Source organism: Tachypleus tridentatus, chromosome 10, assembly GCF_004210375.1.
Source record: "Tachypleus tridentatus isolate NWPU-2018 chromosome 10, ASM421037v1, whole genome shotgun sequence".
Taxonomy (NCBI): Eukaryota; Metazoa; Arthropoda; class Merostomata; order Xiphosura; family Limulidae; genus Tachypleus; species Tachypleus tridentatus.
In genome coordinates, this window is record NC_134834.1 from 101,887,384 (window position 1) to 102,031,562 (window position 144,179).

General features: G+C 33.9%; 4 protein-coding genes and 1 long non-coding RNA gene across 25 annotated transcripts; 2 read left to right on the forward strand and 3 right to left on the reverse strand.

The window, feature by feature from the left end:
* The first annotated feature begins 5,869 nt into the window (after positions 1 to 5,869).
* Positions 5,870 to 59,533, forward strand: LOC143229978 (DNA repair protein REV1-like). 7 transcript variants are annotated; one of them, XR_013016145.1, is made up of 17 exons: positions 5,870 to 6,013; positions 7,286 to 7,377; positions 8,217 to 8,361; positions 12,475 to 12,643; positions 19,513 to 20,285; positions 21,846 to 22,215; positions 25,882 to 26,036; positions 29,075 to 29,194; positions 33,234 to 33,454; positions 43,459 to 43,560; positions 47,550 to 47,723; positions 48,346 to 48,552; positions 50,541 to 51,092; positions 53,194 to 53,472; positions 55,343 to 55,497; positions 58,693 to 58,795; positions 59,330 to 59,353. XR_013016145.1 is itself a non-coding variant. In XM_076462891.1 (17 exons), exons 2-17 carry the CDS (start codon positions 7,330 to 7,332, stop codon positions 59,445 to 59,447), a joined length of 3,678 nt encoding a protein of 1,225 aa, XP_076319006.1. In that variant the 5' UTR covers positions 5,870 to 6,013; positions 7,286 to 7,329; the 3' UTR covers positions 59,448 to 59,533. The 7 variants fall into 7 exon arrangements, 6 of the variants coding, with proteins under 6 accessions (XP_076319006.1, XP_076319011.1, XP_076319010.1 ...); XM_076462891.1 differs by having other exon boundaries at positions 55,343 to 55,484; positions 59,330 to 59,533; XM_076462895.1 differs by lacking the exon at positions 5,870 to 6,013 and adding an exon at positions 6,025 to 6,293 and having other exon boundaries at positions 12,465 to 12,643; positions 55,343 to 55,484; positions 59,330 to 59,533.
* Positions 59,534 to 63,388: 3,855 nt separating this feature from the next.
* Positions 63,389 to 72,099, reverse strand: LOC143229980 (uncharacterized). The gene is made up of 2 exons (XR_013016146.1): positions 69,508 to 72,099; positions 63,389 to 63,896 (listed from the first exon to the last, which is right to left on the reverse strand). It is a non-coding gene; the product is annotated as an uncharacterized LOC143229980 (long non-coding RNA).
* A 113-nt stretch (positions 72,100 to 72,212) lies between these two features.
* Positions 72,213 to 73,819, reverse strand: LOC143229979 (ATP synthase mitochondrial F1 complex assembly factor 1). The gene has a single exon (XM_076462897.1). It carries the CDS (start codon positions 73,437 to 73,439, stop codon positions 72,552 to 72,554), a length of 888 nt encoding a protein of 295 aa, XP_076319012.1. The 5' UTR covers positions 73,440 to 73,819; the 3' UTR covers positions 72,213 to 72,551.
* Positions 73,820 to 86,811: 12,992 nt separating this feature from the next.
* On the reverse strand, positions 86,812 to 93,650 carry LOC143229982 (uncharacterized). The gene is made up of 2 exons (XM_076462899.1): positions 91,979 to 93,650; positions 86,812 to 89,424 (listed from the first exon to the last, which is right to left on the reverse strand). The coding sequence occupies exons 1-2, from the start codon at positions 93,506 to 93,508 to the stop codon at positions 88,228 to 88,230; spliced, it is 2,727 nt and encodes a 908-aa protein (XP_076319014.1). The 5' UTR covers positions 93,509 to 93,650; the 3' UTR covers positions 86,812 to 88,227.
* Positions 93,620 to 132,006, forward strand: LOC143229983 (uncharacterized). Of its 15 annotated transcripts, none has more exons than XM_076462908.1 (6): positions 93,620 to 93,748; positions 110,229 to 110,341; positions 118,264 to 118,380; positions 120,530 to 121,110; positions 123,807 to 124,016; positions 130,619 to 132,006. In XM_076462908.1, exons 1-6 carry the CDS (start codon positions 93,680 to 93,682, stop codon positions 131,704 to 131,706), a joined length of 2,178 nt encoding a protein of 725 aa, XP_076319023.1. In that variant the 5' UTR covers positions 93,620 to 93,679; the 3' UTR covers positions 131,707 to 132,006. The 15 variants fall into 15 exon arrangements, with proteins under 15 accessions (XP_076319023.1, XP_076319025.1, XP_076319029.1 ...); XM_076462910.1 differs by having other exon boundaries at positions 118,282 to 118,380; XM_076462914.1 differs by having other exon boundaries at positions 118,282 to 118,339; positions 120,540 to 121,110.
* The last annotated feature ends 12,173 nt before the right edge of the window (positions 132,007 to 144,179 follow it).

Sequence of the window (144,179 nt, forward strand, 5' to 3'; positions counted from 1 at the left end):
AATCATGTTGATTCTTACAATTCCACAATAGTCTCTTATTTTCCATCAAGGGAACACACGTTCTCCTCACCTTTGTTTTAGAAGATTGGATATTCTTTACCAGGCTCACACCTATCATATCATCTCTTAGCTTGCAATATTTTAGGTGTGAGATTTTCCAATGGATTTGCTCCTAGTTCAGGACTTTGATGATTGATGCATTTGCCACTTATTGGAACATTCAGCTACAGCTGTTTGGTCCCCAGAACCTCATTCTCGAGTTTTGGTGATGGATGCATTTAGTCGAAATTGGATGGGATTGCACTTAATGCCTTTTTTCAATTCATCTGTTACCCAGAATTCTGGCTATTTTTTGATCCACTGCTTGTTGAGAATTGTTGGTGATCTCAGATTGGTTAGTCCAATCATGGTTTACTCTTCTATAGTATCTTCAAGAGTGTCCACCTCTCCCACTTCCTCTCTGGCCATCTCTGTTGAAGCAATTGGGATCTGACATTCTTCACTCAGACATTCCCAAGCTGTAACCTCATGGATGGAAGTTATGGCATAGGGGTTTAACTTCTAAAATTGCGTGGCATTTGTCTCAATATATTCACATTTATCAATGTAAATGGCATACTTATCACCAATGGTGCCTCAGGAAGACATTGAACCTACTTTACCTAAATATGCCCACCATTATATTGCTTTTGAGAAATGTCAAGCTTTGTCTACTGTCATTTTATATAAAGCAGCTTTATCAACTGCTTTTCAATATTCTCAACTTTGGAAATTTTTCGATTTTTCAATGTTATTCTGATGTTAAGGTGGTATTACATGCCTTGTCTTAACATCATTCGAGTCTTTAGCTGCATGTATCATGTATTACTCTTACCTTAAAGTGTAGTTTTTGTTTCTGCTGGTATGTGCATGTTGTAGGTTTTGGTTGTTTGCACTGCATGTGTACAGAATTTTATCACTCTACTTATGTCTTACTATACCCTAATAAATCGTGTTTTGTAAGGTTCTTACAGCCAGATGAAGGGATAAATCCTCCTAATAAATTAATTTCCCAGTTATTTGTACACTCTACAAGTGATTTGACCCAGGTTTCTTACATCATATCAGAGCCCTAATGTGTTGTGTCTCATGCTACATTCGAGGTGCTAGAAATTTATTCATTGCAGTATTTTAATTCCCAGAGATATATCCTAAATTACTTTGACGAGGTGTATTCGCAAATTGATCCATACTGCTTATCCTGAACTTACTTTACAGGGAAAGAAACTTCTGTAAGTCACATTTCTACGTCTTTAGCTGCCTAGCTGAATTTCCCACTGGAGGACATCATGCAGGTTAGTATGTGGTCTTCTTCCAGTACTTTTCTCTTACATTACTTAAATTATTTGGAAGTTTTTGTGTACCCATCTGGACGTTTTGACCACATCTGCTAGATTATAATGAGGAGTAACTATTGTTTTTACTTTCCATGGTCTTTTACCTCTTTTTCATTTGATCCAACTGTGTTGCCCATCATGTGTGTTTTATCCATCCATTTGATCCAACTGTGTTGCCCAGACAGGTGTGTTTTATTCATCCATTTGATCCAACTGTGTTGCCCAGACAGGTGTGTTTTATCCATCCATTTGATCCAACTGTGTTGCCCAGACAGGTGTGTTTTATCCATCCATTTGATCCAACCGTGTTGCTCAGACAGGTGTGTTTTATCCATCCATTTGATCCAACTGTGTTGCCCAGACAGGTGTGTTTTATCCATCCATTTCTGTACTAGCAGTAAATTCAATACAGTGTTGTGTTTACAGATGACATTGATTTCTTGGAAGGTGTGAAATTATTTTGCCGTGGAATTCACTCATGAAGTGATTTTGTAAGATAGACAATCAGAGTGCTTGTTTGTTTTTTGAATTTCGTGCAAAGCTACAAGAGGGCTATCTGCACTAGCTATCCCTAATTTAGCAGAGTAAGACTAGAGGGAAGGCAGCTAGTCATCACCACCCACTGCCAACTCTTGGGCTACTCTTTTATCAACGAATAGTGGGATTGACCATCACATTATCACGCCCCCACGGCTGAAAGGGTGATCATGTTTGGTGCGACGGGAATTCGATCCCGCTACTCAGATTACAAGTCGAACGCCTTAACCCACCTTAGAGTGATATATCTGTTTAATATGAAAATAATGAAGCTGTACATTGTGAACAAAAATAAACAGAATATTTAGTGTATATACTTAGTGTGAACAAGGAAACAGCCCTTTCTACTTTAGTTGGTGTTCAGTCTTTAATCTAGAATGTTAACTCTCTTTCTCATGTTGGTGGACTTACCTCATGACCTCCATTCCTATACAGAATTAGTTAGTTGTCACTTTCAGTTTGGCCCAGCATCTAGGTAGTTATGGTCTTTGACTCGCAATCTTAGGGTTGCGGGTTCGTAATTCCTTCCCACCAAACATTCTTCCCTTTCGGCTGCGGGAGCATCATAATATTACAATCAATTCCGCTATTCATTGGTAAAAGAGTAGCTCAAGAGTTGGTGTTGGATGGTGAAGAATGTCTGCCTTCTCTCTAGTATTTCATTGCTAAATTCGGGATGGCTATCGCAAGTCACCCTCGTATAATTTTGCGAGAAATTAAAAGTAAACTGCTTTCAGTCAATGCAATACTCGGCCAGCCAAGAATATTTCAGATGCAACCTACTTAACCAGGATACTTTATTTAATCCTCAAACAACATCTAAATGAATTTCATAAAAAAGCAAAGTGAAAAAGAAAGGTCCATTTTCGAAGGTCCTCTGTTTATGGGATATCGAATCTTTTTGTTAAAGTCATTCATTGAACCTTCATGCTTTTCTCCTAACATCATTATGTCTGGTTATAAAATGAACATACCTAACACTCTTTGCAGAAATCAGTTTATTCTTAGAATACTGCATCACACACCTTATTAGAAATATTTATTTAATGTATATATTAGTGTATTTTAAAACCTGCAATACATTTTAAAAGAAACATTCTTATTTTGTGGCTTTATCCATAATGTACAGGTTATTTGCGTTAACATTTTACTCTAACTGCAAAAACAAAAAGTAACGAAGCCGTTGTAGCTTCGACTACTACCTGTTGCATTGTTATTTATTTTAAATGAGGATGCAATGGGCGAATGGAGCACACAAGCACTAACTTGAGGGTTACAGTTAAAAAAGTCTGAGACCAAGATTTCAAGAATACTTCTTTTATTAAGCTTTTTTATATACTTAAAGTTTGCATTCAACACACATTTTCACAAATAGGTTAAACTACTTTAGTTCAATTAACACTTTTTAACTAAACAGTTACTTAACTAAATAATAATTTAAGATGATAATCAATATTTAGGAACAATGGCATTAAAATACTTACAAAAAGTTCAGGCGAGAAACCGTTAGTTGTCTCGGGATTTCAGTAGTCATGTTGAAGTAGCGGAATTGATACAGAGTCTAAAAGAAACATCTTTTCTGTAGGAGAGAGCTGATCTTTCGGCTGTTACATGAGGTTTTATTCGATTTTTCCTTAGTATCTGGCTAGGTAGTCAAGGCACTCGACTCGTACTCCAAGGGTCGGGGGTTCGAATACCCGTCACACCAAATATGTTCGCCCTTTCCTATGTGGGGGCGTTATAATGTTATGGTCAATCCCACTATTCATTGGTAAAAGAGTAGCCCAAGAGTTGGTGATGGGTGGCGATGAGTAGCTGCCTTCCCTCCAGTCTTACACTGCAAAATTAGGGACAGCTAGCGCAGATAGCTCTTGTGTAGCTTTGCGCAAAATTCAGACCAATCCTTAGTATCCTCACGATCTGCCGAATAGCGTGTACAACTATTCGCAAGTATCTCGGATACTTAATTGATCAACATATGATTGTGTGCATCATCTAACAATAAAAACAAATCTGCTCATCCATTGGTCACAAATAGAGACGGTGAATCGTCAGCTTCTCTTGTATCTATACTCGCATACTTATTACCAATACTTTATCAAAGTGCCGGCTGTCCTTCTTTTTAGGGAGTTTTGAACTCGATAATTATCAATCGTCTTCAGCTTTAACCCGTACTGTGGTGTATTCAAGCTGTTTGAGATTCTTCCTGGCTTTGCTTCATTTATACAGCGTCCATAATTTGCATAACCCTTTTACTGATCTTGATAGTGTTAGCTCTTTACAGCATAAACAAACAGCAGAAAGTTCTCAATGTATTACCCCACTTGAGTCCTCGTAATCTGAGGGTCTCAAGTTCGAATCCCCGTCACACCAAACATGCTCGGCCTTTCAGCCGTGGGGACGTTATAATGTTGTGGTCAATCCCACTATTCGTTGGTAAAAGAGTAGCCCAAGAGTTGACGGTCGGTGATAATCGCTAAATGCCTTCCTTCTAGTCTTACACTGCTAAATTAGGGACGGCTAGCGCAGATAGCTCTCGTGTATCTTTGCGCGATATTAAAAGCAAACCTCTTTGTTATGTAATCATCATTTTTTTCTTGTACTTTTGTGCATATATTTCACTGCATCACACTTCTTATTACACACAATTGTCTGAGACATTTAAAATATTCAGCAATGCCTCAATATATTATTAAAAATCATTTTACACCTTCAACTAGTTAGAAGTTTTTATTTATAAAATAAACGAATTATAAAAATATTTGGATGTTAACAAGATGTAGAATGATTTGACTATCCTTTTTCTAATACTGTTTTTTCCTAATGCACCGTGGTCAGGTAGTTAGGGCAATCGACTCGTAATCTGAGGATTGTAGGTTCGAATCCCTGTCACACCAAACATGATTGCCCTTTTCAGCTGTAGGGATGTTGTAATGTTACGGTTAACCCGACAATTTCGGTTAATAAAAGGGTAGCCCAAGAGTTGATGGTGGGTGGCAATGGCTACCTGCCTTTTCGCCAGCCATATGCTGCTGAATTTGTGACGGGTAGCACAGATAAGCCTCGTATAGCTTCACACGAAATTCAAAAACAAACAAACGATCTTAATGTATTGTTCTCCGGTGGGACAGTGTTACGTTCATTGATTTACAGCGCTAAAAATCTTCTGTTCAATTCTCCGCGATGGACACAGTAGGAAGGCCAGTATAGCTTTGCTTTAAAAACTAACTGAATGAATGCGTTCTAAGTTTTTTCAAACTATTTTAAATACAGGTGTTTAATGGTGCAAGTGTGACTTTGAGACAAACAGTACTAAGTTAAAATAATAGTTGATTTGACATAATAATATATATATATATATTAGATTGTTTTAAAATGTAGAAAGTAATTCTTATATCTAAAAATTTATTCTAATTTTTAAATTCCGTCTTGTCAAAGTATCGATCACGGACTGCTACTTGGCGCCAATAGTGTGCAGAACTGTGAATCCAAGGGTCATTTGTTCTTCAGCTACTAAAAAATTACATTCAGTATTTGGGTCGTGGATGTGATATAAGAGCAAAAAAAACCCAACAAAAACTGTTATTCGGCCTGACAGGAATTGATAAAGGACTTGTTGACTAGAAATCTTCCTTTTAACCTGGTTGCCTCCTAGTGGCACAGTGGTATGTCTGTGGATTTATAAAACTAGAAAACGGGTTTCGATACCATACTGGGCAGGGAACACAGCCCATTGCGTAGCTTTGGGCTTAATTAATAATCAACAAAAATAACAACAACCTTTTAGCCTGGTCTGTCGTTTCAAATTTAGAGACAGCCTGCGTGAATAGCTTTTAGGATATTAATTACGTGGATATTCGAAACAACTAAATATTCAACCACCTTTTAGTGTAATAAAAAGAAAATTATTCTCTGATTCATTCCAGGTTTTATTTTAGCAGCTGAAATTAATTTTTTGTGTTTCTACATGTTTTCGTTAAACATAAGCGTAAGCGCGTTGCTTAAAAGTAAAATCTAAGGGATGGTATACTAGAACTTGTAAACGCGCTCCTATGTCGGATACGAAAAGAGAATTGTGTAACAGTTTTATTTTCCTTGAGGTAGTACGAAGTTTTAAGCAGTGCTACACTTTATGTTTATCTTATATTTGCAATCCCTTTTTTACGTATAAGTTCAGAAAGTCCCATCTTTGTTTTAATACAACAACCTGTGTTATTACTCAGTGTTACTTATTAGGCCACTAATCTTTAAGGGCATTGCTTTTTCAACCAACCTACTATTTTAACCGACCGAAGGCAGTCACTACTACAAAAAAATTATCTGCATTGACATCATATTATCTCGCGAGACTAACACCAATATTTTCCAACCTTTTTATCGGTGTAAACAGCCATTTTTTTACTATTACTACTAATATTGTTTTTAACACTTGTGTGAACGAATTGTTTGAGATAAGAAAAATTGTGTTATTAATATTAGCAGTACATAAAGATAATTATAACGCAGTTATAATTGCTGTTCACAATACTAATATTCAGTCTTGCGTACTGGGAGATGTTGGAACTTGGCAGATAAAGTTTTGCTTTATTTTTTTGGTTTGCACAAATTAGGAATAATTTTGTGTAAAACATTTTTAAAGTTTAAAATCTTAAAGTTAAAATAGCAACTTTTTATTATTAAAACGGATCTTGACTAGCAAAATTACAAATTAAGTACATAGTTTTATGACTAATAAATTATTATTTTTTACATATTAAGATGCTAATTATCACAAAGTCAGTCAGATTTACTTATAAGTTACGAGTTAGTGTTGAACATAGAATTTTAAACAGCTTGCATAGGAACTTGTTATTTTATAAAGTTAGTGGACATTTGCTCTCTTGATGCTTTATTGTGCCTATTAACTAAACCTTACAGAACTTAGAAAATTACAGGAATATGAAAAAGTGCTGTTTAAAGAAATAAAATGAAAATTATATCATTTAAGAAGTTAATATTTTAAAGGTTAACTTGTTTGTTTATGGTTTCTAAATTGTTTTTAATGTAAAGTTAGAAATAATAAATTTTATATTAGGTGAATACTATGTTACTTGCATATGATTTCTTACATCTACATGTATAATATGGATATAAGAGCGTCTTTAATTACAGTTTTGATAATGTAATAAATTTTGGGTAAGTATGATTTTGTTTGCATATATCTTCAGGTCATTACAGCTTGTATACACATAGAAATTCTTGTTAATTGGTGAATTGAAAATAGTATAATCTAAGCAAGAAGGAAGACTTTCATTTTATGTATGATGTACAAATTTTCTCATTGGTTAATATTATCCTACAGGTAATGTCATGTTCTCTGATTCTGTTCACAGTTTGGTAAGCCAACTTCTCACACATTATTTTACTGAAGAAAAGTATGCAAAGAAGAAATAGACAACATGGAGTGACAGGTTTTGAAAAATGGGTAAGTTTATATGAAATAATGTTTAAAAACAACAAGGGACCTGTTGGTCCATCTCTAATGTTCCATCCTCTAAGAGAAACTAAAACTATTAAACAAATAAGTTTAAAATAAAATAACATTTTAAAGCCAGCTCTTATCATTGATATAATTGACAAATTTTCTGTTCAACTCACTCAAATTTACTGCCTTCACAGCATCTGATGGCAACCCATTCCATAGGTCAACTACCTAATATGAAAAATAAAATTATATTAGCTGAAGACCTCTTCTACCTTGCTTAAATCTATATTTGTGTCCTTTAGTTCTATAATTCTTGCTGTTAAGTATGTAAACAAGGTGATTCACCAACATATATCTTTCCTTTAAAATCTTAAACATCTCAATAAGATTGCTTTTAACTCTTCCTTTTTTAAAGAGAAAACAATTTTAAGGACCTCAAACCCTCCTGATATGACAATCCTTTAATTCCAGGTACATATTTAGTAACCCTCCTCTGATTTTTTCCAACAATTTAATGACATTCCTAAGATAAGGAACCCAAGATTAGTGCTTCAAATGTGACCTAACCAGTAACCTATAGATTGAAATTATAACCTTTTCATACTTGTATTCAATATTTCTGAAGATACAACCTAAAATCCTATTTGCCTTCCCACTAGCAACAGCCCACTGCTTGGATGACTTATCAGCCATACACCAAGAACCTTGATGTTTGGAAGACCTGAATTTTGTTACAATTTCACTGCAGATGTACTCACTAAATTATTATATAAACATTTTTTATTTAGATTTTAATATTTCTTGTTCACAGGTTGTGCTGTTTAATTTTCTTACTGTAGGGTGGATATATGGCTGCTAAGAAACAGAAACTGGCTGACCAGTTCACTGCCAGGGCTCATCATGAACTTGAAAATTTGGACACTTGTGAAGATGAAACATCAAACATATTTGAGGGGGTTGCAATATTTGTGAATGGATACACAAGTAAGTTTTTGTCTGCCTGTTTTATATGATTACTGATCTTTGTAAGTTTCGTGTAAAAAAATACCATTGGTAACCTAATCTTACATTATTGATAACACAGCTTTTTAATATCAAGAATATCATTGGTGACCTAGTTTTACATTAAAGGGATATTGCTAACCTGGCTGTTTGCTATTAAAAGGATGTTATTGGTGATGTAGTTTTACATTAGAATTCAAACTTGCTGAATGAAACTATATGAAAATTGTACTTAACATCAAGTGTGTGTGTGCATATAAAACATGTACATTTTAATTTAAAATATAAAATTATGGTTAAGTCTGTTCTGAACCTTCTACTACTTACTCTCATATGGATTTGTGTTTTGTCTGAAACATCCTTCTTTAAGATCTTAATTTTTCTAAAAGGTGTGCTCAAAAATGTTGTCCCTATTTTAAGAACCCAGTGGAATTTACTGTGTATGAAATTCAGTTAAAACAAAGAAAGTACCACAAATGTAATATTTGAAGCTGTTGATGAGAGCATATATCATACTGAAAGTGATAATTCTACAGCATAAATACACACTTTACTTATTTATACCTACATGTAACTAAGGTAAACATGATAACATCAGTTATTTTTATTTTACAGGACATTACTTTGATTAAAATGCAATTATAATACTGTACTTCCTTCCACTTGGCAAGATTAGCTTTTACCATTTTGTGCTGCCCTCTATAAACAAACTTCTTTTATAACACATGCCAATAAACCTTCTATGTTTTCCTGTTGGTATCAAAGATTCCATCATGTTTTCATGCAAATCATCATGTGTCATCTCTCCAAAAATAGGAGAACACTGCTGTCATATGATGCATGTGACTCCTTTTATGTGCTGCTACTGAACAACCATTTCTCCTTTGGCAGTGCTGGAGTTCAGATATTTTTTGTGGATTACCTTTAGCCTCAGTATAAAAGTGGTTATTTCAATTGTCATCTCTTTTTATTGTGTTGTTGACTCTTTTTCTTGAACTTCAGCATCAGATAGTAATCACACAGAATAAACAGTTTGGTAACATTACAGTTATTTTTGTGAATGAAGATTTTTCTGTGTTTGTTCACTTGTCTTTCTTTACTGCTCAAAATAAGTTTGTTCATCACTTCCTGATCCTGAACTTGCATTTTTGTGGGAACGTTTGGATTTCCTATATCACTGAAAATGATATAACCTTTTGAAAGGTTTTATAGCCTTTTTCCTGTGTAGTCAAGTACTGTCATTAAGTTTTAATTGTTGTTGCATATGTAACTGATTACAATTAAGTTTTTATTGTTGTTTGATATGTAACTGATTACAATTAAGTTTTTATTGTTGTTTGATATGTAACTGAGTACAATTATTAATTTTTATTGTTCTTTTGTGTGTAGATGGATACTATCAAGAAGTTTTTATTGTTGTTTTGTGTGTAGATGGATACTATCATCAAGTTTTTATTGTTGTTTTGTGTGTAGATGGATACTATCAAGAAGTTTTCATTGTTGGTTTGTGTGTAGATGGATACTATCAAGAATTGTTTATTGTTATGTTGTGTGTAGATGGATACTATCACGAAGTTTTTATTGTTGTTTTGTGTGTAGATGGATACTATCACGAAGTTTTTATTGTTGTTTTGTGTGTAGATGGATACTATCATGAAGTTTTATTGTTGTTTTGTGTGTAGATGGATACTATCATGAAGTTTTTATTGTTGTTTTGTGTGTAGATGGATACTATCAAGAAGTTTTTATTGTTGTTTTGTGTGTAGATGGATGCTATCAAGAAGTTTTTATTGTTGTTTTGTGTGTAGATGGATGCTATCAAGAAGTTTTATTGTTGTTTTGTGTGTAGATGGATGCTATCAAGAAGTTTTATTGTTGTTTTGTGTGTAGATGGATGCTATCAAGAAGTTTTTATTGTTTTGTGTGTAGATGGATGCTATCAAGAAGTTTTTATTGTTTTGTGTGTAGATGGATGCTATCAAGAAGTTTTTATTGTTTTGTGTGTAGATGGATACTATCAAGAAGTGTTTATTGTTTTGTGTGTAGATGGATGCTATCAAGAAGTGTTTATTGTTTTGTGTGTAGATGGATGCTATCAAGAAGTGTTTATTGTTTTGTGTGTAGATGGATGCTATCAAGAAGTTTTATTGTTTTTGTGTGTAGATGGATGCTATCAAGAAGTTTTGTTTTATTGTTGTTTTGTGTGTAGATGGATGTTATCAAGAAGTTTTTATTGTTTTGTGTGTAGATGGATACTATCACGAAGTTTTTATTGTTGTTTTGTGTGTAGATGGATACTATCACGAAGTTTTTATTGTTGTTTTGTGTGTAGATGGATACTATCAAGAAGTTTTTATTGTTGTTTTGTGTGTAGATGGATACTATCACGAAGTTTTTATTGTTGTTTTGTGTGTAGATGGATGCTATCAAGAAGTTTTTATTGTTGTTTTGTGTGTAGATGGATGCTATCAAGAAGTTTTTATTGTTGTTTTGTGTGTAGATGGATGCTATCAAGAAGTTTTTATTGTTGTTTTGTGTGTAGATGGATGCTATCAAGAAGTGTTTATTGTTGTTTTGTGTGTAGATGGATACTATCAAGAAGTTTTTATTGTTTTGTGTGTAGATGGATACTATCACGAAGTTTTTATTGTTGTTTTGTGTATAGGTGTATGCTATCGTGAATTTTTATTGTTTTGTGTGTAGATGGATGTTATCAAGAAGTTTTATTGCTGTTTTGTGTGTAGATGGATGCTATCAAGAAGTTTTATTGTTGTTTTGTGTGTAGATGGATACTATCAAGAAGTTTTATTGTTGTTTTGTGTGTAGATGGATACTATCACGAAGTTTTATTGTTGTTTTGTGTGTAGATGGATACTATCATGAAGTTTTTATTGTTGTTTTGTGTGTAGATGGATGCTATCAAGAAGTTTTTATTGTTGTTTTGTGTGTAGATGGATGCTATCAAGAAGTTTTTATTGTTGTTTTGTGTGTAGATGGATGCTATCAAGAAGTTTTTATTGTTGTTTTGTGTGTAGATGGATACTATCACGAAGTTTTTATTGTTTTGTGTGTAGATGGATACTATCAAGAAGTGTTTATTGTTATGTTGTGTGTAGATGGATACTATCAAGAAGTTTTTATTGTTTTGTGTGTAGATGGATACTATCACGAAGTTTTTATTGTTGTTTTGTGTATAGGTGGATGCTATCACGAAGTTTTTTTTGTTGTTTTGTGTGTAGATGGATGCTATCACGAAGTTTTTATTGTTTTGTGTGTAGATGGATGCTATCAAGAAGTTTTTATTGTTTTGTGTGTAGATGGATACTATCACGAAGTTTTTATTGTTGTTTTGTGTATAGGTGGATGCTATCACGAAGTTTTTATTGTTGTTTTGTGTGTAGGTGGATGCTATCACGAAGTTTTTATTGTTGTTTTGTGTATAGGTGGATGCTATCATGAAGTTTTTATTGTTGTTTTGTGTATAGGTGGATGCTATCATGAAGTTTTTATTGCTGTCTCATGTGTGACTGAATACTGTCGACTTTGGGGCCATCAACATTTTTATTTGTCCATTCTATGTCACTTAAGAGGAGTCCATATGCTTTCCTATGTGTTAAATGGCAATGTCAGATAGTCACCAGTGAGATGTTATTCAATAGCTCAAGTATAGACTGCACCTTTTCTGTTCCTTATATGTGAAAATCCATATGGTAACTTAAGTATGGATCTCACACTTTCTACTTCTGAGTTATAAATATCTTTAAAGGTACTTGTTCTTCTGGAGTAGTTTCAGTATCTTCAGAAAAATGCTCATGATTTGTAGTTTCAATGATATTATTTTTCATTATGGTAGGTATGGCAGAAGGTGGTTAAATATGCTTATTTTGTGAATTTTTATTGTTGAATAACTTGTTTATTTCTTCATTTTGATTTGGAAATATTTCTGAAATTTTACGTAATTATGAGCACGTAGAAGATTGTAAGTTTTGTTCCCAAAACATTTTTTGAAGGTTCTAGATATTACATAACGGTTCTTTTATCATTTCTAAGATTTGAATATGGATCATTTTGTACATTTGAGTTAGTTTAATCTAGATCCCACTGCTGACGAACTGAAGAGGCTGATGATAATGCATGGAGGTACCTTTCATCACTATTATAAGCGTCACCAAACAACCCATATTATAGCTACAAATTTACCTGATAGTAAAATTAGGGAGTTGAAGCAGGAGAAGGTAGTGAAGCCTGAATGGATTACTGAAAGGTATGTGTGTAAAGTAACCTCAGTAAACTCAGTTACTATTGTTTATGTAAAATGTGAAAAGATGAATATTTTGCAGCAAAACAAAGCATTAAATTGAAGAATACTGTGTAAAACTTTCATCTGAAATCTCTTCTTCTTGATGTTGATTCCTCTACCTGGTGAGATTATCTTCAAGAAAAGTTCAAATTGTACATTGTACCTTATCTCAGTTCCAAACATCTGTCCACATGTATTTCTCTTACATAGTGACCTGGAATAAAAGAGTAGGAGAGGAACTTGCTGGCTGAGTAGTGTCTTAGCCATTACAGTAGACCACTTTCACCTTGTATTCCTGTAGGGAGGAGGCTTCCAATATGGTACATTCCTCCTATCACATGATTAGCTATTGTTCCTTTCTGCTCTCTATATGTGAACATTTTCTTTATGCATGCTACAAGCCTTCTGCTCTCCCCTGTTGGAAACAAGTGATTTCAATGTGTCTGTCATGTAAATCAACATGCATCACCTCTCCACCAATAGGATCATAATATACTTATGTGACTCCCTTTCTGCACCTCTACCAGATACAACTTTTTTGTTCATCAGTGCTTGTGCTTGGATGTGTTCATTTTTTGATCTCATTTCAAATTGAAATACAGTTTCTTCATGAAGTGCTTATATCTTATAAACTATGCAGTTTTCTGTAAAAGTATATCATTACAGTTGCCTTTTTTGTTTACTTGAATAATAAATTCTAAAGCTAATGTCACCACTTTGAGTGTCTGAACTTTGACAGGTACTTTATCTCAAGCTTCAGGTATGGGCAACCTGACTGGAAATTTATCAGCATTTATTCACTGGGAAATTGAAAGATTGTATGACTCATCTTCTGTCTCCAGACACTTTCCTACTTCCTTTTGAACCTGTGCATGCTAATGAAGACTTTGATTGCTTGTTTCTGCTCCTGATTTTGTCATACTTTTCCTGAGGATTTAGTTTGGTCTTCCACTTTTTGTTTTTTTACTTTGTTTTTCACTTTTATGATTTTTTATCCTTCACCTCTATTTCTTATGACCCATGTCCTTCCTTACTATGTGAACATTCTTTCCAACCTTATTGTTTTTTTCCTCTGCTGTACAAGGGGCCCATGCTGTACAAGCCACTTCCCAGTTAAATGACGATGTTAGCACGTTTCTTCCCCATGGGCTTTGGAGTAGTCTTCTCTCACTTACTATCATGCAAACTGTATGCCCTCATCTTGACCAACAACTGTTGGTTTCTCATCTATATGTTTGGGGGGGTAGGCCCCAAATGTCCTATGCCTAATTTTTCTGCATGTGTCTTATCTTCACAGATCTTTTGCAGCACCTTTCCACTGTTCATCTGCAGTATGAGGTTCTTCAGAAATTCTGAGGGATTTTCTGAGAATATCCTCTCTATCCTTATCTCCACATTGACTTGTTTGTCATATTCAGCTTTGTTATTACGTATGTGGTTTCTCTGTCGTTGGGACCTCTGCTATTCAATGGTCTATTGAACCTGTTCCACATTAGTCACTGGGTTTGTACATTCAACTATTTGTTGTTTCAAAGGTAACTGCATACTTTAGGTTTGTCATTGATTTTTTTCCCGACTCAGTCACTACATTAACATTTCTTGTTTCACCGTGGAGTCCTATCTCACCCTCTCCGTGGGCTTTTTTTCTGCTAGTTTATGGATGACCTAGAAGGATGTTGCCAGTGCTTACTTGCATATTCTTGCTTCAGCAGGGTCTCATTTATATTTTCGGTTCATCTATTATGAGGTTGTGTACCATTTGTGATCCTTACTTTTTGAGCTTGCTTCCATACTTTATATTTTCTACTGGGTGTTCAGAGCTTTTGCTCATCATGTTCATGCCCTAGGACTGTGTTACTATTATATTATGGGCAGTTGGCTTCTTTTGATCTGCTCTGAAATGGAGTTGGTCAGTCATAATCATCAACTCCTTAAAGTGGCTGCTTGAGTGGGGTGGTTAATCAAATTAAAGAAGTCCCACCTCCATTGGGTATGTCTTACCCCCATACCTTACCCATTTTGGTGTGTTTTTCAACAGTCACCTCAGTTAGGCCCAACCTTCTCCTTTCTGACTTTGTTCCATGTAACTGTTAGTTTGGCATGCACTATCTGCTCCCTCACTTTATGCATGTAAGGTTTTATTTCTTTTGGGGATGTGGTCTTCCATAACACCACTGATTTCCCTAGGTTGTGCACATATGTGTTCCATACAGTGAATCCTTCACGATCAATGGAACCTTGGTTCTTCTTATTACACTTCCTTTTTTCACTGGTGCACCATCTGTTTTGGTGGTTGGGCAAGGCTCATTCATTGATGTTCATCCAGTTTCCTACTCCTCATTCAGACTTGCATCTATTTACAGATGTATCACTTTAAGACTGGGGTACATGTATTGATCATCAAGAAGCTTCAGGTCATTGGTGTGTCTATGACCAGTTCTTATGTATCAATGCCCTCAAGCTCCAAGCTTTATATTGCTTCCTATCTGTAATTATACATTGTCTGGGGATGGAGCATCCCAACAGTTTGATGATGGTGGGATATATCAATCAGTAAGACAGCATCCTGTTGAGATGCCTCTTCTTCTGTATGTTGGATCTCTTACATTGAACCCACATGCACCACATTTGTTTGATCACTTGTTCTGTTCTGGGTGCTTTCAGTCTCATAGTGGATAGTCTTTGCTATCCTGAGAAGATCTATCCAATGAGATGGTCCCTTGTTTTTTCTTGTTTTCCAATGGCTTTGCAGATGATTTGGTTTTTGTCTGGGCCTTGATGAGAAGATAGGTTTCTCCTGTCACAAAGCTTAACATTTGGCTCAATCAATATGTTGTTCTTCCATGGATGTATCTCGACAGAAGTGGAAAATCTTTCACACATGGTCCCATTCTTAGAGATTTTTAGCTACTCAACCTACCATGGCTGATGTGTCAACTTTTCAAGTTTGGGGTCTTTGGTCTCCTTGATTTTGGGTTATCATTCAGTCTTGTCCCCTAAATTTCATCTTTTCCATCACCCTAAATTCTTTGATTCACATGTACTTATCATGTTAATCCATTCTTTCCAGATTTGCCTTCCTTCCTGAAGATCTACTGTTCCAGACTTGAATGTTAATGTGGGTCTCCATTCCCTTATTCTATCTCCATTTGAACCTCTCTCTTTTTCTTTTTTTCCTTGTTTTCCTTAAAGCATATTTTCTTCTCTTGGCATGTGGTCATTGCCAATCTTACTTGTTCACTGTCAATGTTACAGCCACACTTTATCCCTGTACTTATCTCTTTAAAGTCTGTAGAATTGTTGACTGTCATTTCACATCTAGTTCTATTAGTTATTGATTTTTTAATACTATCATCTATCTCTGTTTTGGATTCCTGGCTGGTTTGAAATTTGAGTAAATGAACTGTCTGACACTGGTCAAAATAACTCGCTGGTAATGCCAGTGCTTTGTGTATTTCTTACATGGATTTTAGATATGTCATCAAAGGAAAGCTTCATGTCAGTCGGCAAGAAGTTCAAAGTGAGGAATAAAACCAACAGTTTTTCCATACTAAATCTACAATCCCTGATTGTGTATCATGTTTGTATATCAGAGGAAGTTTTCCTCACAAGGCTATGCATTTTTTGCTTTTTATTACTATCATTTTCTTTTTTAAGGAGATGATCCATAAATATGTGGCCAATGTGTCACTAGTTACAATTACCCATATAATATTTAATGAAGTTGCTATGAAAACAAGCATCAGTATCATTTTTAGTTGTAGCAGTCTCCATTTTCATTGGTAGTGATTATGCTGTCCAGGTTGATGGTGTTTTTACTTTTTTACAGGCCATAGGTTTTCTTAAGAGTATTATTAAGTTGTTGTTAACCTTTTCCATACAAAGAAAATTATTATATTTTTCTTTAAGTATTGTAATCATTTATGTCTTTTTCATTTCCAGTTGTTAAATGCCCCTGAGATGGCATACACCAGTTTTCTTGATGTTAGGTGTCCTTCAGTCACATAATGTAGCCTATGTAGTTGGGTTACACCAGTAATCTTCTTGTTAGGGTTAGACATCCTTCAGTCACATAATGTAACCTGTGTAGTTGGGTTACACCAGTAATCTTCTTGTTAGGGTTAGACATCCTTCAGTCACATAATGTAGCCTGTGTAGTTGGGTTACACCAGTAATCTTCTTGTTAGGGTTAGACATCCTTCAGTCACATAATGTAGCCTGTGTAGTTGGGTTACACCAGTAATCTTCTTGTTAGGGTTAGACATCCTTCAGTCACATAATGTAGCCTATGTAGTTGGGTTACACCAATAATCTTCTTGTTAGGGTTAGACATCCTTCAGTCACATAATGTAGCCTGTGTAGTTGGGTTACACCAGTAATCTTCTTGTTAGGGTTAGACATCCTTCAGTCACATAATATGGTCTGTGTAGTTGGGTTACACCAGTAATCTTCTTGTTAGGGTTAGACATTCTTCAGTCACATAATGTAGCCTGTGTAGTTGGGTTACACCAGTAATCTTCTTGTTAGGGTTAGACATCCTTCAGTCACATAATGTAGCCTGTGTAGTTGGGTTACACCAGTAATCTTCTTGTTAGGGTTAGACATCCTTCAGTCACATAATGTAGCCTGTGTAGTTGGGTTACACCAGTAATCTTCTTGTTAGGGTTAGACATCCTTCAGTCACATAATGTAGCCTGTGTAGTTGGGTTACACCAGTAATCTTCTTGTTAGGGTTAGACATCCTTCAGTCACATAATGTAGCCTGTGTTGTTGGGTTACACCAGTAATCTTCTTGTTAGGTTAGACATCCTTCAGTCACATAATGTAGCCTATGTAGTTGGGTTACACCAATAATCTTCTTGTTAGGGTTAGACATCCTTCAGTCACATAATGTAGCCTGTGTAGTTGGGTTACACCAGTAATCTTCTTGTTAGGGTTAGACATCCTTCAGTCACATAATATGGTCTGTGTAGTTGGGTTACACCAGTAATCTTCTTGTTAGGGTTAGACATCCTTCAGTCACATAATATGGTCTGTGTAGTTGGATTACACCAGTAATCTTCTTGTTAGGGTTAGACATCCTTCAGTCACATAATATGGTCTGTGTAGTTGGATTACACCAGTAATCTTCTTGTTAGGGTTAGACATCCTTTAGTCACATAATGTAGCCTGTGTAGTTGGGTTACACCAGTAATCTTCTTGTTAGGGTTAGACATCCTTCAGTCACATAATGTAGCCTGTGTAGTTGGGTTACACCAGTAATCTTCTTGTTAGGGTTAGACATCCTTCAGTCACATAATGTAGCCTGTGTAGTTGGGTTACACCAGTAATCTTCTTGTTAGGGTTAGACATCCTTCAGTCACATAATGTAGCCTATGTAGTTGGGTTACACCAATAATCTTCTTGTTAGGGTTAGACATCCTTCAGTCACATAATGTAGCCTGTGTAGTTGGGTTACACCAGTAATCTTCTTGTTAGGGTTAGACATCCTTCAGTCACATAATGTAGCCTGTGTAGTTGGGTTACACCAGTAATCTTGTTAGGGTTAGACATCCTTCAGTCACATAATGTAGCCTGTGTAGTTGGATTACACCAGTAATCTTCTTGTTAGGGTTAGACATCCTTCAGTCACATAATGTAGCCTGTGTAGTTGGATTACACCAGTAATCTTCTTGTTAGGGTTAGACATCCTTCAGTCACATAATGTAGCCTGTGTAGTTGGATTACACCAGTAATCTTCTTGTTAGGGTTAGACATCCTTCAGTCACATAATGTAGCCTATGTAGTTGGATTACATCAGTCTTCTTGAAGACATAGTTAGACATCCTTAAGTTACATAAATGTAATATAGTCTGTGTGGTTGGGTTGCACTTACATTTTTCATTACATTTTTAAAGAAAACTGTAAATTATGTTGGTGATTATCTGTATGTATGTTTTGTGCTTAATATACTGTGTTAATGTTTTTTATTGTTTGTCTTTTAACCATTGAGATATCACTTATGAATATTACAGTAAATTAAGATTTGATAAAAAATATATACTTTATTATTTTAGATATTCAGTTTTTTATGTTAAGTTTTAATAACAAAATTGTAAGTTTTGTTGACTTTGTTATGTTATTTGTTAAATATTTTCTGGTGTAATTTTTATATCATGAAATAATGTAACAGATATATCTTTTAATATAGTATCTGTATATACTGGGTTAGTGACATGTACCTGAATTATGTACAGTAAGCATCTATCCTGAGGTTAAGTGGGGTCTGTATATAAAATAACCTCTTACAAAGATAGTAATTGTAAATCATATGTTAATGTATCTTTTGATTAACTGATTATGTTACTATTAATTATAGAGACACTTAAACATGCTATTTGTGAGGAAGTAGTGACTTGTTACTGATCTTAACTATAACACAAAAACATTTGTAAATGTCTTGCTTCAACATACTAAGCTATGGAGTAACCGACATAAATTCATCAACGTTTTAAAAGTCAACATATTGTGTTATGTTAGTGATTACACTACAGTAAACATTCACTTAACTTTTGTTATACATATATGGACTTTGACTAATTCTCTCTTTAAAATAGGATTGTGTTTAGAAGTAATTGATCTAAAACAAAAAACTGACAAGGTTACCTAATACTTCACAATGCCACAAATTTGGTCTTAATGTGATTGTGGAAAGAACACTCAATATGTGATTGTACATGTTAATTTATGTATGTTATGAGAACTTTGAAGATGTTACTATTTGAACAAGCACAAGTGTATTGCTTCTAACACTGATGGTCATAATACATGATATTGTACCTATTCTGTTTCAGTATTAAAGCAGGATTGCTGCTTCCAGACACACTATTTCTTCTCTATTCTTGCCTTTCTAAGGGCCAGAAAAAGTTGAATTCTTTTGTTGGACCAAACAAAACCATTAGAGCTCAAGAGAACATAGCCAATCCTTGGACAGAAGGTCAGATAAGGGACAAAACCATCACTATGAATAATGACAATAAGGACCAAGAAATAAGAAATAGTGATGCAACTGGTGACCATGATAAGGTTTTGAATGGTGTTAATAAACATGAAATTCAAAAGAAAAACAATGATAATTTTAAATCAAAAGACAAGTTTGTGAAATCTACAGGTGAGGCTAGAAAAAGCAATATGAATTCATCCTTGCAATCAAGAACAGCATTCAAGGACTCTGTTAGTGATTGTTTCTCTCTGTTAAATGATTCTACTGGTCCTTATAAAACAACAGTGAATTCATCTCTCCGAGCTGGGGAACCCAACTTTCTCTCTGAGTTTTACAGCCATTCTCGTCTACATCACATATCTACTGCTGGTGCAGAATTTAAACAGTATGTAGCTGATCTTCGTCGGAAAAACAGTGATAACTTTCCAGGAAGAATGAAACTTGTAGAGTGGAAGGAATCTCAGCAAGGAGGATGTCCTACTCTCAACCCTGAAATAACAGGATTGGAGAACATAAAAAGTACACAAAACATAAGTGGTGAAAAAAGAGAGAGAACTATAATGCATATTGACATGGACTGTTTCTTTGTTTCTGTTGGGCTTTGCAGTAGGCCAGACCTTGTTGGTAAGGTTGTGCATGTCTTAGCGAGATAATTGCTGGCTTATTTAAAGTTTCCTAAAGTAATGAGGTTGCTATACTTTTTATGTTGTTGTTTAAACCTGAAAACTGAAACAATTCATTTTCTTTAAGAAGTTATTGCTTTTCTAATCCTATAACTATCACGTACTGTAATATGTTTGTGGACAAAGGAAAGGTATCTTCAACTGAAACAGAACTTTGAGTTAGCATAAATTATAACAGAGAGTTTATAGTATCAGAATAATAATTGAAATTACATTTCAGTGCAAGGTATTTTTCATTACATTTATAAACTTTTGGTTGTAACACTGTAGTGAAATTCAGTTGTGAATATTTTGTCTGATGTTTTAACTTTCTACAGATGGACCTGCAATTGCAACATACAGTAGTGGATATAAATATATAGTATAGACAACTGATATGAGCATAGAAAACGTTTATTTAAAAAGTAACAAATAACAATGTTTGAACCTCCTTAAGTCATCATGTTGAGAATAAGATTGTTGTTGATCACATATCATGAAGATGACAGTAATGATAGCTGTGGAGTTACAAAGGTGTAAATATTTAACCTGTCATATGGTAATTTAAAGAATAATTAGTATCTATTGTTACTCGTAACTAGTACAATGTGGGTTTAAATTCTTGTATAATAAGAGCTTCTATAATTATTTGTTCGTTGACTTTGGTATCATTACTTAATATGTTAATTTGTTATGGTTATACAGTGGTCATTTGAAACACAATGTTCAAAAATATGGGAAGCTAATTTTTTTTAATCTGGTTTCCATTTTTTTGGCTTGTATCTCATATAGAAATCATGTTAGTTATTACATTGTATTTGATATATAACTTTGGTATTATGATTGTCAGAGTAGTTTTTACATAGTATAGGTCGTAATTTTGTACCTTGTTTTTGAATGAATTTAGTATTTACTTGAATGTTATTTTTGGTTATGTGTTTTTTCCAACTGTTTGTTATTTTGTCACTGATTACTGGAATGTACAGTATGCAGCACATGTAGTGTTTTGTTCATAATTGTTTCACTGTCTTTTGGGTTTGTTGTTGGATGTGGTTTTTGTGAATAATTCAACAGTTTTTGTAGGACATTTGTTTATGTTGATAAAATCCTGTTTTAACTGTTCAACTTCTTTGTTAAGGTTGTCTGGTGATCAAAATCTTGTGGCTATTTTCATTAGATTTTCTGGAATGTTGAGTTTTGTTTTTGTTTTGTGTGCCAAGTTCTGGGGAATGTACAGTGAGTGATTTTTCAGTGGATTTTTGTTTTGTGCCTTTTAAATAAACGTTTTCCATAGCTATATTGATTATCTATACTACACACACACACTTCAAGTGGGTTCCATGTCATCATGGAAACCATAGTAGAGTTCAGCTGTAAACATTTTGTCTTATATTTTAACTTTCTACAGACAGACCTGAAGTTTTAACGTACTGTAATATAACTCAACTGTGAACATTTTGTGTCATGTTTCAACTTTTTTCAGACAAACCTGTGAAATTTTTTATGTTTTAATTTTCTTTAGGGAAACCTGTAGCTGTCACACACTGTAGCAGAGGTCAGCCAAAGCCTAGAATTGGAGTAAATGTAGAATATGAAAGAAGTTACTACAGAAATAAGTTATTTCAGGGCAGGAGACAGAAAAGTAAAGCTTCAGTCCAGAACACTAACAGAGTAACAGAAACCTTGAATTTTGATGAAGAGAGCATGTCTGCTGAAGAATGTGGATCAATGTCAGAAGTGGCCAGCTGTAGTTATGAGGCAAGAAAGGCTGGAATTAAAAATGGAATGTTCCTTGGGGAAGCCTTAAAGCTGTGTCCATCACTACAAACGATTCCTTACGATTTTGAAGGTTACACTTCTGTATCATGTACTTTATATGACATGGTTGCAAGGTAAAATTAATTTACTCTTCAAATTATAAGCTAAGACAATTTTCTGTAATTTTGTCTATAAATACAATTGTAACAAAATTAAAGATCCTTTTTTAAAACAGGCAGACTTAACCCTGAAACACACTCTTCTCGATCAGAAGAACTCACTCTGTGCCCTAAAGCTCTGAATGTTCTGATACAATGCAATACTTAGACAAGGCTTAGTTGTGCAATTGTCAATGAACTACTTAAATTTTACCTTCACTTTCTCATTCAGAGCCAAATATTTTGGGTGACAGTTATCCTGTTTACATAATTTACTGTGTTTGTAATGGATTTTGATTTTAGTGTTAGCCACTTCTGCTAATTTTGAAGTTTTTTGCCTATTCTTTTGAGGCTTTGTTTTTGTGTTTTGTTACAAGTATACAAGGGAATCTTGTAGCTGTTTTTTTCTACCTTGAATATTGCCTTTATTATCTTGGTAGCAAACAAGCTCACCCTTTTAACCAGGCCTCTTTATCTTCTATTTCTACCTGCTAACTTATTAACTAACCCTATTCTTGATGACTCCTCTACTCAATTGTTTCAACTCGTAACCCAGATACCTGAAATATTGAGCCTGTTTCTGTTATACTAGAGGTAGCTAGTCCTATGTTAGATAATTCTCTATTAGAATCATTACTTTCTTGCTTTTCCCTCATATTAGAATTATTACTGACTCTTCTAAGTTGACCTAACATTCATTTACTTTCAGTCTGTTCATGACATTACAACTATTTTAGTGAGGTCTCTACATTTAATTCATTTGACTTTACAGTAATTTGTTCCTAAATTTTTTATGTGGGTGAATCTTCCATTTCGACTTCATTCCCTCAATAGGTTTCTGCTTCTAGATAGATAACCAGTCTTGTTTTGAGAGAGTTTCTTCAGTCCAGCTTTTAAATGTAGGCTTTTCTTCACTTCCCAGCTTTTTTCTTCCAGAACTTCATTTCGTTGTTTCTCTGTCACCTGCACTTAATAACTTGGCTTCTTTGTTGGTATGATTTCTGCTTTTGATACGATTGCTACTTTTGTATTTACAAGGTATTACACTATCTTCTGATACCACAGATAAATTTGTATGTTCTCCCTTTTTGTCATAGTATTTGTTTGTGATATTCTTATGTCAGTAATTTCATGTACAGGGGAAGATATATCAGAAGGATTTGAATTGGAGATTTAAACATTATCTTTAAACCTTTTCTTTTGTGGGTGAAATTAGCAAAAATTTGTGTACACCTTATGTGCTTGCCAGTGAAATTATATTGGTGATAAATCTATCATATTTAAAATATAGTTACAAAATATGTAACACACACAATTAATTAAAAGTCCATTTATTAAGCCTTAACATTACTTTGTTCCCAGTTGAACAATTCCTGATCACTTCTTAACTTAAGGGAATCTCTTAAGCAACTTTAGTAATTTTATTTACATTTTCTATATAAATCTAAAAGTTTCATTTTTTAAACAAATGTGTGGTTAAATATGGTCATATATTTATTATTCACTTTCAGTTTCATACAGTTCCATCATCTGTGATTGTGTTTCATGTCTGTCTTTTATGCACCTCCTGACACTTTTATAAGATTACTGGTTAAGATGTGGGTCTTGTGGAGCTATACAAATTTATATTCTAGATGGGCAGTGTACAAAAATGTGCTGTAATGTTACAAAGATAGTGTAAAAATTCACATCTCTGGAAGATAGAACAGCTTCTCTCTTATTCCAATAATTATTCAGTTTAGAATATTTGTGTTCAGCTTGTATCTGGAAGATAGATTGGTAATGTTAAAAGTCCAGTGTGTTTGAGGGTAGACTGGTAATGTTAAAACTCTATTGACTGGAGGATATAGGTTGATGTTATTAACCCTTAAACAGTGGGAATGTTGTAGATAGCAGCATCAGTTGATGATTGCTGCCACTGAAAGGTTAAAACTCCAGTGTGTTGAGGATAGATTATGAATATTAAAACACCATTGTCAGGACAATAGTTTGGTAATGTAATACTCCAGTGACTGTTGGATATATGTAGGATATGGCACTAATTGTCAGATCTCAGAGGGGTGTAAGATAGCTAAGAAATCAAACAGTACCAGGTTTTATTAGGTGCTTAGATTATCTTGCAGTACTCTCAAACTTGTGCTTGAAGAATCTTGAAGCATTAGGAAGCTCAGTCATTGTGATTTCAGTGAACTCTGAGATGTTCATCTCGAGAATTTTAACTATTTGCCATTTCTTGAAAAATTAACAGATTTTCTAATGGTTGGGTTTAGTGAATAGAAAAGTTTCAATCAATCACTAGTCTTGAAAAGTTTCCACTACATGTAAATATTCAGGAAAGTGGAAAAATACTAGTAAGATCAGGAACATAGAGAGTAGAACAGTTCTGGTAAAGTTTAGAAATTGAAGAGTGAAAAACTTCTAGTCAAGCATATATATCTGGAGAGTAGAAAGGTTCTGGTGAAACTTGGGAATCAGAAGAACTACTGGTCAGTATCAGATGTCTTTTGAAAGTCAGGAATCTAAAGAAGAAAAGCTACTGGTCAGTATCAGGTGTCTTGTGAAAGTCAGGAACCTTAAGAAGAAAAGCTATTGGTCAGTATGAGGTGTCTTGTGAAAGTCAGGAATCTCAAGAAGAAAAGCTACTGGTCAGTATCGGGTGTCTTGTGAAAGTCAGGAATCTAAAGAAGAAAAGGTACTGGTCAGTATCGGGTGTCTTGTGAAAGTCAGGAATCTAAAGAAGAAAAGCTACTGGTCAGTATCGGGTGTCTTGTGAAAGTCAGGAATCTAAAGAAGAAAAGCTACTGGTCAGTATCGGGTGTCTTGTGAAAGTCAGGAATCTCAAGAAGAAAAGCTACTGGTCAGTATCGGGTGTCTTGTGAAAGTCAGGAATCTCAAGAAGAAAAGCTACTGGTCAGTATCGGGTGTCTTGTGAAAGTCAGGAATCTCAAGAAGAAAAGCTACTGGTCAGTATCGGGTGTCTTGTGAAAGTCAGGAATCTAAAGAAGAAAAGCTACTGGTCAGTATCGGGTGTCTTGTGAAAGTCAGGAATTTAAAGAAAAACTACTGGCCAGTATCAGGTGTCTTGTGAAAGTCAGGAATCTAAAGAAGAAAAATTATTGGTGATAGTGGATGTTTGAAGGATAAAACACAGATCTGAGGATTAGAAAAACATTGGTAAGCTCTAGTATGTCATTGATCAAGTAATATTCTTGGACATGTGGTGTTAAAAAGTAACCAGGTCACAAATAATCAGAGAGAGTGGTCTTCAAATCAGCAACTTGTGGCTACCATTGGTTGAATAAACACTCGGTTGCTTCTTCAGGAACAAACAGCCAATCAGAGTATGCACATTTCAATCCATCTGGATATTATGTAAGACTTGCAGTATTTTTCCCAAACTAACCTGAATATGAAAAATGTAAGACTTTCAGAATGTTGTCTTCTACACTTGAGCTACATAAGTAGATTGCATAGTAACCAGTTGCCACTAATTTTACAATGAACTAAAATTAATAATTGTTAAGTATTTCCCTGTTTCTGTAACAAGCTTCTCAGTAGTGATTACTAATGCTATAAAATAATTGTCACAATTAAGTACTTTCATCTCTAGTACACTGATAAAGTTTATGACTTATTTTACAGCTACACACTTGACATTGAAGCTGTGAGTTGTGATGAACTGTTTGCTGATTGTACAGATGTTCTGCAAGAAACTGGAGTCAGCCCTGTGGAATTTGCTACATTTTTGAGGAGAGAAATTAAGGAAAAGACTGGGTGTATAGCATCTGCTGGATTTGGTAAGTATCTGGAAGACTTATGACATAAACTAAAACAAAAAATATGGTAATCTTGTATATATTTTGAATAGTGTCTGTCCAAGTGTTTGCCTCCTATTTCAAAACCTGTACGTGCAGATAAAGTTCAAGGTTTACTTTTGGTTGGATAACAAGCAGGAATAATGTTGATGCTAAATTTTATTTTATAAGAAGGATATTCTACAGTGAACAGCTAGGAATTAATAATGTTATGATTCACATATAAAATGTGATGTTACTGTTGAGTGGCTGTTTGCATGACTGAAATGCTCAACAATTACTTTTTATGATGAGTGATAAATGTGGCTCAGATGTTTGGAAACAAAATTACCATTTTTAAAGTGCATGAAATAATTTAAATCGATAGATTAACTTAAACTTTTTCTGTCACTGGTGATGGGTTCTTTTGCTTGTTACTGCATAATTTGGAAAACAGCACAAAAATTGCACATTAATGCAGTATGTGAGAGATACTGTCAAATTTGTTCACTACCATATGATATCTGACCAGTGCTAAATATTTTCTTTACCACATTATGCAAAAGTCAATACTAATTACATTTTCTGCTATGATTTAAAAAAATTATGTATGTTGAATATTAATGTTGACTTGTGGTGTCAATAAAAATAGAAACATTTGCAATTGTGATTTAATAAAATAGCTGACACTGAAAGGACAGTATTACTATAAAATATTTAGTGAGTGAGTTTGTTAATATTTAAGTACAACACTCTACAATGGGCCATCTGTACTGTGCCCAACACAGGTAAAGAAGACATGTTCGTAGCATTATAGCTGCTGTTACACTAGAAAGTATTCCTTTAGTTCTTACTGGTTGTAAGCCATCAGTGCAACATCTACACACACACACACAATGATAACATTTAGACTAGTTTTTGTTAGTTTATTTATTACTGTTACTGTTAAAATGTACCATCCTAACTGGTGTCATTTTAAGGAACACCAACTAGTCAAGGTATAAAATTCATAAAATGGTACACTTGCTTTTGAAATAATACGTGTATAATGGTACACTGATATTTAAAATAAAATGTGTATAATGGTACAAGGGTATTTGAATAATACAATAATCCAATTATAACCAAAGCTTCATAACCATTCTGCATTGCACCACAAACTCAAAGTATAGTGTAGGGTGTTATTCCATCTTGCTGTTAACAATATGTGTCAGTAACACTACCAGCAGGCCAGTGACTCGGTTACAATGACTTGACCTATACTGGGTCACTAAAACCAGAAACAAAATGTAAACACAATTTTTCAAACAGTATAAAAAGTATATCATAATACTTGATATAATGTGTGGGAAGAGGAAAAGTAATATTATTTTCTTACAAATATAATTCTTATTATAAATTGTTTACAATGATGTTTAGACTGATTTGTTTGCATTAAGATGTTGAAGATTCTATGTTGTTTAAGTCCTTGTTTTCTGGGATCTTGATCAGGGTAAGGGCTTTCTTTTGAATGATATCAAAAGATTGTCCAGTGTATTGATACACTGCTTCATTAGCTTGCTGTGTTTCAGTTTTCCTTTGTGAGTTTGTCTTTAGTTTTGCTCATTTTTCTGAAAAGCTCTTTTGATTATGGCATTATGTTCTGGAATTTTAGTTTTGTTTCTAGAAGCTGTATCCTTCTTTATCATTTATTCTCCTGTATACTCTTCTTTTTGCTTCTGTGTAATTACAATCTTTATGGATACATGTACAAGACCAATCTTAATAAAACTGATGTATTTAATGGGAAACACTCATTCTTTATGAAACATTATTTAATTTTCTTTTTTTTTAAACTCTAATAATAATTGAACTTTTGGGAACTGTTTCCCCCATGTTTTGTTATGTTACAAACACACACACACACACACAGCTCTTGTCCATTTGAAGAGAATTTGCTTTCTATTGGTTCAATATCTTCAGAACCAAGCAGCCAGAGTGTAGTGTTACTTCTTGTTGCAGAGGGATACTGTGTTAATCAACAAAACATCTACTTATGTACATATACAGGGTGTTTGGTGCACTGTGCAGTTTTGTCTGTTAGTAAATATACAAGTGCACAGTGACTTTCCGAACACCCTGTATAATCTCACAGAAATTCTTGAAACTACTGCCAGATCATACAGAATATTCTAGAAGTAAAACATGACAGCATGCATTTTATATATATGGAATCTTCTCGAATATTCTAAGTAATGTTGAATTCTCTGACCTATTTCAGAATATGATACCATGTTCCAGAATGTTCTGACATATTCCACAATAATATGCTAGAACTTAGCAGAATTATTTAAAATGTTCAGATTATATAGATATAATGTGAGCTATAAGGTAAAATCACAGCTGCCTTTACAAACACCAAACTGTCATACAATATAGACATAATTTGGTGTGAATTACTTGCTTATATATTGAAACGAGAATATTTTAATCAAAACTTCCGAAATGAGGACCACTGTGTACATCATGTTTCTCATAGTGACATTGCTCCTCATTAGTTATAAACCTATTAATACAGCTGTAAGTTAACTAGTTAAATAGTTGGTTTCCCTGGTTATGTTAAATTTATACATTATACCTTTTTTGTTAAAAGTGTACTTTACCATTTAGTAAGGTATAAATATTCCACCTTTTTATTATCTGTAAAAATGTCATTGTAGAACTTAATCAGTACTTTATTAAAATAATAACTATGTAGTGTAAAATATAGTTAGAAATTACAATTAAAATAATCACTGCATGTTAATGTACTCTTAGCATCACTCGTGTTTTAGAAGAAATTTTCTAAAGCATTTTAATTTTTGTCAAGTATATTCATTATCTACTTTTTGGGAGAAGTCAGTATAAACTTACTCATTATTTCCTTAAAATGAATATAAGCAATAACACTTTCAAGCTTAAGAATTTCATTAACTGAGAAATGGCATAAGAGAAACTTGAACACTGATTATATGTTGTATTAACATTTACATGTTTTCATATCAAATTTTATTTTATTTCAGCATCAAATATTCTCTTAGCTCGTCTAGCCACCAAACAAGCCAAACCAAATGGACAGTTCCATCTGGAACCTGACAAAGTAAACACCTTCATGAAAAATCAAATGGTAAAAGATCTCCCAGGTGAGTCATTTATGAAAAAACAACATTCAAAAACATATTCATAATAAATGGTGTAGTGAAAGGTGTCCTCAATAAATCATATATTGCAACCTATCAAGAAATGATGTAGTAAAGGATGTTTCAGTTAGGTTCATTTATATTTATATATAAAACTTAAAAAAACATGTGGTAAAGGATGTCCCAGAAAGTAATTTGAAGAAACCCATTGAAAAATGATGTGGTAAAGGATGTCCCAGTAAGTCATTTGTAGAGACCCATTGAAAAATGATGTGGTAAAGGATGTCCCCAGTAAGTAATTTGTAGCAACCTGCTAAAACATGATGTAGTAAAGAATGTTGTCCCCAGTAAGTAATTTATAGCAACCCATTGAAAAATGATGTAGTAAAGAATGTTGTCCCCAGTAAGTAATTTATAGCAACCCATTGAAAAATGATGTGGTAAAGAAGGTCCCAGTAAGTAATTTATAGCAACCCATTGAAAAATGATGTGGTAAAGAAGGTCCCAGTAAGTAATTTATAGCAACCCATTGAAAAATGATGTTGTAAAGAATGTCCCAGTAAGTAATTCAGAGCAACCCATTGAAAAATGATGTGGTAAAGAATGTCCCAGTAAGTAATTTATAGCAACCCATTGAAAAATGATGTGGTAAAGAATGTCCCAGTAAGTAATTTATAGCAACCCATTGAAAAATGATGTGGTAAAGAATGTCCCAGTAAGTAATTTATAGCAAACCATTGATAAATGATGTTGTAAAGAATGTCCCCAGTAAGTAATTCAGAGCAACCCATTGATAAATGATGTTGTAAAGAATGTCCCCAGTAAGTAATTCAGAGCAACCCATTGATAAATGATGTGGTAAAGAATGTCCCCAGTAAGTAATTTATAGCAACCCATTGAAAAATGATGTAGTAAAGAATGTCCCCAGTAAGTAATTTATAGCAACCCATTGAAAAATGATGTTGTAAAGAATGTCCCAGTAAGTAATTTATAGCAACCCATTGAAAAATGATGTAGTAAAGAATGTCCCCAGTAAGTAATTTATAGCAACCCATTGAAAAATGATGTTGTAAAGAATGTCTTCAGTAAGTAATTCATAGCAACCCATTGAAAAATGATGTGGTAAAGAATGTCCCCAGTAAGTAATTTATAGCAACCCATTGAAAAATGATGTGGTAAAGAAGGTCCCAGTAAGTAATTTATAGCAACCCATTGAAAAATGATGTGGTAAAGAAGGTCCCAGTAAGTAATTTATAGCAACCCATTGAAAAATGATGTGGTAAAGAAGGTCCCAGTAAGTAATTTATAGCAACCCATTGAAAAATGATGTGGTAAAGAAGGTCCCAGTAAGTAATTTATAGCAACCCATTGAAAAATGATGTTGTAAAGAATGTCCCAGTAAGTAATTCAGAGCAACCCATTGAAAAATGATGTGGTAAAGAATGTCCCAGTAAGTAATTTATAGCAACCCATTGAAAAATGATGTGGTAAAGAATGTCCCAGTAAGTAATTTATAGCAACCCATTGAAAAATGATGTGGTAAAGAATGTCCCAGTAAGTAATTTATAGCAAACCATTGATAAATGATGTTGTAAAGAATGTCCCCAGTAAGTAATTCAGAGCAACCCATTGATAAATGATGTTGTAAAGAATGTCCCCAGTAAGTAATTCAGAGCAACCCATTGATAAATGATGTGGTAAAGAATGTCCCCAGTAAGTAATTTATAGCAACCCATTGAAAAATGATGTAGTAAAGAATGTCCCCAGTAAGTAATTTATAGCAACCCATTGAAAAATGATGTTGTAAAGAATGTCCCCAGTAAGTAATTTATAGCAACCCATTGAAAAATGATGTAGTAAAGAATGTCCCCAGTAAGTAATTTATAGCAACCCATTGAAAAATGATGTTGTAAAGAATGTCTTCAGTAAGTAATTCATAGCAACCCATTGAAAAATGATGTGGTAAAGAATGTCCCAGTAAGTAATTTATAGCAACCCATTGAAAAATGATGTGGTAAAGAAGGTCCCAGTAAGTAATTTATAGCAACCCATTGAAAAATGATGTGGTAAAGAAGGTCCCAGTAAGTAATTTATAGCAACCCATTGAAAAATGATGTGGTAAAGAAGGTCCCAGTAAGTAATTTATAGCAACCCATTGAAAAATGATGTTGTAAAGAATGTCCCCAGTAAGTAATTCATAGCAACCCATTGAAAAATTATGTGGTAAAGAATGTCCCCAGTAAGTAATTTATAGCAACCCATTGAAAAATGATGTGGTAAAGAATGACCCAATAAGTAATTTATAGCAACCCATTGAAAAATGATGTGGTAAAGAATGTCCCAGTAAGTAATTTATAGCAACCCATTGAAAAATGATGTGGTAAAGAATGTCCCCAGTAAGTAATTTATAGCAACCCATTGAAAAATGATGTGGTAAAGGATGACAAAGTAAGGTTTAGTTATGTAAATTAATTGAAAAATAATATTGCAAAGGATGACTCACTTGGGTAATTCATAGAAATTCATTGAAAATGATGTGGTAAAAGTGTCTCATTTAGGTCTTTTATTTCAACCAATTGAAGGAGGATGTCCCAGTTAGGTAATTTATAGAAACCATTGAAAAACGATTTGGAAAAGTGTGTCCCTTATTAGTTATTCATAGAAATTTCTTGAAAAATATTTTTTAAAATGTGGTAAATGGTTTCCAGGTAAGTCATTCATAGAAATTCCTCCTATTCAGATAATAAAAAAAACAACAACACATCAGTGCTTATTTAATGTGCATATTGTTTCCTGAAATAAAAGTGAAGTGGAATTTTCAAGCTCCCCACCTCCCTGTTGCATTCTAAAGGATGTTCCTTCATACATCAGTAAATCAATTTGTGGATTTGTTTTCCATAAAATTTGCAGTTTAACTGGTAATCAGTATTACTTAACATGATGCAATGTTAAGCTTGCAGTTATAACTAGGGCAAGTAATTGAATTAAACTACAAACCTCGATAAAACATTTTTAAATATGAAATAAGTTGTCTCAAAAATACCAATGTTTAGATTACTTTTTAAGAAAATTAAACTACAATGAATTGAGTGGGAAAATTGAACTATATTGTTTATAGAGATAGGAATACAGAGAATAACTGATGTTAAAAGATTTACATTATTTTGTTTAATATTTTATCTAGTGTATTAGTTATGGTTAGAAGTCAGTAAGTCTAATATTTGTCATAAAGAAACTACATCTATTATTCAAGCCTTTTCTTCTCAATTCTTTTAATTTGTTGAAATGTGGAGAAATTAAGAACCTAAGAAACAAAACTGCAGCCTAATGTTATTTTTACCATAAATATTAGCAGATTAGTGCAGTAATAGTTTAACCATTTTTATTATCATTTTTAACAGTTGAAGATATCATTTCATTGACTGTATTCATTTTCATGAAAGATTTTAAGGATGTGTAAGTCTGATTTTGTAAAAGCAGAATTATAGTGTTTGACCCCCAAGTAAGTAAATCACCCTGTGTTAAAGCCATAAATAAAGTTCTTGAAAACTACATGCTCAGAAGGTGAAAAATGAAAGTTTATTTGGTGCATTTAAGAATGGTTTTCTAACAAATGGATATGTTTATAAACACCCTCTAAAGAAGATTATTTTCAACACACAGTTTGTTTATGGAGAACCTTTGGGTTGTGAAAGATCTAGAGGGTATCTTTTGATTTCAACTGTATTACTTGTGAATTTGAATTGTTTAGTGCTGACTTGAAATAGAAAATATTAATTGGTACTAACCAGAATGGAGGTCGTTGACTTCTGTAGATCAGATGATATATGTGCTGTTGGAAGATGAAACCAATTTTATAGCTTTATACAACTATTAAGCCCATAGTTTTTCTTATTGTTTTTTTAAATTCTCATAAATTTTCATGTGGCTTAAGTGTGGGGTAATTGAATTTTGCATTAATGTTTTAATGAAATAAATATTACTGTTTTTTTCTTTTATTGCAAATTATAAGTTAGTGTGTGAAATGAAATATTTGATGTAGGTGTTGGCCCTGCCACGGAAACCAGGTTAGAAACACTTGGCATAACCTTATGTGGTCAACTTCAAACTCTGTCTCTTCAATTATTACAAAAAGAATTTGGTCAAAAAACTGGTCAGTCTCTGTTTGATCACTGTAGGGGCTTGGATCACCGTGTCATAAAGAGCAAAAAAGAACGTAAATCAGTCTCAGCAGAAGTAAACTATGGTATTCGCTTTGAAAAAGTGAGTAACATTTACTTTTTAATGTTCTTTATTACTTATGATATCAAATCAACTATATATAAACTATAGTTTACTGATTGTTAATTATTAGTGCTGTGTAAAATAGCAGGTGGGCAGCATGATTTAATTACTAAAAATTTAGAAATTGACTAACAAACCATGAATTTAATTGATACTTTTAAAATAAAACAATTATATACATTTTTTGTAATACATAAAAGTATGTTTTGATCTACATTAACCATATGAATATTGCAGGATCAAAGTGTGCAATAATAAATTGCTTCTTATCTAAAGTTTCCACTCTCCTCTCTTACTTTGAACTAACTAATTTGCTCAGCACCAATCAGATTTTCAGCCTTATGTTATCTTAGCTGGTTTCAGCTTGACAGTTTGCAACCATTGCCTCTGTAATTGATTACAGTTCTTTATAAGTAGTTTGTTTTCATCACAAGTTAATATTAATATGAGATCCCTGAAAACATGGGGCTGGTAAGTTTAATTAACTCTCTTAAGACACTTAGATAAAGGAACACACATACAGCTATTTCCAAAGCATACTACTGCTGATAGTATAACTATTCCTCAACATTGGTTTTACTTATCTAAGCACTGATCTCACGTGCTCCAGTCTTTTATGCCCCATTTAAATGCCCAAAACAATATCTAATTTGCAAACATCTCTGTTCATATAAATGTGCTTTCTATCCTGGTACTTTATATAAGCACCTCACTAAGAAAATGTAATCACTTTTACTTGGCGAAGTGTTTTTCACACTTTAATCTGACGAAGTTATGGATTGTGATTTTTGCATTACGTTGTGAATTTCCTTATAATTATGATTTTCTTTGGAAAAAAAAATGACTTGATATTTGCAGATGTGAATTCCTGTACTACCATTATCAGCACACTGGGTAATCCAACCTTCCCTATTCCTCCTTTGCTATCTAGTTTCTCTCTGTTTCTCTTTCAGTTGAGGCTGTACATATTTTGATCCATTGGGAGATGAAAACATGCATTTGGCCCAGGGGTATTTTGTCCTGGGACTTTTGAAGTTGCTTTCTTCGGTTGATCTTAGTTATTGTGAAGAGAATTTGGACTCTACTTTACTGATGGTTTTCTTTACTATGTCAACTTCTTGTGAGTCCAATTTGGATCAGATACCTCCTACTCCGTTTCTTCAATTAGTCACTTGGGATTATGATATTTTGGGGCTGTCCTTTGTGCAATTTGAGTCTACTCCTCTTTTGTTGGTGGAAAGGTTGATCAGGGAACTATTTAGTTTTTCCTCCTTCACCTTATATTCCTGGTTTTTGCTGGGAGATTTACTGCTTTATTGCATGATGGGATAGATTGATCTTGTGCTCTTGTTTTTCTGTTTGCATGCTCTGGCTTTTTACTTTCTGATGGATATATGTTTTGATTCCACAGACTAAAGATTCCCTTTTGTTTTGATATGTGGAGCTCCAAGATGATTCATGTGATCACTTTGAACTAACCACATTTTCATGATTCATGTCATCACTTTGAACTAACCACATTTTCTTATGTTTGCTTAATCCTCACTCTTGCTTCACAAAGTTGCAGATGAATGAGGTCTTTTACTGTTTTCTGTCTTGGTCAGATTGACAGCTTCTGTTTCTTTTCTAGAGATATCTTGGTAAAGAAAGTGTTTCTACCTGCTTTAATCTCTATGTGTTACCTGTGGCTTCTTTTAATCATCATTTTGTTTCAAGGTGTCCCAGAAGTATTTGTATCATGAATTGACATCACCTGTTTCCTTTCTTCTTCTTGTTGATCTACAGACCTTCTCTGGCTCTAGCAGCTGAATAGATTCATTCACTGTTTTCAGGACTCCTCTGTTTGAGCTGACTGATGCTAATGGCATCTGTATCTGCATCTGCCTAGGTGTGTGTGTGTGGGGGAATGGTCAGTTAGAGTGAGGTTACAACTCTTGATGGATGTCTGGTATTCCCTCAACTACAGATCCATGGGTATTTAAGGTTCTGGTATTGAAGATGACCTTTTCATTCAATTCTCCAACTCCATTATCTTTCCAACTTGTCATATTTCCACCCCTACCTGAACACTGGGTTGTAGATCTTTGTTTCATGGACATCAGAATTACTGGTCAAGGGGGGATGGTAGTGACATTTTATCCAGTTATCCTGGGATGTTATTCCTGTTTATATATTGTACCTGGGACATGGGGAGACTGACTGACAATTGTTGTTCTTTCTTATCTTAACCCATTCTTTGATCTTCCCAGGTCAACAATGGTGTCCTTTCTCATCCTTTGTTTCCATTTTCACCAGGTTTGTAGATGGCCGAGTTTGAGGTTGCTGAGGCATTTCTCCACATACCTATAGTGAAAACTTTTTACCTTTGCTTTATTTTATGTACAGGGATCATATTTTACAGTTGAAGTATCTAGTCATTTGCTGGGTTGGATAAGTTCTTCACCATGTTTTAAGCCTAGTTCATCCACCTCTTGTCCACCTCCAGGCTATGGAATGGGAGGCACTCTTACTTATAGGGATATGTGGGCTTACCTCAAATATATGATTTTTTATGATGACACATGCCATCTGTTCAGTATTCCCAGTGTGACTAATGGATATGGGAACTTTAATCCACTGGATCTTTCATCGGGAAAAAAACCTTAGTTTTTGAGTGGTGGTTGGTTTGGATCAAACCTGCTATTATAATGTGTGTTTAAATGTCTTCTAACTCTCTGTCACTTCACAGATACTTCCCTTTAGGGATGAGATGTGTATATTAAAGGTAAGGTAGTCTAGGGTATATGAATGGAGGATGAATCTTCATTTTGCTTCAGTAATTTAGATCCAACGGACAATAGTGCAAGGTGTAGGAGGATACTGTCATGAAACATTTCATCAATTCTATAGCAGAATTTTAATTTTACTGTCATGGTGATAGTTGTTCTTGGGACTGTTTTCAGAGTTTGGTTCTTTCTCTACAAGGCTTATTCCAATGATATCAGTCTCCTGGCTTGCCAATTTCCTGGAATGATGAACTTGTTAGCAGATTGTCATTCTCAGCCCTCACCTTCTGACCAAACAGATTCTCTGTTGTAAGGTTTTCCTATAGATTTGCTCTCAGTTCGGGCCTCCAGTTATCACTTTTGCCTCTCACTTATTCTCTCAACTACAAGTTTTGGAGTATGCAATACCTCAGACTTGGGTGGTAGATGCATTCAATCCTGATTGAACGGAATTGCAAATCTATGTCTTTCTCCCAGTTTAACTGTTACACACAGTTCTGGCTATGTATTCCACTTGTGAGCTGTTGCTAGCCCTAGTTTAGCTGACCTGATCATGATTTCCTTTTCTACAGTATCTTTTAGAGAGTCTATCTCATCATATTCCTCTTTGGTTGTCTATCCTGAGGCCTCCTCAGTTCCATATTCTACCCAAAGACTTTCTCATGCTTATTGGGGTTTACTGTGTAAATTAACCTGGGATGTGTTTTATAAGGAGTTTCTACCTACTTTACTAAATGTGTTTACTACATCTTGTTTTAACTTGGTTTTGGTTTTTGTTTAGCTATTCTACATATCTGAAGTCTCAGCAACCATTCAGGCCTTTAGCCTTATGTACCACCTTTCCATTAATGGGTATTTTTGTTGCTGATGTCATAAGATGGAGTTGTTGGCATGTTTGTAGGACTCTTTATCTCTCCTTGTAGATTTTGCTATACCCTGATAGGTCCTTTCTTTTTTAAGTCTGACAACCAGGGATGGGGATACATCTTTCTTCACAATTCGTTTGCCATCTATTTCTTATCTATGTAATCAAATGTACTTTGATTGTTTGTTTTGTTCTGTCAGGCTTGGAGGTGTTCTGTGGCTAACTCTACCTTCTTTTGTTATAGTATTGACTGTATTCGTAAGGATCCTTCATTTTTCTGAGATTCTCTCCAATTCCTTAGAGATGTATTTGGAAATATCCATATTACATGTTCAACTCTTCACAGGGAGGAATCTTCTGAATTACATCTCATTCAAGTTGTACATTTATATTTTTTGCTGCTTATTTCATATATCCACCAAGGGAAATTTTACAAGCCAATATTTGGATGTTTACCAATGCTTTTCTATCATATTCTTTACATGATCTGGCAGCTTTCTTCTGATGTTTTCCACTACTCCCTATGACTGTTTTAACATCTGCTAGATTAAGGAGTAAGGTATACTTTGTCATCTTGTCCTTATTTGGTTTCACTCTGTGGTGAGATTTAACTAGACAGATGAGTTTTTATCAATCCAATTTTGCACTGAAACCAACTTAAATGTTCTTACTATTGGTTGCAACAGGCTCTGTGGACCATCTAGGTGCTTATCAGATGGTATTACCATATTATCATGAAACACCACTCATGGACTACCAAGAGTAAAGCTAAAGAAGATTCTACCTGTTCCTCAGGGCACCCCAATGTACATTACCCTTCAGATTCTACTAGTAGAGTTAGGAAGTCCCTATCACACCCAGTTTCCAGTCACTGGTGTGATGGATAGAGACTTTTATTCTATAGTATGTTTCTCTACTCTTGTAGAAGAGGATGAAGTTTGACACTATGCTATCCAGTTGGAGTATGCATGACCCTTCTTTTTTATCAATGTCGGCTTAGTATATTTGTCATGAAAAGTGCTCCACTATTTCCTCATAATTTTGAAAGTTAACTGATCCTACAAGAGGATGAATGTTCATAATTCCAGACTGGATAGGTTTCTGTTCCTTTGGTTTAGTAAGGCATACATGATTTCATCCTTCTGAGCCTGGGATGGTGCCTTTTGGACTTCTGCAAGAGGAAGAGGAAGTTTGTTCAATTTAGTGTTGCTTTCTTTCTCATTGTAGTTTTGATGGTTCAGAATGCTTTGGTCTATGGCTGTAGTTTGGGATCCAGTCACAAGAATGTCTATATATACCAGTGTGATCCAATTTTCCTGGCCACCAGTGTGGGATATAGTAACCAAGACCCCTTAATTTCAACCCAGTGGCTTATGGAACCTTGGTCATTTGGTTGAGGCTGGCCAATAATGGTTATTCATTTATTATTCCACTCTTTGCAAATTAGATATTGCCAAGGGTGTTTAAGTTGATATAAAAGACTGGAGCATATGAGACAAATGCTTCTGTAGAGAAAACCAATGTCAAGGAACAACTGTAGTGTCAGCAGAGGTAAGTATTATTGGAAACACATTTTTGGTTTAGGAAAATATTAACTTTACAGAGTTATATCAAAATTTAGTTAGACTATTTTATTATCAATATATGTTAACAAATTCAACATTAAAATATAATTTATAATTAGAATTTTAATAATATAAAAGTTTTAATTTCATAAATCCAACAAGAAATACTGAAATAAATTCTAAAATATCCCATATCCATGTTACACAACACTTTGTTTACTACAACTTGTACATTTTATACTTCCTAACTCTCCGTATGTGATACCTTGATATATTTTATAGTATAGCTGTAGTACAGCAATAGAACCATAGGCCAAATGTAAATATTAAATGTCTATTTTTATATATATATATATATATTTATTTCTTCTTACATAAATAACTGAAATGTATTGTCAACTGATTAGGTTAAATAAGAAATAATGAATTAAAAACATTTAACAAAATAATTTATTCATTTCTCAACAAGGTTTACACACATTGCTCATGAATTTATTCAATTGACTTTAATCTCCATGAAACAGAGGTCCTTTGAAGTAACTGATCTTGCTCAGTATTAAACAGATTGTCACACTTATCTAAGTTTTCACCCCTCATCTCGCTAATAGGTTACAGATTAAACAGTTTGCACAGTTTGGATCTTTCAGCTGCAACATCATATCAGAATTCATAAATTCCAAGTGGTAATATAACTTTTCCAGAACCATGAATCAAGGATAACTGAATGATCTTTTATCATATTGTACTCACATTAAAATACAAGTAAATAACATTAAAACAAACTGATTGCTACTGCTATCAAAACAAAAAATGGGTGGAAAGCAAACGGTTGTAAGTTAATATATGCTAGCTTTAACTGTTTTGCAGAATTCCTTATTCCCACATTATAACTAATATTATTCGAGTGAAACCACCCATAGTTTTTATATTCTATATTTTGTACTTAAGTCTGGTATTTCACACAGAAAGTATTGAAGTATGTGCTTCATTTTTTGTAATTTTATATTATTAAGTTGTGATTATTTGTAAGTTATAAACAGACTTCACAATTGTAGGCTGTATATTTTGAAATTCCTAACTCTTCTAAAAGTCCCCCAAAAAATGCACTGGCCTGTTGAATATAGCTAGATTTTATCTACACAATTTTGTATTGGAAACACATTACAACACCCCACTAGTTTCTTCATCCAAGGATTTGGGTTACTAATGCACAGATGTGGATCCAGAAAGCTGCTGAAATAGGCATCTGTAAATTTTTTGTTGTTTATAGCACAGTGTGCAAGTTTTAACAGTTCTGTACAGCTTTTTTATCTCTGTAAATATCACATACCATAGCAAACACATGAAATAGTTCTGGTTTTACACTTGTTCAAATGACAATCGTGCCAGGACGTCTAAAAGCTGCAGTGATTTATTTTTTGTTATCCTCTAAGGATAATTTTATACATATTATAATTAGAATGTGATATTGTTCAGCATAATAGGTAATACAGTTCATTAACTAATATTTTGTTATATTGTTTTCATGAGATTATTTGTAAATGCTTTATGATCCTTGTTGTTTTAGTGTTAAACATTTTGTTTTATGACAAGTGAATATTTGAATATAGTTATAAAGAATTAATTACTTTACATAAGTGAAGCAGTAGAAGATGACTGCTTATTAGTTTACCATCTGAAAGATCTAAAACTTCAAAATTTGTACATACTATAAGTTAAATATATGTTTACATAAACAACAGTAAAGAATCCAAGTTATATTTACTTAATAACTAATCACCACGTGTTTAATTAAAAAACAACTCCAAGGGCCTACTCTATTCACCTAATTAGTGTTTCTTTAACAATTACCCCATATGTACAACTTTAAGGCACTTGTTATTTGTCTATATTTAATGCTACAAAATTATGTAGATATGATGCACTATTCTTCAAGGCACTGACATATCTATTCTATGTTATGTCTAGAAAATGAAACAAGTTTGGAAACTAAGAAAAGAATTGCATAATACTTTTGAGTAGTACATAAAACATAGTATAGTTTTTTGTTTTTGTATGATACCTCTGATTTACAAAATCTAGAAGGTGTATGTGGTTTTTCCCACAAATGTTTGTATTGGTAGTTTTGGTGATTACAAATTTATGTATATAATTATAGTTAAACTGAAATGGTACAAGTTTTCAGATATGTTTTCAGTTGATCCAAGAAATAGATATGAAGTAGTTATAACAACAAGAAAGGGTTAACTTTCTCTGAATGTCTGCATTTACTTCTTTGAATGGCCTACTGTTTTGGACAAAACAGGTATCAATGTAGCCTTCTAAAACCCGTGTCCAATGAAACAGTGATTTTTTTTTCAACACAAATCACTCAGATGGTAAAGAAGTATTAAAAGTGACATAAAGGAATTGTTTATTACAATCAACATTATTTCAATATCTATTACTCTCATAAAATACAGTGTATGTGTAGAATAGTACACTAAATAAAACATCCACATCACACACCATCCAGTGCAGCAAATAAAACATCCACATCACACACCATCCAGTGCAGCAAATAAAACATCCACATCACACACCATCCAGTGCAGCAAATTAAACATCAATATCACTCACCATCCAGTGCACCAGATAAAACGTCCACATCACTAACCATCCAGTGCAGCAAATAAAATGTCCACATCACACACCATCCAGTGCAGCAAATTAAACATCAATATCACTCACCATCCAGTGCACCAGATAACCATCCAGTGCCACATCACTCCACATCACACACCATCCAGTGCAGCAAATAAAATGTCCACATCACACACCATCCAGTGCAGCAAATTAAACATCAATATCACTCACCATCCAGTGCACCAGATAAAATGTCCACATCACTAACCATCCAGTGCACCATATATAATGTACACAACACTAACTATCAAGTGCAACAAATAAAACATCCACATCTGTCATCATGCAGTATACAAAGTGAAACATGCACATCTCTCACCATCCAATGAAATTTGATCACTTTCTGTCTGTCCATCTTTATATAAGGGAAGAATAATTCTTATAAGAAAAGAGTTTTGATGATGATATGAAATCATGGAATATGCTTCCAAAACTAATAAAACATGTGGAGTAACAAAAAAAATTGTTTTTGTTTGAATGTAATCATCTTTATTTATATTAACAGTACGAAATTCGAAGTTCTTCAAGGCCTTACCAAAGTTAGTGTCAGTTTTGTGTGTTGGGTACAATGTTGTTACCAATGTGAAAAAGGCATACATTCTTAGTATGTTACTTCTGTTTTTTAATTAAAAAATGAATTTCAGTCAATAGAAAATCATTTAGAAGCATAATATTATTCTGCTTTATGAGACTTTCAAGAAATTCCAGTGAAGTAAAAGTACAGTCGAAGCTGACACTGTAGTGATGGGAGAGGATAGATGTGTCAGATTTTTTTAGAATTGTAAGAAAAGAATTTTTTTGCTCTTCCAAACAGTGCTGATGAGCAATAAATTAAGTAAAAATAGTCTGTTGCAGCAGGAGTAGCAAATCAAAAAATATATTATGTCTGTACATTACATTCTCTTACTGCAATTCACATTATGATAAAGAAAAATTAATTAATTAATAAATAATCAGTTACAGTGTTGATGAGAAATTGATAATTAAATGTGTTGTATATCACACTTTATATTCAAACACCTAAAATACTTTAGATTATTAATAGTGAGTAAAAGACAATACACCTACACCAAACAAAAAGATGTACGTATTGTTATATTTCTTTATAACGTATTGGAAACATTGGTGAAAATTCATAGTTCTTCACATGTTTATGTTGCCCAATTTCCTGAGGAAATTAAACATAATTTTTAACTAAACTTGGTTGAAATTAGTTATGAAGTTTGAGGGTTTTTTTTAACCAAGCCTTTCCTGTAAGGATTTCTAGACTTTAAAATGTCTTTATTATTATAGGTTTGTTTGTTTTGGAATTTCGCACAAAGCTACTCGAGGGCTATCTTTGCTAGCCGTCCCTAATTTAGCAGTGTAAGACTAGAGGGAAGGCAGCTAGTCATCACCACCCACCGCCAACTCTTGGGCTACTCTTTTACCAACGAATAGTGGGATTGACCGTCACATTATACACCCCCACGGCTGGGAGGGCGAGCATGTTTAGCGCGACGGGGGCGCGAACCTGCGACCCTCGGATTACGAGTCGCACGCCTTATGCGCTAGGCCATGCCGGGCCCCATTATTATAGGATAAAAACTAGTAGTAGATGGTGTTGAATTGTTTATTGTATGGTTTATATCAGGTCTTTTTTTTTTTTAAATTTCCATCATTAAAGAGATTGATTAAATTAAAGATTCCACCCAGCCCGTATTTTCAAAAATAACCATAGAACAGATGTACTGTAACGTTTCAAAATGTGCATTTATCTTTACTACCTTTTTTGGTTATCAGTAAACTGTACAGGGCATTTGTACACAAGGTATCAGATGTTTTAATTAAGTTTAACATTTTTAATTAGTTATTTGCTTGTGCATATTTTCAGTTGTCCAGCAAAGAAATTCCAGAGGAACAAAAGCTATAACAGAAGCTCACAATGTAGGGATAAAAGTGTTGCGTATTTTTAGAATTTGAATTTGTCTAATTGCAATGAAACAAGTGTGGTTCTAGATAATTTTTTATCTAAATGACAAAATATTCAGTTGTCTGATTTAAAATAAGAAACTATAAGTCATGCCAAAAGAATGCCAGGTTTTATTGTATTTATTTTTCAAGTTTTCTGAAGCAGTAGAATTTATCAAAGAATTGTCCATGGAAGTTCATCAGAGACTACAGAAAGTTGGTATGAAAGGCAGGTCAATTACGCTGAAGCTCAAGGTATTTTATAGGAATGTTATTTAAATTTATATTTTAAAATTGTTGATCTCTTTGTACAAGAGTCAGTAGTTCCTTTATTTTAGTTTTTTTGTGTGGTGTGTTATTATAAAATATTAATTTTATCTTACATTTCCTTTGACGTAGCTCAATTTTATTACTTTTCATTTTTGTCTAATTTTTGTAATTTTTTAAACATGATTATCATTCAGCTGCTGGAGAAATATTCAAGTGTACAGATGCTAAGCAATATAAATAAATAGAAATATTTATAAGTAGCTTATGTTAATATTAATAAATAACAGTAATCATAAGTAGCTTATGTTATTTAATGTCAGTAAGTAGAATTATTCGTAAGTAGCTAATGTTATTTAATATCAGTAAGTAGAAGTATTCATAAGTAGCTTATGTTAATTAATATAAATAAATAGCAGTATTCATAAGTAGCTTATCTTATTATAAATAAATTAAAGATTCCACCCAGCCCGTATTTTCAAAAATAACCATAGAACAGATGTACTGTAACGTTTCAAAATGTGCATTTATCTTTACTACCTTTTTTGGTTATCAGTAAACTGTACAAGGCATTTGTACACAAGGTATCAGATGTTTTAATTAAGTTTGGCATTTTTAATTAGTTATTTGCTTGTGCATATTTTCAGTTGTCCAGCAAGTGAAGTAATTTTGATTTTAAAATTAAAAATACTTTTTGTCCATCAGAAAATTGTCAAATTTAACATAAAAAATCTTCATAATGTTTTAATATCATGCAGGTAATTGTCAAAAAAAATTAAAAGAAAATATTGTATTTTACATGTTATTTTCACTATTGTATATTTGTATGGGTTTGCTTGATTCTAAAACATAGAAAAGAAAAATTTATGAATTAAACTTTGTCGTTCTAGTATTGCTACAGGTTATAACACAGAACCACAAATGTTTATTGTAAATAGCTTAAATCGCATAACATTTTATGTATATAAAAAATTTATTATTTTTATTTTATTGACCTTTCACAATATCTAACTAAAATGACATGATGTGGTGTATGTGCACTTATGTTACCATATCCACTAATATAAAGCTGACCTTTATAAGGTAACCTGACTTGGTTGTGTTCTGGCAAACCAGTATTTTGCAAAATATGGTCACATTTTTGTTATAACACATATATGTATATACACTCATGTGAAAAAGTTAGGACACCCTATGAAAGCCTGTGTATTTTTGTAACATTTTTGGATATATATATATATTTAATCTCAATATAAAATAGTGAATATATAAAACCTAAAAAAAAAATGTGTAACTTGTTTGTAAATAGTAATAACAGTCATGTGAAAAAGTTAGGGCACCCTATGAAAGCCTGTGTATTTTTGTAACATTTATGGATATATAGATATTTAATCTCAATTTTAACAATACTGAGAGATTATAGGAATATAACCAAACAATTAAAACTGAAGAAAATATTTTTCAAGATCTTCTGTAAATGTCATGCTACAAAAATGCATATCCGAACTGAGGAAAAAGTTAGGACATCCCCACATTTATACTTACATAAAATGGCTCAACTCACACACAGGTGTATCATACCAGGTGCACATGATTAGAAGATCGTTACTCAGCATTTTGAATGAGACTTGCCCAATTTAAACCACAGACATTTAGTTTGGTGTGCTCCTGACTGTTGAAGTGAGAGTGCGCACCATGGTGAGAGCAAAAGAGATGTCTGAGGCCTTCAGAAAGAAAATTGTAGCAGCTTATGAGTCTGGTGTGGGATTTAAAAAGATCTCAAAAGAGTTTAAAATCAGCCATTCCACTGTCCAGAAAATAGTCTACAAGTGGAGGGCTTTCAAAACAACTGCCAACATGCCCAGGTCTGGTCGTCCAAGCAAGTTCACCCTGAAAGCTGACCACAAGATGCTAAAAGAGGTCTCCAAAAACCCTAGAATGTCATCATAGGACCTACAGCAGGCTCTAGCTACTGTTGATGTGAAAGTGCATGCCTCTACAATCACAAAGAGACTGCACAAGTTTAACTTGCATGGGAGGTGTGCAAGGAGGAAACCTTTGCTCTCTAAGAGAAACATCAAGGCCAGACTAAAGTTTGCCAGAGAGAATGTAGAAAAAGACCAGTACTTCTGGAATAATGTTCTTTGGACACATGAGTTTAAAATTAAATTATTTGGACACCAGAACAGAGGACATGTTTGGTGTAAACCAAATACAGCATTTCAGGAAAAGAACCTCATACCAACTGTGAAGCATGGAGTTGGAAGTGTCATGGTTTGGGGCTGCTTTGCTGCAGCAGGACCTGGACAGCTCACAATCATAGAATCCACCATGAGTTCTACTGTGTATCAGAGAGTGTTTGAGGATCATGTGAGACCATCTGTACAGAAATTAAAGCTGAAGCAGAACTGGACCCTGCAACACAACAATGATCCACAACATACCAGTAAATCCACCAAGAACTGGCTGAAAACTAAGAAATGGAGAGTCCTGGAATGGCCGAGTCAAAGCCCAGATCTTTATCCCATTGAGATGCTGTGGGGTGACTTGAAATGGGCTGTACATGCAAAAAAACCCTCAAACATCTCACAGCTGACAGAATTCTGCATTGAGGAGTGGGGCAAACTTCCTTCAGACCGATGTCAGAGACCAGTAGATGGCTACAAGAAGCATCTCACTGCAGGTATTTCAGCCAAAGGGGGTAACACTAGCTATTTCGAGATAGGGTGTCCTTACTTTTTCCTCAGTTAGAATATGCATTTTTGTAGAATTACATTTACAAAAGATCTTGAAAAGTTTTCTTCAGTTTTAATTATTTAGTTATATTCCTATAATCTCTCAGTATTGTTAAAATTGAGATTAAATATCTATATATCCATAAATGTTACAAAAATACACAGGCCTTCATAGGGTGCTCTAACTTTTTCACATGACTGTTATTACTATTTACAAACAAGTTACAAATTTTTTTTTTTAGGTTTTATATATTCACTATAAAATAACACGGAATCATAAACTACTATGTAAACACCACAGAATTCCTCTATAATTTATCAGACTTAGTAACTAAAAAAATATGATTTTTCAAGCTTAACAATGTCTTACCACTTGAAAGGGTTTTTCATACAAGTACTTTGTAAAGACCCAGAGACCATATTGGGGAGATTATGAGCCTTTGATTTGTTTTAGTTATATATAAGCATTTCCAAAAATAGAAAGAGATGAGCAGAGCCACTGTGTTTGATTCACTAAGCCTAGTTATATCTCAGCAAATAGAAAATGTAGGAGGTTCGTATTTTATATTGTAGCTTGTCATTATTGGTGATTTGAGTTTCTAATTTGTAAGAAACTATAGATTTTTGTATTTGGACATAAGCATTCAGTCTTAACAAATGCTGCATTGAACATACCATGTGACACAGAAAAATTGGTATTTAGGATTTCTTTTTCATATTTACTTTAAATTGAAAAATTAACTAATGTATAATACTAAAATCTGAATCTTAATACACTAATTGATATACATTTATGAAGTAATAGTTCAATAAAATGTTGAATGTAAGTCTACAAATATGGTGGTATAGACTTGTGGCCAGAGGAAGGCCCACCTTGGTAGAGTTAATATAAGTGTTCATAAGTAGGTTATTTTAATTAATACGAATAACTAAAAGTGTTTATAAGAAGTTAATGTTAAAACATCTCTATTTTCTATTATTTGCAATTTAGATTGTTAACTAGTTGTTAGTATGAACATTTTGACATAAATAAAAGTTGTTAATTGTATTGTAAGTTATTGTATATGGTATAGGATAAAAGACTTTCATTAAAGTTGAAAACCCTAACAGATATCCTAATATTATCTATGGTGTAACCAAGTTACACTAATTACTTTTGTTTTTCATTAACTAAATGTCACTGTTTTGTTATTTTTAACTGTAATCTCGTTAACATTTTATGAGAATTTTTAAAAAAAATAGATTCGAAAGAAAGATGCACCAGTGGAAACTGCAAAATTCATGGGTCATGGCGTATGTGATAATGTAGCAAAATCACTTTTGCTTCACACAGCAACTGACAACCCTGAAATTATTAGTCGAGAATGTACATCCCTCCTTCAGATGATGAAACGCAGCCCTGAGGACTTGAGAGGTGTAAGATTAACTGTTATATTGTGATACATAAGATCAAAACACACTAAGAAATCTAAGAACTTCTTAAGCACGGTTACGTGGTAAGGTAAACAATGAATAAAAGGATGAAACCTTTAGTTTTCACACATTCCTTGTTTTTTCAGTATTAGCCAATCCTTGTTAAAATTAAATTGTTCCTATTATATGATGTACATCATTGATTTCTTATGTGGAAAAGTTAGATTAAGATTTACATCAATTCATACAGTTGAAAGGTTTTAAAGAAGGAAAAGGAATTTCACAAACATGTTAAAAATAAAAACATGAAAAGGTTATAAAATTAAATTCCAGACACACCTTGAAACTGGAGGTAATTATGTATGACATTTGACAATAACATTATCTGTATGATATATGTGTAAAGACAATATTCCGTTACTAACTGTCATTAGACTAACTTGAAATTAATTTCCGTAGTAAGAAAAATTTTACTTAGTTTTAAAACTTTATAGAATTTGTAAAATATTATTCTGTTGAGTTTAATCAGGTAACTAAATTAACTAATAAATTGTATTTATCAGATTGTTTAATTATTTACATTAATGTTAGAGAAGAAACTTTTAAAACATTTTTATTATCTCAGGTTGGTATACAAGTTGGACGACTGGAACCATCCTGTGCTGTTTCAGCTACCAAGAGTCATTCCCTTCTTGATTTTATTAGCCATCAAACTAACGTCTTGCCAAACAGTAGATCAGAAACTAATAATACTGATGACTTAGTGTGTGAAGTGAATCAAAACACGTCAGTCTCCACTCAAGAAGATCTAATTCTGCCTTCTCCATCACAGGTGAGGCTGTGGAACACTCACACAATCAGTAGCTTCCTATGGTGTCAGCACTTTCTGTATTTGCTGTGCAATTTGTGTTGAAAATGTTTTTTGCATTATGGTTTGGTTTCTTCTTTGAGTAACAGAACGAAAGTTGTAGAAAAATATTACGGTATGAAACATAAACGTTTTGGTTTTAATAACAGATTTTGTATAACTAAGCTAAGCAGATTTTCAAAAAATAATATATTGTTTTTTTCTCTGACATAAGGATTTCTCTACAAATAAAGAAGGAAAAAATCTTACTCAGATCATATTATTATTTCTGTTATCACAATGAACACTTTTTATTATTAACTCCTTGTTGTTTCCTAACAATTTCTCAATAACATCTTGAAAGGCAAATCCACACTTTTTTATCAACTTTTCTCATTGTCCTTTCAAATTGTTCATTTGAAGTTAATTTCCTAATAGGAGGCCCATGAAAAATCCCTTCAAGTTTTGCTTCTGAAAGACCTGGGAATTGCCCACATGGATACTTAAAACAGTCACCATCTTAATGTGAAGTGGAAGTAATAGGACTTTTTTTGTGTGAACCAAACTTTCACATTTTATATCCTGGTATCAGGCTGACTCTGTGTGGCCAGTACTTCTGTATACAGTGTTGATTTCATGCTCTCCTGTCCCATTCACACAAAAAAACATGGAAACTTTGTATAACTGGATTGTTGACCCAATGACATACAAAAGATTTTTAAATTGAAAACAAGCCTTATCATCATTTGTATTGATATCAGAATCAGATAGAAGTGTATCAAGAGTCTGTGGTGGAATAGGTTCACGAGCAACAGATTTTGTAGCATACAGCAGATTGGATATCTAGATAAGAAACTTCCCTTTCATTTCTAGTGTTGTAACCTTGCACAGTACGTGAGCAGAATTAGCTGTCATCTCTGTGGTTTGTAGGTTCACACCAGACCATTAGAACTCCAAAAGAAAAGGCTTGTTCTTACCTTTTTAATCCATTGTCTCAGACCTTCAACACAAATGATGTAAACTTTTGTCTGAAGTCTATGATTTGTTTTGGTCAACAAGTTTTATTCCAAAGTACACTTTTTTAGATGAACTCTGCAATGTTTTGTGATTGTTTCTTTCTGATAAATTTATCGCAAATAGAATGTGTTTGGGCCATTTACAGAACCTCTTGTTGTCATAGCAACAAATAAATAATATTAAAAAGAAAATAATAATATCAAAGTGTGCGCACAAACAAATAATATCCATAAATGACATTCCATAAGGCTTATTAATCATTTCTATAATAGTAATGTGTTTCTTGTGAGTTCGAGGACAACTGATAAGACACTCATTGCAATTAGTCTAGAGAAATTTATAGCTAGTGGTTTTTAACATTTTAAGCATAACAAAATGTGACCCAATTTCAATAAAAGTGATTCATTTAATAAATTTATATGTGATGTTTTGTGAAAAATCTGTACATAATGAAGAAAAATGGATATCATTTTTGGATTCAGTGTACAAGAATTACTATAGAACATGTAAAAATTGCAAGACAATAAAACCATCAGAGGCCTATGTTAATATTACAAGTAACTCCAGTTTATTAAAAATTACATGGAAAAGTAAAGTAAAGTATGTACATTGAATCAAAATACACAGGAAAGTAAAGACTATGTATTGAATTACATTATACAGGAAAGTATAGAACCTACACATTGCATATTTGTGTATTATCATTATGTGGTGGTTTATATATATATCTTACTGTTTTTAGGATTTTTAGCTTATAACATGAATGAGTCTGTACTTTCCAGACCACTTAATTCAATTTCATTACACATTTTGGAAGATTAGTGAGTGTTTTGAATCTGAAAACTGTCTGGATAAAGTTAAATTGAGAGTCATTATAATGAACACATTGTTATAAATTTATCAAAAAAACATTATTACTGGTATTTTTAAAATTGTAAATATTTTCTCCGTGACAGCTTGATCTATCGGTGTTGGCTGCATTACCTAAAGACTTGCAGGAACAGATACAGAGAGCTTACCATTTATCCAATGTAGGGAGCAAGAACCTTCCTGGAGCCTCATGTTCAAAAGTGGAGTTTATGCAGCCAACTGAAGAAAATATTTCTCCTAAGTCAGAAGTAAACAGCAATACAATGAACAAGATGAATTGCTTGAATTTGGGTGAAATATGCAGAACAGAAATATCAGCTGATGCAAAACAAGAACCCAATCAAAGTGTCCAATCTCATGAGAAAATAATATATTCTAAGATAGAAGGATACAAACAGGATGTAGAAGATAAAACTTCCTCTGAACTTAAAAGAAAGAAGCTTCTTCAAGAAAAGTCAAGTTCTTCTGCAACAAATTGCATTGTTCCAGAAGATGGTTTTACTTCTATGTCTCAGGAAGTGAAAGAGTTGGAGAAGCAAGTTTCAGTGTTTGGAACTGTCTGTATAACAGAAGAAGTGAGTAATACTAAAGTAGGTGTCACTATGCAGAATAGGGAGGAGTTAGAAGCTGTTCCTGAGGTAAGAGTTGTTTTGAAACAAAACTTTTGGTTTTCACCTAAGATTTTAAATACAAAGTTGAGAAATGTTTAAAAACTGCTACATACATTTTGTCACAAAACTCAAACACTTGGTGAACAATATTGTAGCATATTCAAATAACCTGCTTTTACTTTTTAGACATTAATATGAAAAAGAAAATACTGTGTTTATTGATTCAATCAATTGTTTAAAAATGTTTGATTTATCCTTTCATAAGTCATGCTTCATTTCAAAACATTGATATCTTATCAGTAATTATGTTTAATGTGTTGATTTGATCAGGAGGATGAGGACATTCTGAAATTACATCAATCAGTAGTTAGGTTTAAAGTACTCAGATGTTATCAGTAATTAACTCTGTTGAATTTGTTGATTTGGTCAGGCAGCTGAAGATGTTTGGTCTGGTGTTACATGTGTTTAATCTGACCACAGAGAAACTTTCAAGTACAATAAAGGTTATGCTTAATTCACTCTAAAAACACAACTATTATTTAAGTTCTTGAACTTACTGAACCTATCACAATGCAGACATTTCTGTTTTAATTACCAAATGCCATGTTCAAGTACTTCTATTGGATCTGTTACTTCTGGTTATTGCCACAGAGTTCAACAAATTAGTATTGAGTTGATCAAAGAGTTAAGTCTTTTCAAAATTATTTAAACAAATACTATAATGAAGTTAGTCATAGGTACTCTAGATTCTAGGATTTTAATTTTTTAAGCTGTTCTTTCAAATGCTTCAAATTATCATTCTTTTCTAACCAGAATAAAATACACTTATTGTTTTATGGAATTTACTGTTGAACTTCATTTAAGTCATTACTTGGAAGAAAATTTCTTATGATTTTGTGACATAAATTGCATTTTATAATATTAGAAAACAGTTTTCTTGCAGAGCAATGAGATAGGCCAGATAACTGAAGTTTTGGAGAGTATCAAACCATGGATTATAGTGGTCTCTTGTATTTACGATCATAGTAGTCAAGGAAAAATATTTGACCAGTAAAAAAATAATTATTTAAACTCAAACAATGACAAAAGAAGGAAAGTGTTTATTGAGGTGTGTCAAACAGATAAAAGCTTGAAGACTATTTAAAAGCTCTTATCAGTTTGATATGTCCCACTCTATAAACTTACTTGAACCCTAAACTTAACATAAAATTGAAACCTCAAAATAAGCAAAACGGAAAATATCTGAGTTAAACTTGGATATCATAAAAAAGTTAAACCACAATATAATAATACAATTAAGCTTTTTCAAATGTAATCAAACTGAAACTACTTCCAGCAACAAGTTGAAATTTGAAGCTAAATCCACACAAGTTAATGACATTAACTAAAAGGTCCTTTAAGTAAGACAAATTAAGTGTGTTATGCTTAAAAGTTGCAAGTTCAATATGTTGTATAAATATACATCTTTGTAGGTCCAACCTAGGTTTTTATACCAAATAAAACCAAAGTTTACTTATGAAATACACTTTACATTCCAGAACTAAGCTCTAGGACATGGCTAGTCCTGATCCTTATCAAATTCACTTTCTATTTTTGAATGTATTCACAACATATGGTTTGTTATTTGCCAGTTTATAAACCCACATGTTGGTTGCTTTACTTATGAAATACACTTTACATTCCAGAACTAAGCTCTAGGACATGGCTAGTCCTGATCCTTATCAAATTCACTTTCTATTTTTGAATGTATTCACAACATATGGTTTGTTATTTGCCAGTTTATAAACCCACATGTTGGTTGCTTTACGTATGAAATACACTTTACATTCCAGAACTAAGCTCTAGGACATGGCTAGTCCTGATCCTTATCAAATTCACTTTCTATTTGTGAATGTATTCACAACATATGGTTTGTTATTTGCCAGTTTATAAACCCACATGTTGGTTGCTTTTCAAACAGAGGAAGTTAAAATGTAAGCTGAGAGTTCTGAAAAACACTTGCATCTTAACTAAGGGGTAACAGACATATAGTATTATCCTGTATTATAATGTTTTGTATAAATATTTCTAATGCTACAATAAGCACTCGGTTACATTATGAACACTCAATGTTTGTTCTCTCTTTCAGGTATTTGATAGAAGTGTGTTTGAAGCATTACCAGTTGAGCTGCGTTCAGAAGTTATGGAGGCCTACATGAATGAGAAATTAAATAATGGTTTGTGTAATCCTAAAAACATGGAAGATGATTTTAAGAAAGATACAAGAACCTACAGGTCCTTATTCAGACCTGATCGAATAAATTCTCCCAAAAAGAAACAAGGGAAAAGAGGAAGACCACTGAAAGTTAACCAGTACAAACAAACCACTAGAAGAACTGAAGCTGTTGTTGAAGGTGTTTTACAGAAGGTGAAAACTGTGTATTCTGTCTGTTTTGTATTCAATAAGTTTGTAATGTCTCACAATATTATATTTCAAATTTTATTACCTGTACAGTTGTGCTTTGTCATATGTAACTGGACTAAAACGTAACCCTTAATATTACTGTCTCTGTTACTTATACTCATTAGTTTTAAACTAAAACATGGATAGTCAATTTGTCATTGCCTTGATAAAGAATTCTGTACGTGAAATAAAGAAACTTTTTACACAATCTGCTTTGTTTGAAAGAATGGTGGATGTGGTTAAATAATTGATTACATGCTTTTTGGTTAGTTAACTTAAGTCCATCATCCATTTTTTTTTTTAATTAATCCAAGCTGTTTGATTAGTCTTATATTTTTTTCTAAAAACAAAAAATAATGTCATTCAATTTTTATAAAATGTTTTGTGATGTACTTGTAATACACTTGATTTGAGATACAGTTTTTCCTGAATTCAGGTTTGAATGGATTTCTTATTGTCCCTAATTTTGGACATCCAGAACAACTTGCCAACTACACACTATGTCATTATGGTGAAATCTTTGTCAGAATGACATTTTGCCATTGAAACTGAGAGATAATGTTCAAAATACCTCGGCTGTTACATGTCATTATTCACTGGTGATCACATTAAGTCACAGGAATTACATGTAAAACTGAGAAACCTCTTAAACCATATTAACACAATCATACTACCTGATAAGGCTTTCTGTATGTACTTTAACACAATCATACTAACTGATAAGGCTTTCTGTATGTACTTTAACACAATCATACTGACTGATAAGGCTTTCTGTATGTACTTTAACACAATCATACTAACTGATAAGGCTTTCTGTATGTACTTTAACACAATCATACTAACTGATAAGGCTTTCTGTATGTACTTTAACACAATCATACTGACTGATAAGGCTTTCTGTATGTACTTTAACACTTAAGTCTTTCCACCATTATCCTAACATTCACATCCACCAAAGGATTTTTGTCCACACATTTGACATGTTTACCATCTGTACTAACTAAATATCTATTTACTGTCTCCTTTCATCCTTCATTGTTTGCAGAAAGATCTAGAACCGTCATATGGCAGGTAAAGTTACAGTTGTCTTTCAGTTACCCAAAATTATTTACAGTGGAAATGCATAAGTGCAATAAAGTCCATTACTTTAGCAAAACTCAGTGAATACTCTGGTGGACCTGAAAGTCCATTGTTTATTTCCCATTGTCTTAAAACAAATTCAAATTTTGCAACTGCTAGCACAGACACTATTTGTGGCTTTGCTTGAATATAAGAAAGAAAAATTATTTTAGATATTTTATTTTTTCTGAAAGTGTGAAACCATCAAGGATACGGATTTCATCATCTACTTACGTTTTCAATGTATGTAACCTTCTTCAGATGCATGTTTCATTTAAAAAAAACATCATAATGTGAGCTCCCAATATGAGTAACTTTCCATTAATGTGAAAAAATTTTTTTTTCTACTTTAAGATAATAAGCAGTGAACACAAGTTTAATTGATTTTGAACTTACTGAATTATTTTAATGTTTTGTTACATTATACAAGTAAGGACGTTCAAGTGAATTTTTTAAAGATTATTAACCTTCTTTCAATAAAAATAATTTTTAAGGACAACATGTGTTAGTTCTATAATTCAACTTGTCTTTAGTAAGTGATTTGTTTATAACCATTAATATTCTGTAACCAGAACAGTTTCTTTTTGTACTTAGTTATACAATCAAATAACTGCATACACTGTTTAAGACATAGGAATGTCTTTATTGTTTGTATAATGAATTGTATTTTTGGTTGACATTTCAGGACTGTTAATAGGATTTATTCATTTTACAGAAGGTACATCCAGATGAGAGAATACAAGAAGTGATTAGTGAAAATGTCTCTACCCTTCAGTGGACTCCAGCAAGCATCTGTGGGCAAACACAAATAGAAGACGTGAAATCTTTGATGAAAGAATGGATTGAGTCTACTCCAGGTTGATGATTTCAGTAAAAACTTGTATTTTTCTTTTATTTTTTTACTTCTACCAGATATTTTCAGCAAAATTCTGTAACTGATGTAATTTTTAAGATTAGAAATTATTCTATGAAACAGTTTTAGCAATTTAAACCTTTTGTTTTGATTACAAATATAAAACTTTGTACCTGGATCTCATGATAGATGTCACATGTAACTATGGTTATCAAACCTAGACATTAGTTATTAGATCAGGGACTTGAGAAAGTAAAATTGAATTGTCAGTTGAAAATTCCCAATTTTTACACCAAAATAAATAGTAAAATGTTTTAAGATAACATTCCTGATCACAGCACATATACGTAGCCATTAGACTTGAGCATACTGAATAATAAAATATCTAGACCTAGTCACATACCTGACCTTAGTAACTCAGGTATGATCTGACCTGAATAGTTTGAACACTGAAATATTACTTCAGTTTCAGCAGAATTCAATAATCAAAATGCTGCAGAGATTATTTCCAGGATTAAGATAAATTTGCAGTACTCACAGAAATTGCTGTTTTCAAGCAGAGAATTGTTAAAATCTTATGTTTTTTGTAAACATACAAGTGTCAGTGGAATGTGTCAATTATTCATTAGTTGCTTTAAAACAACACATGAAAAATCAGTAAACGAATACAAACATCGATATGTGTCGATTTACCTTGATAATGAATGATACAAAGCTTGTTCATATAAATACATACACAATCTCATTTGGAAACTATATTTGAGAATAAACAAATACACTTACACACACTTATGAAACTACTGAGTGTGATCTATTGTCTTCATCTACAGGACTTCAGTAAGGTTCAACAAGTAGAAACAACAAATGGTATTAAATAAAACAATATAGTAATAAAATACCATTTAGATTATAACTAACAAGATACCAATTTGTTAGATTCCTTATTGAAGATTTAAAGTCAAACCACTGAAACATACTTACAATTTTTGTAAGTATTTAGTTTCTGAGAAACTCCACTATAGGAATAAAGTTTAAGAACGTATTTTATGCTGTTTCTTTTACAATTGAAATTGTTGCATCAGGGTAGCATGTTAAAGGCAGATAAGCATTGGTTTATACTATTATTGTAAACTTTTAGGAGAAAAATCTCCATATCAAGGAATTTGTCTTACACACTGTACAATTATATATATCTTCTCTTGCTGTTAATTACATGTTACAGGAAACTGAATATTTTTTAAATAACAGTTAAATTAAAGTATGGATGCTTAATGTAAAACATATTTGTATTAATTGTACCTATATATTACAAGAATTAGACACAATGTGTGATATGTATAAATCTATAAATTATTTCATGTGCAAACTTGCACAATATTCTGTGAACCATTTTTATTTCAGAACTACACTTTGTTTTCTATTAATGTACACATCACAGACATAGTGATTTTGTTGCAACTTAATGATACTTTTACAAAACACAAAACCTCGTTTCAAACGTAACAACCATGTACTGATCAGAAGTTTTACATTCACTATCCACCCTTGAGGAAGGAAAATTCACTTTTCCAAGGTGCTCGGTCTAGGAAGTTTTTCTTGTTGTAGTAGAAGATGATAACAGTATTACAACAGGAAATGCATGTGGTATTACCACCTAATGATGTTAAGTTTAGTTAGACTGACCGGCTGAAGATTTGTACATAATATTATGCAAACATAACTTGTGATGTAACACACGTTTATAAACAGTGTCTTGTTTACAAATTAGACTGCAGAATTCCACAGGAACTGTCACATACAACAACACTTCTGACTACAGTAGCTACATACAGTTACCATACCTAAGGAGACCAAACACTGAACTTTCCATATACAGCATCATTTCTCACCACAGTAGTTACATGTAGCCGTCAGACTTAGTATTGAAATATTTGTGTTACAGAGTCTTATTGTGGAGATTTGTGTTACAGAGTCTTATTGTGGAGATTTGTGTTACAGAGTCTTATTGTGGAGATTTGTGTTACAGAGTCTTATTGTGGAGATTTGTGTTACAGAGTCTTATTGTGGAGATTTGTGTTACAGAGTCTTATTGTGGAGATTTGTGTTACAGAGTGTTACTGTGGAGATTTGTGTTACAGAGTGTTACTGTGGAGATTTGTGTTACAGAGTCTTATTGTGGAGATTTGTGTTACAGAGTCTTATTGTGGAGATTTGTGTTACAGAGTCTTATTGTGGAGATTTGTGTTACAGAGTGTTACTGTGGAGATTTGTGTTACAGAGTCTTATTGTGGAGATTTGTGTTACAGAGTGTTACTGTGGAGATTTGTGTTACAGAGTGTTACTGTGGAGATTTGTGTTACAGAGTCTTATTGTGGAGATTTGTGTTAGAGTCTTATTGTGGAGATTTGTGTTACAGAGTCTTATTGTGGAGATTTGTGTTACAGAGTCTTATTGTGGAGATTTGTGTTACAGAGTTATTGTGGAGATTTGTGTTACAGAAACATATTCCACAGTTCAGAAACATCATAACAACCATGTAAAACTACAAATATTTTTGCTGCATTGGTTACCTTATTTTGGATTTAAAATAAGAGAAAGGTACATTTTTGGTATACTTTACGTGTGCTAATAGCCATTACCAAGTAGTCCTTTCATTCAATAACACAACTTGTCATTTAGGCTGAAACACAATCACAGTTGAAAATATTTAATGTTAATTTTACTTGCAATATGTAATTTTTATCACAGATTTTAGGCCTATTGGATCCTTTGTCAACTTTTGGTATTTAAACACTAACATTACAGAGAGGGTTGAACATACATTCAGCAACTTTTAACTGTGAACCTGTGGGATGTACAGGGTAAAGACTGGCATGTTATTGTGCAGAATATTATGTATAGTCTTTAAAATAAACTCCATTGAAAGTAGGTCTTGATTTCTTAATATATTTCTGAAGGTCCCTTTAAAGATAAGCTGGGCATGTCTAAATGGTTGCATTCTCAGACTCTGATTTCAAGTTTTCAAAACTCTGGTACCATTACCACAAACACACACTTCACATTCTGTGGCTATGAGAAGATGATATGAATAATGGCTAAAACTCACTATTCAATCAAACAGTAGTAGCCCAGTAGTTGTTGGTGAGATATTGACTATAGTATCAGTAATTTTGTGTAAAATTCTGAACTAAACATTTTGATATCCAACACAGAGCCAGAAGTTAAAGACATGGAAGTATTTGGTGATTACCTATTGGATGTAGTGGAGGAAAGAGATTTAGAAAAATTAGATCTGTTAATCAAGTACTTCCACAGGTGAGATAGTTTCTAATATAGATGGTAGTGGCTTTGTTTTAATTGAAATAAATCAACAATTAGTACATTTTAAGGACTACTAGTTTCTAAGTAAATTGTGCAAAATTGTGGTAGTGTCTGGATGCAAAGTGACTATGTGGATCTTTACTAGTTATTATAAGGGTTAATCTTGTAATATTAAGTTTTATTAATAACAGGTGTTCATTGAGTACAAAAGATAAAAAGGAGTTGTAACTAGAGAACGTATGTGTTCTGTGACAGTATTTTATCTAATAATTATATGAACTTATGAATGAAAGTAAGGTGAATTTATACATTACGTTCTAAGCATTTTCTTCATATATTAGTTTTTATCTTTGATTCATGTGTAATGAGTATTATCTGATAGAATTGTAACATCCAACAAATAAAGAGAAGTATGTAAGTTGTTTAATCGTATGTATACATGAATGTATATTTTTAATCACATGTAGAAGAAATACATGAATGTATATTTTTGATTCTTTACATAACATTTTTTTCTTTATCTTTCAGGTTAGTGAAAAGAATTCAAAACCATAGCTGGGAAGATGTGTACATGTCAGTTGTTAACAAAATGCAATCTAAAGTTGTACAAATGTATGGATGTGCTCTGCAAATTGATGTATTTTGACTAACATACAGTATTTGAAATTCTTATGTTACAAATAAAGTCTGTCCTGTTCTGTATAAAAATAAAGACATTTTTGTAATGAGAAACTGTTGCTTTTTTGTTGAATTTATTTTGAATTGCATTTGAAAAATATTTATTTATTGTGTTTGATAATTAACTTGTTTAATAACTTGACTCTGTGGTATTTTCTTACAGAGCAGTCAATTAGGCTTACTAGTTGGAAGTTTGAAAAATACAAGATTAGGGTCTGTAACAAAGATAGTCTATAACAGTTTCTCAGCCATAACTCTGTTTCCTTTGGTGCTATTACAGCCATGGTTGTTCCATACATGGACTACAGCTCCTGTATTAAAGGCTTGTCTCAGCACCAGTTGACAATTGACTTGGAATGAACAATGTGATAACAAGCTTTTCCAGATCAAACCTTTTATTTCTCTTTGTTCACTGTCTTGTTTTCATAGGGATCAGAAGGAGGAACTTCTTATGGCTAGGCTACACATTGGTCACAGTGTTTTAACTCATTGTTTTCTTTCATCTGGTACTGATGCACCAATGTGTGGTATGTCAAGTCACAATATCCCACATTTTACCGTCATGCCATCATTACAACTGTGAGTGGGAGCACTGTTTTAGACATATTTTTACCATGGGATCATCCTTGATGTTGGACAGTGCCATTGGTGATGGTAACTCTGTTTTAGTTTTTAATTCAAAAATTGGACTTTGTTTTGTTTTAACATGATTTCTCTTTACATATTTTGATAGTTTTATTTTTACTGGTTGTTTGGTGCAGATAGCTTAGTTACTCTGCACTAATAAACACCAACCAACCAAACTGTTTATTACCAAAGATACACATTACACTTTCACCTCACACTACTACTTAAACTGTTTAATATTAAATGTGTATGTTAGACTTTAAATTCACACACCTTCCTAAACTGCTAATTACCAAAGATATACATTAAACTTTAACTTCACATGCCTTCCTAAACTGTTTATCACCAAAGATGTACATTATACTTTAACTTCACATGCCTTCCTAAACTGTTTATCACCAAAGATATACATTACATTTTAACTTCACATGCCTTCCTAAACTGTTTATCACCAAAGATGTACATTATACTTTAACTTCACATGCCTTCCTAAACTGTTTATCACCAAAGATGTACATTATACTTTAACTTCACATGCCTTCCTAAACTGTTTATCACCAAAGATGTACATTATACTTTAACTTCACATGCCTTCCTAAACTGTTTATCACCAAAGATATACATTACATTTTAACTTCACATGCCTTCCTAAACTGTTTATCACCAAAGATATACATTAAACTTTAACTTCACATGCCTTCCTAAACTGTTTATCACCAAAGATGTACATTACACTTTAACTTCACATGCCTTCCTAAACTGTTTATCACCAAAGATATACATTACATTTTAACTTCACATGCCTTCCTAAACTGTTTATCACCAAAGATGTACATTAAACTTGAACTTCACATGCCTTCCTAAACTGTTTATCACCAAAGATATACATTAAACTTTAACTTCACATGCCTTCCTAAACTGTTTATCACCAAAGATGTACATTACATTTTAACATCACATGCCTTCCTAAACTGTTTATCACCAAAGATGTACATTACATTTTAACTTCACATGCCTTCCTAAATTGTTTATCACCAAAGATATACATTAAACTTTAACTTCACATGCCTTCCTAAACTGTTTATCACCAAAGATGTACATTACATTTTAACTTCACATGCCTTCCTAAACTGTTTATCACCAAAGATGTACATTACACTTTAACTTCACATGTCTTCCTAAACTGTTTATCACCAAAGATATACATTACACTTTAACTTCACATGCCTTCCTAAACTGTTTATCACCAAAGATATACATTATACTTTAACTTCACATGCCTTCCTAAACTGTTTATCACCAAAGATGTACATTACACTTTAACTTCACATGTCTTCCTAAACTGTTTATCACCAAAGATGTACATTACATTTTAACTTCACATGCCTTCCTAAACTGTTTATCACCAAAGATGTACATTACACTTTAACTTCACATGTCTTCCTAAACTGTTTATCACCAAAGATGTACATTACATTTTAACTTCACATGCCTTCCTAAACTGTTTATCACCAAAGATGTACATTACACTTTAACTTCACATGTCTTCCTAAACTGTTTATCACCAAAGATATACATTACACTTTAACTTCACATGCCTTCCTAAACTGTTTATCACCAAAGATATACATTAAACTTTAACTTCACATGTCTTCCTAAACTGTTTATCACCAAAGATGTACATTACACTTTAACTTCACATGCCTTCCTAAACTGTTTATCACCAAAGATGTACATTACACTTTAACTTCACATGCCTTCCTAAACTGCTAATTACCAAAGATATACATTAAACTTTAACTTCACATGCCTTCCTAAACTGTTTATCACCAAAGATGTACATTATACTTTAACTTCACATGCCTTCCTAAACTGTTTATCACCAAAGATATACATTACATTTTAACTTCACATGCCTTCCTAAACTGTTTATCACCAAAGATGTACATTATACTTTAACTTCACATGCCTTCCTAAACTGTTTATCACCAAAGATGTACATTATACTTTAACTTCACATGCCTTCCTAAACTGTTTATCACCAAAGATGTACATTATACTTTAACTTCACATGCCTTCCTAAACTGTTTATCACCAAAGATATACATTACATTTTAACTTCACATGCCTTCCTAAACTGTTTATCACCAAAGATATACATTAAACTTTAACTTCACATGCCTTCCTAAACTGTTTATCACCAAAGATGTACATTACACTTTAACTTCACATGCCTTCCTAAACTGTTTATCACCAAAGATATACATTACATTTTAACTTCACATGCCTTCCTAAACTGTTTATCACCAAAGATGTACATTAAACTTGAACTTCACATGCCTTCCTAAACTGTTTATCACCAAAGATATACATTTAACTTTAACTTCACATGCCTTCCTAAACTGTTTATCACCAAAGATATACATTTAACTTTAACTTCACATGCCTTCCTAAACTGTTTATCACCAAAGATGTACATTACACTTTAACTTCACATGCCTTCCTAAACTGTTTATCACCAAAGATGTACATTACACTTTAACTTCACATGTCTTCCTAAACTGTTTATCACCAAAGATGTACATTACACTTTAACTTCACATGCCTTCCTAAACTGTTTATCACCAAAGATGTACATTACACTTTAACTTCACATGCCTTCCTAAACTGTTTATCACCAAAGATGTACATTACACTTTAACTTCACATGTCTTCCTAAACTGTTTATCACCAAAGATGTACATTACACTTTAACTTCACATGTCTTCCTAAACTGTTTATCACCAAAGATGTACATTATAAACTTTAACTTCACATGCCTTCCTAAACTGTTTATCACCAAAGATGCCTTCCTAAACTGTTTATCACCAAAGATTACACTTTAACTTCACATGTCTTCCTAAACTGTTTATCACCAAAGATATACATTATACTTTAACTTCACATGCCTTCCTAAACTGTTTATCACCAAAGATATACATTACACTTTACTCTCAAACACCTGAATAATACAACTCAAGATATCATTGGACATGAAAAACTTTATTAGGTATACTTAAAGTGAATAATGTACAAGTTAAAAAGTTGTGAACTATTCAAACTGTAGTTGAGACAGAAAGAGAGGTTATCAGACATACCAAACACAATTTATTCCTGTTATCAGGTTTAGCTTTTCAATGATTACCATATGGAAGTCATATTTTTAACCAGTAGAAAGACTATGATATATATATATATATTTAAATTTATTACAACAGAAAAAAGGTGCATTTTTCCAGGTAATAGAAGTACAGTCCTTAGGATTGAGATTATAAACATTTAAGAGGGAAATAATAACAATGCAGCCTGTAGTAAATTGATTTTGTATAAAATTGTAAATTATATATGAATAATTTAGAATTTTTTAATGAAAGAAATCATTTCACCATGTTGAAAAAATAAAAATAGAGAAATGTGACTCATGTTGAAGCCAACTTTATTGCTTTTTAAAACTATCATATTAAATACTTATAAAAAATATTTATTTTTACCAGTTCAGAATTGATTTATAAATATGGCCACAAGAACGTAACTTATGTGTGTCAGAACTATAAGCATAACGTACAAAATTTGTAACCTTCTGTTCCAATCAGTTCTACAAATAATGTCATCACTGTCAATATGTTCCCCAGTGGTACGTCTGCAGACTTACACTGTTAGAAACTGGGTTTTGATACCTGTAGTGAGCAAAGCACAGATAGCCCGTTGTATAGCTTTGTGTTTAATTCCAAACAATCAACCAGTCAGTCACCTATGAAATAAAACCATACATATTTTTAGGATAAAAACATTAAGATTATATGCTTAAGCCTAATGTAAATAAGGCAAAATTATCTGGACTTCTACGTTTTTGTGATGCAGTTACATTACTTTTGTACTGAACAAATTAGAAGACCTACAAAAATAAGAATTGAACATACATGCATCTTTGTCAGTTTTAATCTGACTACCAAGACATTTTGTATTGCTAAACAATAAATTTAGAATTATTTCTGTGGTGGCAGTGGCCAGAATTTATTTTTGGGCTCCTTGGTAGAGAGGCTGGTGTAATGCATCCATTTTTCTGTGTTCTACTCTAGTGCAAATGCATTCAACTATCTTATATGAATGTTTTTTTTCTTTGTTAGGCTTATTGAAAAAATCATAATTTATATGGATGTTGAAGGCTTACTTTATCTTTCTTTTTTCCTATATATGATTCATATCCCATAATTTTATATTATTGCAATTTATCAAATGGTCTTATCTAGCATGATAGGCTTGTGCAAATAGATTGTTATCACAGTCTTGTACATCTGAATTCTGACTTGCTGGTCCTTTCATTTCACCAATTTATTTTTTCAATCCTTCAGTTAGGTGAGTGTGCTTTCTGAAAATTTTAGTTTTTGTTATTTACACATTCTGTGTATTACTCCACTAAGGCCTCCAACACAGATGGAAACAACTTTATATCTGTAATACTTATTTTTTATGTTTATCTTCCTTATAAAGTATTCCAGGTATTCAACTTTAGTAAGAGTTGTAAAGGGTTTTTTTGTTTTTTCTTTTTATCATCTTCAGTATTACAATTCTTTTTCATTCTGTGAACTTGGTGATCTATGGTTTATAGTCAAGCTGTTTACCAGTATTTGGGGTTTCTTTTAAATTACTGTGATATACGGATGGATGTTTATCGTCATCTATGTACACTGTGAATACAGGTTATTGTTTGTTTAACACTCCTATGAAAAGACGTTTCTAGTCCTGATTTCTCCAAGCCCGTTCCCCTGGCTGTGGTTTCGCTAGATAGTAGATAGGGACAGTGGGAATCTCGTTAATCCATTCATTAATGGATTTAAATGGCAATTTCATTTAAATACAAAATTATTAGCCTAATATTAATAACCTTTCCAGTTGCTCTGGGGCCTATTAGGCCCCACTTTTCGTAGGAGTGTTAACAGTTCTTTTTGTCTGTAGAATGTGGCTAATGTGTCAGAGCCAAATCCTAAGACTTGGAGAGTTGCTCTTAGTGTATGTCATGTAGGTAAAAGTTATTGAAGCACTGGTAATAGATATAAGCCCATGGCTAGGTTTTGTTGTTTTTGGTAGTATTTCTTTTTTGTTGTGTTGTTTGTAAAGAAGATTGAGTTCTATTATCATGCAGATTGTCAAGGGCCTGGCATGTGACCAGATGGATAAGATGCTTGACTTGTAATCTGAGGGTTGTGTGTTCAAATCTCTGTCATGCCAAACATGCTTGCCCTTTCAGCCGTGGGGGCATTATAATGTGACGGTCAATTCTGCTATTTGTTGGTGAAAGACTGGGTGGTGGTGACCAGCTGCCTTCCCTCTCATCTTACTCTGCTAAATTAAGAACAGCTAGTGCAGATAGCCCTTGTGTAGCTTTGCTCAAAGTTCAAAAACAAACTATTTTCAAGCTCTTGGTGGCATACTAGTAGTGTGTTGAAGCCCATTACATTTGTGACAATGTTGAATAATTAAAGCTGACCATGAGTCTGGTAGGTTATCGTGGTAGTTTATGTAATCTATACAAAATGGACAGAGTCATTGACATGTCATGATGGTTTTATCCAAGGGGTAGCATTGTGATATTTACATCATGTCATAGATGTGAAGGGTGACTATATAGGTACTGTTGTAGCTGTACCTAAGGTGGGTGCTTTGTGAGGGTAAAGTTTAGTCCTTTACTTGATACACTTCAGGTCATAGATGTGAAGGGTGACTATATAGGTACTGCTGTAGCTGTATGTAAGGTGGGTGCTTTGTTAGGGTAAAGTTTAGTCCTTTACTTGATACGCTTCAGGTCATAGATGTGAAGGGTGACTATATAGGTACTGCTGTAGCTGTATCTAAGGTGGGTGCTTTGTTAGGGTAAAGTTTAGTCCTTTACTTGATACACTTCAGGTCATAGATGTGAAGGGTGACTATATAGGTACTGCTGTAGCTGTATCTAAGGTGGGTGCTTTGTTATGGTAAAGTTTAGTCCTTTACTAGATACACTTCAGGTTTTCTTTATGGTTTACTTGAGTTTAATACACTCATTTAGTGCATTTTTAATGCATATTAAGTATCAATGAATGAACTCAGTTTATGTAATTTCTTTATTATGTGTGTTGGTACAATGGAGATCTTGATAGCGTCTAAGTTGTCTGTTGTATTATCTACTTGTATATTATTGTTTAATATTATTGTAAAAATTACTAATGGTTTATTTATATGGTGATATTTTATCCTTCATTATTGAAGTTACTATTTGAAATTGCAAATGCTGACAGATAACTGGAGTTGAAGTTCTTAAGGAGTTAGATTATGTTTGTTAGAACTTTCTATACCTTTTACAAAGTCCAGGGTTGTACTATATCTTTAAAAACTTGTAGTTTGTTATTAAGTGTCGAGGTACACAAAAAGCCATCTGTACTCAGCCCACCACAGGTCCCAAAACCCAGTCTGTAGCAGAACAAGTTTGCAGACATACCACTGTTCCACTTTAAGGCATAAAACTTGTTAGTAATTAGCATCTAGTACAGCAAATTAATAATTCGACTTAGGTGATTATGTAAGCTACTATTTGATTGATATCTGATCACTACAACTACTGCATAAATGCATCTGTTCAATTTTTAGGCTTTTCAAAAGGTGAATTTAGACAAGACACTGCCACCCCTGTTTTTAAATAATATCAGTATCAAACGTTTTTTGATATAATAATACAAACTGTAACAGATTTACCATTACACATTTATTATAATATCTACACTTGTTCCTGTATAGTTTTCTTTTTTTGCCTGTGACGTACATTCTTCACTGTATATTTCACAAGTCTCATCTGTTCTTGAAATTTGTAGAAGGCTTTGAAAGTTAAAATCAACAATGTACTAAGAGCGTGTGTTACTAACAACAATGTACTAGGAGTGTGTGTGTTACTAATGACTGATAGTATTGTTGTCAAGTGAACTTTCAATACTAGGAGTGTGTGTGTTACTAATGACTGATAGTATTGTTGCCAAGTGAACTTTCAATACTAGGAGTGTGTGTGTTACTAATGACTGATAGTATTGTTGTCAAGTGAACTTTCAATACTAGAGTGTGTGTGTTACTAATGACTGATAGTATTGTTGCCAAGTGAACTTTCAATACTAGGAGTGTGTGTGTTACTAATGACTGATAGTATTGTTGCCAAGTGAACTTTCAATACAAGGAGTGTGTGTGTTACTAATGACTGATAGTATTGTTGCCAAGTGAACTTTCAATACTAGGAGTGTGTGTGTTACTAATGACTGATAGTATTGTTGCCAAGTGAACTTTCAATACTAGGAGTGTGTGTGTTACTAATGACTGATAGTATTGTTGCCAAGTGAACTTTCAATACTAGGAGTGTGTGTGTTACTAATGACTGATAGTATTGTTGTCAAGTGAACTTTCAATACTAGGAGTGTGTGTGTTACTAATGACTGATAGTATTGTTGTCAAGTGAACTTTCAATACTAGGAGTGTGTGTGTTACTAATGACTGATAGTATTGTTGTCAAGTGAACTTTCAATACTAGGAGTGTGTGTGTTACTAATGACTGATAGTATTGTTGCCAAGTGAACTTTCAATACTAGGAGTGTGTGTGTTACTAATGACTGATAGTATTGTTGTCAAGTGAACTTTCAATACTAGGAGTGTGTGTGTTACTAATGACTGATAGTATTGTTGTCAAGTGAACTTTCAATACTAGGAGTGTGTGTGTTACTAATGGCTGATAGTATTGTTGTCAAGTGAACTTTCAGTACTAGGAGTGTGTGTGTTACTAATGACTGATAGTATTGTTGTCAAGTGAACTTTCAATACTAGGAGTGTGTGTGTTACTAATGACTGATAGTATTGTTGTCAATACTAGGAGTGTGTATGTTACTAATGACTGATAGTATTGTTGCCAAGTGAACTTTCAGTACTAGGAGTGTGTGTGTTACTAATGACTGATAGTATTGTTGCCAAGTGAACTTTCAATACTAGGAGTGTGTGTGTTACTAATGGCTGATAGTATTGTTGCCAAGTGAACTTTCAATACTAGGAGTGTGTGTGTTACTAATGACTGATAGTATTGTTGCCAAGTGAACTTTCAATACTAGGAGTGTGTGTGTTACTTATGACTGATAGTATTGTTGTCAAGTGAACTTTCATGATTTATGTAAAAACATGCTAATACAAGGGAGTATAATTATTATTATTGGGCAGCTACAGTCAATGTGCTATAGTTAGCTGTGTAAAGCCAATCAAACTAGCAAGGTGTGACAGTATTAACTCAGAATTAATGTGCTTATTGTAGACCTGGATCATTGATAAGATATTCTGTTCTAGACTGGATGTAAGACGCAGTATTGTCTGTAAAACTTTTGTATATAAACCATCATTTGCAGTAACTGTTATTATAATATGTATTGTTTGTATATTAAAATATATTTGTATTAAAAAAGGAAACTGTATTAATCTTGTTGACAAATGATATAAATTTAATAAGTATTAACTTTTAATTGACTACAAAGCTCAAATTCAAATTTTTGGTTGTTTATGATATTAATACATAACATAATAAATCAGAGACTCACCTAAAATAAATTATATGTAACAAAATATATAATCTTACTGTGTGTAACATAAGCATGCTTCAGTATTCATTATATATACGTTGAGACAGAAAACAATGCAAGTGTTCATAAATTTATAAAAGTTTAAAGGGACAAAAAGTAGCTTTTTAGCCTATCAAGGGCTATAGCTCCCAACTATAACCACTAATTACTTGTGTATTCATCCGATCTATTCTTGAACTCAAGTAAAATTTTTTGCTTCCACCACTCATGAAGGCAGATTATTTCAAAAGCCAACCAGCATGTTTCAAACGTAATACTGTTTAAACTACAGACAACTCCTGTGCTGCCAAAGTGCTCTCATTGCTAAATATTAAAATATCTGATGGATCTAAAATATCATTGTTCTCAATAATCTTGAACACTTCAATAAAATCCCCTCTGACCCTTCTCTCTAGAGATTTTAGTCTCCTGTTGTAGGACAGGCATACTTATCCCAAGTATCAACCTTATGTCTCTTCTCCACCAATTCAATGTCCTCGAGAAAGCGAACCCAAACTATATGCAGTACAATAAACGAGACCTTACAAGTGACCTAAACAGTGAAGCAATAATATCCATTGTATTCAGTATTTTTATAGATGCTATCAAAAATATTGACCCTATTGCTAGATACCTACAATATTATATTTAGATAATTTAGTGGTTTTTCTATCACAACAACATCTTTTTATTCAGTGTTTAATGTATTCTCATTCAAAGCCTAATAAATTTTGAACTGTGAAAACATACCTGCATCACCTTATATTCTGGATAGTTAAACATCATCTGCCATATATTGGTCCAGTGCATTAAATGATCTAAATCTCCCTGTAAGACTCCTGGATCTTTCATACAGTTAGCCACCCCAAAAATCTTAATGTCATCTGAAAACTTCAAAATTCTGTTTGTCATTCCAGAGTCAATATCATTATTATAAATCACAAATAGCAGAGGATCCAACATAAATCTCTGAAGTACATCACTTCTGTGACCTAGTCAGATTTAACTCCATTTATTACCACTTTTCAGCCAATTTAATTTTTGTAACAAGTCTATTTGTGAGGCACCTCAGCAAATGCTTTCTGAAAATCCAGGTAAACCAAATCCTCCATCAACTCTTGTAGTAACATCCTCAAAGAATGTCACAAGATTTGTTAAGCAAGACTTTTCCTTAGTGAAACCATGCTTCCTCATTGATACCATAACAAACTGCTTTAAGCAACTCTAAAATGCATCAATTGCATTGTCCAGAATTTTTCCAACTACTGATGTATGACTGACCTATAACTGCATAGGCATTGTTTATTATCTCCTTTAAATATTGGACTAACATTAGTTAACTTCCAACTTTGTAATTCTCAACAACACATGAAAAGTATTAGCTAGCAGTTCACAAAACAAAATCTTAAAGTTCCTCTAAAACTATAGAATAAAAGTTGTCTAGTCCAGACTGTTTCAGAACTTAAAATATCTTTTACATAAGTATCTTTCCCATATGTTAAGTGCTGTGTTTGAGGTACAGTAGATGCATTTTCCTTTGTAAAAATGTAAGAGAACACATAATTTAGTAAGTTCACCATCTCATAATACTCTGAGATCATTTTCAAAAAGCTCAATCACCATTCTAACATTCTGCTTTCCCATCATATACCTAAAGTTGTTGTTTAATTCTCTAGCCAACCCTCTTTAATATCAGTTTTTATCCTTTAAACTTTTTAACCAGTTATTTTGATTTCTTTTAGTGTTCCAAATCCTTATTATTTTCAGTAAATTTAAATTTCCTGAATTTATTGTTTATTCTTAATATGATATTTTAAACCATACTGATGTATTCTCCATTGCCCTTTGTTTATTGTAGAGAAAAGTATATTCTATATGTATATAAATTTTTCACGCATCTGTCCAAAGATCCCCTTCAAACTCTTTAGTCCAATCTACAGAAAAGAGATTGTGTTTCATTCCATTACAATTGGCTTTGGAATCAAGGTACAGTTATTCTTCAATTCTACCTGTAGTAAACTCTCAAATACAGCAGTGCAGTGGTCTCGTACTTAAATGCTCACCAGTCAAAACTTGCATCATGTTAACATAGCTTCTTCTCTTCCAGCTTTTGAGACCAGTTGGTGTATAAAAGCATTGAATATTTTCCATAAACCTGTCTCCCTCACTGTCAGACTCAAAATCCTCTAAAATTAAATTTTTCCCATAATAATATTTTTTTCAGCTACCATTCTGATCTCACTATACAATTTACCATTAATCTCCACATTCTAACCTGGTAGTCTATAATAATTCCAAATTACAAGACTTTTCCCTTTATATCCACTTACACTAACCCAAACTGACTCAACCTAAGTGCCATTTTCTTTAATATGATTAAACACAACACAATTCAGTCTTCACATATGAAGCTACTCCTCCTCCATTTGTTTGAGCACTCTATCTATATTAAATAATCTGTGGCCTGATATTAAAAACAAAACTCATCAAACTGGTTGAAATCCAACCTAGTATCAGCAATACCCGTAATATCAAAATCCTCAGTTTCCACAACTGCTTTGAACTCATGAATTTTATTTCTAATACTCCTAACATTACAATAGGAACAGTTAATCAGAGATTTTAAAATGTTTATGTTTTATGCCCATTGTATGTGTTTTCCTATCAGTAAAATATCCTATTTTACTAATATCATAGACCTTACCTCTGTCTAGCCCTAGTTTAAATCTACTATTACAGCCAAGTTATGAGTCCTTGCTAACATGTTTGCTTTTGCCTTGTTTAACCCTTAAACAGCAGGTAACAAGATCGATGATGGCTGCCGTTTAAGGCTTAAGTGCAAGAAAAAAAAATATCAACCATCCCATTAAAACTATCCCACAACTCCAACCAGCCTACATCCCTACATACTGATCTAAGCCTAACATTCAGTCCTAGTGACCTACCCTGTAGTATCTATACCCACCACTTATTCTTGGCAGTATCCCTGACAAAACCAAACTATGAACACCTTTTCCTTAACAGTACCCTTACAGATATTTTCTACTAATCAATAAACTTGTCAAATCCATATTTCCTTGCAACATTAATCTCCAACATACACCAATTCCATGCTATGCTACTACCACCCTTAAGTATTTCCAGGAGGACCAAAGTTAAAAACTTGGTTTTCACCACTTATCAAAACACACCTATCTGCCCTTCCCCACTAGTTCAGCAGGGTTTGGTTCCCCTCTGTGGGCTCAGCAGATAGCCCGATGTGGCTTTGCTATATGAAAACACACACCTATCTTCGTACATGTTTATTCATGCACTTGTAAGTACTGTGTATATTTAATTTTTAGGTTGTTCAAAAATATTGAAACATTAATGTCAAACATTCTGACATATCTTTGGTTTGTGATAACTATGGTAGGTTATTAATCAAACACCAAAGTCATAAAATATTCACCATATACCAACTGAAAATAATTTATTTATTCCTTCATTGGTGACATAATAATATAAAAATGATTGTTATTTTTTGCAGTAGTATTACACTGTTTTTACAATGAGCTACAAAAAGACAAAAGTGTTCTGACATTATTACAGTGATGGCCACAGTTTTGTTACACAACATTCAGCTGATTTCCTTATTGGTACAATGTTATTTGATGTCGGTGGAACAGTTCAATAAATAGGTTTATGTTACACACATTAATTACTTTCATATTTACACGTAGCTATTATCCAAATTCAACATGATGGACAATCTGTAAAACAAACCTTGACTGCCATACTTGCATGGCTTGACATCAACCAAAACATTTTTTAAACTCTTTGATGACATCCATATGACTGAATTTGTGGGGATCTTTATTAAAAGTTTTCAGAAGTTCATGTCTCTCTCCATGTTCTTGACTATAATAAAGTTGGAACTGGTGGGCAAGGCATTGGGCCTCTTCAATTTTAAGCACTTCTTCATCCTGCTGACCATTCATTAGGACTATACCTTTTTTATTCTGAAGTTCAGGATAGTGAATAATAGTTAGAGAAGGGGGTGAATTTTCTTTGTAAGATTGAAACTTGACCAACTGTGTAAAATGACATTCATTGTGTAGAAACTGTCCAACAAATAATTCATAACCTTCCTTTCGAGGCACTAAATATATAAAAGTTGGGAATAATGTAGCATTTTCATAAATTTTTTTATATGTATTTGCTGGAATTACAGCAAACAGTCCATTTTTACTTTTGTGATACTGCATCCATATCTGACTAATTTCTTCAGGTGTTTTTTCCTCAAGTAAATTTAATTTAAGAATTTCATTCAAGTGTCTTGGTTTGGAAATTCCCAAGGTCTGAGAATCTACAGTTTCTTCATTCACATGAGTTGTGCCTTCCTTTGACAATGCTGACAGTTTCTTCACGGGACTTGCACTTTGCTTTGCTTTTAATTTTTGTAACAGATGGCTGAATTCTTCAGGGGATGACTTTTGAAGAGCTGCAATTTTATTTTCATATTTTTTGAAAAACGGATTTGACTGAAGGCCTTCCTGTTCAGGAGAGTAGAATCTACACTGATTCTTTGAACCAGGTAAATCATGATACAGTGAAGCCTTAAACGGGATTAACTTGTTATTGAACGTTGTCATTCTTTTCCATAAAATCTGACGTACCCATTCACGTGCCATTTCCATCATAAACTATATTTTCAGATTTGTTACAAACACATAAACAGAATCACAACTTTCACATTAAGTCTTAAATTAAATCAGGCTCAAAGGAAGACTGACGAAAATACTGTTAAGTCCACTGCCTAACCAATAACATACACTAAGTTACATTAATGTAATTATTGTTGTAAGCTTATATCTAATACCAATAGTAACAACTGGTACTGGTAGCATCTTCATAGAAGATATGCAGTAAATATAAAAAATAAAATCAATTTGCAAACAGGATGATAATAACAACAATTGATATATATATAAATAACTTGAAATACTTTCTTATTATAATACGGGAACGATAGCGTTATACTACGAAGTGTAGAACCTATCCAAATCCCAACGACACTAAAAATGCGCATGCGTGTGAATTTCATAAGTTAAAAAAGATTAATATATTTATTATCAGTGATGATGAGAAAACCCACTTGTAGAGAAAAATATCCATGTAAAAACGGATGGTTTGGTTGAGAAACTTTTTTATGTTGTTCGCTCCTCGACATAAAAAATTTTCTCAACCCAAACCAGCCGTTTTTACATAGATATATTTATTATCAAATTTAAGGGTTTAAGTTAATTTGACCCACTTCTTTCTCTGCATATTATTGAAAGGAACATCACATCTACAAAAATCAGTACCATTTATCTTGGTCCAAAGTTAATTCCATAGATATAAAAGAGGGTAAAGAAATCACATGTGCTAACTTCTATCTAAAAGTGGCCAGGTGGTAAAGGCACTCGACTCGTAATCTGAGGTCGCTGGTTCGAATCCCCGCCGCAGCAAACATGCTCTCCCTTTCAGCTGGAGGGGGGGGGGCGTTATTATGTTAGGTCAATCTCACTATTCGTTGGTAAAAAAGTATCTCAAGAGTTGACGGTGGGTGGTGACGGCTAACTGCATTCCTTCTAGTCTTACACTGCTAAATTATGTACGGCTAGTGCAGATAGCCCTCGTTGAGCTTTGCACGAAAATCAAAACGTATCATAGCTCTATTTATTAATTGAGGACCAAATATCCTGTGTCATGGCAACATTTTTCACGGAAGACAAGACCTGGTTCAAACTGTTCGTGAAAACTTTGTGTTTTCAACAAAACTGCCACTAATGTTTTCCTGTCAGGAGGAGTGTAGTATGGAACAAGTGATTTAAATAACTTTATGAATGCGCCACTTTCCACTAGACTAAAAGGGCACAGCCTCTCATTAAAGAAGTCAACCAAAAAATCACAAATTTCTTGTTTTTTGCTCAACATTATTAGAGTCATGGGAGCAGAAGTCTGTTGAAACTGTTATTTTTTACTGAGACAATATGCTTCCAGATGCATTTCACTGTTGGTGACCCGTGTTTAATTCTTTATAGTCATGCTCTAAGTGATGAATCAGATTGTTGGTGGTCCCTGTAAAACAAAAGAAAATACTTAGAGAGAACATTTGAAGTGTTATATAGTTGACAAATCGTAAACTTAATAGCAGTGAGTTGGGACGTAGCATTCCTTATTTTTGAAAATTTTATTAAACTCGGAAACCAATTCTAAAATTAATGCAATTCATGGGCTGTGCGGCCGATATCGAATAGGAGATCAACGTGATGTGTATTATGAACACATGGTGTAAACTCACATTTGTACGCGTACAATATTCGAAAAAGCTTACAAATAGCCTTGCTCATATCCAAGCAAACTTTAGAAACTTTATTCGAACGTGACAGATGACGACGTCCTTGCGAATTTTCAGAGTGGATGAAGCACATTTTTCATCTTTCGAGAGGTTAAACCCAGCATTAGTATTTTTTTTAAATTCAATAGCACTGTTTTCAGCACGACAGTAGTTGATAAAAGTATCAAGAATCGGAAGATCTTCTTCTGGTGGTGACAAGTTTGGATTCCTAACTTCGAAGCATTTGAAAGGGTAAGAAAAAATGGGTGTTGCTGTTCTAGTTGCAGGAATGGGTGTTGATGGTGTATGTGCAATACGTATTGAATCAATGGGAAGAGTCCCACTGGAGTTAAGATTGGGGGTAACAGGAATTGAGGTTCCACTGGAACCAATATTGACAGTGTTGTTAGTATTTTGCTCATACGAATCTTGTTTAGAAAAGTGAGCCTTTAAATGACATCTCTTATATAATTTCTCCATGTCAGCTTTCAACAAACGTCGGTCCAGTTGGATTTGGATGGGCACAAAATTGAGCACTTTTGATAAAAGCCTTCGTTATAGAAAGATCATCGGGAATTGTCACAACTTTTTTTATACTGTAGTTTCATGATGCGTTGACTACAAGAATATCAAGTTTTGTTAGTTGGTTGAGCTACTAAGCATTTAAAACAGTAAGTTTTTTATTGATTAAAATTTTCTACATTTTGAAAATACTTCAGGTTCGATTTGAATTTTGCCCAATGCTACAAGAGGGACATCTGTGCTAACCATCTCTAATTTAGCAGTGAAAGACTAGAGGGAAGTCAGCTAGTCATTACAATCCACCGCCAACTCTTGGGTTACTTTTTTACCAACAAATAGTGGGATTGACCACCACATTATAACGCCCTCACGGCTGCAAGGGCAAAATGTTTCGTGTGACGAGGACTCGAACCCTCGACCCTCAAATTACGAGTCGATCGCCCTAACCACCTAGCCATGTTGATACTGGATGATAAAGGAAGGCTCTTATCTGATGGTTATGAGATGGGTAGGTTATTAAATTATTCTTTTTTCTTCGGTTTTACTTATAAAGATTTAAGCAGTATTCTATAACAGTTGATAGATGGAAACAAGATCAAACAAAATGATTTCATTACATCTGAGCTTGTTTAAAGAAATCTGGAAAGTTTAAAGAGCAATAATGATCCTCAGGTAGATAATATTTTCCCAAGAGTTTGAAGAAAGTTAAGGATTGAATATGTTAGCCACTTAATTGCTACTATTTTTGTAAGTCCTTGAGTAGTGGGCAAGTACCAAATGATTGTAAATGAGCTAATTCCATTCCTATTTTCAAGGAAGGTGATAAAAACATCCAACTAATTATTGGTTCATTAGTCTTACATCAGTTGTAAGAAAACGTTTTGAAAGTTTGATGAACAAAATGGTTTCACTACAAGAAAATCTTGTCTTATAAATCATTTGACCATCTGTTAAAAAAGTTATCTGCTTAGGCAGATGAGTGTAAGGGTACAGTTTTGGTGTGTCTGTATTTTTAGAAAGCATTTCACACGATATAATATTAAAAGCTTGTGAGATAAGTTAGCAAATATGATAGAAGAATGACTTTGCGTCAGAAAGCAGTGGGTTGTTATAAATGAAGTTCAGTCGAACTGAATTAATGTTATAATTTGGGTAGTTCAGGGCCCAGTCTTGAAATCTTTGCTCTTTCTGATTTATATCAATAGCATAGATGAAGGAATGACAAATAAATTGCTTAAATTTGCTGATAATATCAAGGTCTGGGCGTTGCTGGTTGTATGGAAGATACTACGGTTTTATAAAATAATCTAAATTTTGATCATTTAGTGAGTTGAGAAAATAAATTGGTTTTAATTATAATAAATACAAGATAATGCATGAAGGTTATCATAATTTAATTTATAATTTGGATGGGGATAGTCTTAATAGCGTCATGAAAGAAAGGAATTTTGGTGTAACTGTTGATCAGTCTCTTAAGCTATCCAAGTAATATGTTGTTACTAGTGTTAGGGCAAATATGATTTTAGGTTGCATCTGCGGAGATATTGCATACAGGTCTAAAAGGTTATATTTTTTTATTTTGTGGGACATTGGTTAAGTCAATTTGTGTACTGTGTTTCGTCTTGGGTTCCTTACCTTGTTAGAAAGGATTCAGAGAAGAGTTACTAGAATGGGACCCAGGATGGAGGGGTTGTCATATAAGGAGAGGCTGGGATCTCTCAAGTTCGTGATGATGAAATACACACTTGAAGAAAAAATGTATCTCAGGACGGCTTGCATGGGCATTAACACTTTTACTAATAAAGCAGAGAACAACGTTTCGATCTTATTGGGTCATCTTCAGGTATCAAATCTCTCAGATTGTTTTTTCTTGAAGAAAAAATAGTTGAGGATCTGATTGAGGTACTTAAGATTATAAAAGGAACTGATAGTGCTGATGCATCGTAATTAATAGTGAGAATAGTTGGGCTAGAGGGCATAAATATAAAATTTATCAAAGTTGGACTAATCTTGAGGTAAGACAGTTTTATTTTTCTAACAGAGTGGTTGGCCCTTCAAATGTTGCGGAAGTAGTAAATTTACGTAAGTTTAAAAGAAAGCTTGATAATTATAAGAATGTTAAAGGTTGAATTTAAGATTTAGTTTTAAGTTTATTTTTCTAATAGTTTTAGTATACTTTAGAGTATGAGACAGCCGATTCGAGATGAACCAGTAGGTCCCTTTTGTTTCCAAACATTATGTCATGGCGAGAATACATTATTTCAACTTACATTGGTGTGTGGTTCCAGAACATTATTATTATTATTAAAGAGAAGTGTAAAATTGCATTATTATCTATCATGTTTTGCACTTTAAAATTTTGCCGAAAACTCTAGCATGTCCCAGCGAGGACAAAGTCTACGGATTTACAATGCTAAAATCAGGGGTTAGATTCCTCTCGGTGGACACAGCAGATAGCCTCGTGTGGCCTTGCTAAAAAAAGAAAATAAACAAAAATATTATACCGTTTTCTTTGTTGTGTAACAAGAAACTTCGCACTGCAGTTATTGACGTTTTTATTTTTGTATATTTTGAAAATACAACTGCGGTCATGAAGTACACTCTGTGGGGGCGTTATAATGTGACGGTCAGTCCCACTATTCGTTGGTAAAAGAAGTAACCCAAAAGTTGGCTGTGAGTGGCGATGACCAGCTGCCTTCCCTCTAGTCTTACGTTGCTAAATTAAGGACAGCTAGCGCAGATAAGCCTCAAGTAGCTTTGCGCGAAATTCAAAACAAATAAAAAAAAACTAAAGCACATTCTAAATAATGAAAACAGTCTAACAGATATAATCATTAAAATAATTATGAAAAACATCGAAAAATACCTACTACAAATGTTAACATACATCACGAACTCTGTTAAATATGGATAAATTCACAGTATTACACATCAATATCCAGAGTGGTATTGCTTCCAACACCTCTCTCTGTTAAATTTGTACATTTGATAAAATCAAATTTAAATAATAATAATTAATAAAATAGTGCTAAATTATAACAGCTACCTACGTAATAGACTTAAAAAAAGAAAAATATAAATTGACATTGCCCTGAAAAGGACCAGTCTAAAGTTGATATTACTCCATACTAATCAGTTAATTTCAACAATGTAATGGAAGGAGGAAGATGTCTCGGTATACCTGACCCTCCTGGATATAAAAATTATATATACCCAAATACCAGAGACAGACAGACAGCAGACTCTACTAAAAAGTCTTACTAGTTTCTTTTCTGAATGCGAAACCTTTTCGTTGGAAATTGTTGTTGTTTAGACTGCTCTGCCGATTACACCAAATTATTTTTCATTATTACTTCAGGTTTTCAAAAATTAAACAAGTATCAAGAAAGAAGCTTTACATTTTACCAAATCACGTGGTGTTTGACTTATCAAAATTAGCACTAAACCATTCAAGAAAAACATAATAATTTGTAGTTATTCATGGTGTTTATAACAAGTGACCAAATACATAGTTGCAAATAATTAGCTGGTGGGTTGTTGTTGTTTTGAATTAAGCACAAAGCTACACAATGGGCTATCTGTGCTCTGCCCACCACGGGTATCAAAACCCGGTTTTTAGTGTTGTATGTCCTCAGACATACCGCTGAGCCAGAGGGGGGCGTATAACGCCTAGAAAGTACGAAGGAAGTAGTGTTAAGTTTATTCTTGTATATGAAAAGCGAGATTATAGATAACGTATTTATGAAATGTGTAATGATTTCAAAATAGAATGTGAACAAGTCAAATTGTTAGCTATTGTGTTTACTTTCTAACATTAAGTTGATTTGTTTAATTTTAACTTGCAACGTACACCTGTAACAATATGCGGTAGTGTACAAGTGCTACAGTTTGTAGACGCGTTGTGACAAGAAGTAATTTATTATATTATCATTGAGGGGACTAGACGTTGAATTATTTTCACCACAGAGCTTAAAAAAAAACACCAATTACGCAACGACTTCGCAAATTTTGGTGTCACAAGTTAGATATTATTTTGTTGAAAATAAAAAAGAACTTGGAATAAACTAGAAACAAAACTTCAACTTTAATATGGCTTCCACGAGGTCAAGTAGTGAAATTCAAGTGTCACTTGAATTTATAAGATTACTAAAATAGGACCAGGAAGAATGGAAAAGGAAATCAGGAAAAGTTTGTTTGTTTGGGAATTTCGCACAAAGCTACTCGAGGGCTATCTGTGCTAGCCGTCCCTAATTTAACAGTGTAAGACTAGAGGGAAGGCAGCTAGTCATCACCACCCACCGCCAACTCTTGGGCTACTCTTTACCAACAAATAGTGGGATTGACCGTCACATTATATACCCCCACGGCTGGGAGGGCGAGCATGTTTAGCACGACGCGGGCGCGAACCCGCGACCCTCGGATTACGAGTCGCACGCCTTACGCGCTAGGCCATGCCGGGCCAAATCAGGAAAAGATAGAAAATTAAAGGAAGGCAAAGATCAAGATAGAAAAACGAAAGAATTAGAAAAAAAATCAGATATCCACAACACTCAATATACCTCACTAAACGACAAGCTGTTAAAATCTGCTCTTTTAATTTTTTATTATATCTGGTGTTAAGTATGTACTTCGTTCAGCAATCTTATTAGCCAATGACTGTGCTAAAATAACAGCGAGTGAACAAACTTTTATCTATCAGGAGATGAGACATCTATTATGCAGTGAATGATAAAGTATTGCATGAGAAATAACTCTTTTTCAGACTTCACACTTCTTTTAATTCTCTTCCGTGAGCACGTGAAGTTGGACAGTCTTTTTCCACCACGTAAATGTGCAAACACTTCTTCCAGTACAGATGTGGATCTTAATCGACATTTTGTGTCCTTCGATTATTTCTCATTTTAGATGTGTTAATATATTACCTTCTTTCACTCTCTCTTATTTCTTATTTTTCTTCTTCAAAACATTGTTTTTCCTCATTCCCCTATTATAAAAATTCACGAGGAATATTTTTCACTCAAATTTACTCTAATGATGGTATGTCTCATCCTTCTTAACTGGTTGCGCATATACTCTGACTTATAATTGAGCGGAAGCCCAGTTCTTGGGCTCATAAGTTCTGAACTTTCTTTTTCAGACTTGGGGTTCTGATCCATTGTTCTCTGTTAGTATTTCTTGAATTCAGTTTTATTGCCTCTGCCTAACTGTCTCTAGACTTTCACATTATCTATCCTCCATCAATCTCCTTTTTGACACAATTCACCATAACTCTGAGGGGCTTTCATCAGACACTCATTCCCTTCATTTTTTCTATGTCACAATCTTACTGTTCCTTCACGTTGTCCCTTCTCACTTGGTTAGTCTTACCTCCTTCTTATCTGAGGTCTTTCTCTTGGCTTTTTATTCCACCTTTGGGCTTTTAGTCATGTTTATGATTCTTTGTATCCATAGTCTGAGGATGCATGTCAACATTTTGACCTTGACTACCATTGATATCCATCTTTCCCAAGCTTGTTTTTTTTCCAGTTACTGTCTCCTATTTTTACTTCTTTCTGCTCGCTGTTCCTTCTTCTTCCACCCATCCTTCTATTATCTGCAGGTTTCAGTTCTGGCAGTTTCATTGGTGATTACCTTCTGGGCTCAAGAATAATGTGGCCCATTTGTGGATTTACAAATTTATTTTATGATCATTTGGGCTACCAGTTCTATCTCTTGGCTTTATTCTTCATCTTTCTTCCTTGTCTTCTTGAAAGGATCCTGTCTCCAACCAGCATCCCTCTGAGGTGGTGTCAGACCTTCTAACTAAGGATGCTATTGAAAGGGTTTCTTAACTTCATAGATAATTTTATTCACGTCTGTTTGTTATTTCCAAGTACACCAGGATTGACATCTGGTTATCATTCTGTCCCATATCTATCAGTTTTTGACTTTCCACAGTCTACAACAATGAGTTGTATCACTCTCCAATGAACTTTTTCTCTGGGGTTTTGGATGATTAGGTCGACATCTCTGATGCTTACATTTTCATTCCCATCTTACCACCATACAAATTTTATCTTCAATCTGTATATCACAGTTGAGTTTATCAGTTCCAAGCTCTTCTTTCTGGCCTGGTGTACTCCACATACATATATTTCTGTCACGTCGTGTATGCCTTTGGGAGTCACTTTCACAGCTTGAGACATTTTATGGACAAATGTCTTCCTTCAACTCCATCTCAACGTGATTCCTCCAAACATAATCTTCTTCTTCTTGGTTGTCATGCTGGAAAAGTCTCATTTCACACCTACCCAGTTCTGGTTCATTTGGACGTGTTCTTCACTTCCCATTTTGGTAGGACATAACCTTCTCCATTAAATTTGTGTGTCATGGAAGGTTTAATTTATACAGTTTTATCTTCTCCAATTCTTCCCGTTTGTGAGGCTCTCTATCAGTTGGAGATTTGAACTTCTTTGGAGCACCTTCTCTCCTAGTGATGTACTTACGTGCGTATTTTATTGAGGACTGTACAAAATCATGAAAACTCTCTCAGAATCCTTTTTCTGGAGTAGCACCTCAATCCTTGTTTTTCTTTTATAAGGTTTTGTGCTCATCTTGACAGTCCTCACATCGTTGCCTTTGTCACTTAAGACAATGCCAAGCTTCCCGTATTTGCGTCTCCTCTACCAGATGCACTATAACTGGTGGTGTCTGCTTCCCCCTATTCAGCTCCTTCCTCGAGTTCTCTCTGTCATTTAAAACACTCCTTGGCGGGTCTATTTGGTGAGATCCTATTTGCCAGCCTAACCATAGTTTTCTCTGCTGAGCCTTTTTCTCCTTTCTTTTTTCAGCCTGTACCTTTCTTTTCCATCCAATCATGCCAACACTGGCTTCATGCATGGAAATTGTCCAGTACTTTGCAGAACAATCAGTACTTCATGTGTAGACCTGGTATGACCAGGTGAATAAGGCACTCGACTCGTAATCCAATGGTCGCGGGTTCGAATCCTTATCACACCAAACATGCTCACCCTTTCAGCCGTGGTGGCCTTATAATGTGACGGTCAATCCCACTATTCGTTGGTAAAAGAGTAGCCAAAGAGTTGGCAGTGGGTGGTAATGAATAGCTGCCTTCCCTCTTACACTGCTAAATTAGGGATGGTTAGTGCAGATAGCCCTATAGTAGCTTTGCACAAAATTAAAAAAACAAACAAACTTCATGTGTACCCTTTTGTCCAACTCTGTTTGCTCATATTCCTTTAAAGTTTGTTAGAGAAAGGACATACTTATCAGCATTGGTCTTGGTGTCGATCCTTTTCTTCCCAATCTATCTATACTATTCACATGGGCTTTGGACCAGGGTTGATATATCTTGACTACTGCTAGTTACCGAAGGTTCTCTCGACTACTTTACAGATTTCCCACTATATCAAGTTTTTCCTCCCAAGCTCTTTCTGTTGATCTAACCTACCAGAATGGGACCTTAATGTTGTTCTCCATGCCATAACTTTACCTCATTTTGAACATTTAGCTTCCTGTTACTTATATTAACTGCCTATTAAAACGTATTTCTTCCTCCTTTTAACCTATGGTCATCGGTATTTTGATATGTACACCATCAGTTCTTCTCACATTATATTCCATCATTTTTATATCTCTTTGTAACTAGCTCACAATTTTTCTCTGAAAAGTTTGAAGAGTGTAGGGGGATAGTGTATTCTCCACTGGATAGTGAAAGCATGCCATAACTTCCAGATGTCCTCACATCCAATTCTTCACCTCACTCACTGGCTGCTCACTTCTATCATTAATTGGAGAAGATTATTTGGGCTGGTTTGTAGACTCATACTTTTGTCACACATCTGACAGATTTTCCTCGTCAGGCTATGGACTGCCTCCAGTTGCTATCCTTCACACTTCATAATATTTTGACTGTTTTTTTCTTTTTATTACTTTTTCAAGAGATGCCCTTAGTTTCTTACAGTTGATGCCCATTTCACTACAAATGGACTCCCCATCACACTTTTATCTCCCCTTTTTCTTGTTTCTAGTACAGCATAGGAGTTCTTGCCATTCACCAGTTCCTGGCTGTTGAGGTAGTAGACCACAGAGAATGCCTCCTGAGTGTAATAAAATCTATTTAATAGAGTAGGTCATTGGTGTTCTGTCCAAGTAGTACATTTCACCCCACCTGACCAACTTTCCCTTATCCTATCATAAGCAGGAAGTTGAGTTCCTGGGTAATTTGGTGTGAAAACAACCAACATAAGCCCTCACTCAGTGACAGGGTAGATGTTAGTTTCCTGCTCTAATGGAGCTTAAAGTGAATATCATAGGGACACTCCTCTTACTGCTACCTGGAAACTGAATTCCTAGTAACACCTTGTTTTGGACTGACATTGGTCTACCACATAAGGTCTGGTACACCTTTACCATACCACACATATAGCACTTCCAAGAGACTGATGCATGTTTTACTCTCCTTGGATCTTTCACCACTTCCCTTCCTCTCCTGATGGAGTGTACCCTGGTATATACGAGTAGTAGTCTACCATGAGTGTGCCTCTATACTGTTGTAAGATGTATCACTCCAGTAGTTCTCTTGAGCTCTTTCCAAATTGGACTCATCTAGGTAAAATATTACACTTGTCTATTTGCCACTTCATAGGATTCTAGCTAGATGCAGAGTGGAAGTTACTTATCATATGATAAATTGACATCATCCAACATTAAGTATTATTTCCAAGAGATACCTCTTCTTCCCAGCTCTGGTGTATCTTACTTACTTGCCAAGCTTTAAAACTATGATAGAAAAATCAGTATAGAAGTTTACTATGCTAGGTAGTAGGTTACACTCCTATTGGTGGAGAGCTGTAACCTGCTCATTTGCATGCAATATTACAATAATATTACACAAAAACAAGTGGAATTAAGTGAAAACCTCAAAAACCTGGTGGTGAGCAAAAAAGATTCTCATACACAAGGTAGCACTGAATGCAAGATGTGAGAAGTGGTATCTACCAGAAATATATTTTCAGTGTTGGAAAACGTTAACTTTTGTAATGGAGTGCTTGAATACCTCTATTTTGTAATGGAGTGCTTGAATACCTCTATTTTGTAATGGAGTGCTTGAATACCTCTATTTTGTAATGGAGTGCTTGAATACCTCTATTACTAATGGAGTGCTTGAATACCTCTATTACTAATGGAGTGCTTGAATACCTCTATTACTAATGGAGTGCTTGAATACCTCTATTACTAATGGAGTGCTTGAATACCTCTATTACTAATGGAGTGCTTGAATACCCTATTATAATGGAGTGCTTGTACTAATGGAGTGCTTGAATACCCCTATTATGGAGTGCTTGAATACCTCTATTACTAATGGAGTGCTTGAATACCTCTATTACTAATGGAGTGCTTGAATACCTCTATTACTAATGGAGTGCTTGAATACCTCTATTACTAATGGAGTGCTTGAATACCTCTATTACTATTTCTTCTCCAACTTTCACAGCTTCTCCTTACGGGAATGTGGGTATAATATCTCCTCCTATTATGTAAGGTTCGAACAATCTTCACTTTCAAAGCCATTAACTTAATTACAAGAAGGGATCCATGATACAGCTGCAGTACAATGCAATGCTTACAATTTGTAAATCTTCACACAAGTAACAGACTTGGTTATATTCATGCTACATTCACTGGTTAGTAAAGCCCATGCTGCAACTTGTTCTACCGATAAGAAGTGCAGGATCCTCCAGTTGTACCATCCTAATAATGCAGTACAGCCAAATTTTATTCTTGAAGTATTGTTATTCGATGTGCAACTCTTCAACAGAAACGATGCAAACTTTTTTGCAAAGCCCATAATTTGTCTTGGTCCCCAAGTTTTCTTCCAAAATATGAGCAATACTTTTGACAAATTTCATAATGTTTTGTCTTTGTTTCTTTACAACAAATATAACATTTGAGTCATTTCCACAGTGATGAACAAATTATATCGAAACAAAAGAAATAATGTGAAAGTATATGCACAAACAAATACTATCCAGAAATGACATGTCACAAGGCCTGCTAACTGTTTATATACTAATGGCTTGTTTCTTGTGGGTTCTAAAACGATTGATAAGGGTGTCACCTTACAATTGGTCTAGAGGAATCTATATCTAGCAGTTGTCAACATTTTAAACATACCAAAATGTGGCACAATTTCAAAGAAAATGATTCACTTATGTAAAAGTATGTGACATTTTGTGAGAAACCTGTACGTGATGAGAAAAATGGATACCATTTTCAAATTCAGCTTACAGGATTTACAGTAGAACATGTAAAAATTTCAAGACAATAAAACCATTACAGGCCTGTGTTATAAGAGTAAAATAATGTTAGAAATCTATTATACATATATCTTTATCCAACTATTACTGGCTTTTGCTTAAAAATATCTTGATAATTTCTTGTTTTTAAAAATTGACTGATAACTAACTAAACCATCACCTGTTTTCAAAATTGTTTCATAATGTGAGTGTTCCTTGAACCATCACTTGAGAATGGTCCAATTCTGATGTTAATAGCAGTTTGTATGAAGTATCAATCAAAGTTTTCTTGTTTTTCAAACTTCAGTAAGTTCTCACTTGAGAGGTATTCATTTTTGAGACAAAATGGTGTTCGTATAAATAAACAATCTTTTAAGATACATTTGTTTCTAAACTTTAACAAGTGCTAACATACTTCTCAGATCAACTTGTCTCATCAATTTGATATCATAACATACTTTTGTAAGTTATGTACATTTGTTGCAATTTCTTATCACTGTAGTATACTATTGTAACTTCTTTACATAACATTAACAAGTGAAACTTTTTCACAAGTTCTTCTAGTTGCTCTATTGCTTGTGTCACTTTACAATCACCCAAATCTGTTTCTGTCTAATCAGAACTTCATAACAGCCATGGTATGTAACCGAGGTTAAGTCTTGTTAATGGTGTATCCCTACTGTTTTGTAGACCCTACTTCCAGGGATACATTTAAACCAAGGATACATTTTATAATCCTCCAATCTATAAATTGTAATCCAGTGTACTTATATTTGTTGAAATTTTAAAGATTTTGTAAAATATGTTATCTTTCCTCTTTCAGTACAGAAAGGATAGTTTGGTTTAAAATAAAGTTTCAGATGCTTTAAGTTTGGTGAATAAAACTTACAACTTTATTCACTAAACAATGACTGAAAAATGAGCATCATTAGATTTAAGTTGAAGAACGGCACAGACACTTCAAAACTCAGATACTTGTCCAGTTTAAACCATCACACTTGAATTAGGTCTCCTTTCACTTTCTGGGTATAAATTATTATTTGCTAGTTATTTATCTGGCTTGTAATACGAACTTAAAAAACAAAATTGGAATATGACAGTAGTAGGTACAGAGACTCATTCGGCATGGAGTGCATCATTCTGAGATTTTTTTATTACTATTTAGTTATTTTTAGTATTAAAATATGTTGTATCTGAAGAGAGGAATGGTATTCTTTGCAGTGTTAATATACATTATACACATTAATGTTTGTCATCAATTTAATGTAAGTTCTTCATTTCTCAAGTTTGGAAGTATTTTTAGACATTTTCTGTTTGTACCAACCTCCAATTAAAATAAGAGATTGTTTATAGTGACTAGTAAGTGTACCAGTAGTTAGCACTTACACACAACTACAGTACCCAAACACATATTAAACATAAAGAAATTATATGCGGATCAAAATTCCATATGTAAACAGTATATAAAGTAACATAACATACAGTCTACAAAGGATGTACTTTCAGAGACACAACCATTTATGAAGACACATGTTATACTAATCTTAAATACAATAAATCAAAACATAATAAAAAATGTTTGTTTATTCTAATCGAGATGAAACCAAAAAGATTTATGTTCTGAAAGTTTATTACTCATGGCTATTGAACTTAAAATATTCACCAAAAGTACAAAAACTGACTCAATATATATTTATATTTGAAGTTCAAGAATACTGGATTATTTTAAGTAAATATTCAAAAGATATACATACACATACACATACATATATATACTGTATAAATGGAGTTTTAAATTTAAGAACACAGATAACTATTCAACTGAGATATATATTGTACAAGTGAAGTTTTAAATTCAATAATAATTTAAGTAACCATTCAACAGATTTATACTTTATAGTGGAGTTTACAGTTAAATACAAAAATAGATTTATTTCTAAAGCCATCCTGGCAACAGATGTGGAAATATATTTGTTGTTAATTAATTACTATTTTTCATACATATATATACATACTTACATGAATCTGGAAATGCATGTACATTTTTCAGTCATTGTACATTAATAACGAAAAATGAAATAAAGTTCCTAGCCATACATTTTTCACAACAAAAACAGTATCACAGTTACATATAGGAGACTTTCAGACTACAGAAGCAGTTGTAACATTATGATTTCATTTTAAGCAATACATTTACAGTTTTATACAATCTTACCATAAAATGCAAATATGACATTTTTTGGCATGATATAATTTTCATATTCAATGAAGGGCTACACAGAAGGTTTAGTCTGGAAACATACCAGTCAACTTCTGTAGGATTTGTTCTTCTGTGTTTTCTTTAGTTAAGCACTTCAACAGAAATGTTTGTTCCTCTACTGAATCATGTTCTGAATATTTCTCAAGATTCAACATTAAGTTCATTACCTTTCTTAACAGATTCAATTTTTCTACAATAATTCTTGCATTATTAAACAAAGGTATTGAAGTTTTAAGGAGTGACCACTCCTTCACAATTTCTTTAATACCAGATACAGTTGTGCCAGCACTGTTTAAGAGCTCATTCCATTTATCTAAATTGTTTTCATCTTCCAACAACTGACCCTTAACAATATTCTCTGGAGATGACAACATATCTTTCATAACAGGGCTATGATGTTCCTCTGTGTTTCTACTCTTTTCTAATTCAGTTCTTGTCTTTGGTGATTCTTTGCTTCCATTACAGAGTAATAAATTCTCACTATTAAGTTTAACACCTGATTGTTTTAAAATAGAACTATTTGTGTGATTAACATTTGGGGATTTGTCAAAAATGTTCTTATTTTCTGGACAGTAGAGCTTTCTGAATTTCTTAGTTTGCACGTTTGATGGATCTGTAGTGTGAGGACAACTAAATGGTAATGACAATGGTTCACTTTTTGCTTTCACTTCCTCTTCTGATGACACATCACTTTTCCTTTTACCTGACTTCTCTGATGACACATCACTTTTCCTTTCACCTGACTTCTCTGGTGACACATCACTTTTCCTTTCACCTGACTTCTCTGATGACACATCACTTTTCCTTTTACCCGACTTCTCTGATGACACATCACTTTTCCTTTTACTTGACTTCTCTGGTGACACATCACTTTTCCTTTTACTTGACTTCTCTGGTGACACATCACTTTTCCTTTCACCTGACTTCTCTGATGACACATCACTTTTCCTTTCACCTGACTTCTCTGATGACACATCACTTTTCCTTTCACCTGACTTCTCTGATGACACATCACTTTTCCTTTCACCTGACTTCTCTCTTTGTGGCAAGTGATTTGTTTCATCTTCGGTTGTCTGTGATTTGGGCTTGGAATATTCTTCTTCTTCTGAGGTTGACCAGTTTTCATTGAGGTCTTTAAATATATCATGAACTTTAACAGGTGACCCAAATGCTGCATCCAAACATTCCTGAGAAAATGTTCTGAAATTCTTTGTGGAACATTCCTGTGGAAAGGATTAATTTTTAACTGCATCATAACACCACACGTAACACAGTTTAATGAACACTTTAAGGGTAACTATTCTATTCACATAATTCCTAGATCATCTAAATAAATATTCTATCCCAAGCTAAGTAGATCACATTTGAACTACACAGGAAAACATAGTTACAGAATAAAGTGTTTGTTTTGCATTTTTGAATTTTGTGAAAAGCTACAAGGGCCATCTGCACTAGCCATTTATAATTTAACAGTTTAAATACAGAGGGAAGGAAGCTAGTCATCATCACTTACCACCTACTCTTGGGATACTCTATTACAAATGAATAGTGGGATTGACTGTTACCTTATAATGCCCTCATAGCTGAAAGGGTGAGCATGTTTGGTGTGATGGGTATTCAAATGTGCAACCCTCAGATTACAAGTTGAGCTCCCTAGTCATGCCAGACCATCCGTTACACAATAACATAGTGTAAGTAGGAGGACACAATGCTAGTTTGGGCAATTTAGTTAAGTTATTTACTGGGTTAATTTCAAGTTCTAATCAATACAGGTTGCTTCTTTGATTACAAGATGTTAATAACTGAAAACGTTATTCTAAGTTCCCTGCTACTGATGTTGTGGTTGGTGAGTATGCTATACACAGTATTGGTTGTGACAAACACTGTTGGTCCAGAAAGCCTACATGTTTTTAAAACTGAATCAGGTAAGCATTCTCAGGGTTGGAGTTCTGTAATGTATAACAACTGTTTAGAAGATTCTCTATGAGGACCTTGTCATTCATTTCTATTGTATCTGATTTGACCAGGCACTAACATCTTATGTCATGTGCATGTCAACATTGAGTCAAATATAATTATAATTTGAAACAATCTTCATTATAGTGGACATGACTGTGTAACTGGGATAGCTGACAATCTTGGGAGGGTGGATTAAACCAGGCCTTCTTCACATGTAGTTTCTTGTTACATGGTTAGTAGAAAATTAGGTTGGTACCACAAAGCTAAAAAAATGTTCATTAATGCATCCAGAACATTATCCTTGCTGACACATTTGAAAATGTTCTCAAAGTTGGAATGAAAATTAATTAAGACAAAAAACAGTAGTGATTTTCTATACTTTGCTAACATTCTGATAAGATGTATTTTTATTTGAAAAATAAACCATTGTAGCCTTGTACAAGGCTGGTGAAGCATCCCATCTAGTTAAAGTATACTGCATGATGGAGAAAACTTAAAGAATTTACAGCTGGTTTCTATATAATGGAGAGGAATTTGGATAAATACCTAAATGTTTAACATTTTAGGGTTTGAACAGTCTTTCTGTGGGAAGTCTTAATATGTGGTGAAAGAATGAAAATTAAAATTATAAATATTTAATTGATGGGTAATACTTTACCAGACTGATGCACATTGTTGAATAAATTTTGAATTTTATTAATAAAAATAAAAATGTCAATATTATGTTTTAATTGTTATATTTTTAAATGATCAGTGTTTTCAAGGTGGACACTGGTAAGCATTATCCATATTTCACACAGTTATTGTATGTAGTTAAAAAAACAACATGAAAAGGGAATAAGCTGGTCTGTAAACAGTATACAGACACAAGATCATGCATACAGGTTTTCACAATCCAGATTCATGTGTTTCTGTCAGATCAAGATGTGGTAACTTCAGTAAACTTACATTCTGTTTAACTCTTGAGCTGAAGTCATTCTCATCCTATTTGACAGTGAATAATAAAAAACTGAAACTTTCATGACTGTCCGACAGTAACTAGGATTATAATGTTCTTCACACGCATTTAACACAGATATGAACCCTCTAAAGAAAGTGACTGAAGATAAGGCCATTGTCATAGTTGTGGAAAAATCACTCGAACCATCAAGGCAGCGCCCTCTCACTAGAAGTAAGGCTAAAAGAATGCTAGACATACTGACTTGAAAACGTCACTTCAAAGACATTGCAAAGTTCAGTCTACAGAAGGGTTGAGAGGTGGTCTGCTAGGATGGTATTAACTCCTTTTGTCCTGAGAAGAGGACCTAAATGTAATATCTGGATAAAGAATGGTCATGTTACAGTCATACAAATTTTATTTTTTCCGAGTGATTGGCTAAGGAATGGAGTCAGTGTTAGCATTGCTGGAACTCAGTATATGACAGTTTGTTTTCGAGAAACAAATTAATACAAGTTCTGGAAACATAAAGTATTGAAATAAATTACTTTCATCTAAAGTGGACACACACACACAGTGCTTTAGTACCAAGTATATTTTTAAATCTGTCTTTCCATAACATAAATTACTGGGCGTAAAGTGTATGCCACATAATTTTAAAATGTCCTTGTTAACTTAGCTAAGCATCTGTGAGAACCAAAATATATGATACAATATTGTTTGGTATTCATTTCTCTAGTTTCACAACATTTAATATGTACAGGATGCATTATGTTAATTATCACTGTGCAATAATGTTTGTGATTTAACCATACAAAAGATTTCTTTATAAATAGTAACATGGAATTTGGGCTTGATTGGAATAATTCTAACAAACTTACCACTCGAAGTCCCAAATTTTCACATGGAGTCTTCAACTGATGGGCTGCACCCAAAAGTGTGGTATCAAAACTGTCTAATGTTGAACTGTCATCAGTTAATGGTGTAGCTTCTGATGTGTTAGACAACATTTCACAACACAGTTTCTTATCTATATTCTTATGTCTATTTTCTCCTTGGGGTGAGTTTTTATCATTTGTACATGTTGACTCTAAACCGATATTTTGCTGATGTTCAGTGTTTTCTTCTACCTCTTTTAAACCTGTTTTAATGAAGTAAGGACTTTTTACACAAGTTTTCCCCAGGTTATTCTTGTTATAAGCTGTATCTTCAAGAGCTGTTTCAGATACAGAATATACCGGTGCCTGACTATTTTCTTTATTATTCACAGGGTAAGTATCAGTGGAACATTCTTTTGAACTGACTTTACCAACTCTTTCAAGGACCAACTTTTTATCAACAGTTCCAGTTATGTTACGAGTTTTATCTTCTGACTCTGATATAACAGTCTTCTCATTACTACTTGTTTGTGCTTTCTGCTTCTTTATTGTTTCAGTCATGAGTTTTGGTAAATGTGTTATATCAACAACTGTACTAAGACGTCGAAGATGGGTTGGCGAGATCCTGTATTTAGAGATATTTGGAACTATTCTTTTGAGGAAGCGTTCTTTCATAGACTGCCAAGTGTGGTTTGTAAGACTTATTCTTTCCATATCTTTCCAGATAACAGTTCCTTTTACATTTCTATATGCAATGCTACCATCTTCAAAAATATAATCAATAATTTTTTGGTCTTCTTCAACTGTATAGCAGTTTTTATCACCCAAACTGAAAACAGAGCCAGCTAAAGACTCACGGTCTGCTTCAGGAAATTCTTTACTGATATTGTGTAGCTTCAAGTTTTCACGACTCAGATATCCCTTTTCATTCTTTGATTGCATAAACTTCTGTATCTGTGATGTTGATAAGTTAAAATCTTTCAACTTTGGATATATTTGTTTTAGAAAATGTTCCTTCATTGACTGCCAAGTCCTATCTGGTAATACATTTCTAAATTCCATGTCTTTCCATAAACGAGTTCCCTTAATTTCTGTATACCGGTTTTTTGTACATATAAAATTAATAATTGCTTGTTGATCTTCTACTGAATACTCTTTTCTTGACCTTGTGTTTTTTGCTTTCGTACGTAATATAAATTCATTTTTGTTATTCATGTTATTTGATTCTGTATCACTGATATCACTAACTTCTTCGGTTTCCATTTTGATCACATAATCTTCTATGTTTAAAAGCGTGTTTTTTTCCACACAGTCTACAATATATTTAGACCTTACGGTATTTTCATCACATGTCAGAACTCTGCTTCCTGGCTCTACCAATTTATAAGCATCAGACGTCAATTTACTTGTAACAACACCTCCTCCATGTTCGATTAACGGTCTCAGTTTTTCCTTTTCGGTTGATGGACGCATATAAAACTGCATCGGTGTTCCGTTTGCTTTCACAAATAAAACTTTGCTGTGTTTTAACATTTTTTAAAAAGCGTTTTAAACTTTAACTTTAAACCTAGACTAAAGTTCCAAGTACGGGTCTAATGTTGGAGCCTAACGTTACCATTAATAAATTCATCAACCTCTTTACATACCTTCGAACGACTTTAGGCGCCAGAGGGCTGAGATAGAAAGGTACAAGTCGGATCAAAGATGGCGGAAGAAAATGGTGTACGTAATGCTAAAGAGGACAGTACGGGAAAAGGAGAGTCGTTGACTGAGGTAGCATATTAAATTGTGTTTGCTGTCATATATAGTTTAAATAATTGTTCTTCAACGTCTGACAATTCATCTAATTCAGCTTGGTTCTATAATGAATTTTAAAATTGAGTTCTATAATATACTATAGACTGCTTTCGTCTCTTCATAACTTCGGCGGGAACCTAATAACTTAGAGACGTCGTCCTCTCGCTATTATTTGTACCAGTTTTAGAGCATGTGCTATGTTTCAAGTAGTACGCACGTATGTTGAGTTCTATGGTTTACGGTTAGTGATATAAATAATTTTTGTTAGTATTGACCGTATTTGAGCATCCATCTAATTAACAGTTAATTATGTTAGCAAAACATTGTACCTTTAAAACAGTGTTATTTCTGTATATATTAGGATGTTGCAATGAGTATTTTAAATTTATCCTAACTGTAGCCCCTAGGACTTGCTAAGTTATCTGTCACTTTACTACTTAGGAGTACATGAGTATTTACTGATGATTTAGTCTGTGGCAATTTCCTTATTATCACAAGCGTTGTTCAAAAATACAATTTTAGATTGGAAGGCTATGGATATAGTGCTTCATAAATTAATATGTATCTTCAAAATATTACATTTAGTGGAGCAAAGGTAGCTCGGTACTGGATTGATGGAAACCTTGCAAACTTTGAATTTACGTGGATTAGATTATTCTATCACTGGATAAGCTAGTTAAATGGATTTAGGGTAGGTTTGGTTAAAAAAAAAATCCCGTGTACATTGGGCAAATTAAATAATTGATAGACTTTAGTTGCTATAGTTTTCCAGAAGGTTTTGAACTATGTGATGAAGTAGGCTAACATGTAGTAAATGCATGACCTTTAAATCTTAATGGAAAAACGGTCATGCATAATGTTTGTCAGAATATTTATATGCAAAAACGGCTCGTTTGGGTTGAGAAAATATTTTACATAGAAGAGCGAACAACGTTTCGACCTTCTTCGGTCATCGTCAGGTTCACAAAGAAAGAGGTAAAAGAGGTAATGTTTGTCAGAATAATTATAACTTCTTAGAGAAAATGAAATTAAATTTTCCATTACATAAATTACTGGACATGAGAGATATTTGGCTCTTGTCCCATTTCTTACTGTGCTAAACTTGTAATTTTGTCTTCATTATCCATTCAGATTATTTTCAAACTTTGCCTGTCATGGCGAGGTGATTAGGATAATTGATTTGTAAGCCCTTCCCACCAAATATAACCATCATTTCAGCCTTGGAGGTATTATAACATTATGGTCAATTCCATTGGCTGTGAGTGGTGATGACCAGCTGATGGCTTGTGCATGTAGTTTGTGTAGTTTTGCATGAAATTAAAAACAAAACCATTTTCACACTTTAAAGATAATATTTTTATTGGATTTCTTTTCTATAGGGGAAATAAAACTACATCAGCAGGAGATGTGCATATTTTTATCATTTAAATTTATTACCTTTGTCCTATTACTTTAGTTCAATACCAACAAGGTTGATTTATAAATATTATTATTGCCTTAATAATTTTGAATATTTCAGTTAGGTCATTTCCCTTTTACTTTTTGTGAGAATGGTGTAATTCCAAACTATCCACAGATAATGAATGACTCATTCATCTCCAGTTTCATTGTAGTAGCCCTTTTAACAGCTCAGTTTTCTTCCTAAGGCAAGAGGTCCAAAACTTTATATAGTATTCCATATGAGACCCAAATAGCATCTTTAGAATTGATTGGAAAAGATAAGTTCTAAGCTATTTAAAACAAATTCTCTAAATTATTTTAGACAACTTAAATTAGTAAGTATTAAGGCAACAAAGATTTTGGATTGTAGGTGTATAAACATGTCAAAGGTCACATTTAAGTACAGTTGACATTTGTTGTCTAGCTATTTGATGAGGTTTCATATTTGTTTTTTCCTTAGGCTGTCTTGGGGATTAGTTGATTATATAATGTTCTTAATTTTCCTTTTAGTTTGATACTATGAGAACTAGTGAAGGTGAGATAGAACATTTGGGAATGTTTGGATTTTTGGAATAATTTAAACTGTATTAAGATTTTTGAATATATGTTTGTTGTTGAATGTTGGAGGGAAAGTATTTTTATGAAAATGTTTTTTTATCACTGTTTGCATGAAAATTACAGTAATAGCTGCTAATTTTATAAGCATTATGGATCAGGATGATTATTAAGTTCATTTTGTAACAGTCAGGTAAAATTTTTATCAGGTTTATCAAGTCTCATTATTTTTTCTCACCACTTGAATTTGGAAGATTCTTCTTTACTGTGAATTCTGAAACTTATGTTACCACTTTCGAGTAACTAGAGTTCTTTCTCAAGCCTCATATGAGGGCTGTTTGATGGTGGATTTTTCCACTGGGAGATTGAACCTTATGTCAGTCAACCTTTATCCCTACACCTTGTCCCAATTCCTCCAAAACAAATAGAACCTGCACCTGATCAGACTGGTTGTTACTTGAATACTATATTTTTACACCCTGATTATGCCATACCTTCCCATCTTCTGCCTGAGAAATGAGTTAGAGCTAATAAGGTCTTTTTTTATTTTATTTCTCGAGAATGTGACATTTTATTTTTCTTCTATTCTTATGAGACCTTCTCCCTTACTACACGGCCAGTCCCTCCCTTTGGTTTTTCCTTCCTCTCATGATATTTAGGTGCATGCTGATCAACTTGTCTTGCAATTAAGTAATGGGAATAACATGCCTTGCCTTCCATGGGCTTCAGGTCAGTTTTCATGCTGACTATTCCTTTTTGGACTTACAGTTGTTAGGTTCTGTATAAGCTGTTTGGGAAGCAGCTCCAAAATCATCTGTAAGGGTGACCCATGTGTGGTATTCTTGTCTCTGACTTACCCTTACGTGTGACCCATGTGTGTTATTCTTGTCTCTGACTTACCCTTACGCGTGACCCATGTGTGTTATTCTTGTCTCTGACTTACCCTTACGCGTGACCCATGTGTGTTATTCTTTTCTCTGACTTACCCTTACGCGTGACCCATGTGTGTTATTCTTGTCTCTGACTTACCCTTATGACACTTTTATGATATCTTTCTTTACACCTCAACTCGGACATTCTCCACAGTAATACTGAGGACTTTTCTAGGGATACTTTTTCCTATCATTCCTCCACACTAGTTTGTTTGTCAACTTAAGCTTGGGCTTTGCAGATGTGGTTTTCTGTTCTTGGGACCTTCTAGGTTATGATGTGATTTTAGCTCAGGCTTTTTATCAACTGACTTTTTTTTGGTATTCACATATGGCTTAATTTCTGTGCCAATATATTTTTGACACAGTCTTGGAAATACTAGAGCCACTTGTGGCATCAGTCCAACAGAATCTACTCTTATCAATATTGTTGCACAATTTCTCTTCCCAACTCTTACCCATCTCTTCTTCTTGGGGTGCTTCTTCTCAACAATTTTTTTTCAACAACCCATTTCACATCTCTAACAGTACCAGTGTCTACCTATTAAGTTATGGTTTGGTGGGAACTGAGTTTGTCAATTTTATTCATTGATGATCAATGGGTTTTTCAGGTTTTATCAGAAGGATTTGTGATCCCCTTTCTTTTCCCATCTTCTTTTTCTGTTTTCTTCTGTCCTGTTCGTGATCCTGTGACCACTCAGCATCTGACAGAAGCAATTTGGAAATTGCTATTCAGCAAGTCTTTTGAATCTATTCTTCATTTTTCAATAGGTTTTTACTCCTGACTTTTTGTTGTTTACAAGAAAACTGAGAACTGAAGGCTGATCATAGATTTATCATGCCTCAACCACTTTTTTTACCTGACCCAATTTACTATGGAGCAATTTTTCACCTTGAGGTGGTCATTTTCTCTGGGTTTGTGGATGTAGCCAGTTCTTGTCTCCACAAACCTATATCAAATTGGTCACATTCTTATTATTGGTTTGTCCATCTCGGAGTGGTTTATCGATTTCGAGCCTTACTGTTCAGACTTGCTTCAGCCCCAGACATGCCTATTTCTCCCCTGTGTAGGCCTGGCATGGCCTAGCGCATTAAGGCGTGCGCTTTGTAATCTGAAGGTCGCGGGTTGGCGCCTGAGTCGCACCAAAACATGCTCGCCCTCCCAGCCGTGGGGCGTTATAATGTGACGGTCAATCCCACTATTCGTTGGTAAAAGAGTAGCCCAAGAGTTGGCGGTGGGTGGTGATGACTAGCTGCCTTCCCTCTAGTCTTACACTGCTAAATTAGGGACGGCTGGCACAGATAGCCCTCGAGTTGCTTTGTGCGAAATTCCAAAACAAACAAACAAACAAAATTCTCCCCTGTGTTTGAACCTCCATCTTTTTATGGACACATGGGGTGACAGTCAGGAAGTTTCAGGTTATTTTTCTGTTGATGAAAGCACTTTGCATATCAATGATCTCGTACTTCTAGCTGTACATCAAACATTGAATTAATTTCTTCTTTTTGCCTAACATTGTTTGGTGATGGTTTATTCTGACAATTCTGTGTTGGTGATGCATATCAATATTTTTTCCTATACTGGGCCTACAGTCAGTATATCTTATTGCATGTCATGTGCTTGATGTTTTCATTCTTGTTGTATGTTGTCTTGACTGGATATATGAGGTGGGGTGACCCTTAGAACCACTTGTTTTTGGGGAGCTTTGCAGTTAGTGGGGTTTTCCCCATGTGGATGCATTAGTTACGGGTCTCTATCACAATTTACTTCTTTTTTGATTACTGGTTCCTTGTCATCAGATGTCTTCAATTGCAATTGATGTCTTCAACCATGATTAATCTCACAAATCCTTCTATTTGATTACTTCATCTGGTTATCTCTCTCATACATATCACTCTTTGCTGGGTCCTTCTAAATGGCCCTTATTGGCCAGCTATGCTGTGATTTCCACAGTTACAGCTACTCTCCTTTCCTGTGAATCTTCCATCATTTCCTTACCTTTTTCATCTACCCTGTCACTGGTTCTACATTCTACTCTTCATGTCCTGCATCTTCACACTTGCTTTTTATCTGGTCCTTGGCAAGGAGATTCTGTTTCCTCCATGGCAATGTATCAACCCAAGTGGAAGGTGTTTTGAAGTAAGTATACAATTTGGGGACTTCCCACTGCCCAGTCTACTGTGGCTCAAATGGTGGAATTTCTCACTTGATTATTTGACCAGGAATCCTTAGACTTTTCACTTATAGGTTATCAGACAGCTTTATCACATAGATTTTTACTTAACCTGTATCTACCATGATGCTGTATTATTTCTGTTTGTATTGCCTTCCACCTGAGGCTATTTTTTAGACTTCATATACTTTGCTTTTCAGGGTCATCCATTGCACTGTCTCAGGTGATGACATTTCTCATGATTCTCCACTACCTTTTCCCTTTCTTCTAGTGGAGTATGGGAGTCCTTATCACTTTCCAGTTTCCAACTGCTTGGGTAGTCGACTGTGGAGGCTTCTTCCTTAATGGATTCCACACAAAGCTGGCTATAACCATTCAGTTCAAAGTATGGCAGTGGTGTTCTGCATGTATATATGACTTATTGTCCTCCTGTTTGAAATATACAATTGCAAAGGAGTGATACATGAAAGTGTAGTTCACCTCAACAATTGAGAGCTCTCATCCTACCCTTGCATAGATAGTGGTACAATGGGGCTGGGTTTTGGATTTGAATAGAACCAATTAACACATCGTCACACATGCTTTGGGTTGCCTCTTTCTCCTTTGATTTCCTTCGTTTCTGTTATGGTTACAGAAGTCGTGTGTGAGACGGTTCTGGTTTTGTCCTTTGGTTTTTCTTTATCCTATCTTAATATGTGGATGTTATTGCTTTTTGATTGGTTCATGTAAGTTCCTGGTTGGGGAAGTTGTATACACAAGACAGACAATATGATGTTGCCTTGTAAAAAGTTTCAGACGGATCTACTGAAGGAAAAACAAATTACGTTAAGTCATTTGCTTCCAATCTTTGTGTTGAAACAATTGATTAACTGCTTGGATTTTGTATATTGAAAACAGTCCATTGAGAAAGAATATGAAATGTTTATTAAAGTGTAAAATAACCCAATAAAATAAAAGTACTCCATAATCGTGTTTGCTAAGTTTTTGTCACATTATTTAAAATTGCATTGCTCTTGATAAAATCAAATACACTGATTTCTTTCCAAATTTTGAAAAGTTACTGACTGGTTTTAAAGTTTATTTGTTTGGATGTAGTTTTATCAACTTTGCCACTGAAATATCGGGTTTTCATACTAATCAGTTTATAAAATTTCGTGGTAGTTTGACAGATGAAGCATTAGCTTTAAGTAGGTTAAAACATTATGATAACTTAATGATGTTAAATTTTTAAAAATGTCATTCCCAATGAACAAAATTACTTTGATCAAGTCTATGCTGCTTTAAATTATTCTAGTTGCTTAAACTTTTATTTCTTAAACACTTACATCTTCTCACACTGCTTTATCCTGATAAAAATTTTCTCTGTCCATTTAAGCAATGATATAATCTTATCTCATTTGCTTCAGCCTTTCTACCTCACTGTATTGCCCATAGCTATTTAAAATAGTGTGAATTTTTCCATTTATGCCAGTATGTCCCCGAAACTAGATCTTTATATGTTACTATTTTCTGTTAATTTTTCTCAATGGAAGAATATTACTACAATGACTTTACATGCTTATATTATGTGTTGTATATTTTTAGTTATGTTTTGCTCAGTTTTTGGGCATGTATTATTAGGTTTTCAATTTATGGTCTACTTTTTTAATTTCAATATATTAAAAACAAACTTTGGGGATGTTTTGTATGAGTTCTCATGGTCATTCTCTGATATAGAGTCTCCTGTTGTCTTTGTACAGATATCTGATGTTTCTTCTGTAGGCTCAGAGGTTGTACTTGCAAGGGTCCAGAAGGCAGACTGGTGAAAATTTAGATTCTCTATTTTATGGCTCCTTCTTTGCTCAGATAGCTAATCACGAGATGGACAGACATCCTGCTTTTTACATCATTTTTTCAACTAGTACACTGAGTTTCTGATGCCTTGAGATTTATCCTTGTATGGGAAAAGTCATTTGGCTGATTACTTCATATGTCCATCTCTGTCAGACATTGCTGCACATGTTCAAAGAGTTGCAGATCAATTAAATGAGGCTGCTGCCACATCTTGTCCTCTCTGTGTGTTGGATCAGTATGTCTTAGCTTTTAATTGTTTTGAGACCCTATATTTAAATTCTTAGAGATTTGATCCTGTTTGGGGGGCCTGATGATCTTAACTTTACACACTTGTTTCCAGTATGCAACTCTTTCTTACAACAGTTTTGAGTTTATTTTTGTTTCCTGAGCTATTGCTGGTCTTCTGCACAATTTTCTGAGGATCTTAGCACTTATTGGGTTATATTTTAACTCTCTCCTCTTTCTCTTGGTTGGTTTGTTGCTGAGATATTTTGTAGAAAAATGCCTTGTTTGATAGCCTTTGACCTCCTTCTTTAGCTTTTAGAAGTCTCAGAGATGTTTCATTTTGCAGATATTCAGTTTTTTAAACACTGGCCTTCTGCCTTTCTCAGTCTTCTAATTGATCATTTACTGCATCTCCCATTAAATTTTTTGGACCTCCATGTTCTATTAGAACTCGGGGCACATTCTTCCCATATCAGCAGGCATCCTATGCTCATGTGGCTAAGAGGACAGTTCTGTGGGGGCTTGACTGAGGTGATTTGGGTCTGTATGGAAGATTTTTACTTCTAATCAGGTTGTTATCAGAGGTTTGGTCTCTCATTTCATGTTTCTTCCTCCATTGTTATTTTGTAACAGTTCCCCTTGGTTCTCTTCTTTTAATTTTAAGGTCTTTCTGGGATCTAAACATCCACTCATATGTTTGCCATGTGTGGTGACCCATGAGGGGGAGGAGAGGATCCTGGTAGTTAAGGGGTTCAATCCTAACACACCACTTTGGCCTTGAATTCCTGTAGATGGACGGCCTTTGGGTGGCTCCCTCCCTAGGGCCAGTCGGCTGGTCCACTTGGGCTATGGTCCACCAAGTACCAGCATTGGATGTTCTCAACAGGTGTTGTGGACTTTGTATCTGATGTTGGCATTTGGGTACATTACTCACAAAACCCTGTCATTGCTGCAGTATCCTTGTTTGGCATTGTAGTGTGACCCCCCGTAGGGCTCCATAGGGGTCTTAGGGCATCAAAATATTCTTTTTTTATTATGGATCCTCCAAATAAAAGCTTAAATAAAATAGTGAAAAACCGTGCATAGGTAAATGACCACATCTTGAAGATTCTGAGCAGCAATCTTCAACACTTGTAGCTCATTTTCTGATACCACATACTCTTTCAGACAAACTTTCAGGGCATATGTCTCCCTTTTTTATTCAGAAGGGACTAGAGGGACTTGCTGGCTCTCCAAAGTCAGTAAGAAAGCTTTGCTATGGTGACATATTGTTGGAAACATCCACATCTCAACACAGTGAACTCCTCTTGCATTCAGAGGCAATTGGGGATATACCTATTGAGGTTATACCTCATGCTACTTTGAATTCATCAGGAGGAGTTATTGTTGAGAGGGATTTGAAGAACATCCCCAAGTCAGAGATTCTCAATGGTTTCTCCACTCAAGGAGTTTCTGTGGGAGGCATGTCTCCACTCACAAAGATGGAATTATAATGCTGACCAGTGTCTTCATTCTGACATTTACATCACTGTGTCCACCTGCCACCATCAAGGCAGGTTATCTTAATTGCAAGGTACAGCCATACATTCCAAACCCTTTCAGATGTTTCCAGTGTCAACAGTTTGGTCACTTGAAAACGTCATGTCATGGTTCTTTGACATGTGATTGTTGTGGTGGGATGGAGCATGATGCCTATGAGTATGAAATGGACCTTCGTTGCATCAATTGCAATGGCTCTCAGTTGTCTCACTTTTGTTTTTACCCTAAATGGTTGGAAGAAAAAGAGATGCAGTGTTTGAAGACAATTCAAAACATTGCTTACCCTGAGGCTCAAAAGTTGCTGTCCTCCACTTCATCTTGGACGTATGCTGTTACACTTTGTTCAACTACTACAGTGGGAGTGCAGACACATGTCTCTGTGCCTCCAAAAGAATCATTCTCAAACCAAATGAAAAGTCTTTTGACCTCTATGGTTAAAAAAGTTGATGAATCAATGTTAACACCCATCTCTGTCCCTAACATACATTCCAGCAAACTCCAAGATCCACTTCCTTTGGTTCCAGGTACAGGCATTTCCTCGGGTACATCTTCTCCCACCCAAAGATGCAAAACAATTACTCAATCACATTGTCAGTTGCTGGAATCCTCTTCCAACAACAAAGACCTGCCAAATCAACCCAGGGCAGGATCCATGGAGGTCGACATACCTCCCTTGAATGAAGCCAATAATGAAAAACAAGACATGGTTGTACACAGAAGGGCTGTCCACCCAGTTTGCCTACACATAAACAAAAAGCCACTTTGATACAATTGTTCTCTCGAGGTGTATGCTCTAATCTGGATGACATCAAAGCACTGATTGCTTCCTACCATCCTGTATGTCTTTCCTTTCAGGAAACAATTCTGAAACCTGCTAATACAGTCACTTTTTGGCAGTTCTCTTTGTACAGAAATGACAAGCTGTGTGATGAACAAGTGCATGGAGGGGTAGCACTGTTGGTTGATCAGCATTTGCCCACCATGTCTTTGCCACTTGGCACTCCCTTGGAGGCTGTAGCCATCCATATTTCCTTGGGTTTTACCATCACTGTTTGTTCTCTCTACCTGTTGCATGGAGAAACCTATGATCAATTAGTGCATGATGCTCTCATTGAACAATTGCCATCTCCCTTTTTAATCCTGGGGGACTTTAATGGACATCATCCCCTCTGGGAAAGTGCTGATATTGATGAGAAGGGTTGCTCCATAAAGTGTATGCTCTCTGATCACAACCTTTCTCTTTTCAATAGCAGTTTTTATACTTATTTTCATGTACCTAGTCAGTTCTTTACTGCTACTGTGCTCTAAATTTCCTCCCACATTCGCTATTCTCCCACTTTTCATGGAGGGTTGACAATAACCCATGAAGCAGTGCGACTATTCCCCCATTTCTCTTAGTGAAGTGTGGGAGTCCTTAACACACTTAATTTCCAGTTGTTGGAATGGTGGACAAAGGTTCATTCCTCTTGAGTAATGCTCAAACTTATTATTCCTCTCAAAGAGAAGAGGTTAAAGCTGAGTGCCAGATCAGGTAATCTCTGTTTCTTCACTTTGAGTAAGGCATGACAAGTCCCTTAATTCCAAGTTTGGTTTGTTGCATTTTGCATTTCTTCAAATTGTGGTGAGGGTTTGTCCACTTTTATGTTGCTTGACTTCTTAATTCTGATGACTCAAATAATATTGCATGGCTAAACTAAACCAAACAGTACACCAGTCCTCATCCCATAACCACTAAACCTTGAGTCTTGATTGTGGCCTCAGTCATATATATTCAAGGACGAAATATGTTCCTCGTCTGCCTGTTTGGGGTCTGCACAAATTCTTGTTCTTCTAATGATGATGAGATTTTGCCTCTATGGTCAGTTGGCAAGTAGCATGCTTGTTCCAGAAGTTATGTGGGCTCTGTTGGTGTGCTAATTACTATATCTCATTTTCACATGCACATTTTCTATGCAGGTGTGTTCTGTATGGACTTTTTCCATCACTAACTCCTCCACATTGTCAATTTGTAATTGAAGGTGAGTGTATTTTAGAAGTTAATATTTTCCTCTATGTATTTCTAATAACACCTCAACTCCCTATAAAATGGACAGTTTCAGGTCTGTTAATTTTGAACCATATCAAAAGTGAATAGTAAGTAACAATGAGGAACTTGTATAAGGGGCACATTAATGTAGATGGAGAGAATCCCAAGATATAAATTGCATGTGCAATATAGTGCAATATGTTTAAAAAATATTAACTTTCAGATGAAGATCCAATCAAACAAAATGAGCTTCAGACTCCTATTTGAATGAATGAAAGAAAACATTATTTCTTAGCAACTGTATTAGACTTGTGGGATCACACGGTGGTATTGTATACAATTTGCCTGAATTATATAAAACAGGTATGCTGATTAGGCCTGTTGTATCTGACATAGGACAACAGTTCTAAATTAGATTTGTAAGTACTTTGTTATTTCCACATACAAAGAATGGCTGGTGCCATTATAGCATGCAGTATATTTTATTTTATTATTTATTAATAATCATTGTGAAAAAGCATGAAAAAATGTTGAATAAATGGTATATATGTCATATAATTCTTGTTATCAATGGTAAAACTAGCATGTTACACATTAGCATAGTATTAACGTGAAGTTTGGCACCCGTTATGAGGACAGCGAAGTACAGACCTGTGTTTCCTATTTCTGTCATGTTTTCTGTTGCATAACACTATCACATCGATGACAAGGCTCTGCTTCTTGTGGTGCGTCCAGAAGATTGTTTTCATGTAAAAATGCATGTACTGTTTCTTCTGTTAAGATGACACTTCTGTAGAAATTTTTCAACAGCAATGTTTAGGGTAAAATGTGTTTAACTGATGTTCTTATCTTGAAATTTTGAAGCAAGTTCAGTTTGAGTCATGCCAGGTAAGGTCACGTCAAGTGTGGTCTGAATGGTCCCGGTAGACAGCAAGCTATAGTTGCACTAAATGACTTTATTATCAAGGATTGTTTTTGTTTCTTTGATTTTGTTATAACTGAAATTTGATCAATCATTGCACTTTACTAGTTTTTGTGTGGTTGTAATACACTAATACTGAACCTTTAATCAAACTTGGTTTATTATGACACTAAAAGTAATGGCTTAACTAAAAATCAGTTCACCAAACTTATTGAAATTGTGACCAGAAAATTTCACTTTTGTGTTTGAGAATAAGATATGATCAAACTGATGGAATGGTTGTGGGCTTCTCACTAACTCTCATCTTGTCTAACTTAATTTTATGTCAGCACAAAACTAATTGGCTGTAGTCCTGTTTATTTGAGTTGTAACAGTCAATAAAGGATCACATGGATAACACTTTTATTGAATTTGTAGATCAGAGTTATCAAAAATTCTAAGACTAAATTCTTAACACAGGAATGTCAGTTGTGCAGATGAACAAAGAGAAACCAAATGACATTTTTTTTAGGTCCAAAGGTTGTCAACCTGAATAACATTTTCTAGTATGTATTATTAATACAGTTTTACTATATTGTTACAAAGTAACTTTAATAATAATCATGCTTATTGATAGAGCTTATACGCTTGTCAGTTCTTACTGTAATTTTCATGTAATCAGTTTGATAAAATGTTTGATCAAAAATGATTTCCTTCTAGCATTCATCAACAAACATTTTTTTGAATATCTTAACACAGCTTAAATTATTCCTAAGACTCCACACTTCAACATTTCCAAATGTCCTATCTCACTATCACTGGTTCTCATGGTATCAAACTAAAAGGAAAAATCAAGAACATTTTATAATCAACTAATAAGAAATTTTCAAATGAAACAATTATGTGTGTGTTTTTTGTTTTCAAAGACAGAATATCTCCTTCAAAGAAGTCACTTGTGAGGAATCAGTATATGTGTTCATGCTGTAGACATGGCTGTCTACCAGAATGAAGGAGCATGAACAGAAGATTCCTTCCAACAATTAGAATTTACAACAATCTAAACAGTACTGTAGTAAAAGGCCAAACATAAAACAATAAGACCTGGGAAAGATGAAGAGATGCTAAGGTCAAAAGAAACCCCATTAGTTCAATAAATGAAATCTGCATTATATGACAAGCTAACTATGACACATTATCTCAGACTGTTATAAACTTATCATGTCTAAAATGAGCAAAATATGAAAACTGAAACTTTTTCCAAAGAAAATTGCTAATTCACTCTGCAAGGTGCTGATTAGATCTTGGTTGAAATATGGAATTCAGTTTTGGTTATGTTTAAGAAAGGATGAAGAATTGTTGTAGAAGGTTTAAAAAGGAGCTTATGAAATGATTTCAGCATGGATGGGTTATTGTATGGGTGTAAGTTGAAATTTTATGGAGAAGAGATGACTTAGAGAATATGACATGCAGACATCAAGGGATCTTTTGTCTTTTTAAGATTGCCTTACATGTCCACTTCCAAGAAAAAAAAAAAAAAAAATTCTACCCATATGTGTATTAAAAAAAAAAAAAATTTCCACTTATGTACTCTGTGTAAGATGTCTCTTTAAATTTGACCAGTATTGTAAATGAAACTGTACATATAACAATTACTTATGGCTATATTAACCCTTTCATGAGTCATTGGTTGAAGGCCATGTTATTGCAATGTTGACTTTCTTTCAAAATTTTATTGAACTACTATTTTATGAATTTATGTCAATAAGTTTGGAATCAAATTGTAGATTAAAATTGAAACTTTAAAATTATATACAAGTTAATTTGTTAATTTAAAAGTGAATATTAAAAGAACACAAATATAGATTTTAGTGAATTTTAGTGAATATTAAAAGAACACAAATATAGATTTTAGTGAGTCACATGGTATGTTGAATGCAGTACTGTTTAAAATTAGGTGTTTGTGATGTCAAAATACAGAGTCTACTTTTGTACAAATTAGGAACTTAAATTACTAATATTATCAAGCATGATATCTTTTTATTTTACTGAGATTTGGCTTATGTACTGAATCAAACATGGTGGCACTGTTCAGCTCTTTTCATCTTTTGAAACAGTCCCATATATACTCTTACTACAGTATATGAAGTGAATAACCAGTCGACATCTTAGATTGGTCCCTGTGTGGTTTTATTTGCCATTTTAATCTGTGAAAAGGCTACCACATTCTTGCTGATGATGGAAACCCACTAGAAGTAAAAATGTATTCTCAAGATGGCTGGTATGAATATGTTGCTTTTCCCATCTCATTTCTTCTCACTCCATTTCATTTCCTCCTCCTCAAGATCTTATGACATGCCAGCATCTATCAGAGGCTATTTGAGATTTAATTTTACTATAATCTATTGAACTGGTTCACCATTACTTATGGGATTTTATTCATGTCTTTTTATGTCCCTTAAGAAAATGTGATTGGAGGCCAGTCATTGATTTATCACATCTCCATTGTTTCATTGCACTCTTCAAGTTTACTATGGAGAATTCTTTCCTTGGAGTAAGTGTTTTCCCCAGGGTTGTGGATGAGGAAATTGGATGTCTTGGATGATGACCACATCCACATCCTAATTGCATATTAATTGTGACATTATCTTTGTTTTGTTCATCTTGGGGTAGTTTACCAATTTTGGGCACTTCTCTTTTGCAACTGTTTTGTCTCATCATTTAGGCTTTTGCTTGTCATAATTATACATTGGGGATGTCATTATTTCATTGTTACGTGGACAAGGGATGTGCAGTCATGGTTTTATTCCCTGTCAGTCATCCTCACTTCATGACCTTTGCCTTTTTGAATTTGTTGTGCTTTTTGCTCCATATGATCTATTTCTCTGTACCTTCTTCCTTCCATACCTTGTTCCTTGTTTCCTTTCATCAATTCCATCATCTCATATTATCCCTCTCTTCCCATCTTTGTTGTCCATTGAACGAGACTCTACAAGCTGGTGTATGGACCGTGTCCAGTACATTTTCTCTGCATGGAGCATTCAAAGTAGAATTGGTTCTTGCCAGTGAATATACATCTTTCTTTGTGACTTTATTCACCTTTTGGTAGTCCATACAAAACCATTTAAATCAGTCTTTCTTCAGAAATAAAATGGGTGATGTCTAAAGAATAATACTTCTTTCTACCACCTCCTGTTCCTTCATGGTTTTCACCTCTTTGAATGCCTCAACCTGTTGTACAAGTAGGAGTTATCTAGCTTATTGACATATTGAAGCTGTATCTCTGGTATTATGAGGTCCACAGCAGAAAGTATTTTGATATATTGTAAGTCATATAATATAGTATTGATCATCTGCAAGCTTGAATCATACAACTTTTACAAGTGAGGTGTTAAATGCCCTTGTGAAAGGACTTGGCATTAGTTTCTACAAAGATGCCTACTTCTGATGTCTCTTATATAAAAATACTACTTGTGCAGCTTCATATCTTGCAGTGTCTTACTCACATTTTATGGTTTGTTGTATTCATGATCCTAGTAATGGTATCCTTATTTTTCAGAGATTTTTGCAACCATCAAGGCATTCTGTTGTTTAGTACCATGTGAATTCTTTCTTGATAACTTCTAGTATGAGTGTTTCTTTTGATAGTACAATAACTGCCCTTCTTGTCACTATGAATTTACTTTTGTGTGTAGTTATTCTCAGGTAGAGTACATGTATTTCTTGGTCATAGGCTGTGAATGTATTTGCTTCCATTTTTCAACATGAAATCAATTCCAAATATGCACGTGTCAATTACCTAAACATCATAAGGTGTAATAAAACTTCCCACCATAACTTCCAGTTATACAACAGCTATAAATAACTAATATGTATGATTTGATTTCTTTGAAAGTTAATAAACTGTTGACTTTGATTATAAGTACCAGTATATAGTCCTTTGGTGGGACAATGGTTAAGTTTATGGACTTAAAATGCTGAAATCCAGGCTTTGATTTCCCACAGCAACATGACTTTGTCCTGTACTTAAACTATTACATAACAGGAATAACTATTGTGTATGATTTTGTTTTATTGAGGGTTAGTAAATTTTTGATTTTGATTGGATATACCATTATATAACATTAATAAATTACTATTGTGTATGATTTTGTTGTATTGAGGGTAAGTAATTTTTTTTATTTTGATTGGATATACCATTATATAACATTAATAAATTACTATTGTGTATGATTTTGTTGTATTGAGGGTTAGTAAATTTTTGATTTTGATTGGATATACCATTATATAACATTAATAAATTACTATTGTGTATGATTTTGTTGTATTGAGGGTTAGTAAATTTTTGATTTTGATTGGATATACCATTATATAACATTAATAAATTACTATTGTGTATGATTTTGTTGTATTGAGGGTTAGTAAATTTTTTATTTTGATTGGATATACCATTATATAACATTAATAAATTACTATTGTGTATGATTTTGTTGTATTGAGGGTTAGTGAATTTTTGATTTTGATTGGATATACCATTATATAACATTAATAAATTATTATTGTGTATGATTTTGTTGTATTGAGGGTTAGTAAATTTTTGATTTTGATTGGATATACCATTATATAACATTAATAAATTATTATTATGTATGATTTTGTTGTATTGAGGGTTAGTGAATTTTTGATTTTGATTGGATATACCATTATATAACATTAATAAATTATTATTATGTATGATTTTGTTGTATTGAGGGTTAGTGAATTTTTTATTTTGATTGGATATACCATTATATAACATTAATAAATTACTATTGTGTGTGATTTGGTTGTGTTGAAGGTTAATAAACTGTTGACTTTGATTGAATCCCTGCCAACTGATGTGCAAGCTGAAGCACTGGACAAAATCAAACAGAGGTACTGGAGAGAAAAAGAATCTAGTAACAAGCTGAAGTAAGTATACAAAACAAAAATACTTATTTCTTATACTCTATGATATTCCTGGAACTTTATTTTCATTATGACCAGATTATATTAAAAAGTAATGTGTCATATTTAATAGATTACCCATATATAACCTTCCATTATAATGGAGATGTATTGAAAGGTGTATTTTTTATATATTTACAACACGAGTATTGTTGTTAGGAGAATTTTTAACATTTCAAACTACCTGGTACAGTTTTCTTAGATGGCCCATCACTTCTGATCACATTTAGGAATACTTTTTTTTGCATTACTTTAGGGCATGCAGTTTGAGAGGCCCCCTCAGAGTGTTGCCTCAGTTGCACCAATGTTAAATATGCCACTGATTGTTGCATTCCATATTTCATGTGACTTTTTTATACATTCAATAGCTCAACTGATCTGTCTTATTTTTACAATATAGGTGTTGTATTTAGTACTTCTGGTTCATTGTATTTGTTTGTCTTTACAACTAGGGTATTATTATATTCTCTGTGTCATATGACGATTTATTTTTTGTCTTTATACTAAGGTAACTAAGGTATTGTTACAGTGCATAGCTCATGTAACATTTTGTTTTTATAACTAGGTTATACTGGGCAGTAGCATTGTTACATTTTAATCCTCATATAGTCATCCATGACATGCTGCGCTATCTCTCTCCTGCTTCTCTTGATATTCTTCTGATTGTTTTTTTACCAGATCTGGTAGGAGAATGTTTTTTTTAATGCGTGGCACCAGGCTATTATCTTACCTTTCTCTAAACCTGGGAAAGATCCCAAGATTCCTTCACACTACCGTCCAATTACTTTGACGAGCTGTCTCTGTAAGACCTCAGAGAGGATGGTTAATGCTCGTCTTGTTTGGTTCCTCAAATCAAACAACTTCCTCTCGCCCACCCAGTGTGGGTTCCGACGACAGTGTTCCACCACGGACCACCTAATTTGACTTGAAACATCAATCAGAGAAGGCTTTCTCAAATGCCAACATCTTGTTTCAATATTCTTTGACATTGAGAAGGCTTATGACACAACATGGAGGTATGGCATTTTGCGAGACATCCATATATATGGGTTACGTGGCCATTTACCTATGTTTATTTAAAAAATTTTAATGGACAGGAGATTCCAAGTTCGTGTGGGTTCCCGTTCTTTTGTAGAGGAATTTGGGGTCCCTCAGGGCTGTGTTTTCAATGTCACACTTTTCAGTATAAAGATATATGCCATCACTGAACAACTCCCTCTCACTGTTGCAAATGGGCTCTATGTTGATGACTTTCACATCTCATGTCAGTCGTCGAACATGAGATATATTGAGCTGCAACTACAAACTGCCCTCAATCGTGTACTGAAGTGAACTACAGCGAATGGCTTTAATTTTTCTCTCTCTAAAAGCATTTGCATGCACTTTTTCTGCCAACAGGGTATCTACTCTGATCCTGAACTCTGTATCGGTGAAGTTTCGCTGCCAGTGGTCCCCGAGATCAAGTTCTTGGGGCTTATCTTTGACCGTAAGCTGACCTTTATACCACACTTAAAGTAGCTACAGGTCAAATGCACAAGAGCACTGAACATTCTCCGTGTCCTCTCTACTGCCAGTTGGGGAGCGGATTGATGTTCTATGTTAAAGATATATCGTGCTCTTATTCATTCGAAACTCGACTATGGATCAATGGTCTATGGCTCTGCCAGACCCTTGGCCTTAAAGATGCTGGACCCCATTCATCGTAAAGGACTTCGACTCTGCACTGGGGCTTTCCACATCTCCCCAGTTCAGAGCTTATATGTGGAATCTCACGAACCTTCGCTGTTTGCAACTGTCTTTACTGTGTTCTTCGAAACTTCACTCCTTCACTGCTGAACTGTACACCATATCTCTTGCCCTGGATCATATTGAAGCTGAGCAGTACTCCAACTGCACTATTTATACTGACTCCCTTAGTTCTCTGTTGGCCTTGGAATCGCTTCACGTTGGTTCACACCCTGTTCTCACTGATATTCAAAACCGACTGGCCCATTTCTCATTAACATCTACTTCTATCTAGTTTTTCTGGATACCTGGCCACGTTGGTATTCGTGGGAATGAGCTTGCAGACACAGCAGCTAAATCTATCTGCTCTGGCACTATCACTACTGTGTTTATTCTGTACATGGACTATGGTCCTGTATTCAGGGCTCGGCTCCGTGCCAGCTGGCAGTTCGCTTGGAGTGAGCAATGTGACAACAAGCTTTTTCAAATAAAACCCTATATTGGGCTTTGGCCATCTAGCTTCCATAAGGTTCGGAAGGAGGAAGTTCTAACTAGACTATGCATTGGTCACAGTTTTTTAACTCGTGGTTTTCTTTTATCTGGAACTGATGCACCAATGTGTAGTATGTGTAACACTCAAATTACTGTAAGCTACATTTTACTTTCCTTCCATCTCAACGACGGCACCATTTTAACATGTTCTGTCCCAGGATTTGTATGTAACATTGGACAGTGTTATTAGTGATGGTGACACTGTCCATCTTGATAATGTTTTTAGTTTTATAATGGCCATTAATCTTTTTAATGTCATTTAAGTTTGATATTTATTCATTACACCTTTTTAATTGTGGTTCCCTTTTCAGAGTCTCAACCTCTCTAGTTCAATTTGACATTGGAAAATGGCCTGAACATTAAATAACATCAAGACTGGAAAGGCCAACTTCAGGTGACTAATGCTGCTGTTTGAACTACCCGTTAGTCATTCTGGCAAGTTGTTATTACACTTTTGCTGCATGTCATTTAACACTTTTATTACTTTACCTTTTAGTACTGGCCATAACCTGGAAACAGGACTGGAAAGACCAACTTTAGGTGACTGATGGTGGTTCTTGTACTTACCTGTTAGTCTTCCTGATGGGTTATGATCATTACCATTTTGCTAGAGAGAGTCCTTTACAACTTCTCTTACTCTGCTTTCTCTCTTAACATTGTAGACTGGATGTCAACATTGGTTTTATGCTTTTTCTGTTTTTCAATGATGTTTTGTTTTACCTTTATTCCCTTTCATGTATTTTACTACATTTGATTTATTTTTACCTTTTTACCGGACGTTTGTTGCAGATAGCCGAGTTGCTTTGTGTCATAAAACACTAAATCAATCAATCAATTAATCATATAGTCATCCGCTTTATAGATTTGGAAATGAATATATATGTGTGTACACATTTAAATCTGTTTTTAAGAACATATTACTGAAAACACAGATTGATACATGAAATATTTTATGTAATGCAAGGAAAGTTAAAAATCTTTTAATGTTCTCCCAATAAACTTGAAAAAAATCAGATGATGAACGATGTAAAGAATGCATCAAAACTTTTCATGTGTGCATGCAAGTCTAATGGGTTTAACCTGACTTTTCATGTGTGCATGCAAGTCTAATTAGGTTTAACCTGATAAAAATGAAAGAAAATGGATATTTGTCTTACTTTGAACAATTAACTTTAATTGAAGGTATTTTAATTTCTAAGATATTTCCAGAGTAACAGAAATATCGAAATGCTGTGGTTTCCTTTTATTACTTGTATTTTTTATTCTTTAGATTGCTTTATCATAGCAATTGTCTTTTTGTTTACACTCTGTCTAAACTGTTTTAGATGAAAGTAAAATAATGAAAGAAATATGTCTATAAATCCAAAATTTTTCTTTTCATATTAATACATTTGTTCCTGAGGTTTTTGATTTTGAAGAGAATAAATATTCCTTTTAAATTTCTCTCAAAAATTTTAATTGATGTGAAACATTTTAAAAAGTTAGATATTTAATACATTTGCTCACAGTCATATTTATTAAATTTTGCTTTGACTCATCTTTTTCATTGAATAATAATTTTTTTTAGATTTAGGGTTATTAGGTATAAATATGGTTTTTGTTTATTTAAAAAAATGAGTGACATGGACCTTTGAGAAAGTCCATTTACTTTCAAGACCATCTCACACACATTGCTTTTGTTCTGACAAGAAGTATATTTTATTTTTGTAATAAAAGATGTGAAGCAAACAAAATGTTTTTGACAAAGATTTACAATTCAAGTGTTCATTTTATTATATATAATCACTTATGATAATAATACATGTGTATTTTTTTTTTCTGCCTAAACTTTATTTTAAAACAATAAGAAAAGCCAAGCATAATTCTTATGAATCGGCCTCAAATAGTCCCTTACAAATTGAAATTACTGTGAATCACATTTGTGTGATGTGAATTTAAAACATATTATGCATGAGGGAGTGATGAGGTACATTACTACAAAACCATGTCTTTCATATGTGAGTGATGTGGGAACAAAAGTGTTAAACACTAATGGTAATGTTACTGTTAATGAGATTCTTAGCCCCCACCTGGTAATTTGATGGAACCTTATCTCTACCTGGTGGTGTTTATAGGGTCTTTATCTTCACGTGGTACTATTGATGAGATTTTTAGCTCCACCTGGTATTGTTGATTGTATCCCTAACTCCATCTAGTGGTGTTTATAAGGTCTTTATCTCTGCCTGGTACTATCGATGAGACCCCTAGCTTCACCTGGTTCTGTTGATTACATATTTTTTATGATTTTATGTTTGTGAAAAAATATCTCAACTGCCAACTTTACTGTGTAAAACTCTTCAATCATGTATTTAAAAAAGAAATATCCTTTGGTAGAATTACAAAGCTAGAAATAAAGTAATTTATGTTGCAATATATTTTCTAGGATATTAAAATTTTTAGGTAACTTGGATCTATGCTAATACACATATGCCTAATTAGCTTATGTTAGTCTTAAACTAAATAATTTTATTATATATTTTTTGATTTATCCTACCTTAAGATTCATTATATTGAATCATAGTAGTCTGTAGGAGAGTACGTTTTTGTACAATAGGTTAACTTATTGATTTTTATAAATTATTTTAAAATATGTTACATAACTGAAGGTGGACAGCACTTTGTTATCCAGAATACATTTTTAAGTTGAGTTACATACTATTATTAGAAAACCTAATATAGTTTGAATTCCTGTCACTAGCCAGTATTTGAACAAAACTATTATCACATGCAGCCCGGTACAGCCAGATGGGTTTACATGTTTGACTTGTAATCCGTGGGTCTCGGGTTCGAATCCCAGTCACACCAAACATGCTCGCCCTTTCAGTGATGGGGGTGTTATAATGTGATGGTTAATCACGCTATTTGATTGTAAAAGAGTAGCCCAAGAGTTGGCAGTGAGTGGTGATGATTAGCTGCCTTCCTTCTAGTCTTACACTGCAAAATTAGGGATGGCTAGTACAGATATCCCTCATGTAGCTTTGTGAAAATTAAAAAACAAACACAAGATAAAACTATTATCACAATTTTGCTTGATGCAAATGTGAGAGACGGTGGATTGGACTTTTACATTAAATGAAAAGCATGAGTATTTCAGTAATCCAGGAAAATATAAATTCATTGTTTTTCATAATGAAGAATGTTCATTAAAGAAATAATTTAAATGATGTTTAAATTTCCACTAATATGGTATTGTCACACTGAACCATTACATTCCTATTAAAACACTAATAAATTACTTTTATGCTGTCCATATTTGAGCTACAGGTTAGGTCATGTACTTTTGAGATTTAGTCTTGTCAATAAGACACTTAAGTTCCATTCAGAATTTTGATAGAATTTTTACGCATCAAGAACTAATTTTTTTTAAAAATCAATCTGCGTTCTCTAGATTTAATTGCTGAATATGAACTTTTATGTCAAATACTGAATTCTCTCAAATCTGACTTGATATTGTTGGTGATGCATGGATTGGAATAAAACATTCCCTCATCTAAAGTTATATTTCGCCATGTATTGTTTCTTCATTTAATCCATGCAATGTGTCCTCATTTAATAACAACTACTGGAACATGTATGGACCAGATATTACAAATCAGGAAAGCCAACTAAAAAGATGAAATTCCTCAAACAAAGTTAAATTTCCCAGGAATAAGGAAATGTAATATTCCAATCTGTGCATCACCAACATTATCAATATTTTACTTCAGTATTTCTATCTCTTTGATGTATTTAGTTTCATATGGTAATATTATTTACATAGTCACACTTTACACTTGTACTTATAGCAATATTTTTGCAAGTATCCAAAGAGATGGACCATGTGGAGTTTGTTCCTCAAATATTAAGAGAAGTAGTTGTATTATTTAGATATACTATCACCACATGCATGATTGTGTGTTTAACAGAAGTAGTTGTATTATTTAGATATACTATCACCACATGCATGATTGTGTGTTTAACAGAAGTAGTTGTATTATTTAGATATACTATCACCACATGCATGATTGTGTGTTTAACAGAAGTAGTTGTATTATTTAGATATACTATCACACATGATTGTGTGTTTAACAGAAGTAGTTGTATTATTTAGATATACTATCACCACATGCATGATTGTGTGTTTAACAGAAGTAGTTGTATTATTTAGATATACTATCACACATGATTGTGTGTTTAACAGAGGTAGTTGTATTATTTAGATATACTATCACACATGATTGTGTGTTTAACAGAAGTAGTTGTATTATTTAGATATACTATCACCACATGATTGTGTGTTTAACACAAGTGGTTGTATTATTTAGATATACTATCACCACATGATTGTGTGTTTAACAGAGGTAGTTGTATTATTTAGATATACTATCACACATGATTGTGTGTTTAACAGAAGTAGTTGTATTATTTAGATATACTATCACCACATGATTGTGTGTTTAACAGAGGTAGTTGTATTATTTAGATATACTATCACACATGATTGTGTGTTTAACAGAAGTAGTTGTATTATTTAGATATACTATCACCACATGCATGATTGTGTGTTTAACAGAAGTAGTTGTATTATTTAGATATACTATCACACATGATTGTGTGTTTAACAGAAGTAGTTGTATTATTTAGATATACTATCACACATGATTGTGTGTTTAACAGAAGTAGTTGTATTATTTAGATATACTATCACCACATGCATGATTGTGTGTTTAACAGAAGTAGTTGTATTATTTAGATATACTATCACCACATGATTGTGTGTTTAACAGAAGTAGTTGTATTATTTAGATATACTATCACCACATGATTGTGTGTTTAACAGAAGTAGTTGTATTATTTAGATATACTATCACCACATGATTGTGTGTTTAACAGAGGTAGTTGTATTATTTAGATATACTATCACACATGATTGTGTGTTTAACAGAAGTAGTTGTATTATTTAAATATACTATCACCACATGATTGTGTGTTTAACAGAGGTAGTTGTATTATTTAGATATACTATCACACATGATTGTGTGTTTAACAGAAGTAGTTGTATTATTTAGATATACTATCACACATGATTGTGTGTTTAACAGAAGTAGTATTATTTAGATATACTATCACACATGATTGTGTGTTTAATAGAAGTAGTTGTATTATTTAGATATACTATCACACATGATTGTGTGTTTAACAGAAGTAGTTGTATTATTTAGATATACTATCACCACATGATTGTGTGTTTAATAGAAGTAGTTGTATTATTTAGATATACTATCACCACATGATTGTGTGTTTAACAGAGGTAGTTGTATTATTTAGATATACTATCACACATGATTGTGTGTTTAACAGAAGTAGTATTATTTAGATATACTATCACACATGATTGTGTGTTTAATAGAAGTAGTTGTATTATTTAGATATACTATCACACATGATTGTGTGTTTAACAGAAGTAGTTGTATTATTTAGATATACTATCACCACATGATTGTGTGTTTAATAGAAGTAGTTGTATTATTTAGATATGCTATCACACATGATTGTGTGTTTATTTGATGCTTGCTGTTTTAATCTTTTAGAAATTTTTATTTTTACAGGGCATCCAAAAAACAAGAAAGTTCCAGTGAGTTTGAAACAAGGTGCCTTCAAGAAGAGGTGACCAAGCCAGATCTTGTATACACAGATATAGATTCTGAGTAACTGTTTAACATATGAAAGTTTTCTCTCTACAGCAAGGCATATTTAGTTTATTGAGGCATTCCATTTATTCATGTAATATATAAGTTTTGGTTTCATTGTTTAACACAGGTTGTTTTTTTTATATACATCAATGAACAAAGTTATACACCTTTTGTTATTACTATATAGGTTTGCACACTTTGACCTCCCATGGCTCTGAATATTTATGTTAATTAGCAGAGTTTTGTACACATTGCCTTTCCATAGGCCCGACATGGCCAAACGTGTTAAGGCGTGGGACTCGTAATCTGAGGGTTGCAGGTTCGCATCTCCTTCAAGCCAAACATGCTCCCCTTTCAGCCATGGGGGCATTATAATGTTATGGTCAATCCCACTATTCGTTGGTAAAAGAGTAGCCCAAGAGTTGGCGGTGGGTGGTGATGACTAGCTGCCTTCCCTGTAGTCTTACACTGCTAAATTAAGGATGGCTAGCACAGATAGCCCTTGAGTAGCTTTGTGTGAAATTCAAAAAACAAACAAACAAAACAAAGCCTTCCCATAAGCCATGGCTATTGATAATTGTTTTGATAAGTATGTAGTTTTGTACACTTTGACTTTTCATAGGCCATAATACTGGTGCTTGTAATATTGAGCCATAGTTTTTGTGCACTTAGACTTATCATGGTTATTGATACTTGTGTTAATAAAGAATTGGGTGATAACCCAAGTTATCTTAAATGAGTAGGTTGATAATGCAAGTTTTGTTACTGTCATAGTTTTTGTATATGAGCTGAGATTCTTTTATGGTAGATGTCTGTAACTTGTTAGTGATAAATTTAAACAATAAATGGACAGCACATAAACTTTTGTTTTAAAATAATGTGTATTCTAAAGTAGTCATACATTTGTACAAAAATTCTTTACATGATAGAATGTCATAATTGTGTCTAAAATCACTGAATAATTCTCTTTTGTTGTGAAAAGTCTACATGTTGATTCAATTACTTTAGAACTCAATTGACAAAATGAACTATTTTCCTGTATTCTATGCTATTTCTTACTGTACGATCTGTGATAAGTTCACTTCATTTTTCTGTTGTTTACCACAGTTGCATCTAAAACTTTGAATAAATGTCTCCTTTTTGTTGAAAGTCCACACAGACAGGTTCAGTTATTTTAGACCACCCTTTAACAAGACAAATCATTATTCTTATTTCTGTTAAACTGTGAAACACAATTTAAAATATTGTCCATTGTCGGTAAACCTACTAATCACACAGTCTCACCTAACTTTTTTTGTTGACTGAATTCAAGCTTACTTGCTCTCACACATACATGCTGTATTCTATGCTATTTCTTACTGTACGATCTGTGATAAGTTCACTTCATTTTTCTGTTGTTTACCACAGTTGCATCTAAAACTTTGAATAAATGTCTCCTTTTTGTTGAAAGTCCACACAGACAGGTTCAGTTATTTTAGACCACCCTTTAACAAGACAAATCATTATTCTTATTTCTGTTAAACTGTGAAACACAATTTAAAATATTGTCCATTGTCGGTAAACCTACTAATCACACAGTCTCACCTAACTTTTTTTGTTGACTGAATTCAAGCTTACTTGCTCTCACACATACACACACAAAGTGGAGGCCTGGAACCTTCTACAAACAAGGAGACACTATGATAAGGGAGTGATTACAATAGAGACTGTGAGTAACAAGATGTCTCGTAACAATACACATAATGTACAACTGGTACTGAGTAATTATCATAACCTTTAACACTTGGTATGAAAAGTAAATATTCATTAAATATTAAATCACTAAATAAACTAAGTAATAACTCTTACACTAAACAGTGTTGTATATCTTGTTGTTAAAACTGCTAAGATAGAAATCTGTAACTTTACTTGAGTAGGTTGACAATACAGGCTTTGTTACAGTTAGAACTGCTAAGGTAGAGATCTCTATGCAAGTTGGATGGTAATACAAGTTTTGTTACAGTTAGAACTGCTAAGGTAGAAACCTGTAACTTTACACAAGTAGGATGGTAATATAGGTTTTGTTACTGTTAAAACTGCTGAGGTAAATATATCATTCCTAGAAGTTACACTTGAGTTAGTTTGAACTTTATGTTGTTGAAAAGGAAACTTGTAATTTTTATAGTTTTCCACAGGATGAAATTACTTCAACAAGTATCTGTAATGGCTTCTTTGAAAATGATTCGTCAACGTTCTGTAAAGGATCAGAAACAATTCAGCAAGAAACAATTAGCTTGTCAACCCCACAACGTCGTCCCAGAGGGAGAGCACGAAAAAAATGCAAGACTGAACCAACATTGAGTACTCTCACACATAATGAGGATGATGTGACCACTAATTCTGCAGATGAATCTGTATTCCATCCCACAACAGCATCAGTCCTTCTTCTGCCACGAAGCAGGCCTCGAGGACGTCCTAGAAAAAATCCATCAAAACAAAGTTCGAAACTTGAAGAAACTACTGCTTTAGCTCAGCCAGTATTGCCAACATCAACAGGAGAGGTTTCAGAAACCCAGAATTATGTTCCTTCATCAACCCAAGAGGATTCAGATTATGGGGAATCTCAATTACGAAGAAGCTCTCGGAAAAGAAAACCTCGGAAAAAATTGTATGAAAGCAGTGATGAAGAAGAAGAGCATAATTTGAGTTGTGAGGAACCTTATTCTGAAAGCCAAGATGATGACCAATCTTTTGAGGACCCGAGAGGTAAGGTAACAATGGTGTTAGTGATGTTTTTGGGCCTGGATTGGCAAATCTGTGGGTCATGGTTTCAAATACTATCACCAACTTCCTTGTTTTTTCAGCCTTAGGGGCATTATAATGTAACAATCAATACACTCTTTACTGGTAAAGAATAGCCCAAGAGTTGGCAGCAGGTGATGTTGACTAGCTGTCTTACTTCTAGTCCAGTGTTGCTCAACCTTTTTCCAATATCATTCACCCCTATATACATTTTTACAACAATTCATTCACCCCAGTTTGAAAAAAAGACAAAAAGTAATAAATTAAAATGCAAGATATACTGTTATGACGTGAATATACGTGACAAACTACAACTAGAATAAATAATAACTTTATTGTTCCTGAATTTGTTGTACAGTTGATAATACTCCAGTTGAGAAGCACTGCTGTAGTCTGTCACTTCTAAATGTACAGATAGCACTTGGGTAACTTAACACTAAATAAACAATTAAGTGTTGTTATTTGTTAGATATTCTTTCACTATTCAGAACAGTTGAAGTAGTTATCCGTAACTACAAAACTGCCTTAACCTTTTTGTTCTGTTGTATCATTAAAATATTTTATAAAATAGATAATGCATCCTTACATCATTTTGATGTATTAAACTTAGAGAAGTAACTTCCCAAAGTACTATGTCTGTTGTATTGCTAGTGATACTGAGTAAAAGGTTTTGTCAGCAGTGGATGACCTAGTGTGAGGTAGCTTTTCTCAGTAGTGCATTTCATGTAATGCTTACACTTCACTCACTTAATCTAGTTTGCTGTTAGAGTTGTTCAAGCAGTTGGTGATGTAAACTTAGCCTAGACTAATGGTATTTGTATCATATCCCAGTTGGTCTGATGACCTCTCGTATTGGACAAAATGTATCATTAGCACACTGGTTGAAAATATATATGCAAAAACGGCTCGTTTGGGTTGAGAAAATATTTTACAGATATGTAGATGACACGGTTGTGGGATTCAAATCTACAGAACACATACTTAATTTTTTCAATCACATTAACTCTATACCTCCCAACATTAACTTCACATGTGAACAGGAAGAAAGCAATCAAATATCATTTCTTAACCTCAAAATTACAAGAACTGACACACAATTCAAAACAGAAATTCACCGAGAAATCACCCATACTGGACTATACATTCCTTGGGACTCAGCACATGAAACAAAACAAAAACTCAACATACTAAGAAACCAAATAAACACAGCCATAAAACTATGCTCACCAGATAAAATTAACAATGAATTAGACAACATAAAACAATACTTCATCAACATCAATAAGTTTCCTCCACAAACCGAAGAAAACATTATACGCACACACCTAGACAGAAAGCAAAATCAACCAACTAAAGTAAATATATCTCACGAATCAAAAGAATCACAAAACCATATACTGCTCTATACCATATATTCCTGACATCAGCAAACAAATAACCAACATTTGGCAAAAACTAGTAACAAAATATGACATTCCAGTTAATACCAAATTTATTCAACAACCAGGCACAAAACTGAGGTCTATACTATGTAAAAACTACACTGACAAACACCACACCAACATTATTTACAAAATACAATGTGATAACTGCCTCGACTTCTATATTGGAGAAACAAGTAGAGAAATGGAAACCAGATTCAAAGAACACAAAAAGTCACCTTCACACGTTTTCGAACACTGCAAGTCAAATAAACACAACATAACCATAGAAAACACTCAAATACTAAATAAAGAAACAAACATAAACAAATGCAAAATTAAAGAAGCCTTACTTATACAACAACTTAAACCCAAAATAAACCAATATAAAGGAACGCCTTTATACCTATATTAATATAATAAAATTATATATTCAAACATCTAATACCGCCCTCTACATTCCGACACTCAGTTACACAACCCCTTTCAAACATGTGGTCAGCTTCCGGTCAGTTACCTCTTTCTTTGCGAACCTGACGATGACCGAAGAAGGTCGAAAAGTTGTTCGCTCTTGTATGTAAAATATTTTCTCAACCCAAACGAGTAGTTTTTGCATATAAATTTCTCTACAAGTGGGTTTTCTCGACATCACTGACACTGTGGTTGACTTATGTTTACTTCCTTCTGTACTCTCTGACAAGTTCTTATAATTCTGATGTATTAAACTTGTATTGTGGAATAGCTTACTAAAATGCAGAATTTAGGTATGATTTTTGATGTGTTAGATGGCTGTAAACAACCTGCAGTATTGAATTAATGTATGAGTTTTGTTTCATTAGTTGGATGTGTTTTTACTGACTTATCTACTTGATTAATTAGTTTTTATGTATTAATTATACATTGTAGGAAAATGGCCTAAAACATGGAACTAATGTGTGATTTTTGATACATTACATGAGCATTGTGGAATAATTACCTGGGCCCTGAATTGATGTATAATTTGCATATATTAGGCAAATTATCTAACATATTCCATTGACAAAGTTGATAGTTTCATGTTTACTTTTTTATATCACTAAAGGAAAAATTAGTTGACCAGATAAAAATAGTTCCATTAAATTCCTCTTTTCCTCTTGAACATGAAATATTCTGTGGAGATGATAATTTTAATTTGCTTTGCATCATCTTTTTTTAAAGTTCATATGGCTGATGCTAAAATGAGCATGCTTTGTTATTTAGAAAAAACAAGGTTAAGTAATGCTGTCAACGGACCAAAGAAGCGAGGAAGTCGTCCAAGAATCAGTAATTTAGCTGATGTAACCTGCAGCATTTGTGGGCGGATGTTTAAATCTAGATTCAGTTTGAAGGTTCATATGTACACCCACACTGGTGAAAAGCCATATGAATGTAGTCTTTGTGGGAAAAGCTTCAATCAGAGAAGTAGTTATGGTAAGTTTGTTAACTCATTGGGGAAAGATAAGTAATTATCTTAAATTTATAATCTGTTTTGATTGATTTTTAGCCAAAAACATAATTCTAGTAAATTTAAATAACCAAAGTGGAAAGGTCTTTAGCTTTCTATAGGTAGCTATGATCAGTTTTTATAACCTGTTTCAGAAGAGATTTTTTTTACAAGACATTAGATATCACAAGCTTATGAGTTTATTTCAACTGTACAAACATCTTTTATAATTTGTGAAAGTGTTTATTTCTTTGGAGTAAGCTTGTTGTTTTGTACATTTCAGACCGTTAATGACATCCTTTAGTTTACTTATAGATAAAACAGTATTTCAGATGTTCTTTCTCTAAGTAATTGCTTTGATTTTAGATATTTTATACTTTCAAAATATCTTGAAGCAGAAAGGAAATCTGTATGGTACTGTGCAAAAGTATTAGGCTAAAGTCAAAAATTATATTTCAGGCTACTTTCAAAGAACAATGGAGGATGAAACATCAATGTTTTATTAATCTACATATTTAGTACAACAGAAATTCAGTGGACGTGTTTGAGTTCAGTAAACAGTTAATAGCTGTTTTATAACTTTAATAACTGGAGACAGTCTTTTAGGCATTGTTACAACATTTTTAATCAAAGTGTCCTTTGGGATTTTACTCCAGATGTCTCTATTACACTCCCATAAAGAATTTTTTGGAAGTAACTTTGATTTGTCAAGTTTTTGAAATACCAAATCTGGTAAGTTGGGATGAGATTGCATCATTTATATTCATGGCTTCTGCATAGGTTGGATAAATTTTGGGTGTCATTATCTTTATGGTAGTAAAATAGCTCAACACACTGATCATGTTAACAAAACAATGCAAATCAAGACAGAATAACTCAACACATCAATCATGTTAACAAAATGATGCAGATCAAAACAAAATAACAGATTGATCATCCTAACAAGAATATAAAATGGCTCATGGTAAAATTACTGAACATGTTGGTCATTGTTAGCAAGATGATGTGGATAAAGACAAAATAACTTGATATATTTGGTCAAGCTAGCAACAGAATAAATGAATTATAACCAAATAGCTTGACACTAAGGACTAATAATCAGGCTTCTTGCTGAAAAGAATTCTGTTCACAACAATAAAAATAAATAATATTCAAAGTATCAATGAAGAACTTTATCCAAATGGGACTGTTTCTTGTTTTCAAGATTTGAATATTTTGTTCCAACACAAAAAAATAGAAAAATATCTGAGCAGAGGCAAATTTACAACAAACAATAAAAACCTTCAAGACTGTTCTTATCAGCTGTGTTCATAACTGCATAAATGGAGTTGCAAGAGACATTGCAGGTGTGTGATTCTTCCCTTCTGTAATCCACTTTCTTAGTCAGTAATCATTCCATGAAGTATTTACCAAACATGGACTAGAGTAGCATAGCATGTGGTTACTCTGTTACTCAAAATATCAACTGAAGAAACTTGAATACATGATAAAATGTCAGCAGTATGCTAACAGATGGCAAGTACGATAAAATAATAATCAGGGAATAATAATCTCTGATCTATACGTAACAGAAGCTTTCACTATAATAAATCAGTAAGTTCACTTTCCTTATTTCTTCATAAACCAAGGTTTTGAATTGTAAAAATAACTGGTAACTAACTATATTGTGAATTAGGTCAAGCAAACCAGTAAGTAGAAACATCATTTAATAATACAAAAAACACAGTGAAAATAAAGACAGGTGAGCCATAACAGAATATTCTACTTCAGACAAAAGTGTCAAATCTTAAAATTAAAAACTATCGTAAAGAAAGAGGAAAACTGAAGTCTGTGGTAATTCAGGGGGAGACAGTGTGTGGGTCACAGTGTGGGGGACACAGTGTAACACACAACACAACTTACTGTTAAAGTACCTGTGTTAGCCAAAAGATGGCATAGACAGTTCCTAACAGGACCCAAGATAATGCTGTTCAGTAAACAGTGTAACACACAACAAAACTTACTGTTAAAGTTCCTGTGTTAGCCAAAAGATGGCATAGACAGTTCATAACAGGACCCAAGATAATGCTGTTCAGTAAACAGTGTAACACATAACAAAACTTACTGTTAAAGTTCCTGTGTTAGCCAAAAGATGGCACAGACAGTTCCTAACAGGACCCAAGATAATGCTGTTTAGTAAACAATTCTGTATTAAAAGAATGAAACAATTCATCTACTGGATACCATACATAATTACTGCTAAAACAAAAACATCAGTTCAGAAAGTTAAAGTTAACAATATTAATAAATAACCAACCATATAGGCTTTACTGAAAGCTGTCAACTTATCTAAACTTGTATACAATCTAGAGTACTGACAGTTGTCATTATTACTACAGTGCAGTACAAGCATAGGGACAATAGAATATTTTGTCATTATTTCTATTTTATGGGGCTAATTTTTCCACATCATTATGAAATGTAAATATCAACACTATGGTAATACTTCAGTGATCCCTGTTGATAACTAAATGAGCCAGGGTGAGAATACTTATTATTCTTTAGAATTCTCATGTACTTGTACCAAAGACACGTCACAAGGGTTCTGCTTGAATGAACATACTGGTCATATTTAGGGTTTGAATTAATTGTCAGTGTAGCCCATGCAATGTCTTAACTATACAGAAAGAAGCTAGCATACAACACCAGTATATGTTACAAGAAATCAATTTAATAGTACTCCACAATTATACCTTGATAAAAACAGTGTTTAACACTGTATATTAAGTTTCTTTGTCCTGCCATGGCATCTTTATTTATGTAGCCTTCAGGACAGAAGGAAGACTGGCACTGACCTCAAGCACAAGATACATGACCATGTACCAAATGAAAGAGGAATATTCAAATCTACAGTATCCAGGAAACTAAATGAGACTAGAATATTTGGTTATGTAGGAGTTATAAAAACATTTACTTTGATTTCCAAGTATCCTTAAGAGACTGAAATGTACTAAAAGATACATAAACTGGACTGCTGATGATTGAAAGAGGATGATATAGATGGATAATCCAAGTTTGAAGTAATTGGTTCAAAGCATAAGTTGTATGTCCAGGAAAAGAAAGATGAAAAATACCTCAATGTATAGCACCTACCATGAATCAGTGTAGTGGTTTGGGAGTGTATTTTTGTTCATACAACAGAAGATGTTTCTAAAATAGAAGAATAATGGACCAGCACAAGTATTATCAGATACTGATCCTTCTTGATATATACAGCAGTTTGTACATTGGTAAGGGATTTTACTAACATGTTTTATTAACATGATTGATGTGTTATTTTGTCTTGATCTGCATTGTTTTATTAACATGATCAATGTGTTATTTTGACTTGATCTGCACTACTTTGTTAACATTATTGGTGTGTTGAGCTATTTTGTTTTGATCTGTATTGTTTTCTCAACATGATTAATGTGTTATTTTGTCTTCATCTGAGTAACTTTGTTAACATTATTGATGTATTGAGTTATTTTGTTTTGATCTACATTGTTGTGTTAATATGATTGTGTTATTTTGTCTTGATATGAGTAACTTTGTTAACATGATTGTTGTGTTATTCTGTCTTGATTTACATTGTTTAGTGAACATAATTGGTGTTATTTTGTTTTGATCTGCATTGTTTTATAAACATGATTGATGTGTTATTTTGGCTTGAAAGTAACCAGTTATTTTAAAACTATCTGCTGTAGTAATCCCAGGATTTCATAGAAAACTTGTGTTTTTACCTTTAATTTTTTTGTATGCTTGATTGGTATAATTAAGATGCAGATGATTTAGTTATGCAAGTCTTGAATGCCTTGTGTTTATATATGTTCTGGACATAGAAGCATAGAGCCTGGCATGGTGAGACGATTAGTATGCTTGTATCACAGTCTTTATTTCACCAGCGATGCTTGCCTTTTTAGCTGTGGAAGCATTATAATGCCATTATTTATTCCACTATTTTGTTGGTAAGAGTAGCTCAAGAGCTGATGATGGGTGGTGATGGCTAGCTACCTACCCTGCAGTCTTCCATTGCTAAACTATGGACAGGTAGTATAGATAGCCATTGTGTAGCTTTGTATGAATCTCATAAACAAACCATAGATGCACATCACTGTGCATTAAACAAACTAAACATGTATCTGGAGACAACCTTTACATTAATATCCATTAAAAAAAAAAGAGTAAAAAATCTGAGTTTTCCTTTTATCTCTGACTGCTTTAGAATTATATGTTATACAATATATGTTCTCAAGTTCTGTCCCTGTATGTGCTTGTCTTTTCAGTTCTGTGGTGGTATTGTAATGTGATGGGCAGTCTCAGTATTTATTGACAAAGATTAGTCCAAGAGTTGGTAGTGAGTGGTGTTCGTTAGCTCCCTTCCTCATAATTTGTCACTGCAAAGATAGAGATGACTAGAACAGATGGCTCTCAAGTAGCTTTGCTCAAAATTCAAAACTAACAAAGAAGCACTGGAAATGTAGGTTAGGTAAATATTAGCCTGTTGTACTAACACAAGAAAAAACTAACAAAGAAGCACTGGAAACGTAGGTTAAGTAAATATTAGCCTGTTGTACTAACACAAGAAAAAACTAACAAAGAAGCACTGGAAACGAGGGTTAGGTAAATATTAGCCTGTTGTACTAACACAAGAAAAAACTAACAAAGAAGCACTGGAAATGTAGGTTAAGTAAATATTAGCCTGTTGTACTAACACAAGAAAAAACTAACAAAGAAGCACTGGAAACGTAGGTTAAGTAAATATTAGCCTGTTGTACTAACACAAGAAAAAACTAACAAAGAAGCACTGGAAACGTAGGTTAGGTAAATATTAGCCTGTTGTACTAACACAAGAAAAAACTAACAAAGAAGCACTGGAAACGTAGGTTAGGTAAATATTAGCCTGTTGTACTAACACAAGAAAAATCTAACAAAGAAGCACTGGAAATGTAGGTTAGGTAAATATTAGCCTGTTGTACTAACACAAGAAAAAAAACTAACAAAGAAGCACTGGAAACGAGGGTTAGGTAAATATTAGCCTGTTGTACTAACACAAGAAAAAACTAACAAAGAAGCACTGGAAACGTAGGTTAGGTAAATATTAGCCTGTTGTACTAACACAAGAAAAAACTAACAAAGAAGCACTGGAAACGTAGGTTAGGTAAATATTAGCCTGTTGTACTAACACAAGAAAAACTAACAAAGAAGCACTGGAAACGTGGGTTAGGTAAATATTAGCCTGTTGTACTAACACAAGAAAAATCTAACAAAGAAGCACTGGAAATGTAGGTTAAGTAAATATTAGCCTGTTGTACTAACACAAGAAAAAACTAACAAAGAAGCACTGGAAACGTAGGTTAGGTAAATATTAGCCTGTTGTACTAACACAAGAAAAAACTAACAAAGAAGCACTGGAAATGTAGGTTAAGTAAATATTAGCCTGTTGTACTAACACAAGAAAAAACTAACAAAGAAGCACTGGAAATGTAGGTTAAGTAAATATTAGCCTGTTGTACTAACACAAGAAAAAACTAACAAAGAAGCACTGGAAACGTAGGTTAGGTAAATATTAGCCTGTTGTACTAACACAAGAAAAAACTAACAAAGAAGCACTGGAAACGAGGTTAGGTAAATATTAGCCTGTTGTACTAACACAAGAAAAAACTAACAAAGAAGCACTGGAAACGTAGGTTAGGTAAATATTAGCCTGTTGTACTAACACAAGAAAAAACTAACAAAGAAGCACTGGAAACGTAGGTTAGGTAAATATTAGCCTGTTGTACTAACACAAGAAAAAACTAACAAAGAAGCACTGGAAATGTAGGTTAAGTAAATATTAGCCTGTTGTACTAACACAAGAAAAAACTAACAAAGAAGCACTGGAAATGTAGGTTAAGTAAATATTAGCCTGTTGTACTAACACAAGAAAAGGAAATCTTTAAGGTTACCAAGTATTAGTTTTTAGTGTAAAATTGTATATCACCTAAGAAAGGTTAAAGCATTTATGGGCAATAAATCTGATTTAGTTTAGGAGGTTTAGTCTTTTGTAACCATGCCAGTGTGTGTTTGTGTTTAGTCTTTTGTAACCATGCCAGTGTGTGTGTGTGTGTTTAGTCTTTTGTAACCATGCCAGTGTGTGTGTGTGTTTAGTCTTTTGTAACCATGCCAGTGTGTGTGTGTGTGTATGAATAGCTGTCTGTAATTTGGATTTCGGTTGTCTCATGATTTATGTCACCAGGTTGCTCAGTGACTTTTCAGTTGTAATAGTATATGGAATTTGCCAGACTGCATATATTTTAAAATTATGATAAGGTGACAAATGCATAAAAATAAGCATGCCCAAAGAAAAGTCTTTTAATTCTATGAATTTTTTTTACTTTATATATTAAATAACAAAAGTGAAAAATCCTGATACACATTGATAAAAAGTTACTTATTTACATGTTGTTTCACTGTTGCACTTAACAAAGATTTTTGTTTTCAACTGTTTAAATATAAAGATTGAAGTCTGACATAAAATTGTAGTAATATATAATTTGATTATTTTCTATATATTTTTCTCTTCTCCCAGACTGTCATATGAGACGACATACCGGTAACAAACGTTTCAAATGCCCTTACTGTGAGTATAGAGCTGTGGCAAACATCGATATTCAACGTCACATACCGACTCACACAAAGGAGCGTAACTATATGTGTGAAATCTGTGGAAAAGCCTTTGCAAATGATAATCGTTTAAAAGAACACATTAAGTTTGTCCACAACAAAATGCCTATAGAAGTTTGTGATGTTTGTGGATTTGTAACACACACTAGAGAGATAATGCGTCGGCACTATATAATTAAACACACAGATCTTGAGAAACTGCAGTGCCCTGTGTGTAATGCCGTTGTCAAACAGAAGGCATCTTTTATTGTCCACCTTAGACGGCATACAGGTGAAAGACCGTTTTCTTGTGAACAGTGTAATAAGGCTTTCAAGAGTACTTCACAGCTGAAGGCCCATAGGAAGATCCATGAAGAAGGACAATATCTTTGCAACAACTGTGCACGGAGATTTAAAACCAAAAGCCACCTCCAGCGACATGAAGTGGTGCATCTTGGAATCAAGCCTTTCAGCTGCCACTTGTGTTCCTACTCTTGTAACGTAAAAGGTAATTTGACTAAACATATTAGAACAGTGCATCACCTTCCAGATTTCACCATGCGGCAGACTCAGAATAATGCCGGTGACAGTGATGAAGATGCTGCTAAAAGAGGAATGGATATAGCAGAAAATTTTCTTCGTGAATTTTCTGAACAGTCTGGACAAGAGCATACTGTTGAGAGTCTTCGATTGAAGGAGTTAGAGAAAGAACGTCTAGAAGAAGCTTTATTAAATGAGATGAGTGTGCCAGAAAATGTGCTGGAAGAATTCCGGATAAACAACAAAAAGAGACAGAAAACTCATCAGGAAGAACCTACATCCATACAGAATAGTACAGTGAATCAAACTTCAGATGAAGTGTCCTTAGAGAGCAATTCCTCTGAGATACCTACCACTTCAACTGCTTCAGTGGAAAAAGATATATTAGTAGATGCAATGAAACTTCTTACATCTCTCGCTTCTCCAGAAGAGAGTCTGAACACATCTCTGAGGCATCTTCAGATTCCAGGTTAGGAACACCTCCATCAAATATGACCAGTAAAGGACTGAATGAAACACAGATTCAGAAGGAAAATCAGGTCAACATCCAGAATGGACTAATCTCGGAGCTTGTTGAGAGCCCAGGATCTGATAATAGTGGACAGCCAATGAAAATGTTTATTATTCAATTGCTTCCTGGACAACATTGAACCAGTTTTGAAATGAGCCTTAAAAATATTGTTTGTTAACATAGAAAATGTATAAATTCAGTCAGAGTATTTCAAATGTAATATAGAATAGATATTGTAATACATTTCTCTTGTTGAAAACTGACACTTTTTGTTTTCTGATGTTGAAAGGTAGTGTGTGTGTGTGTGTGTGGAGAGTTTAATAATGTACAAACAAAATTAATGCATATTACTATCTTTTCAGTGAATTATACCAAACTGTTATTAGTTCTTATGGCACCTAGTAAAGACCTTACTTGTAACTGTTAAGACATGTCACTAGATTATTGCCGCAAAACACTATTATGATGCACATGTTTAAAATAAATAGTTTTTACTTACCAAATGACTTAATTACCTAAGAGATGTAATGTTTTTTGCTGATTACAGCTTTAATTATCTAAGTCAGTGTTTCTCAACAACACTAATGCAGATCTGTCAACGATTTTACCAGTCTTAGATTTCACAAACACAGACTTAAAAAACTGAAGGAATATTCTTATGTTGATTATAATATTTTTTTATTATACTTGCGTTTATTAAGCTCATGAAAGTTTATTTAGGAGACACCAAGTATGCCCATGATATCGGGAAGTTTAAGAAACATTGAGCTAAATATGTGTAACTACACATCAGATAACAAATTAACTCAAATTATTGTAACAACAGTGCAATCAACTAGTTCGTCAGATAAAATTGCCCACTATATCTGTTATGGTTACAGTGTATATACTTGATTCAATAATTAAAAATTAATTAATGTAATTAAAGTAGAGAAAACTTATTCAATTAGATAAATTAACTATTGTAAAACTACAGTGTAGATAACGAATTAATTCAAATAAAAGTGTGCATTATAGCTACAATAAAAATGTTCATTGTAGATACAATACATAGAAGTAATTAGATGAGGTTATCTCTTATAACGATAGTGCAAATAATTAATTCAGTCAAATTATATTTCTCAATTCAAGTACACTAAACGTCCATTTTAGCTATAGTGCTGGTAACTAATTAACAGTGCAGATAACCAGTGACAAAACTGTCCACAATGACTACAACAAAGATGTCCATCGTAGCTAATGTGTATGTAACCAGTTCAATCACATAATCCATTATAACCACAGTGCATATAACTGTCGTTTCAAATTAGATTGCATATAATTTAATGAACTAAAATGACTCATAAATACAGTGCAACAACTAATTCTCTAAGATGAAATGATTCGTAACTTCTTATCAGTTACGTTTCTCAACCACGTTATCTCTTTTTTTTTTTTAACCCATTTATGCTGCCATCCTGCTCCCTCTGTCCGTCAGTGGCGGAGGAAAGTTTATTGGGTAATTGTCTGTCATCCACTCTCGGGAACAAAGCCATATTATTGTTCCTCACCCGTTAGCCTTCTTTCCCTTGTTGTATGACCGAGGATTCGTCAGTTTCTTACTGTAGCAGAACATTATTCATTTTTGCCGACTGCCTTTTGTCATTATTTGTTTCTGTAATTTTGTCTTCTTACCTTATTTTTACACATTGTTCTAACTGCATCTTTAATGTGATTGTACACACGAACATGTAGCCCATTACGTCATGTCTCTCATTCTTGCTTGTAGTCATCAAAGACCTGATCTTCATCATACATCAGATGTTTCACCTACTTGATTTCTTGATCTTCTTCACTGATTGCTTGTTTCTTTTTATCTTTTATGTCTAAATGATCAACACTTTTGTCTCTCATTACGTCTTATCTACTGGCTTCGTCTTCATCACCGTTCTGGCTACCTCTAGTTATTCTCCATTATACTCAGTGTTTAATGGTAAATGGTTCTTTTACCTTCTTCTCCATATCTATTCTTATAATTTGCTCCTTGGAAATCACTCACTAGCAGGTGTTACCTTACAGTGTATATTTACTTCTCTAAGTCAGGGGTAGCAGAAAGTGTTAAAACATTCAACCTCTTCCAAAGACCGCGTTGTTGAAATGGGACTTTCTACTAGATCTTTACGATGGTATATATAATAATTTTTTTTTATTCCAGACTACCTAGTACGGACTGCAATATAAAAAGCCAGCACTGGGAAATAATTTGTCCTCTTCTATGTTTTACACGTGCTAACTTTTTCAAATTAGGTTGTACAGCAACCAATTGTACTTTTTACTCAGTTTACGACCTTTGCAGCAGTTAGGTCCAATTAAATCTAAGAAACTCGTGTAGCACCCAACACTAATGAACGAGTGAAACACGGAAAACACTTTTCAATTTCTAGTCACTAGGGTGGTCAACTTGGAGAGTTTCATATCTATTATGCGATCTCTTTGGAGAGAATTTAAGTGAATAGCCTAAGGAAGTAGAATATAGATATGTCAATGTAGTGGTCATTTCTCTTATACGCCAAATCGACGTTGTGACGAGTCAGATAGGGGAAAAGTATTTCCTTCCATAATAGGAAGAAAAATTTATTTTTGTTCCTGGAATGTATAGTGAGTAAATTATAGACCAGAACACATACAAAACTGTATATTATAATAGTTGCTGTAGCCACATTATATCTTATGTTTAACTGATCAGTTGTGTGTAAATGCTTGGTTGACCATACACTTATCCTCCCATCCCTGGAAAATACGAGGCTTTCCTTCTTTCATACTTCAATTCAGGCAAAGACTATCCTGGAAAGGACCTCTCGCGAGTGTTTGTCCATTTAGTAAATTACAATATTGGGTATTAAACTTAATGGTTGTTTCTCTTTCTGAATATAGCTCTTGTTGTTGTTGTCAATTGCGCCAGTACCTCTACCACATCATAACGGCATTATAGCTGTTGTTCACAGAGAGGTAAGTGTCTATTGGAAATACAGTTATAGATATAAAAAAAAGTTAACATTCATCTGAAATCATTAAGTGTTTCTACAGAGTTTAAAGTCGTGTATTGAAACTGAAATTTAGGTGGTTCTTAAAGACAGCTAAAGTCACTCATTTCATCCTTCTCTTTTACACTTAAGGGAATTTTCTTTGCACTGCTGGTTCTGTTAGATAATCATACTGTGGTGGTGGTAAAAATATTGAATGTTTTCTATCCAGTTTTATCTTGGTCCGGAACTCTTTAGTTTGGTGTAGTTTGCCAGTGTATCAAGGTGTTGCACTTGCGAGATATATTTTCTCTGTTACTGCTTTGTTTCTGGTTCCTTTACTGGTAGATTAGATACCACTTGGTAGTGACAGGGATATTCTTATAATAGCAGAAGGTTGCGATGAATACAGTTTTAATAAGATACAATTTTTTATTATAGGGATGTTCTTGATGATAGAGGGTGGGAGTGATTATATTTTAGACGAGTTTCTCTTTACAATGATTTCAGGAAGTTGTTTTATGCTGCAGTGAAGGGACAGTTGTCCAAGTAATTGATTGGATTTAGTACTCCTTGTCTCATTTTCTTTGTTTTGTCGTCAGTACTTTAGGTACTTAAATTCATTACATTCTTTGAATTAGCTGTTTGTTATGACCTCCAAGTCATTATCTTTACCCACTAGTCATGACGTCACTGTTCTCTATGCTACTACTCATGTTGAGTTACAGTTATGTTACAGCTGTTATATTGTTTATAGGAGAACATGGTCATCTCGAAAGTATACATAGTATTTCGTTAACATTTTTCATTGGACTTTCTTCTGATATAATTTGTCTACCTATTGAAGAGCAGAGATGATATCTGGTACCTTTGACTTGCTTTTCATGTCACATCAAACCATGGCGAGAAGAGATGCTGCTCTTCTTGGCCTCTAGGGTTTTTGGTGATATTTAGGACATGACCTTTCACTATGTACTGTTTGGTCACTGAACACATCTTTAATCTTTCAGTTAGGCATATGAGGTACTTTCTTGGTCATTAAAGCTGTGTTCAATGGTATTTTTTCAGTTGGTTGTAAAGGGTAAGTGTGTAGATAATTTTTCAGTCCCCACTTTCTACAAAATATAAATCATCCATTATGAATACCACAAATAATTACACTGGTTTACAAAGAAATTGAGGCAAGCACAAAAATAGCTGTTTTAACCTAATTTCGGGGTGCTGAATTCAGATATGAAATCCGTTTTTACTCATCACCTCTAGTTTTTTAGATATGCATACTGTACATAAAGGCGTATATGCATTCAGGGTTAATTTCTAATATTGTGTGACTTATGTCTTCTTTTTTAGTTATTATGCAATAAATGTAAGTGATAGCATTACATTATATATATATATATATATATATAGCTATATATCAAGACGGATTTTGGCAGTTAAGCGTAGCCAACATGTCTCAATCAACAGCCAGTAGTGCACTGGCAGTCAGCGCAGGAGGTTGGTGTGCCTCGACAATTGTGTTACACAATCTTTTGGGTATATATTTGTATTACAATTTCCAACGACGCACATAATTATTATTGCCTTACATATGATTTAATTTTACTTTTTTTTTTCTCCAATGGCTTCAAGCTCGTCAAAACACCGAGGATGCCTCAACAAGGCCAATTCTTTCTCCTACGTGTGTGGGGACTTCACGACAGTTGCACAGCGTCGAACCATCACTTCCCTCCTCAGAACTGTCTACTTTCATTATTTTGACTGTAAAATTGGTGATCAGGACAAATCTTGGGCTCCACACATCTGTTGTAAACCCTGCTACAATGGACTAACTGCTTGGTTTAATGGCAAGAAAGCGGCATTCAAGTTTGCAGTCCCGATGGTTTGGAGAGAGCCACAAAGCCATGCAGATGATTGTTATTTTTGTCTAACAAATATAACTGGTTTCAATGCATCTTCTAGAAAAAAGATCAAATATCCCAGCCTTCCATCTGCTATGAGACCCGTTCCCCATTCAGTTGATCTTCCTGTCCCAACACCTCCAGTAAATAAGGATCTTCTTTCCTCATCAGATGAAGAAATGCCTCCAAGGGAAGATTCTGCCAAGTCAATCTCTTCCGAAGATATTGATTCTTCTTATTCAGGAACAAGTGGCAACGAGCCACACTGGATCACGCAAGAAGACCTGAATGACCTTGCTCGTGATTTGTATCTGTCAAAACAGCAGTCAAAGCTCTTGATTTCTCGGCTTAAACAGTGGAACCTAGTCCAGGAAGATGTAAGGATCACCAGTTTCAGGAATCGGAACAAAGACATTGCTTCATTTTTCGACATGGAAAACAAGTTGTGCTACTGCACAAATGTACCTGGCTTGTTCACTTTCCTTGGTTTGTCACATAATCCTTCAGACTGGTGTCTTTTCATAGACTCTTCCAAGCAAAGTCTCAAGGCTGTGCTTCTGCACAACGGGAATAAATATCCCAGCATTCCCACTGCACACTCTGTCCATCTAAAGGAGTCCTATGACAATATGGAGCTTCTTTTAGGAGCTGTTAAGTACAACCAGTACCAGTGGAGTCTGTGTGGGGACCTCAAGGTCATTGGTCTTCTTATGGGTATGCAAGCGGGCTTCACAAAGTACTGTTGCTTTCTCTGTCTCTGGGATAGTTGACCTGTATCCCAGCATTACAAGCAGAAAGACTGGGGGTCTAGAAGCACTTTCGTTCCTGGCGAACACAGCGTCAAGGAGAATCCTCTGGTTGACATGAAGAAGGTGCTTCTTCCTCCTCTTCACATCAAGCTTGGTTTGATGAAGAATTTCGTGAAGGCCATGGACAAAAATGGTGCTGCCTTCCAACACTTGTCTACTGTGTTCCCAGATCTCAGTGCTGCTAAGCTCAAGAGGGCATCTTTGTCGGACCTCAAATCCGAGAAGTGCTGAAGGATACTGATTTTGAGGAGCTTCTTACCTTAAAGGAACTGAGAGCATTGGAAGCATTTAAGTCAGTCTGTAGTGGCTTCCTTGGTAACACACGCGTACCAAATTACCAAGCCTGTATTGAGAAGCTGCTAAAGACTTATGAGGATATGGGATGCCGAATGTCACTCAAAATTCATTTTCTCCATTCCCATCTCAACTTCTTCCCTCCAAACCTTGGAGCAGTGAGTGATGAGCACGGAGAAAGATTCCACCAAGACATTACGAAGATGGAGAGCAACTACCAAGGCAAGTGGAACCCCAGCATGATGGGAGACTTCTGCTGGATGCTCTTGCGTGACATCCCGGAGGCAAAATACACCAGATCATCTAAGAAAACACACTTCTAACTGTCTGCGGTACTATGAATTGTGTACATTGTGTCATCCAAGTATATTTATTCCGTCAATGTTCTTTATCTATCCTGTTTTATCTGTAATAAGCTGCTGCAACTGTTGAAATAAGCACGTATATACTCTGTATATACTAAAATGAGACTATTTAAAAGCCAGAAAACTAGAGGTGATAGAGCAAAACTGTTTATAAATTTGAATTCAGCACACCCAAATTAGTAAAAAACACCTATTCACATTCTTGCCTCAGACAAAAAATATATTTTTGTAAACCAGTGTTATTCATTAGTTGAAGTCATTCACTATTTCCGCAAAATATGAAATCGTCCATTACAATTACGGTATAAATAATTAATCACATAAGGTAAAGTAATCCGTCTCATATCTATGACCCATGTTCATGTTCGTTTCTTTTCACAGTTGAAAACGTGACGTTGCACGAACCTTCTGATCAAGAGCTGGTTTTCTTAGTTTAATAGCAAAATATTCTAACTTGGAATTATTATCGGGAATTGAGGATGACTTGGAAGAAACTGGACAAACATCACATTCGTTTAGACAGTGGTTGGTAATACTAATGATGTCACAGGTTTTAGTATTACAGAGGTCTTTTATTTCAAAAGAGCTTTCTAGTAGCTGATGCAAGATACACCTGTTTGCACCTTGGACAGGTGAACTCATGGTATTCAACAAATGTTCATATTTAGAGTTGAACAGTTTTTTTTATGTAGTCTGTGTTTACAAGACACATTTTAATTGAAGTTGTGTATGTAGCTGTTTAATGATTTCTTCTTAATCAAGTTTGAAACAATGTCTAAGTGAGGTAAATTAAAGTAACAGTTTAGAACAGCTAACACCACAACATATGGGCTATTTAGCTTCTGTGTATTGTTGGTTTTTGAATTTAAAGCTACTGAGGGCTATCAGTAATTTAGCAGTGTAAGACTTGATGGAACAGCTAGTCATCACCACCCACCGCCAACTCTTGGGCTACTCTTTTACCAACGAAAATGGATTTACCGTCACCTTATTTAGCACGACGCGGGCGCGAACCCGCGCGGATTATGAGTAAGTTATTCCGGCTTTGAAACTTTGAAACAACAAAGGAAAACCAGTTCTCGTGTAATGTTTTCAATTTCTGTTTAAAAGTGTTTTTATCTGTTGTTTTCAGGATAGGGCTGTATTTGTTTGTTTTTTAATTTTGCGCAAGGCTACATGAGGGCTATCTTTCCTAGTCGTTCCTAATTTATCAGTGTAAAACTAGAGGGAAGGCAACTAGTCATCACCACTCATCGCAAACACTTGAGCTACTCTTTTATCAACGAATAGTGGGATTGACCGTCACATTATAACACATCCATGGCTGTTAGGGCGAGTATGTTTGGTGTGATGGGGATTCGAACCCGTGACCCTCGGATTACGAGTCGAGTGCCTTAACTACCTGGCCATGCTGGGCCTGTAACCAAACTTATTCATGAAAGCGCAGAAAGGAATAATACGCAGTCACTCCACCATTTTAATGTCAATTATAAAATGTAATTGTTTTGCCACAATTTGTGAACTTATATTAGAAACATCCTTGGTAACAGAAGATTAGACCAGACATCAACGATATCGTAAATAGGTATATTTGTAAACCATTGCTTCATATCATAAATATCTCGATGAACATCGTCATTAAATTTTCTCTGTTTTAAACTATTGACAAAAGATAGCAATATTAATATGGTTTGCAAGACATGGCCTAGTAGTTAAGGTGCTCTAGTAACAATGTGCTGGTTGCAAGTTAGAATCTTTTCACCGAAAGTGCTTACTGTTAGAGTCATGGGAGTAATATAATGTGACAGTCAATAACACTAGCAATTCATAAAGTGTAGTACATAAGTTGACGGTTGAAGTTATTTACTAGTTGCCTTTTCTATTACAGACAGTCCTCGAGTAGCTTTTCAAGAAATTCAACAAACAAATGAATGCATTTTAACAATGAAATGCATATAGAATGCTCGAAACTTAAATTAAAAAAATCATGCAGTAACAACTTTACATTTAAACTCCCAAGTGGCCATTTGAAATTACCTTTCTAGCTTTCGTGTACCGTGGGTTGACGTTCAGCATTTGCTTCATCAGCTAGGCCATGAAGAGGCAGAGCAAGAATTGGTCGGATCTGTTGGCGTCACCAGAGTAGCTGGCATTTCCATTGTTCATTAACTGGCAGGTGGTGTTTGCGGGAATTTCATTGTTAATTATGGAAATCTTTGAGCAAACCCATTGACATCAGTTATCTTATATCCGACGTCTTTATCTATGAGCCATTCTTAGATGAAAGCTAAGTTGGTCCTGGGTAGCTATGAACATTCCAGTAATTTCTCAAAGTCACCAAACAGCTTTGAACATGTCCTTCCCTGATTCTAACAGAACTTCGAAATTCACAAACAAAATGACTCACGACGTGCTAGCTGAAAACAATGTATCCAGAAGGGTTGAGAACTGTGACATTTGTAAACTAAACCAAACAATCCAACATTCATAAGGCAAATTAAAACATTTATCCCATGAACCAGTAGATTGCGTGTATAAAATTCGAATAACAATTCATGCAACCCAAAATACTCAAAATAAAGCAGAACACATGAAGCAATAGATAAGTTCATGGACTTATGTTGAACTAGCGTATGATATTCGAAATTAGAGCCTGAGTGAAAAGGAAAATAATTCATAGATACGAAATATTAAATATTATCAATAGAAGTAAAGTGGCCTAGAGGACTCATCTCAGCTAACGCTGAACTTATGTGGCTTAGAATATTACTTGTATTATTGGAGAGTGAGATATGTCATACTTAGATGGAAGGAGAAACGTTATGTTAATAATTTGTGGTCTTGTGTGATAAAACTATAACGCACATAAATGTTTGTCTTAGTTCACAACTTTCATTTGTTAAAGTTTGCAGAAAACCGAACTAAGCAAAATATTTAGTAAAAACTTACGCTTTAAATACCAAGTATTTTTTATCGTTGATATTGGACAATTTTGAGCTTTTGCTTGTTTTAACAACTGGTATAAACAACTGACGATAACAAAGACGAAATTTTTAATTTTTCTAAGAAACACTAATTACGTAATTAGGAAGTCTTTAACCAATTAAATCATGCACCCAAAAGTATATTGGTACAACTTCAACTGAGTATTATCGGTATTTAGTCATTGTGCACGACCTGGGAGGGTCAGGTTCACTTCGGACCTCTGAACTCTCTCCTTTATTATTGTTAATGAGCTTCAAAATGCTTTACGTTTATTCAAGAAATCACTGAACACTTGAACAGTGATTGTATTTCCTTAATTTAAGGCCAAATATGATGCCAAAAATATTTAAGAAAAGTGTGTTTAAAACGCCTGAGGATCCCACGCTACAAGTGTTTGTATTCCTGCAGCTAGCGATATGCTGGTATAATGAATTGTTTTGGAACGTGATCCCACGCTACAAGTGTTTGTATTCCTGCAGCTAGCGATATGCTGGTATAATGAATTGTATTGGAACGTGATCCCACGCTACAAGTGTTTGTATTCCAGCAGCTAGCGATATGCTGGTATAATGAATTGTATTGGAACGTGATCCCACGCTACAAGTGTTTGTATTCCAGCAGCTAGCGATATGCTGGTATAATGAATTGTATTGGAACGTCATTTAAACTGTTAATCAATTCATTGTTATGTAATTTAATTTGATTATGCTTACCGAACACATCTCTGGAAGCACCTGAGTCTCATAAATACAACTTGTATATTTTCGTGTGGTTTATGTATGGAATCTCTATTGTATGAAAGAAATTAAATCATTCAAGCACATCCGTTACTATATTATCATCTTAAACATACAATATTTTGGAATATTTTTAAGTACAAAATTTCAATCATTCGAATTTAAAACCAGAACTTAATATGCCTACAATTTAAGTATTTTAATGTTACACATATTTATTTTCATTAAAAAATACAGGAGTAGTGTTCCGACTGCACTACAACTTTATTAAAGGTGAATTTTTAACAAATTTAATAATTGCTTTAGAAACTGTACTTTGGTTAGGTATAATTCCTGTGTGGTTGCCATATTTTTAAACACTTTAGTTTTTGAGTAAAAAATGAAACAAAATATGCGGGTCCTTAAACTCAAGTTCCTCTCGGTCGTTCGGCTGTTTCCGTGACGTTTTACAACTATGACGTAATAGTTGCCAAACACGTTTCGTTGCGCGCTGACCATTTTGTTCCTTACAGTGCTGGTGTTTTATGTTAATCTATCGGTGCTTTTTTTGGATTACATACTTTGTGAGACTATTTTTTGTCTTGATATTGCTACTTTATGTTTGTTTTATGATAACATGGTTTACTGCGTTGCTTATGGTTGCAAAAACGGTCGGCATCGGGCAAAAGCTTATTTTCGTTTCCCTGCAAGGAGAAGGAACCGGCAAGGTGTCGACAGTGGGTGCGGATGGTCAATAGGAAGAACTGGACACATTCACACCATGCAAAGCTTTGTCAATATCACTTTGTACGCTCATGTTTTGTGTCGGATCCCACTGTTTTGGATTCCGTGGGTTTCAAGCCAGGCAGGTTGAGACTGAAAAAAACATCGGCAGTAGACAGGATCGTCCCCACCATTTTTCCTCGTGTAGAGCTGAGGACGGATCTCAGCCTGCAGCGTACAGGTTCCACCCCTCTGAAGCCATCCCTTGCCATCACGAAAAGAATAAACTTAAAGGTATGTGTGCAGTATAAAGCGATAAACAATAACTAGTATAATATAATAATTTCAAAAGTACAAGTTTTTTGAAGAATGTAACTAGACATATGCATTTCACATTCATAAGCGTGTTTTGCATTTGTGGCACCTGAAAGTCAGTGAAACCTTGATTTCCTAGTCTAGACTGTGGACAAATCTATCCCAAATAGAGTACATTCCAAATTTAAAAGTTGGTAGATCATTTTGTAGATGTTTTTGTATCATTTTTATATATGGAAAAGTTTGAAGAATTCCATTTTTCAAATTTAACATTTCAAGATAAATTGAAATAAGACTATGTCTTGAACATGTTGAAGTAATCAAGCATATGTTATGTAGTTAAAAAAATGTTGACTTGTAAAAAATCAAATACAAACTTTATAACATATTTCCATAACTCATCATAATAAAATTAATCTTAACACAGTACTTTGACATTGTCATATTAAATGTAAATCTCATAAACCTCATAAAGCATGTTGTTTTAATATATAATCTTATTTCTTCAGCTTTTAGAGGAAAGTGCTGCTGATGACAGGTGCCTACTTCTGTAGAGGAAGTTGTGATTCAGCCCACCCCTAATGATGACTGCCAAGACTCTAGAGCGGACTCATGTCTGTCTGTTCAGACTCTTGTAAGTAGATCATGATTGTTAGATTAAACATTCATAAGTTGTAATAATTGATGTATAATTTTATTGGCATTAATTTGAATCTAACCGTGAAAGAATGTTATTATTTCAATACCTAAATAAAAACCTATTGTTTTAGCCTATCCCAAGTATTCCAAGAGGGACACAGACTGGCTGGTATTCTGTTTCCAGAGGTGTACAGGTATTCCCATCTGGCTTGAATACTGTAGCTACCCAGACAGAAAATTTTCCAACAATAGATTTTGCTTGTGGTGCTGGTAAGTTAGTTTGAATATGAATATGACATTTTCATTCACGATTTAACAATATTCAACAGTCAGATTAGTCTTGTTAATATTATTTTGATTATTTATTATAAACTATTGCTGGTAAACAGTACATTGTTTATATACATGTAATAATTTCACTGATTTCTGCAGAATCATCACTTCTTACTAAGAAGTCCTCTGTATCACAAGTGACAGATGCTGATGATGTCATATGAGTGATGATGAAGGTGTTGATCCTGACTCGAACTTCTCAACCCAAATGAGCCGTTTTTACATATATATTTGTCAGATCTGTGTCAAAAGTAACTGTTCTAGGTTCGTTCAGAGTAGGTTTGAATTGATATGGCGCTACTCAACACTGTTCAGAACACAAAGTCAAAACAGACTCCGCCTCTGTTTCTCCTT

Coding starts and splice junctions, on each gene's coding strand:
- LOC143229978 (XM_076462891.1), top strand. CDS start 7,330: ATGCAAAGAAGAAATAGACAACATGGAGTGACAGGTTTTGAAAAATGG. Junction 12,644..19,512: donor CCTGAATGGATTACTGAAAG/GTATGTGTGTAA, acceptor ATTCTGTTTCAG/TATTAAAGCAGGATTGCTGC. Junction 53,473..55,342: donor TTGAAGGTGTTTTACAGAAG/GTGAAAACTGTG, acceptor TTCATTTTACAG/AAGGTACATCCAGATGAGAG.
- LOC143229979 (XM_076462897.1), bottom strand. CDS start 73,439: ATGATGGAAATGGCACGTGAATGGGTACGTCAGATTTTATGGAAAAGA.
- LOC143229982 (XM_076462899.1), bottom strand. CDS start 93,508: ATGTTAAAACACAGCAAAGTTTTATTTGTGAAAGCAAACGGAACACCG. Junction 89,425..91,978: donor AAAATTTGGGACTTCGAGTG/GTAAGTTTGTTA, acceptor TCCTTTCCACAG/GAATGTTCCACAAAGAATTT.
- LOC143229983 (XM_076462900.1), top strand. CDS start 94,622: ATGCATAATGTTTGTCAGAATATTTATATGCAAAAACGGCTCGTTTGG. Junction 110,342..118,263: donor GAATCTAGTAACAAGCTGAA/GTAAGTATACAA, acceptor TTAATCTTTTAG/AAATTTTTATTTTTACAGGG. Junction 118,381..120,529: donor TACACAGATATAGATTCTGA/GTAACTGTTTAA, acceptor TAATTTTTATAG/TTTTCCACAGGATGAAATTA.